The following is a 143,660-nucleotide window of genomic DNA, read 5'->3' as shown; positions in this document are numbered from 1 at the left end:
CTTTCAGAGTCATAGCCCTCATTGTACGGGGTCGTGAGGGGGGCGTTTCCCTCCCTTTAAAGAGCGTGCTATACAGCCAGATAATAGGTAAGAAGCAGCGCTGGCTGCTCGACTTTAACAATAATGCAACCAACACTTGTCTTGCTGCCAGCATCGTTGGGTTGTTGATGGGGCGCGACACCACCGACGCGGTCATCCTGGCTAGAGCGTCTGAAGCCCATCAGGTTCTTGAAATACCTCCAGACCTGCTATTCGGTTTTGGTGACATCAATCTATTTGAAAACTATTTCTCGGTGACCGTGAAAGTTCTTTATCACAACGGCTCTTGGAAGTATTTTACAACCGGGGCCCGTGTGGGGCACAAGACTGTATATGTCCTTCACCATGATAACCACTTTTACGGCATCTTGAACCTTAAAGGTTTTCTGGGAGCCCGATACGTGTGTACACATTGCGACCACATTTACAGCAACACGGAACGTCATCAGTGTGAAATGCATTGTAAGATGTGCCAGAGGGATGGTTGCGTCGAAGACGCGGTCCTGAAGGTGAGGTGTCGCACATGTAAGATGTTTTGTCGCTCTCAAGACTGTTTGAACATCCATAGGAAAGCTGCTAGATGCAGCCCTAAAATGGATTGTTTTGAGTGTGGCAGGTATGTGCCTGATGATCACAAATGCAGGGGTATGAAATGCCGCAGGTGTCGCGTGTCTTTTGATGCTGGTACCAACCACCAGTGCTACTTGGTTAAAGCCAGACCCCAGACCAAGACCGAAGCATACATCGTGTTTGATATAGAGTGCACGCAGGAGACGGGAGTACACCAGCCTAACTATATTTACTCCCACCATCTAACTTCCGACGACAGCTGGGAGTTTGAAGGTAGAACGTGCGTTGGTGATTTCCTTAACACCTTCATTCAAACAGAATTCAAAGGCTACACCATGCTGGCCCACAATTCAAAAGCCTACGACTCATTCTTTATTTTGCAAAATATGATTCGTGAAAAGGTACAAGTAGACCTCATCACTCAGGGTTCCAAGCTGATGATGTTAACAGCCACACAGTTGCAAATAAGATTTACAGACACCTTGAATTTTCTACCCATGAAACTGAGCAAGCTTCCAAAAGCCTTTGGATTCCCTGGGTGTAAAGGTTATTTTCCACACTTTTTTAATACCTGGGCTAACCAGGATTATGTGGGTCCCATGCCCCCTCCTGACAGTTACGGGGTTGAATACATGATGCCTGCCGAGAAGGAAAACTTTCAACAATGGTACTCTGAAAACCGTGAAAAGGAGTTTCATTTTATAACAGAGTTGAAAGCTTATTGCCAGGCGGATGTAATGATCCTGCGACAAGCGTGCAACCTCTTCAGAGATGTTGTGGTGGAGATGACTAAGAAAGTCAAGCTGTTAAAACCAAAGAAGTCTCAAAGACCAACGCCGGTCAGAGCTATGAAATCCAAGAAGCCTAAAACGGTAAAGAAAAGCAAGGCCTTGAAATCTAAGAAGGAGCAGGCGTCAAAGGAGATCGAATACATAGACCCTTTTCAAAACATCACACTGGCCTCCATGTGTATGTCTATTTACAAACACATGTTTTTAAAACCAGAAAGTATCGCTCTAGTCCCTCCAGATCTCTATAACGGCAAACAGAAACGCTATTCAACACCCTCTATCCGATGGCTCATGTACGTCTCTGAGAAGGAAGGCATACAGATTCAACACGCCTTACAGGGCGGTGAACGACGTGTGGGTCCCTACTACCTGGACGGGTACGCTGAAATTAAGGGAGTGCCGACGGCCTTCGAATACAACGGCTGTTTTACCACGGCTGCCCTCAATGTTACAAGCCGCACGAGTTTAACAAATTGTTGGGTGCCAAATTTGAACACTTACACAGACGTACCCTGTTGAAGGCCCAGTACGTTGAAAAATGTGGCTATGCTATGAGGGCTATTTGGGAGCATGAATGGTTAGAGATGCTAGCAACCGACACCGAGCTCTGTTCTTTCATACAGACTCGTGCTTTACCCGAACCCCTGGAACCTCGCGACGCCTTATTCGGCGGTCGTACAAATGCCATACAATTGTACAGGGCAGCGGGTGATGGTGAGAAAATACACTACTACGATTTCACCAGTCTGTACCCGTTTGTGAACAAGATGAAGGTATACCCCTTAGGACACCCAACCATCATCTATAGAGATTTTAAGCCCATATCCGAATACTTTGGGCTAGTCAAATGTGAAATCTATCCTCCAACACAGCTTTACTTTCCTGTGTTACCATACAGAGTCGATGGTAAACTGATGTTCCCCCTCTGTAGAACATGTGCTGTGTTTAAAGAGGATGGTTATTGCGGGCACACCGAAGAACAAAGGATGCTCGCAGGGGCATGGTGCAGCATCGAGGTCGAAGCTGCCTTAGAGAAAGGTTACAGGCTCGGGAGGATCCACGAATACGCGGCATCAGACAATTGCGAAAATGCTAAAACCATAGTTGTGAACCAGCCGTGCATAGTCAGATCCAAAAAGAAGTGGGAAATTACAACACAGCCCCTACATAAAACCTTACGTGTTGTTTTTGATAAAAGGGTCCTGACCACCGGCTATAAAACACTGCCGTACGGCTATTAGACCCCATTAGAGAGACAAACCAGCCCCTAACATGGACACCCGATTACAACATCCATTCTCCTGCGTGTTAGCAGGGCCCTCAAACTGCGGTAAGAGCTACTTTATAAAAAAGCTCTTAGAAAACTCTGCATCTGTTCTATCCCAGACCCCTAATAACATTGTGTGGCTTTATTCTTGCTGGCAGCCGCTTTATGCAGCCCTGGCCCGCAGTTTCCCCCATATCCGATTTATAGAGGGTATACCGGATAATCTCAACGATGATGAGTTACTGCCACCGACCAAGGTTAACATGATAATTGTCGACGACCTTATGCGTGAAGGGGGCGATCATCCGGAGTTAGAGCGAGCGTTTACTCAATATTCACATCATCGCAATCTCAGCATCTGTTATATTGTGCAGAACTGGTTTTACAAGGGTAAGAACAGCAGATCTATAGCTCGCAACGCTTCGTATCTTGTTTTATTTAAAAAACCCAGTGACAAACAACAAATAGCCGTCATAGCTAAACAGATGTACCCCGGAAACACCCACTTCTTCATGGAAGCCTTTAATGACGCTACAGCAAAGCCCCACGGTTACCTACTGGTAGACTTAAAAAATGAAACTCTAGAAGACTATAGATTGAGGGCTGATATTTTTCCCCCAGAGCTACCCGTAGTTTACACGCCAAGGGTCAAGAACAGGTCCTATAAAAAGAGGGTTTGATGACTTTTAGAGACATTTACAACCAGGACTTTAAAATACAAGGTGTTGACCATGTCGGACCATCTACGCCGTAATTTCGCTCTCCTGAAAATGTTGGTTACAGCCAGTCCCCAACACAGAAAGGCCATCCTGTGCGCTGCTTCTGATGACTTAGTGTCTGCCATTGCAGAAATAGCCCTAAATACCATAAAAGGCAACGTTCCTATATCACGGGGGCAATTACAGGTTCTGAAGAAGAAGAAGGGTCTTATCAAGAAGCTCCTTAATAAAAGGGCCTCACTCAGTACCAAGAAGAAGCTGGTGAAACAGTCTGGGGGGTTTATAGGCGCTTTGCTGCGTATAGCTATACCTGTAATCACAAGCCTCCTCCCGACACGCTGATGGAGCACGCCACAAAAATGTATTTTGTTCCTAAACAACAAATGGAACAGCTGGGCTCTTCCGCTGACAATGTATGGGATATACGCAGAAATGAGACTTCTCGGTTGGATGCTGAAATTAAGGCTATATTGAATCGGACGGATCTAAACCCCTACGACAAGGCCAATCTTTACACCAACAGTCTTAAAAACTTTTTAAGCTACTACAAACAGTGGAATACTGAGAAAAACACGCTAACTCTACACACCCCGGACTCTGAGCAGCCAGCAGCCCCTACGAGTGCTCCTCAACCCCTACAAGAACCGCCGGACTCTGAGCCACCCTCAGATACCTTTGTAGATGACCTCTTGCGAAATATAAGTCAAAGGCATCGAGGGGCTGCGCAAATGTTGATGAGTACACTAGCCGCTTCTAAAGACCTAACATCCTGGAATGATCGCGGAGAATTCCTCTACAGGGGCCAACCGATTGCAGGTTCGCACATGTATGATCTAGTCAAAGGTCTCACACACCCCAGAATCCTGACGCCTCAAAATACCCCACGCGGCTGGGAGCAGTTTCTACGAGCCGCTGCTGAACTCAACATTCCATCCACGCTGGTGGGCAATAACGAGCACAGACGGCTGCTTGAACATTTAAAGACACCCCTTCCTCCCTCGCCTGCAGGCTCGGACGCTCCGCTGTTATCCCCATCATGGAGTACCCCCATGGTGCCGTCTGCACGGCGAAAAAGACATTTGTCCAAAACCCATACTTGGATTCAGTCTTAATGGTTTTTAACTAAAAATGTACAGCTTGTGTGTATAAGCGTGTCTGATGTTTTCTGCCTATGTTTATTCGCCAGAGTTTGTCATTGTAATGTTCAACCTACAGGGCTGTTTGTAATAAACGCTTTTATAACTTTTCAGACCGGCTCCCGCTCCTATTTTTAAAAACTTTTGAATTATGATGCATGTATAAGCAATAAAAATATAGAGACTGAATGACCGATTTTAAAAAATATTGTCTTTTATTTTTAGACGTTCATCATTAAAAACAGAAGTTATAAACTCTTACAATTTTGACAAGCAACATATTCGGTTTTCACAGGTCTGACCGATACCCGTGTGTTTTCTTTTACATATTTCACAACTATACTGTCATTGTTAACAAGGTCCCTCGAATATAAATTTAAGAAATTTCTAAACGAAACACCCTCTGACATTTTACTGATAAAATAAATACAGTGTTCCCCGCATGTCATGGCTGTAGTATCCTGTATCCGTACCTTATTATAAACCATCCTCTTTGCAACTTTTTTTACAAACTTGAATATGGGTTGTGTATATAGACGATGTTCTGGGAACTCTGCTGTGCTGTCAAACACTATAACCTGATCATTCTCTATAAACAATGCCGCCCAATGTGTTCCACCCTTGTAGTGAGGATCAGTGTTAAAGACTAGGGTGCGGGGTCTTTCTACCCCTATTTCAGACGGTAACCCGTCGCTAGGGAAAACACCTAAAAAGTATTTCCTAGCGTGTTTATGCCTGCTTAAGACGTCCTGGATCTGCACAGTGTCCATTTTGCCTATGTATTAAAGATAGTCAAACAAAATCTGTCTGGCGTGGTTGATCTGGATGATGCTGTCGAATACCGAGAATACGACCATGTTCACATTCGTAGGTAGAGGATTACTGAATCGTATTTCAGCTTTTAGATTTCCGTTTTTGACCACCAAAACTGGGGGTGTAGGGTTTTGCGGGAATCACATTGCCCTCGTGGACCAACGCTGCGTAGTTGATGCCGTAGTGTTTAAAATTGAAGGGGTTTGAGGCATAGGTACCGCTAAAGGCTGTATTGTCCACAAAACCGATAATGATGAGTTTGGGTAGTTGCCCAAGAAACAGGTTCTGCTGTTGTGTTAAGCGGGTACCTGCTGGGATGCTGAATACCTTCAGAGCTACTCTTTCCACAGCGTACTTGGCGTTTGATATTTGTAAAGCGTCGTCGTGCGCTAGCCTGACGCTCGGGGATACTTTCACTCTCTTTACAAACAGACTCGCTGACAGTATGTCCAGTTTGTACTGTTCCGCATCCCCGTTGATGAGGCAGAATGCGTCCTTGTTGTGGGTGAGCTTGATCTTAAGATCAATTCCGTTGATGAGCAGTTTATCTTGGAAGAATAGGTCTGAATGTATGCGGCCCAGAAGGTCAAAGTAACGACTGCTTGCTGCCAGCCCCGCTCTTTTTACAAAACCCTTATTGGCGCCGTCCAGAGCCGTGATTTCAAACTGGGCGTGTGTATCCCTGTAGAAGAGACCCGTTGAAAGCTGTGTGTCAAGGGCGTCGCTGCTGTAGTTTAGAATACTCTTGAGGTACGCTCTGTAGGCGTACATGTTATCGTTCTGCGTGATGAGCGGATCACCCAGGGTGATGTCCACCTGATTAAATATTGTAGCTATGGGGTAAGCGATCGTTGCCACTTTAGCGGCTGCTGCGATGTCGGACCCATCCGCTTTAGTTATTTTACACACAAGATGCAGCAGCGTGTTGTTGAGATCCAAATACATATCCGTGGACCCCGACACATAAAACTCTATAGGGGCCAGAGGCGTCAATGCGGCTAAAGGCGATACCTCCATGAGGAAGCTGTTTTCAATGCTTGTCTGCGTCGGTTTTAGAGTGAACAGGTCTAACTCTGATTTGGCGCACTCGCCAGATGCGCAATGTACAAAGGCCATGGTTTAGTTTACGAGGCTTTTCTAAAAAATATTCACTTTAGAGGCGGCTCTCTTCTTCTTCACAGCTCTCTTCCGTCTTGGAGCTCTTCTTTTCTGAGGACGTTTTGAAGAGCTCCTTCTTTTTTTAAAGGGGGCCGGTGGGCCCTTGCGGCTCGAAGCACGCCGCTTCCTTTTAACACGCGCACGCGGGGCGTACACCAGCCCCGATCCTTCTTGCGGCTGCTTGTTCATGCACTCTGCAACTGCCGATGTAACAGAACCGACCACATCCCAGGCAATGCTCGTAGCGGCCGTCTTAATATGCGGTTTTGCAATTTCATAGCCTCTTCTCAGGACCGGCATCGCTCTTCTAAACAGACTCCTGAAGAATCCCCCTAAACCAGCCCCATACATAACAGGGGATCCTTGAAAGTACGGAGGCCCTCCATAGCCGGCTTGGTTTCTGTAATAGTCCCGGTACATAGAAGGGTCACCGTATGTTTTCACGACCACCATGATGCCTGCTTAATAGCCGCTGTCGCGTCTCGGTCTTAAATGAAGCTTGACAATAACTTTCCCGTATTTAAACCCCACCGGCTCAGACTGATCATCGTAGATCATAATTGAAATAGTGTCAAAATGATTTTTAGAAACTGCGACGTAGTCGGGTTTATGAAACTGGATATTGACCATCCCATTATTTTCACCTTGTACCTGGACCCATCTTAACAGCGGCGAGTAGCTATCGCCGATCCTCTGGGCCTCTACTATATCGCTATATACATAGAGCGTATAGAACCCACCGTTAATATCAGGACAAGATAGATCCTGTTCCGCCAGGCCTTTCGAAGCCGCATTCATCACTGTGCCTAAAATCCTTTTTAATTTACCGGAGCAGTTAAACGACGTGCCTCGAGTCGGGGCTTTAAGAAACACCTTCCTTCTGACGTGATCGAGCGTCAGCTGAATATTCGCATATCCTTCGAGGGCGGCTATGGATTTGTTGATGGTGTCGACAACACTTGCAACTGATGGGTAGTAGCCAAACGGGATGCCGGCGTGCATGTTCACATTGTCCTCACGCTTTATGAAAAACTTTGCTTCGCTCGATGTCAATGTATTCCAGGTTCTAGGGTATTGTATTTCTGTTAGGGCCACCTCCCAATCCCCTTTCAGGTCCACCGGCTTTGCCAATTTCACAATGTAGTTAGAAATCTGGTTGTCGGGGAACATGCCCTTTGAAGAGTTGGATGGCAAGGTGATATAAAAGGGTTTCGTCTCCATCTTCTCCGCTGCTTGTAACAGGGCCTTAGCTCACACGCCCTTCAGTGAGCTGGCCAACACCCAACTGTTAAATTTCTCAGGCCAGCCCCTCCATTTGACATACGCCTGACTGTTAGCCCCTCTACCCCGCCTTTTCAGAACCTTTTCAACCCTATACACACGGTTCGGATCATCAGGTACCGCTTGTAGCTCTTCCTTGTAGAAGATACCCGATACCTCTTCCCCAGCGTAGTCCTTTAACCTGTAAATATACAGGCCCTCTTTGAGCTCCACACTTTCCACTATAAATATCTTGTCGCTAAATGTCTGCTGGTAGCCCTTCGTGAAGAAGCCTTTCAATTCTGAAATCCTGACGTGCTCTCCTTTTTTAAAAATTGGCTTCTTGACCTTTGCAGCAAAATTGCGTCCGTACACTGTTCTCCATACAGTTAAAACATTACTAGGAGTCACCTCTGCGGGGGCTGTTTTGATGGTCCGGTGATAACTGGCATTATATACATCTAAAAAAGCCTTAAGAACATCCACGTATCTGTAGGTGTTGTTGGCCGTAAAGTACCTCCACATCTTAGACTTTAAAGTTCTGTTAAACCGTTCTACAACAGCCGCTTTTACCTCCGTGTGTGTCACAAAATGTTGAACACCATGGTGGTTTAATAATTTCTGAAATGTCTTGTTTAAGAATTCTTTGCCGGCGTCTGTTTGTTGTTTTTGAGGAATTCGGCCCCTAGCGAAGATGTCTTTAAAAGCGGCCGTGACACTCGTACCACTTTTATCGTGTAACGCTTCTGCGTAGGCGTACTTGGACAATACGTCTATGACTGTTAATATATACTGGGCGCCGTTGTTCTGTTTTGCTATATCTTGAAGGCTTATGATATCAGCCTGCCACTGATAATCTAATTGTGCATTAACGATTGTAGGGCGTCTCTTAAAATGCCTTCTGGCTGGTTTATGGAGGGAATACGCCTCTTCTCCTGAAAGCCACGTCTTGACGTTGGCTCTTGTCACATGCTTGTTTTCAACTACAGCCCTTCTATACAGAGCTTCGGCGCTTCCCAAGCCGCCCACCCCACCAGTATCGTAATAAAGTTTTCTTAACAGCTCCCCCGGCATGATATCAACAGCTACACCCCAGCCAATGAATGACACTTGTTCTGTGTAAGGACATTTTATTAAAAAAATTGTGAATCTTAACAAATCATAAACAGAAGGTATTTTACATTTTTCATAGTAAACGTTATAAGAAATGCTTAAACCATAGGCACCTCAATGTGTAACATTCTACCACTTCATTCATTCTAAAAACACGCTATCAGGATCCTTTAGGTGCTACATTATTTATTTAAAATAGTTTTCGAGGAGCCATAGGCCTTATTCTTATATTTTTTTTATACAGCTTACACACCCATCTTTCTATGAGTCTTTCTATCATCTTTCTATCCTTAACCGTGCACACCGCCCGCATACACAGCAGTTTTAAATCGGGGTGGGGGTCGTGTTGGGCTTCCTCGAGTGTCGCCGTGATGATCTTAACCATAGAAGGGTGAACATATTTCTTTTCATCTGACAACCCGTAAACTACCCTCAGCAGTTTATACATCCGGTGAGGGTCTAACGCACTACATATATAACGGGTTACCCTGTCTCTGCATGCATCGAGCAGACAATCGTGCGCGTCCTGCTGAGGATCATCAGCCTTATGTCCGTAACAAAGATCGTAATAGTCATGTTTGACACACGTTTGCACCACTGCCACTACAAAACCTTTAACAGACTTCAAATCGTCGTAAGTTATTGCAATAACTTCTTTTACAACAACGTCTCTCTTAGAGACAACGACCCGCTTCTCAGGAGCATCAGCACCTTGACTTGTGGAACTTTCAGCCTGGTTTGCACAACATAGACAGTAAAAATTCACGCTGTCTGTTTTTGTAGGAGACTCGCCGACCTTAGTTCTTTTTGGGGTTCCGCCCTAGGGGGTAAAAGAAGAAAGATTGACGGATCATTAGTTTAGCTGGAGAAATAAAATACAACACGACGTACCAGACGATGCATAACAGTTTTCTTACTAACCTCCGCATTTTCACAGCTCTCTGCGCTCGCTCTGAAATCTTGAGAGTCGCTAATGTCCTGCGAAGCCCCATCATCTTCGACGCTTGTGCCAGGTTGTTGCAGAACAACTTTCTCAGCAGCCGTCTGCTCCCGAAGATCCATGTCTTCATAGACTGGTGTTTTAGGATGTTCTACTGCTTTTTTAACAGCGGTTATGCCGTTGGCGCATCCCTCAGCGGCCGCTCTGAAACCCTGAGAGTCGCTAATGTCCTCCGAAAACCCGGCATCTTCGACTGGTGTACCCGACGGCGGCACAACATCCTTCTCGGGATTCGTATCCTCCTGAAAACCAAGGTCTTCATAGATGGGGTGACCGGCAGAACTACCGGATCTCCCAAGCTGTCCAAATCCACAAATTCAAAGCCCTCAGACGCGCTGTCATTACAAGAGTCTTCACTCCCGCTGCTATCGCCCTTAATAGGGGATATACAACAGTCGCAAGCCTTGGGCCGAGGGGTTTCCATACTCCGGCGTAGGTCAGCGTCAAAACCAGTAACGTCGCTGCCTTGAGCCCCGGGTGATTCTTGTTGAGCATTCTCATCCGTCACCCGGGGTGGCAAGCAGCTGTAATATCTATTGATAGTGGTCTGGGACCCACCCCACATAGGGCCTTTCACAACGGGGTTGTATCGCTTCATTCCTTTTTCTTTTTTCTTGCTGGAGGAACTGCGGCGTATTCAGGATTCCGGTTGCTGTACAATACTCCTAAGGAGACCTTATATGTATCCTAAGCAGCCCCAAAAAAAGGGCGTACCCTCTACTTCACAACAATGTCATACACGCGTCACAGGGCTATGGTTCGCCGAAGACTCCAGAAGAAGTACCGCCCCTATACGCCCCTGGGGACCACTGGGACCCCACCCTTTGTATTTCCAGGGGTTTGAGGCCTGTCACTTTTCCGGACACGCATCTTTTTCCTGCCACACTGAGAGGGGCGGGCCCTGGGGGACCTGTCACTTTTCCGGGCATGAATGGGGATTAAGGGTATCAGCTATAACTACTCCCAGGGCAAACGTTTGTTGCTCCCCCTCTGCATCCCCATCCTACCTCTTCTATTTATAATGCCTCCTGTGGTCTACATGAGTACTCATGAAGAGAGCAAATACAAATGCGCCGCCACAAAGCAGTAGCGCACATTTCACACTCTTTGAGACCCTACATGTTCTGGTGAAACCCGTTCTTTCCGAAGAGGACCCCCTCCTTTGAGTGTTTATGGGCCTAGGAGTAGAGTGCATTCAGAACTGTCAGAGGAGTGGACGTGCTGGTGAAGCGTCGAGACATGAGTAAAGAAGTTCAGTGACGAAACAGACTTGACACTAACTACTATATACGTGAGGCAATGAATACTTCAGCTGGCCGGCGCAGTCACTGATCCGACCTGGACTAGCAGATCTCAGCAGTGGCAGGCAGCCATTACTGGAGCTGTGTACCCCCCCCCCACACCCCCGGTGAGAGCAGCAGGTCTTACACCAAGTCCGTGTCGGACAGATAACCGATGTTTGAACCTTGGTGTTAGGGGGGATAGGAGTCGGGTACTCCAAGAAGAGAAGGGGAAAGCATATACACACAAGAAAAAAGAACAGGGGAAAGGACATTGCCTAACTGGTGTTGTATACCTTTCTTTACCCTCCAACACTCCGCACCACATCTTTGTGCACCCGTCAATCCTGGCGGCCCAGCCGCAAGCCCCTGCAGGACCAGTATTATCCTTCCACCTGCCTTTGGTACTCTTTTGTAACATGCACACGTCTTTTGTCGTGTAACACACTTTTTGCTACGTCTTAATTTGTTTTTTTTTCCTTTCGATACTTGCACACGTGCCACCATTGCCCACGTAACGTTTTTTGTTGTGTTGGAGTGTCTGCCACTTATTGCAGTATTATACCTCTACTTGTACTTTGTAACCTCCACACATCATTTTTCCTCCTGTAATGTACCCATTGTTACCTTTTGTATTTTTAGTTAGACCAGGGGGAGGGGTTTTGGGTGGGGGGCTTTGGGCAGAGAAAGGGATCCGGCCAGGGGCACACATTTAATGTAGTTGACATTGAATTGGTGTTCAAATGTGCATGATACTAAAGCATTTAGAAGTGCAGGTACTCAGCACCGGCGAGTACCGGCCCCCTCAAAGCACTCTTTATTCCATATAACTTAACGCTTTTCTTTTGTAATTTGTTCATTTGCAATGTTCTCATGTATCCGTTCTTGTGAAGCGCCCTGACGCCTTCAGGTAAAGTCTGCGCTATATAAACGCATAAAGAAATAGCCCTGGGGGGGCGTGGCTGGCAGCCTAAGATGGTGGCAGCTTAGAGGGCGAGCTCCGCGGTTGAAGCGGCCTCCAGAACTATCCGAGCACTAATCCGGTGCTGAATTGCACATTGCGGGCAGGGACTGAAGTCCGGGACCGGGCGGCGCACCCGACAGCAAATAGAAAGAAAATCAGATTGCGGGAAGTCGAGTTATCCGACTCGCCCGCTCTGGCCTGGGGAAGACGCAGGAGCCGGGGGTCCGCCTGGCGAGACGGGGCCGACAGGAAGTGCCACGGAAGCGGCGTGGAAGGGCCGGAAGTGAGCACCCACAGCGGAACACCGAGAGCGCGAGTGGTGAGCAGCTCGGAGTGACCGTAGGCACATCTGTGGCCCGCAGGAGGGAGAGAGCCGCGCATTGACTGAAGCCCGGTGAGTGAACGGGCAAACTAGGCAACGGTCCGGACCCGTCCCGTCAGAACCCAGGGCAGCCATCTTGCCTCCCGAGCATCGGAGGGTCCAGGCAGCGGCCCCGCCGGGGGTCGGACTCACGGACCCGACGTTGCAAACAACCGGCGACCAGCGGGGGACCTGACACGGGGGACACCAGGAGCCTATGGGGGAATACGAGGGCACCCTCAAACATCCAACTGGGACTGAGAGCGGCGGGACTGCGGACAACTTGGAAGAGGCTCCTGATTCATTGCCGGTCCGCTCAGAGACGCAGCCTGCGGTAGAGAGGCAGGTACCTAAGAGGACCGAGGGTCAGCTGGACACGCACACCACCCAGTCTCGGAGCGACGTACGCTCCCTCAGGGACACAGATCAGAGCCGGACCACACGGTAGAGCGACCCCTACAGCTAACCTCACCAAGGGACCCGGAAGCAGGGTCATTGAACATAGCTCCTTTGGCCGGCCGCACCTCAAGGCCGCAGTCACGATAGTGGACACACGCCGGGGCTCCATCTGGGGACGTATATTTTCCTGATTGCTCTGCTCACAGGGTCCGCCTGGGAGTGAATATGGAGGACATGGCGGGCAAAGGTCCGAAGGGCGGCAATGCACAGTCGCGACTGGAGAGGTATGTGTTTGAAAACCGGCCGCCTCCCCACCGGATGCCAAAGCACAGGCGAGCAAGCCGACCGACAAAAAAGCAACCCTTGATGACGTTATGCGCGCCCTGACGCAAGTTCAGGCTACGGTGGGATCAATCTCAGCGGAAATAACCCTGATAAGAGCTGACTTCCACAAGATGTCCGAAAAAGTCTCATCAATGGAGGTGGTGACCAAATCTTTGGTAGAGGACGTCTCGGAACTCCAGATCAGTGTGGAGCGAATCTCGAACGAAAACAGAGACCTACGTGCGAAGCTGGACGAGCAGGAAGGGCGCTCAAGGCGGAACAACATCCGCATTATAGGGGTTCCGGAATCGGAGGACACAAGGGCAATGGACCTCTACGTGGAAAACCTGATTGAACAAGAACTCAAACCCAAGGGCCTATCCGCTTTCTTCTCTGTGGAAAGAGCACACCGGATCCCAGGAGGCAGACCAAAGCAAGGCGCGGCACCACGGCCGATCATTGCCCGTCTCTTCAATTTCAGGGACAGAGACGCGATCCTCCAAGCGGCTAGAAACTCACCTCCAGTTAAGATCCAAAACTCAACTCTGGCGTTCTTTCCGGACTACACGGCGGAGGTCGCACGTCGAAGAAGGACATTCTTTGAAGTAAAAAAGGAACTGAGGGCTAGAGAACTCCCTTATGCTATGTTGTTTCCGGCCAAGTTGAGAGTGGTGGCAGAAAATAAAACTTGGTTCTTCGACACGTCTGAGGCGGCGCACGACTGGCTAGAAGGATGGAGACAAGCGGACCCACCTCGCCGCTCCGCACGCCCAAATAAATACCGTGCGAATGGACCCCGAGCGGGCTCCCAGGCATCAGGAGGAGACCTGGATCCGCACTCACCACTGAGCGAGGCACATGACACTGAGAATAACGATGAACAATGAAATCCCGGACCTAGTAACGTAGGCCAAATGTACTGCTGATTGGACTGGTCGTCAAGGACACCGGGCGGAGGTCCTCCGCGGACATGGAGGGAGGCCGCCGACTCCGGAGAGTCCCTCACCCCGACGAGCAAGTACTTTGTTTGGGTTTCGGGTTAGGCACTCTGCTAAGTTGGGGGGGCGGGCAGTTCTGGGTCCGTCAAGCAGGGGGGCAGGGAGGGGGGAAGTTGGGGATGGGGGGGGTTTGGTTCTTTTGACTTGTTTTACAGGTGAAGATTGGTACCACGAGATGCACACATTGCACAGGGCGTGCGAAGGCCAGGGCCCTGCACCTCACTCCATACGAAACATGGGTTTTCTACACCACGGAAACAATGACACACAATACACGGTCTGGCATAGGGAGGGGGGAACCTGAGACGGGGCCTGTGGAGCCACTACAGCTTATGTCCTGGAACGTTAGAGGCCTGGGAGACAAGGTCAAGCGAGGGCTGGTGTTACACAGTATAAAGAGGTTCGGCCCGGCTCTGGTCCTACTGCAAGAAACACACCTCACAGGCACAGCCACACATGCCCTAGATAGGAAAGGCTACCGGATGATTGCCCACTCGGAGTTCACGAAGGGGTCCCGGGGGACAGGAATACTAATGCATCGATCCTCCAAATTTATACTCCAGTCCACGAAGGTAGACACACAGGGGCGCTTCGCAGCGGCGCTGGGGCAGTGGGAGGGGAGACGGCTGAATGTGGTCTCGGTATCCATTCCACCGGCACTACACACGATAGCCTTCCCAGAATTGGGTACATTTCTGTTGGAACTCCCGGAGGGGGACCTCATAATAGGGGGGGATTTCAACGCAGCGGCACACAATACGCTAGACAGGTTTCCATCACGAACACAGACACCAGGACCCTCCCGGCTGCATGATTTCCTGGAAGCGCAGGGCCTGATAGACCTTTGGAGGCACATGCACCCAACGGACCGTCACTACACTTATCACTCAGCGGTCCACGACAGTCTGTCACGGATCGATTATTTTCTTACCCCGGGGCAGGGGCTCCTCACTGTCGACGATGTACAGATCAAACCAAGGGGCATCTCGGACCATTCCCCGTTGACGCTGACCCTCTCCAACCCCGAGCGGACACAAAAGCGCATTTACCCGATATACCCAGGCTACCTCAGGGTCCCACAGGTGGCCAAAGCTCTTAAAACAGCGACAAGATGCTACCTAGCAGAAAACACTGGCTCGGTCTCCTCCCCGTCGACCCTCTGGGAAGCCTATAAAACGGTACTCCGAGGTCAAGCAATCTCCACTATAACGAATTACAAACACACTCAGAAAGTAGAACTGCTAGACCTAGAGGACAGACTTGCCGAGGCAAACGAGCTTCATACAGCTGACCCGACCGGGGAAACGCTCCATACACTTCAACTGTGTCAGAAACGCCATGCTGATCTCCTGAGACGTAGAGTGATTGACAACATAGCAGCCACTACGAATAGGATATACGAGGTGGGGGATAAGGCAAGTAAGCTCCTAGCCTGGCTAGAAAAAAAAAGGGAGGGGCAGAAGAGTATCTTACAGCTGAAGGATGGGGAAGGGGCGCTACACACCCGCCCTGCCCAGATAGTGGAACTCCTGGCCGACCATTTCCAGACGGTGTATACCTCTGAGATAGAGGTTACACGGGAGATGGCGGAAGGGGCGCTTGTGGGGGTGCCCACTCGAACCCTGCTCCCAGATAATGCCGAGGACCTAGAGGCAGACCTGACGGCTGAGGAGGTGCAGGCAGCTATCACGGCACTACGTCCGGGGAAAGCTGTGGGACCTAACGGAATCCCGATTGAATGGTATAAGACCATGTCGGAATCGCTTTCGACCCCATTACTGAACATGTATATAGATAGCTTGGAACGAGGACACCTGCCGCCAGATCAGTGCATGGCCACTATTGTGGCGATCCCGAAACCTGGCAAGCCCCCTGAGGATTGCGGTTCCTATAGACCGATCTCCCTCCTCAATGCTGAAAGCAAGATCCTAGCCAAATTACTGGCAACCAGGCTGTTGCCTCACCTTAGTCACCTTATCCATCCAGACCAATCGGGATTTATGCCGCACAGAAGCACGGCGCTGAACCTCAGGCGCCTACACGGTGTTATGGCGAGGGCCCCATTGTTAAAAACTGATGCAGCAATCCTCTCGTTGGACGCTAAGATGGCGTTTGACTTGGTGGAATGGAGGTACCTTTTTGCAGTCCTACGACATATGGGCTTCGGCCCAAAATTCATAGCGTGGATCAGGCTCCTATATAGTGCTCCCACGGCGCGAGTGACGGCCAACGGCCATCTCTCGAGAATCATTACACTGTCACGGGGCACGAGACAAGGCTGCCCGCTCGCCCCGCTGCTATTTGCCCTGGTGCTTGAGCCATTGGCCACGATTATTAGGACCACACCGCTGCTGCGTGGCATTTCCTGGGGTGAGGGCTGGGAGGACAGAGTGTCCTTATACGCGGACGACATGCTAATCTACCTTGAGAACCCGACAGAGGGAATTCCAGTGCTGCTGGCATTGTGTGAACGACAGGGCATAGCCTCAGGGTACAAGATTAACTGGATGAAGTCGGTGATCTATATGCTGCATGGGCCCCCACCGTGTTTGGAGGTAGACTGCCCCTTGGTGGTGGAAACAATCTCCTTTCAATATCTAGGGATTTGGATCACCCGAGATCAGATGACTTTTCAGGATCTCAACCTCAGGCCCCTGCTTGAAAGATTGAAGGCGGACGTACGCCATTGGCAGACACTCCCGCTGACACTACTGGGCAGAGCCGCACTTTTTAAAATGATGGCGCTACCCAGATTCCTATATATTTTGGAAAACACGCCGGCACTGGTCCCGCCTTCCTTTTTCAAGCAGGTAGCGGGGCAACTGTCAGGCCTATTATGGGGAGATAAACCGGCGAGGGTAGCACAGGCGAAGCTGACTAGGGACTGGTACAGTGGGGGGATTGCACTCCCGAATCTGGAATTGTATTACTGGGCAGCACACCTCAAGGTGATCAACCAATGGATGCATGCGCCGCAGGAGGACCCGGCATACCTAGCGGACAGACGTCAGCTCGGCACTACTACGCTACTTGCCCCGCTCTACAACAAGGGCCTGACAGCAAAACTAATAGGCCCGACTAAGCACACTGTAACTTTATGGCATAAAGCCCAGGCTCGTCTGAAATGGGGGGGGGGTGCTTACACAGCTTACACCCTTGTGGGACACTAAGGCACTGGGCAACTTGAGACGTAGTAAAGGGTTTGATCAGTGGGACACTATAGGGATATCCACGGTGGGGGATCTATGGACACGGGAGGGAGTGGTCCCATTCGACACCCTGAGAGAACAGTATGAGCTGAACACCACTGAGACATACCGCTACATTCAGATTAGACACGCATTGCTAGCAGTGTTAACACCGGGAACCAACGTCCCAGAATCGGCCCCCTTGGAAGACCGACTACTCACTGATTACATGGAAGCCAGCGCCACCTCCCTCACATATCGCAAATTAATAAATAACTTGCCTGACCCCTTACAACGCTTGAAAGAGAAGTGGGAGGATGATGTTGGGGACCTGGATGAGACAAATTGGAATGCCGCAATGGCGTCACCTAGAGAGGCGGGAATATCAGCGAGATTCCGTCTGGTACAATTCAAGATACTACACCGAGTGTACTACACGCGCACCACACTTCACCAATTCCAGAGGGCAGAACACCCATACTGCTTACGAAATTGTGGGGAGGAGGGCACATTGTTTCACACCCTGTGGTCCTGTCCGTGTATAACAGAATACTGGACGCGAGTGGCACGTACGGTCGCCCAGACTTTGCAACTCCCGTTCACTCCAGACCCTAGAATTTGTTTGCTGAATGTGTGGGGCCCGACCGACCTCACGCCACAGGGGCGACTATGGGTGGTCATAGGGATGATGCTAGCAAAGCGGGACATAGCACAGAAATGGGGAGTGGCTGAGACACCGACTTTGGCACAGTGGTGTAAAAATATGGACATGATTATGGTGACGGAACGGGCGATATACCAACAGAGGGCGAATCCACGTAAATGGAACAGAATATGGCTACCGTGGAATACATATAGAGGGGAGCCGTGTGAACCATTGCCGGAAGAGGATGAAGGGGATAGCTCAGAGGAAGATGAGGATGTAGAGTGAGACCGGGCATGTGGGGGGTACATGTAGGGAAGGGCACGGGCACACTGGGTCTCCGAAAGTCCCTTAGGCATAAGAGATTAGGCGACTATCTGTGGGGGGAGGGATGTGGAGGCAGACATGCAATGCATAGATGGTAATGTGAACAATATACGTTTCTGTAAAACCATGTTACACACCTGGATGTTATCGTTGTTAGTTATAAAAAATGAAAAAGTTGCGATCCGGATGACAGTTGGCGGAATGTTGACGCCACTCGTCGTAATGCCTATGAGAATGAATCTGAAATTGTAATGCAACAATAAAAACAAATTTAAAAAAAAAAAAAGAAATAGCCCTCTTTATGGCAGCCATTTCGAGAGCGCCCCCCCCTCCCTTCCTCCTGCAAATAGGCTGTCATATATCCGGGAACGTGAGACCCTTACACGTACTTGACTAAAGCGCCAAAAAACGACCGACGGCAGAGAACAAACGTTTCCGGTCAGCTGCTGTAAATGTGCGTAATTTTGTGTGAGTAACCAATTTACTGTTGTTACATTTGACTGGCACTTCATTTGCCCTGTCCTTGTAGTATCCTTCTCACCCTCATTGGAAGGTGTCCGAGAACTGGGTGCTAATTCGTTGCTACGTGTCAGTAGTTAAAAAATTTTTTTTTTGTGCAAATTAAGGAGAGGCAAAACGGAATAAAGGGGAGAGGACAGTAACTTTGAAATAATCTTACCGGCGATATCAGCGAGACCAGCATCCGTTGGGGGACACGCCGACCTACTCCACCCATCGGGAAAACAATTTACGTAAACCAATAAACTTTGGGCCATACTTACGAAGTTGCATTTAGTTATCATATAGTCAACTCCGTGGGTGGGACAACACTAGCTTAGTGATATCAGTGAAACAGGGACTGGGGCGTGCTCCAACCCTGCTCACCCCATCCCTATCCACACTCCGCACCCACCGCGGTGCTCGGATGCCCCAGCCTCATCCCAGCGTGAACCCTGCCCGCATGCCCTGCCGTTCGGAGTCTGGCACCTTACTTCAGGGCTCCCCCGCCCTTTCCACTACTGCCACTTGCTGTGTCCTTGCCCCCGCCCTGCACCCATCCCCCTCCCCCCTTTGTCCTCCTCCTGCGCCAACCACCCTCCCTCTGACATCTGAGCCCCGGCTCCCAGCCTAGGCTCTCCCCCCTCTCGTTACGCCACACCTTCAGCTCACGCGCCCATTCCCGTATCCACCACAAGCGTCTAACCATTCGTCAGCCTCCCCCCCCTAAGCACCCGCCGCAGGATGTGCACCTTTCCACTCATTTGATGCCAGCCCGCCTTGCTCCGTTCCCAGCGTGCCCACCTCAATTTGAAAACCTCCACCACCTGGCCAGGAGTACTCCCACCCACTTCATGTCCTTACTTCCCACACGTTAATCGTATGCCACTCCACCATGCATGCTGCAGCAAGGTCCTTCAGATACCCCGAGCGCAGCCCATCCGACCCGTGGAAGACAGACCTCCACATGTCACTTTCTCCTCCTGTAATGTACTGTTTGCTACCTCCTGTATTTTGTTTGCTCATAATTGTCACTTTTGCCTCATATTACTTAACTTTTGCTTTTGTAATTGTTCACTTTTAATGTTCTCACCATGTATCATTTCTGTTCCTATCGTGAAGCCTTTGACACCTTCGGGTAAAGTCTGCGCGAGATAAAAACGCATAAAACGCCCCCCGCCCTCTGCCTAACGCGAAGTCTTTGCTCGATGTATAGCGCCCCATCCCCCCCCCCCCCCCCCCCCCCCCCCAGGCAGCCCTTCACCCCGAGTCACCCGGGGCATAGCCGTGGGTGCAGCGCTCACCAGTGCCAGGCACTGCAACCCTCCACCCTCCTCCACATTCCTCGGAAGCCCACCCCGCCCCTTCAAACGAGGAGAAATGAGGATAGCGGGAGGGGGAAACACAGATGTAATTGGAGTCCATGTGCTGTACAGAGGAGCGCTGCCCTTGGCATGATGTGCAGAAGCACCAGTGGCCCCTGTGCACCCCTGACTCGACATCCGCGGCGCCCGTGCACCCACAGAGGTGGACCCGTCTTCTGACTGAGGCGCTCGTAGCTGCGCTGCCCCCTCATGCGCTCTTTCGCGGTCCGTCCTTAAAGTCTTTCAGGAAGAAAGCGTTCCTCCCCCACCCTAAGCCTCCTCGGACCCATGCACGTCCTTAAGCGCCGTATTCTAGCTCTGCCTGGCCCCATTCCCCGTTTTGACATCAGACGCCCCCAGTAAATGTAGCATACTCAGCAATTAGCGCCTCTTGGTACTTTTCGCAGCAATTCCCCGTTTAAGTTCAAGTTTAATTCACAACACTCGAGTACATGGAGGTGTACATTTCATGTGCATACAGGGCTGCCAGGCGCTTTCACGGTGCACTTGCCTTATTTTAAACAGTGGATCATGAAGAACTTGCCACTACATTCCCGTGACGTGCCCTACGGGGATGTAACGTAGAACGGAGAAATCAGGAAATCCCATTTATTTAACCTCGCTTAACGACTGTTCTAAAGAGGAGCGCAGGGCAGCATTTTCAAAGACCCAATCGTGGTCATAGCGCCTTCCTTGGAAATGCATCAGCAGTGACAGCTTCTGGAGCACTCCAGTCACCCTAACATTCCACTGACAGGCGCACAAGCAGCACCGATCACCTTGGCAGGCCCTTGGTCTCGCGTTCACTCTCACTCTTCCCCCACCCGATAAATGCACTGTTTAAAAGGGGCTCAGCCCTTATTGATGGTGCTAGCTCCGCTCTCTTTTTTGGCCCCTTACCATTCTCTTCACTGTTCCACTTAACGGCAGCTTTGCGTGACCCTGAGCCATCTATTGTGCGTTTCTGTTGGTGGCGGGTGCTATGCCTCCAGTGCTCCTCCCGCGTTTTTTGAAGAGTCCCCTTTAAATGCCTCCCCTTGAGCAGCACCCTCTTGCGCCCCTAACCCCCCATGTGACTCCCCCTCCCTGTGTGAACCTTTGCTTTTGTGTCTGAGTGTCTGCCTTTTATTGCATTATTATACCTTCACTTGTACTTGTTGCTCCTTTGCAACTTACACACATGCCACCTCCCCTCCTGTAATGTACCGTTCGCTGCCTCCAGTATTCTGTTCGTTCTTCGTTGACACTTTCGTCTCATGCCACTTAATGTTTCTTTTCGAAATGTTTTCAATGTAATTATTACCCAATGACGCATACCTTAGCTCACTTCCCCCTTTTCTCCTTGACCCCCTATCTCACCCCGCTCGCGGCGCCGCCACATGTCCGTCCTGTGGCCCCCATGCCCCCTTTCACTTCCACCAATCCACCAAACCCCTCCATCCATCGCACCCACTGCTGTGCTCTGCCCGGTCGAGGGCTGCTCATGCCAAATTGTCCTTCTGTCCTTTAGCAGTTGGTATTTGAAAACTGTTACACCGCCTAATCCTAACACCTGTACTGTCTAGTCAGGTCCTGGAAAAAGCGGAAGTTTGGCCAGTGGCGTAACACAAAATTATGGGGGCTCTCTGCGAAATGTGATAGGGCATGTCCCTTCCCTATGTATATAGAAATAACGATAATCAGCAGTCTCTTCTCTGTGTATCTTTTATGTAACTCATGTAATCCTAAATCCATCTGCTTTACAATTCGTTCTTAATAAAGCGCTCTGACACCTTCGGGTAAAGTTCCCACTATATAGCATTGCCTTAAATAAAGCGGGAGTGATGTGGTCAACCGACACCGCACCTAACAGGAATACCACGGGGAGAGCCACGGACTAGCGACCGATGCGAGGGAGTGATGCCTCCTTCTCCGTGTTCCCTCCTCACTTCGCCTCGCATCCCCCACTGCCCCGCCATATTTGCCACTCCCTGCCCTGCCTGTTGGAGCAGCCTCCGCCCCCCTCCCCCACCAACCCACTTCCCAGCCCATACCATCGGCGGCCCTCCCTGCTCTCCTCCTACTCTTACCACTCCCTATCCTCTGATGACCCCCCTTTTTCTTGATCAACCCCTTACGCCGTGTCTTACTTGACCGCCTGCGTTAGTGACCCATCCCCACTTCCTTTGGCGCCATTTCTGTCCCCCACCCCTTATTAGCTTCTGCATCCCGCCATCCCACCAGAGCCTAAACCCCAGTCAACTTCCCCGAGACAGCGCCTAATGAAGTTTTATGCATCCCGGCTCAATTACTGTCTTCTAGTCTCTGCAACGTGAACTTTCCCTCTTGCCCTCTGCTGTGCGCCCTTCATAGCCAACCAGTTCAATAATCCACAATCCATCCTTAATTCCATCATGCCTTTAGTGGTTATTCACCGTCTAGTGCCATCCACACGACATGATGGGCTCTGCATGTAATATCCCCTCTTCCCTCCATTCCTTCCGTATCGCCGCCTGTCCTGCCCCCCCACCCCTTCGTCCCTCCCCAAGCCCCCCCTCCCTCCCAGCAGAGCCCCTAACCTTCGCACCCCGCAGCTGATGACTGCCTAATCCCCCTGTTCTCCTAGTCTTACCAATTCCTTTCCTCTGACGACCCCCTTTTTCCTGCCACTTACCCCTTACGCCCGGTCTTCTGTTGCTGCCTGCGTTGATGCCCCATCCCCCCAATCCCTTTGGCGCCCTTTTCTTCCACCCGTACATTTCACTGGGACCGGTCTTAATGACTTTCTATGCCTTAATCGCTCCATTTACTGGTCGCCTCTGCTGGGAGCCCCCACTAGCTCTGTACTCACAAATATATGCCTAATCCCTCCAGTATACCTTGCGTGCTTCTTCACCAACGAGTGACCACCAACAATATGATGTTGCTACACATGTAATATCCGCCTCGTCCTTCCCTTTAAACGATAACTTTCACAATTACTTGCCAGCCCGCGATGTCCTTGCCTACGTGCAGGACAAGACCCCTTGCCCCTACTCCGCCCATCACCAACCCCCAAGCTAGCCCAGGCCCGCCCCCACGGTCCCGGGCCTGTGAAGCCAGCACCAAGAACCCCAGCTGCCCCCCTATCCTCTGACACCCCTTGCGCGGTCCAAGACCGGCTGAAATTGCGGGGGGTGACGAACACTTTCCTATACATTCCTCCGCCATAGATCCTTGCTGTCCCACCCACTCCTACATCTACTTGCATTGCACCATCTACGAGCGTCCCTTCCCGCTACTCTTTCATCCGCACCGTCGCCAAACAGGATCCTGCTTATTCAGGAGGGCGACCCACCCTCTCCTTGCGCCTCACTCTCCGCGCTCCCAGCCCCTGCTGCCCGTGCCCATCCCCCACCCATTATCCGCTATACCCACAACACTGCAGCCCCTCACAACCCTCCCCCCTCACCTCGCACTCTGTCGACGCTGCACCTCTTCTCCTGAGAAAGAGAGCCTTGTGCCCGGTGCCCACCTTTAAATACCCCGATCTCCCTACCACATTCTTAACCCTAGATTTACGACTACGCTGGCCCAGTTCGGTGCCCTTTTGTAACATGCACACACCACTTTGCCCTTGTAACTCACGGTTGCTACCTCTCACATGTTTTTAACTTTGATACTTGCACAAGTGCCACCTTGCCTACGTAACGCCTGTTCTTGTGGCTAGCACTTATTGCAGTATTATACCTCATATTATACTCTGTTTTCTCTTATAACTGCACACTTGTCACTTTTCCTCTTGTGCACTTTTGACTACCTCATGTATTTTTGGTTGCTCACAATTTTTACTACCTCAAGTATTTTGTTTGGTCACAATTGTCACTATTACCTTTACTACCTCATGTATTTTTGGTTGCTCACAATTCTCACTACCTCAAGTATTTTGTTGTCTCACAATTGTCACTTTTACCTTTACTACCTCATGTATTTTTGGTTGCTCACAATTTTTACTATCTCATGTTTTTGTTTGCTCACAATTGTCACTATTACCTTATGTAAGTAACGTATGCTTTAGTAATCTGCTCTTTTGTAATGTTTCTCATTATGTTTCATTTCTGTTCCTAATGTGAAGCGCTCAGACGCCTTCGGGTAAAGTCCGCGCTATATAAAAATGCATAAATAAAATAAAATAAATAAAAAGCCCTATTATCTGGTGGGCCCGCTCTTTCCCCTTCCTGGTCTCCCTTCCCTTATCTCCCTCCAATGCTCTCCATTGGGGCTCTGCTTCCGGGGGGGGGGGGAGGGAGGGGAGAGAGGGGGGGGGCTCCACTGAGACCCCCGGTCCAGCCACTATCCCCCTCCCCCTGGGGAGTGGGGGCCGAACCAAGGGGCACAACAGCCATAGGATTGGAAGGAACACAGTAACGAAATAGACAACCATAGAGTCCTTTTACAATAATAGCGTTTAAGAAACTAAAAAGCAGATTTAAAAAGGTGGTCCAAATGAAATGATATACCACCCGCGGACCACTGCAGTCCTCTTTACACCTGTCTTTCGACAAAAAGTACTATTCTCCCTTATGTGGCTCCCCTTCCCCTGTTGGTTTCTTCCTGGTAACGTAGAACAACAGGCCCCACCCACACTTACGTAACTGTGCAAACAGGGGATACAAACCCTGATGGGCGGGCGAATAATGCGCCTGCGCACATAACATGAAGCGAAACACGCATGCGCAGCGCATGCGCAAAGCGTAGGGTGTACAGCGCCCTATAGCACACCCCCCCTGGATGACGCACTTCCAACGTCACTTACAATGGCTGAGCGACCACATGAGACCTGAATGCCAGACTCCGGCAGGCGAGTTATCTTCACCCCCAGAGGCGCCGTGTGAAGTGAGCCGTGTGATCCGCTGCAGGTGAGTTGTGGGGGGCAGACACTGACACTCGCATTACTTTCACCCGGAGGGGCTGTGCTTGTACTTCGTGCAGTATTCAGCTGCGTGTTCCAGCCGAAGTGTGATGCTTTAAGTGATAGCTGTGGGCCCGGGGTTACCACGGCTCCCCCCCCCCCCCCTCCTCCTCCTCTCTCAGGCGCGCCAGGGTCGTGGGCTCAGTCCACTCTTCGGTCTCTCTCTTATTTATTTATTTTATTTCTGCATTTTTATATAGCGCGGACTTTACCCGGAGGCGTCAGAGCGCTTCACATTAGGAACAGAAATGAAACATAATGAGAAACATTACAGAAGAGCAGATTACTAAAACATACGTTACTTACATAAGGTAATAGTGACAAATGTGAGCAAACAAAAAACATGAGGTAGTAAAAATTGTGAGCAACCAAAAATACATGAGGTAGTAAAGGTAATAGTGACAATTGTGAGCAAACAAAATACTTGAGGTAGTAAAAATTGTGAGCAACCAAAAATACATGAGGTAGTCAAAAGTGCACAAGAGGAAAAGTGACAAGTGGGCAGTTATAAGAGAAAACAGAGTATAATTTGAGGTATAATACTGCAATAAGTGCTAGGCACAAGAACAAGCGTTACGTAGGCAAGGTGGCACTTGTGCAAGTATCAAAGGTAAAAACATGTGAGAGGTAGCAACCGTGTGTTACAAGGGCAAAGTGTTGTGTGCACGTTACAAAAGGGCACCGAACACAAGTACATGGAGAATACTGCAAAAAGGCAGACACTCCCACCACAGGAAAACACTGGGAAGGCACTCCCATGGTCATGGAAAGTAGAAAATATCAGTAGTGGGGAGTCTTCCTCCGAATAGCAAGAGGACGTGAATTACTTTTGGAGGTGTCTCTGGAGGAGGAGAACTTTGAGGTCCCTTTTGAAGGCCTGGGAGGAGGCGGTGGTCCGGAGCTCAGGCGGAAACGAGTTCCAGATTCTCACTGCGTTGCCTGAAAAGGATTGGGCCATTGTTCTTTCCTTCTTGAAAGTGGGAGGTTCAAGCAGTAGATTCTCGGCATTGCGTGAAGGTCTAGAGCCTCCAGAGAGTTTCAGTTTATTCACCAGGTAGCGGGGAGAGGAGGAGTGCAAGGCTTTGTGGGTGATACAAGCGGTCTTGTAGATAGCTCTAGCCTCGAAGGGAAGCCAGCGGAGGGTGGATAACAACGGTGTGATGTGATCGCTTCTTTTGGCCCCATAGATGAAACGAGCTGCTGAATGGAAGACAGACTTAAGTGGGGACAGGTGAGATTTGGGGAGGCCAGTAAGAAGAGAATTGCAGTAGTCTAGTCTGGAGAGGACCAGCGATTGCACCAGGGTTATAAGGTCCTGCTCTGGGAAGAAGCAACGGATTCCCCAAAGAAGGCGCAGTTGGTAGCGAGCAGATTTTGCTATAGAATTGATGTGGGGAGTTAGATTGAGTTTTTTGTCTAGAATGACACAAAGAGATTTTGCGCTGTCGACAATGATGGGTTTGTTGTTTAGTAGATTCATCTGATCCATCCATGATTGAACCGGGGGGGGAGAGAGTGAGGAGGAGGAATTCAGTTTTGGAGGGATTCAGAATTAATTGATGAGATGACATCCAGTTTTGAATGGAGTCAAGAGTAGATTTTAGGATGGAGAGATCATGAGTGGAGGCAACCTTGAGCTAGAGTGGAGTGTCATCTGCATAGAGATGATAGTGAATCCCGGATTTGCTTAGGAGGTTTCCCAGTGGTTCTAAGTAGAGATTGAACAGTGTGGGTGCAAGTATAGAGCCTTGGGGAACACTTTGACCCACCGCCACAGGAGACGAAAGACTGTTCGCTATTTTGATCATTTGAGATCTGTCAGAGAGGAAGGATGCAAACCATTTAAGCACAGTGCCCTCCATGCCCATTCTCTGTTGAAGAATATTGAGGAGGGTGTTGTGATTAACAGTGTCGAAGGCTGCGGAGAGGTCAAGGAGAATTAGCAGACAGGACCCCCCTGAGTCGAGTATCCTCAGCGCATCATCAACCACTTGCAGTAGGGCTGTTTCAGTACTGCAGTTTTGGATGAAGCCGGACTGACAATTGTCAAGAAGATCATTGTCCTTGATATGACAAGAGAGTTGTTTGGCTACACATCTTTCTGTTATCTTTGCAAGAAAGGGAAGGTTAGTGATGGGGCGGTAGTTATTGAGGTCATTCGCATCAGCAGTGGGCTTTTTCAGCAGAGGGGTGACCTGCCCAGTTTTGAAGGGGACAGGAAGGGAGCCTTGCCAGAGGGAGAGGTTGATCAGAGTGGTCCAATAGGAGAGGGAATGGGTATAGAAGTCAAAGGCAATGGCACTGGGGATAGGGTCAAGCGAATGGTTGGAGGGCTTTGTTTCGCGTATGCATTTGAGAAGGGCATCTTCAGATATGGGGTCAAAGCTCTGCCAAATGGCTAAGGATTTGCGCTCCTCGGGAGGTGTAGGATGAGCAACCTGATCCACAAGTGATTTCACCTTTCCATCGAAGAAAGTAGCGAAATCCGCTGCTCTCTTTGTAGAATCCTCCACCTTGGAGGTTGGGGGAGAGCAGCTCGGAGTCTTGATGAGATCGAATAGTTTTTTGGGTCTATTTTTGGCAGAATCAAGGAGGGTTTTGAAGTGCGTCGCTTTCTCAAGGAAGATGTGCTTGTGGTATTTGGATCTTGCTGTGCGAAGCAAGGCTAAATTGCCAGTGGAAGGCAATTGCCTCCATTGCTTCTCCAGGAATCTTAGCTGCTTCCTTTCCTCATAAAGGGATTTGTTGAACCAAGGTGCTGAGGGAGTGGGCCTTATCCTTTTGCTTTTGAGTGGAGCGACGTTATTAATTTCAGCTTCAAGAACTGTGAGGCATTGGGAGGTGAGATCGTCAACAGCTATGTTCGGGTCTAGCCTTGGAAGTGAAAGCAAAGCTGATTCACAGAGGGGACCAACATCAATGTTTTTGGCATCACGGAACCAGGAGATGGCCCTCTTGGGTTGGCCAAGAGTTATAGAGTGTGAAAGTTGAAGAGAGAATGGGATGAGGTGGTGGTCAGACCAATCTACATGAATAGGGGTAGTAGTAGAAAGCATGCCTGCTTTAGAAATAACAAGGTCCAGGATTGCGCCCTTAGATTGGGTTGGTTCAGTGCAGTGTTGGATAAGATAATTTGCCGAGAGGAAGGTGGCCAGTGAGTTCGCAGAGGAGTCTTGTGGTGCGCCCCAGTGGAGATTGAAGTCACCCACGATGGTCTGATTGTCACTTTGAGAGTATTGGTCGCTGATGAAGTCTTTGAGATCTTCTTTAAACGAAGAGCTACTGCTACAGGGCGGGCGGTAAATGATATGGAATCTGAGCGGTGAACGGTGTTGCAATTGAAGCTCAAGAGAAAGGCATTCAAAGGTGTGGGAGGAGCTGCTAGGAGACACCTTAAGTTGGAGGGCGTTTCTGAAGATGACTGCAACACCTCCCCCCGTGTTTTCAGTTCTGTCATTCCTAAATATGGAATAACCTGTGGGTAATAGGAGATCAAATATAGAGTGAGAGGTATCTTTGAACCAGGTCTCTGTGAGGAAGAGCATGTCAAGTTTATGAAGGGTGATGGTGTCGCAGATTTCAAGTTTGTGTTTTACTGCAGATCTGCAGTTGTGAAGCATACAGCGCAGCTCTGTCAAGACTGTTTTGGTGACGGGGGCACTTGGGCTCTGAAGGGTGATCGGGATATTGTACATTTGCGGAGTTGCTCGGGAGGGTTTAGGTGGACGCTTTGTTCTGACAGAGGTGATTGTCGGAATAGTGTAGACAGTGGGGTTGCTAGGGTATGCCTGTTGAAGAAGGGTGGCGTTCAAGGGCTTGTGTGAGTTAACGACACTTGCAGACAAAGGGTTGAGCTTGGCTGTATTGGGGTGAGGGGGCGAGGTGCATCTCTGGGGAAGTTGCGAGGGGGTAGAGGTGCATGGAGGGGTGGGGATCTTAGAGCATAAAAGTGAAATGGCAGCTGTCAGCTGAGAGATGGAGGTGATCAGAGAGCCTAGCGTATTTTCCAGTGAGAAAGAGGCAGAGCACGGAAGGTTGGGTGGCTCGATTGAAATAAGGGGGGTGGAATTGGTGGTGGACGGCAGGGAGAGGTGGGAGGACAGGGGGTGTGTTGGGGGGTGAGGTTCACAGGTGGGGAAAGGTGGAGGTTGGGAGCGGGAGTAAATGAATTGGGGGTTAAGGGAGAGTTGTCATTGTTGGTGTTGCAAGAGGGAGAGGAATTAGGGACAAATTTAGAGGGAGAAATGTGCGGAACACGTCGGCAGGGAAGTAGGAGGGGGGAGGCCTGTGTGGCGTCATGGGAGTGTAGGAGGTTTGGGCGGAAAAGAGGTGCATTGGTTGCGAAGGTCCTGTCAGTTAGGAGAGGTAGCAGCGAGGGAACGGTCATCTGGCAGAGTGAGGGGGGTTGAGAGAAAGGGAAGTTGAGGAGGGGAAGTGGTTCTGCTCGGCCCGAGGGAGGGAGAAGGAAGGTGTTCCTAGGAGGGGAAAGGGGGTAGTGCGGCAGTACTGGAGGAGTAGGAGGGAGGAGCGAGATGCAGTGGGAATGTGGCAAACACGGGGTGAATGACGAGGGAATGAAGGGGTGGAGAGGAGGGACGGAAGGAGGGCTAAGGGGAGCATAGAGACAGTTAATTGGGGAAGAGTGTTGGAGGAGAGGTGGACTAAAGAAGGGGGTGATGGAAAGAAGTATGGGGGAGGAGAATAGATTGGAGTATCGTGATAGTGCAGATGGGACGAGGAGCGTGTTAGCTAGTGGTAAGGCTGAAGTAATGCGGGAGGGGACATACTGTGGGGGGGGAGGAATAGGCGATGAGGTAAGTTGGGGGGGGGAAGGGAAAGGGGCCGACCTGCGCTTCTCGAGAGTGCAGCCAATTGGAGTGGGGTGGGGTCGGCGGAGGAGAAAGGGAGTAATGGGTGGAGCTGGAAGGAGAGTCAAGGGGAAACCCGGTTGCAGAGACGGGGAGTAAGGTGGGGAAGAGGTGGTCAAAGAGCGAGAGGCAAGAGTCTTTGCCTTGGATCATGACAGTACCGTTGTTATAGAGTGAGATAGTGAGGTAGCCATTGAAGCACCCAGAGGGGGAAATTTTTAGTTGTTTCCCATAAGGGATAGAGGAGGAGGAGACGACGTTAAGGGAATTGTAAAAACTGTTGGACCAAGAGGGGATGTCGCGAGTGAAGAAGATGAAATTGTTTTTGAGCCTCCCAAGACGACCATTGTAAAATTGATCCACAAAAAGGGAGTCCGGGAAACGTTCAATAGTGTTATGCTTAAGTCGTTTTATTGTAGCTTTAGTCTGGTCGGGAGGATAAATGATTTTGTAGCAATTGGCTCCAGTCTTAACTCGAGAGGTGGCCATGTTGGGAAGCTGAGGCGAAGGAGGGTGGGGGAGAGAAGAGAGGGGTGTTGCTGGGAGAGCGGTAGTGAGGAGAAAAAAGAGGGCAAAAAGGGGGCGCATAATCCAAACGGTTATGGTGGAAAAACTGGGTTAATGTGCCGTCAGGCTGTAAAAAGGCCTAAACGGTGCAGCTGGCACTACTTGCTGCGCAGCTGTCAAAAGGCCTAAACGGTGCAGCTGGCACTACTTGCTGTGCAGCTGTAAAAGGCCTAAACGGTGCAGCTGGCACTACTTGCTGCGCAGCTGTAAAAGTCCTAAACGGTGCAGCTGGGAATCACAGGTGACATTAGTGACATTAGTGAGCAATCAAAATATGAGGTTACAAAGTACAAAGTGGCACTAGTGTTCAACCAGCATAACCAAAATATAAGAGGTAGCTGTTGGTGTAATTTGTGAATAAAAAGTGAAATGGGTGCAGCTTACAGGATAGAAAGAGATGGGTGCAGCTTACACAAAGTGTATATAGATATGTGAGGTAGCGATCAGTGCAGTACAGGCATAAAAATTGAGATGGGTGTAGCTTATACTAATGTCTATAAATATGTGAGGTAGCGATCAATGCAATACATGAATAAGAAAGTGCGATGGGTGCAGCTTATAATACTGTACAGTATACACATAAAAGTATAATATTAAAGATATAACGGACCAAAATACTGGTGAAAACAAAAGGCAGCATTAGTCAAAAAATGACAAAAGTGAGCAGCGAGAAATATGAGGTAGCAATCGGTGCATTGAATACAAGTATAAGTATAATACTGCAATAAGTGGCAGACACTCGGTAGTTGAGATTAGTCTAAAGAGGCCAGTTCATAGGTATGGTCATATATTGAGCAGGACTAGTTCATGATGGCCGCTACAGAGAGAGCGAGACCACTCTAAAATGGCCGCCAGAATAGGGGAGATAGAAACGTTAGTCCTCTGTTAGTTGCTGTTGCTTTAGGAACAGGAAAGGGCAGAGTCAGTTTCTATTTGAGCAATCCCAGTTCCTATCTTGCTGGGAGGGAGTCTTATCTCTATTATGGTGGTCTTGTGTGGAGGAGTCAGGCCAGGGAGCCTCGTGGGCCTCGTGGATACAGGAGGGGATTTATTGCTACAGTTTTATGGCCCCAGCCATTTTGAACAAAGGAAAAAGGAATGTGGACAAGCTGATCAGGGTGGATAAATACCTTCTTGTAGTTCTGCTCATCCAGTGCTTTGATGTTGCCAGCAAAGTGATGCATTTAACACAGTCCATCATATTTCTTAAGGGTGATGTAAACGCTACCTGAGGTCCGACATTTCTGGAAAAGTCTTGTCAGCTCAGTCAAAAACTTAGCTGTGATTTCAGCTCAGTGGAGATGCAGATTTTGAAGTTGAGAGAAATGCAAACCTCGAGGCTTTTGTCAGAATGTGTGCATCGATTTCTGACAGATTTGAGAGCAGGAAGGGCAGTTGAGGCTAGACTTCATGCTCCTCTGGTGTAGCATCGATGTTTGCCAGTGCTTGCGGGTCCACTCCCAGGGACACGGTAGCACAGTAGCAGCAAGGGGTGTGAGTCCGCGGTGGTATGGAGGAAGCCTTGTCGGGATCCTGTTCCTGTAGACCGGTGCAGATCGGGGCAACTCCGCACTTGAGCGCTTCTGCAGGCACTGCGTTCCGGTCATTTGCTCTCCGGTCATCCATGCAGCGCCCGACGATGCCAGTGTAGTGCCGCAGGGGTCCGGGCCAGAGATCCGTCCCATTCAGCCCGTTGTCGGTGGTGGTGTAGGAGTACCGGCTGCCTCAGGAGATTAGAGCAGTTCTGCCCGGGATCTGTACCCGCGGGGGGGGGGGGCGTACCGGCTGCCTCTGGTGATATGAGGACTCGAGGGAAGAAGCCGGCACTCACGGACGCCTCGGGCGGGGTGAAGGGACGCAGTGGCTGCTGCCTCGGCTCCCCGTGCTTCCCAGGCCGTCTACTCTCCAGTCTCTACTCTCTACGCCTCCAGTCTCGCCTGTGCTCCCCGGCAGCCGCCTCTCCCGTCGCTCCCGGTGCTCCCTGCTGAGCACACCTACAGCACCTGCAGCCCAGAGGTAGGCGCTATGTATCGTCCTCGCGTAGCACACCTACAGCGCCTTGCATTCACTCTGCCCGTGTGACCCCTGCTGCTGACCTGTGCTCGCAGCTGTTGCCCCTGCGCCACATCTGGGGATTCTGCCCTCCATACGTCCTGGTGTCAGTGGGCTCCCTGTCCTTCCAGTGAGCGGCATCACGTCCTATTCACGCCCCCCCCCCCCACCTTCATTGGTCTGGCACAGCACGCCCCTCCCTCTTCATTGGTCTGGCATGCGAGCACGCCCCCCCCTTTCTTCATCGGTCTGGCATGCGAGCACGCCCCCCCCCCCCTTCATTGGTCTGGCATGCGAGCACGCCCCCTTCCCCCCTCTTCATTGGTCTGGCATGCGAGCACGCCCCCCCCCCCGCCCCCCCCCCCCCCTTCATTGGTCTGGCATGAGAGCACAAGTGACGTGTGCATCCATGGGCACTAAGTGGATAAAGTATCCCAGCTGTGTGCCCCGAGCCTGGCAGTGCCACCCCTTCTGTCACTCTTCCACCCCCCTCATGCAGTACTGGCATTTCAATGTAGGAGGGGCTCTTTCACACTTAAAAAGTGCCCCCACTAACACACAAGGAGTGTGAGGGGCGCTCCCAGCAGGCTTTACGAACCAGGGTCAATGCAGATTTCAGGCCTTCGAGTCTGATCGCTGTGCTGAGGATGGGGCGGTTTTAGTTGATTGTTAATCACTGTGGGAGCTTGTTCCAATTCTTGCATGCTCGCACACACACATTATTTGCTGCTCTTGTGTCTTTGGCACAATTGTGCTCCATTTGTTTATGTTGTCTTATTTTCATGCTCACTTGCCTCCATTCTTGCTGCCTGGCCTTTCTCTTTCCACCTCTGGGGCTCCTTGGCACTTTGTCCCTCACATTTGTTGCTGTGTGTGGGGCATTAGTTCAATCCTTGTGTCTCTCACTTTGTAACACGTTTCTATAGTGACCCACCACATTTGGGGGCATATCTGTTGCTGCCCCCTTCCTGCATTGCAATCCTTCCTGGCACTGTCAGTGCCACACCCTCTTTGTCCTTTTGTTTCAGTCTTATTCTCAGGGCTCAATTCTTAACCCTTTGACTTCTGTGGGCCCCCACTAAAAACCGGGGGCCCCAACCGAAACAATTTCTATGCTTTGAACCTCTAAACTATGCGCAAAATACAGAAAGAAATACACACAAAAATGCAAAATTATGAAATGTTTGACTTGATGAACACACCAAAAATATATAAAAAATCAACTTTTTAATGGGAAGGTTGGAACTTTTCAAAATCTGTTTTTATTTCTAAAAGGCAAAGCTATGTGCTAGACTAGCATACCACTTTGTTTTCTTGCTCATAATGCATGTTGTCCTTTTGTTGATGCTACCAATTTCATGTTCCCTCACATTTGTACAGAGTTGTATGTTTTTCAATTTTACAATGTTTCTAATATTATTTCATTTCTCACCTGTCAAGGATCCCATAAATTGGTGTTTAAGGCCCCAGATTAAGACCCATAGGTCTATGCCTTTGTTTTACAGGAATAGACTTTGCGTCTGTGTTTATATCACATCGCATGTGTTGGTTTGCTGTCTTGTTTTTCAGCTTGCATCGTCAGCACTGTCTTTGTTTGCCGATCCTTGCGCTCTAGTCGCGGTCTATTCCATGTCTACGGTGCTAATGCAGAGTGTTTGTTTTAATGTTGCTAGTTTAGCTGTGTCACAGCCCTTGTAGTTGTATGTCTATGGTGCTGATGCAGAGTGCCTCTTAATGTTGCTAGTTTAGATGTCTCGCTGCCCTTGTAGTTGTGTGTCTATGGTGCTGATGCACTGAGTGTCTCTTAATGTTGCTAGTTTAGCTGTCTCGCTGCCCTTGTAGTTGTATGTCTATGGTGCTGATGCAGAGTGCCTCTTAATGTTGCTAGTTTAGCTGTGTCACTGCCCTTGTAGTTGTATGTCTACGGTGCTGATGCAGAGTGTTTCTTAATGTTGCTAGTTTAGCTGTGTCGCTGCCCTTGTAGTTGTGTGTCTATGGTGCTGATGCAGAGTGTCTCTTAATGTTGCTGGTTTAGCCGTCTCACTGCCTGTAGTTGTGTGTCTATGGTGCTGATGCAGAGTGTCTCTTAATGTTGCTAGTTTAGCTGTCTCGCTGCCCTTGTAGTTGTGTGTCTATGGTGCTGATGCAGAGTGTCTCTTAAAGTTGCTGGTTTAGCTGTCTTGCTGCCCTTGTAGTTGTATGTCTATGGTGCTGATGCAGAGTGTCTCTTAATGTTGGTGGTTTAGCTATGTCGCTGCCCTTGTAGTTGTGTGTCTATGGTGCTGATGCAGAGTGTCTCTTAATGTTGCTGGTTTAGCTGTGTTGCTGCCCTTGTAGTTGTGTGTCTATGGTGCTGATGCAGAGTGTCTCTTAATGTTGCTGGTTTAGCTGTGTTGCTGCCCTTGTAGTTGTGTGTCTACGGTGCTGATGCAGAGTGTCTCTTAATGTTGCTAGTTTAGCTGTCTCGCTGCCCTTGTAGTTGTATGTCTATGGTGCTGATGCACTGAGTGTCTCTTAATGTTGCTAGTTTAGCTGTGTCGCTGCCCTTGTAGTTGTGTGTCTATGGTGCTGATGCAGAGTGTCTCTTAATGTTGCTAGTTTAGCTGTGTCGCTGCCCTTGCAGTTGTGTGTCTATGGTGCTGTTGCAGAGTGTCTCTTAATGTTGCTAGTTTAGCTGTGTCGCTGCCCTTGTAGTTGTGTCTACTTTTGCGTAAGCTGGTGTAAACATTCAGATCGATTGCCTCCCTTCAATTGCTTAACCTCGCTTATGACGGTAGACAAAAGGGCTGGAAGCGAGGACAGCTAGTCGATAATGGGCGAGCAGCAGCAAACCGATTGAACTATTTTGGAAGATGATTGTGCTCCTATAATTAGATTATTTAGTTTGTCCAATTTATTATCGAACCCAGCTGTAAACAGTGCTAAATTGTTCAGCAGGTCAACCTGCATGTCCAACTTGTCCGAGTGATAATTTAGAGCGGTAACTGTCGATTGAAAAGTATGAAGTAATTGGGGCCAAATGCTCGGTTTTGTAGAGACATCATGCTGTGGCTCTGTTTTTGGTGTTGAATTAGGCGAGTTCTGAGGATTTTTAAAAAAGGACAGGTCCACTAACAGTTGGTCATTAGAATCAATTTTTTGAGACCGTTTTGGTGAGGTTACTATTGCCACTGATGGTGCGCATGAATGTTGTTGAAGATTTGTCAAGTGTGAGCTTCCCTCTTAGGGGCTTGGGGCGTGAAAAGTGGGGGAACTGAATATGTCAAAATTGGATACAGGAAACTTTTGTGCGTGTATTTGTGGAAAGATTAAGTGAGAATGTAGCGCTGGGGGGACCTCCCTAGGCATGTCGTAGATTTGGGGTAAAGGAGCTGAAGACATCTCTGGTTGCTGAAGTTGCTGTGTTTGAAGGCTTTGATTGAAAGCTAAAGTCAGAGGGGGCAATTGACTAGGAGAAGCCTCTTGCTTGTGGGGGTCATGTTGGGGAGAAAACTGACTTGGAAAAGGTTGGTGACTTGGTGATGAGTTTTGAAAGACTCTCCCCAAGTCTTCCGAGGCGATGTTCTGGTCAACGGGTGCAGAGCCAAAGATATACACATCCATAACAGGAGCAGGCTTATTGATTAGTGTTGACTGTAATTGGAACGGGTGCGTGTTTGGGTCTGCGGTTCGCTCCATATCGCAGGGCTTATTTACCTCTAAGGGTGGAAAGGGAGAAATCGACTTAGCCCCACTCGGAGCTTTTTTGAAATAATCCAGAAGGGTGAAGGATTTTAAGCCATTCGAAGATGGAGCACATGGGGAGACCGTACTCGTGTTATTGGAATATTGCCATCCATTTTGTGGAGATTTGGAGACCTTCAATGCGGCCCTGGCGACTGATCGACTCATATGGTCAGCAGGGGTGTGCTCCGCAACGATTTCCGAATTTTCAAGTTTCTTCCGTTTTGTTATGGACGGGGGTTTTCTTGTTTTCCCTGATCTCATCTTCTTATTGTTAGTCAGGCTGTTCAAGCGGCTGTTCAAAGCCAGTAAGGATGTAGACTTGAACGGGAGAAGGCTTCTTCAAGACACTCTCTATATTGCCGTCAACGTTTAGATGTATTCACTTAGTTGAAAAGAACCTGAATGTTCGTAAGGGAACAGGGTGACTCCAAGAAGGGCTGCTGGTCTTGTCTTGTCTTGGAGTTATGTTGTCATAAACATGAACATAGTCAACCAAGATGCGTGGCCAGAGTTTAAGCAAGGGCACCCCCCGCCCACTTAGTCCCTACCCAGCCTCCCGCCTGCAGGCACCTATCCGTTGGACCCAGTTACTCCGTCGCCTGAGGCCCCGCTAAGCGCTCCGCCCCACTGCCAGTGGGGGTCACACAATGGGGGAGAAGAGCCGTCGCCGCCCAGTTGCGACCGAAGCTATGGGGCCAGCAGTGATGGAAACAGGCTAGGGGTGTTGGGGGGCAGGGGGAGCAGGACCGAAACTGAAGAGGTCTTTGCCAGCGGAACGAAGCCATCTGGCCATGATGGCAGCCGCCACAGGTTTAAATGGTTTCTGCAGTGCAATCAACAATTAACAACAACCTCGAGGCCTTAAGGCCTTCATAGATTCCTCATATGTCTTCAAACATTGTGCCACACATAATTTTTCATTTTCAGGTAAAGCATTATAATCAATATGACGTGACAATGTTTTAGTACGACCTGTAATATTGAATGAAACCCCTTCCAGGGCAAATACTCTACCTGTAACGTCGAGTGCTCTTACATCCGATGAACGTCTGCACGACGACCGGCAAAGCAGCATGTCCAGCTTGGCCGATAACTGCTTCCTAGATAAGAGTGCATTAACAGGCAATTTGTTAAATAAGGAAATGACTAAAGAAACGTCCCACAGACCTGTATATTTGGGTTTAGGTGAGCTGGCAACCCTAATCCCCTTAAGCAACTTGCATACTACTGGGTGCATACCTACCGGTTTCCCGTCTATCTGGGCATGCCCCTTAGAAATGGCTGATCGGAAGTTGTTCACCGATCGATAAGCCAAACCGTCCGCCGCCGGGCCCTTTAATTAGCAGGGTCACGTCACTCGTGACACCCGTGAAGGATGGGTGTGGGGATGCAGTGTGCCCAGCCCTCGAGGGAGTGGCTGGCATGACAACTTCCTGCGGGACACTAGAACGTGTCTCGCACGATGCTACATTCCTCCCCAACTTTATTGAGGAACAAACGAAAATGCTAGTCCAACCTGTGGGGATAAAACAAACAGTTAACTAGTTACCACAGGGTCCATCAGTCTCTAGAGTCAGGTGGCAGGACGACAGCAGACCTGGATTGGTGACTTGGCTTGCAGCAGAATCTTCTCGGCGGGCACTCGTAGTTTAACCTGAGGGCCTCAGGACACCACCGCTGGCTGGGAGACGGCCTCTGCATGGCGACAGTTCGTTGACGGTGATATGTCTTGCTGCGTCCATGATGGTCCATAGTGGGTTCTAACAGTTCATTGTAGTGGGCTGTGTCATAAAGATGGATGGAGTCCTACAGGAGAGTTCACAGAGGTGTGGCTGGGCCGACTCTCCTTGTTGAACGGCTGGGCTGTGACTGGAAATCTGTCGGTGGAGCAGAGTCTCTAATCGCTCTTCCGCCTGGGGAGGTCCGTTGTCGGGGTTGCTGCAGGACTGTAGGAGGGCTGCGCTGGGGACTGCTTTTGTGCCGGCTAGGGGCAGCTGCAGGACCGCTGAGGAGCTGTTACTTAGTTACACGCCCAACTCCCACGGGTGGATGAGTCTCGGCCAAAACTTGCCTTTGCTGCCGCTGTTTCGGTATAGGCCAGGTTCACAGGTGGCCTCTGGTTTCTTTTGTCTGCTGGTGTGGCGACGGTGCAGGACTCCAGTCCACCGATCTTCTGGGAGTGGTGATGTTTGATGCAGGTGATGATGACTGGTGTGATGGCGGTTGCCAGCCATATGGTGACTTGGGATGACAGGTGGTGGTGACTTGCTGGGAGTGTGGGATGTCCGGAGGGACTTGGCAGCCATGTGCCTCCGCCTTGCTGAGCTGGAGTGTCTGTGGCGGCTTGACACGTAGAGTGTGGGGATCCTCTCTTGCCTGGCTTGGGGCCACTGCCGACTCCATCTTGAGGCGTAGTGAGGACGGACACTCTATGCTGATCTTCACCCTTGGCATCTGCGGACAGGAGCAGGGATGCGCTTGACTTAGACTGCCGCCGCTCAGGGACGGACGGTCGCCTGGGGAAGCGTTATGATGAGACGCGGTTGGCGCTTGCTGCGGCTTACGTTCGGTACACCCATGAGGCTGTATCCAGGGACGTCTGTCCACCTTGGTGGCTGTCTGGGGTGTCAGGGTGTGCTCTTGGCTGGCGGTAAGTCTTCGGTCTGCCCACTTTGTTGGCTTGTTCAGCCTACCTGTGCTCATCTAGTCTTCAGGGTGACAGGGCTGTCACTCTTCGTCTTTTCTTAGAGAGCGTTGCATTTGGACCTCGAGGCGGCGCTGTCATGGCGCCGGCTTCTGCCTCCGCTCTGGCATGCTTGTCTGCACTAGTCACTTGGTGACGTGCTCCTTGCTTGCTGGGCGACGTGATGTCCGGTCTTGTGTCGCTGTTTGTTGGAACGCCCGGTGCTGTGGCGGGCTGCCACGTGGGGTGTGCGGCTCCTCTCTTGCCGATCTTGGGTCACGGCCGACTCCGTCTTGAGGCAGTGTGAGGGAGGACACCGTGGGTGGTCTTCGGCCTACTGCAGGGCTTTGCTGGGGCGGTGGAGACATGGGTGCTCTCCTACCTGCGTTCAGCAGTGCTTCTTTGTGGAGAGGTCTCCTGGGTGCTGACTGTGCAGTCAGGTTCACTGGCGTTGTTTTCTGTGCGCTTCTGACTTTGCATACTCTTTGCGTGCTTGGTCTCGTTCGTGGACGCTTTCTTCTGGCACTTGGGTGCCTGTGGTGTGGTTGGTGGTTGTGCCTGTTCACCGGCACGGGCGAGTGATGTGACCTTATCACTGGCGGTGGCTTTGGGCGGCCACTTGTGGTGCGTGCTCTGCACTAGTTTTTCTTGTGCCATTGTTGGGGGTAGCTACTCTTGAGCCGTCTGTCCTAGCTGGTTGTCCATTCTTGCTAGTGGGGCTGTCCATGTGTAGCTCTGAGTTTCCTGTAGCTCCTTGCAGGGTTTGTCCACCTCTCCCCCAGACTTTGCAGAGGTGGCAGGCGGTGCTCTTGCCTATATGAGGCTGGTGCGGCTGGGGCACCTTGGGGCTCTTGGGTGTGGTGGCTACCTGTAGACTTTGCTGTCTTCGAAGGCGTCCTGGCTGTTCTCCCTTGCAGGGTGTAGAGGGCCACTCTGTGAGCGTTCTTCTCTGAGGGCACGTTTTGCTGGGCCTGGTGCAGTCTGTCTTTGCAACTGGGTGTGAGCAGGCAGTCTTCTTTGCCGTGGCGGTGCACACTCTGGGATCTGTTTGCTGTCGCCGGTTGATTAGCTGGACGCTGTGCTGTACTGTGGTACTGCTGACGTCGGTCGCAGTGAGCAGTTGGGTGTTGGACCGCTGCTTGGATGCGCCGGTGTGGATCCTCTTTTGCTAGGATCATTTAGCAACCTCCTGTTACTGGTCTAGCCACTTCCAACAGGGTCGTGGGCGTCAGGGCCTCCCTTCCGGTCTACAGTGCTGTCTGGGCTGACGTCGTGGGGCACAGCTGGCTATGCGTTCTGGCTCTGCAAAATGTCTGTCCCTCCAGGTGGCACTGCGGTCGTCTTGGTGGCCTATTTTGGTTGCTGCAGATTTGGGGCTTCCTGGGAGCCTTTGGACTTCTTGAGGTCTTTAGCTGTGTCGTGTGGGTGTACCCGGATTCCTTGCCGCTCTGCCCTCGTGGCATCTGTGAGTTTCCTGTGGCCATCAGAAGGGATCTGCACCTTTCTTGTGTCGACGTGGGGAGCGCACTCTATTCCCTTGGAGCTCCTTACATATAGTGTTTCCGGGCAGATGGGTGGGAGGCCAGTACGTCCCTGGACTGGCGTCTGCACAGGTCGCTTGTTACTGGTCTTACTCCAGGTCGTGGCAAGGTTTGTGCAGTGGTGGCTCCCAGCCAGGTATCAGTGTTGTGGTACTGTGTGGAGCACTGTGGGCTTGTGGCTGGTGACAGACAGCGGGGCTGGCCTTACTTCGTAGAGAAGGTACTCTATTGCAGACTGTGAGGTGTCTTTGAAGGCGGTACTGCAGGTTACCACCAGGTGGCGCTGTGGGTACTCTTGTAGGTGCTCTTCCCGGCCACTTTGGAGGTTTGCAGGTGTGACTGTGGTCACCTGTTACAGGCAGACTGGTGCTAGTGGCAGCCTTTTGTCCTGTTGTGGCGCTGCGTGTGGCCACTAGATGGTGCAGATCCTTTATACTGGTGCATTGGCAGTCTTTCTCCGGTTGTATGCTGAGTCGCCCCTGCGCGTGTCGTGGGGCGGGCGTGGAGATATGTCATGCAGGGATCCTCTGGTGGCAAGGTAGGTACTCCCTTACGTTTTTTTCTGTTATAGGCAGGTGTGGGCAACCTGCCGGAGGGTTGCAGACAGGGCGAGACACGTCCAGGCACCGATCCCTACAGATGCCGGGTTGCAAGGCGTGCAATCTCTGCTGGGGGCGCTGCTCCTGCTGCGCGTGTACAGCTGCACGGAGGCTGTGCGAGGAGCGCTCCTGTTCCTCTGGGCTGCGGCGCCGTGTCAGTCTAATGATCTTGGCTGCATAGACGCTGGGGGGGGGTTGAGACTGGAGCACTGGGGCGGGCGGTCCGTGGCAGCTTCTGAGCTTCCTCTGATGAGATAACCTGGCTCTGGCCTCATGCTAGAGCCAGGCTTTGGATTTGACCTTACAACCTATGCTGATGACACCCAAATTGTGGTGTCTCTTTTACCTGGGCAGGAACATGGGACGGAGAGGCGTTTTCAGGACTGCATGGAAGCAGTAGGCAAATGGATGGGGGACAACTGTTTAAAGTTGAACTCTGATAAGACGGAGGTGATTGTATTTGGTAATGACCATCATTTTTGGACGCTCAATTGGTGGCCACCATCGCTAGGCTCCCTCCCTACACCCAAGAAGAAGGCCAAGAATTTGGGTGTAATTATGGACGACAAACTCTACTTTGGTGATCAAGTCAACGCAGTCTCATCTAAGACAGCCTGTTATTAAAACAATAAAAATGCCCTATCTGCCATTAGGTAGTCAACAGACCATAGTTACGGCTCTGGTTCTATCTAAACTTGACTACTGCAACAGCCTTTATCTAAACATTCAGGAACGCTTTATGAATAAGCTCCAGATGCTGCAAAATGCTGCAGCTAGGCTGTTCACTGGTATACCAAGGTTTGCCTCTATTTCCGAAGGTATAAAAAAACGACATTGGCTTACCGTGAGAAATAGGATTCGTTTCATGGCACTGTGTACGGTCTGTAAGGCTCTTCGTGGTACCAGACCAAAATTCCTAATTAAACAACTGACATGGTATGCACCTATAAGGAATCTCCGTTCTTCGGGATCCAAGTTGGCTACCGTGCCAGTGATCAAAAAGGCCACTTGGGGAGGAAAAAGCTTCATCTGCACAGTCGCGACGCGTCTTCTTCCTCTTTGGCAGGCAATGCCCCATCGGTGTACGGGACGGCTTGAAGGGTGCAGGCTGTCCTGCCGCCGGGGGCTGCCTGCTACGCTGCTTGCTGTGCCAGTCGCGGGAGCAGACTCGGGCTCTGGCTTGCCACTTGTGTACCTTCCCTTTGTGCGGCGTCGCTGGATCCTCCACCTTCGGGTCCTTGTCGGTGCTCTCCCAGGCACTTCTTTGGCGAGAGACTCGACGACAGGGAGGGTAGACGCAGCGCTTACTCTGGGTCACCTGTTCACCCTCCTCCACCTCAGACATCCGGGAAGGGGGGGAGGGCACGGCTAGATTCGGACGCTGGTCTGGGATTGCGAGGAATGGTGTTGCACCAGAGCAGCACTGCAGTCGCTGGTGGCCGTGAACATCGCCGTGGGGTGCCACCTCTCAGGCACGTTCCGTTTTCTTCTCCCACGTGTGATGAGAGTGTTAAGCTGCAGGCATGCGGGTTCAACTACCCGCCTCGTCGCCAGTGTAATGTTGGGCCTCAGGCCCACATGACGCTCAATCACTGACACGGGCAAATGGATATATGGTGTAGTAACTGCCTTGAGCAAGTGCACCCGGGCCCTTTTATTAGCTGGGTCACGTCACTCGTGACACCTGTGATGGATGGGTGTGGGGGTGCAGTGTGCCCAGCCCTCGAGGGAGGGGCTGGCATGACCACTTTCTGCGGGTCACTAGTACGTGTCTCGCAGGATACTACACTAATGAGTAAACATTGAATGAGTCTCAGCCAGAGAGCTATGGCAGGGACGGAGAGACGTCTAGACATCAGCTGCTGCTGCAGGACCGATGGACAGCAGGTGAGTATACTGTGTGCGGTTTGTCTGCCTGCACCGACTTACCACTGGGCTCGTCTGGCTGCTGTTTGGGGGCCAGAACTCCAGGCACATGTCCCCTCTCCATTTCCAGCCCATCAAAGGCTGGGATGGGCTCGCAGCCACCTCCCCTGAGTCATGCAGTTATCTGGAGGCCATGAACGGCTGTTAAAAGTGTGAAAATACCAAGCGCTGTTCCCAAATAAATTTCATTTTCCTTCCACATAAAATGCACAGGAGAAATGCGGCTTCAAGTGGTGCAGAATGCCGCTGCAAGGGCAATTTATGGTCTGAATAGGCGTTCCAGTGCCTCGGGCCTGTTGAAATCTTTGCACTGGCTTCCCATCCGCAAGCGGATCGCCTTTAAGGCTCTCACTCTGGCCTATAAAGCTCTTCATAAGAGGGGAGCTAAGTATCTCCAAAAGAGACTGGTCTTTTATCAACCGACCAGGTCTCTGAGGTCAGAATCCCTGTACTTGGCAGTTGTTCCACGTGTAAAGAAAGCGCGCCTCGGAGGCCGCTCTTTTGGATTGTTGGCGCCACAGCTGTGGAACTCTCTGCCGCTTGCTCTGCGGGGAGCCACTAGTCTGCTGGCCTTTGGAAAAGCCCTTAAAACTTGGCTGTTCACTCAGTAGTCTGTCTGTTGTGAGTTTTTTGTCTGGCACTCCGGTTTTTTAGGTCTCGCGACCTATCGATGCGCGCAAGCGCATCGAGCGTAGCGAGAATTCATGTGGCGAAAACATCTTCAAACCAAAGGGCTTTCAGCCCCGCGGTTTTCATGCAGTGCCCGTGTACATGCACGCGCATCGCATGCAAGCCCAGCCCAGTCCTCCCCTCATTCACGCCCACCCACCAGGCTCTCCCGCCCCCATCAGGCTTCTCTCCCAATCCGCCTGCCTCCCCTCGCGCATTCACGCCTCCCACCAGGCTTTCCCGCCCCATCCGGCGTTCACGCCTCCCACCAGGCTTTCCCGCCCCCATCCGGCTTCCCTCGTAATCTGCCTGCCTCCCCTCGCTCGCATTCCCGCCCCAGGCTCTCCCGAAACATTATTTATTTAATGCCGGTTCTGTTTTCCTTAGACATCCCTGTAAGTTTAACTTCCTTTTCCTCTCTGTGTGTGACCTACGGTGCATTTCTCTGAAGCAGTCAGTGTTTTTTAATGCCGGTTTTGTTTTCCTTAGACATTCACATTGATGCCATACCTTGAAGTAGTTTCTGCATTGAAGTTTTCCTTGCTACATGTTCTCTGTTTAATGCGACAGGCTTCCCCTACCAGCAGCATCTAGTTTTGCACAGCTTTCGTTTTCCGCTTGTTTTTTTTTGATGCCCAGCATGCATCTGCACGGAGCTCTCACGAGTGCTACGCTGTTAGTTTTACATAATCAGCACGGCGCCCGTCATCATGCAATTTTATACACATTAGGTTGTATTTTTGTTATTTATTTAATTATATTTGTTTTCGTATGCGTCTGGTATTTAATCAAATTAATGATGCCTGCTCCTTTAAATCCTGGCTTGCGTTCAGCAGCTGCTGTACTTTCACCCCGCCCTCTTCCCCCCTTTCCATGCTGGATTTGTCCAGGCACAAGAAGCATCAGCTCCTCGTCCTCCCTGCAGCAATTGAACATGTGGGAGTCCTGTGACCCTGCACGGAGCTCTCACGAGTGCTACGCTGTTAGTTTTACATAATCAGCACGGCGCCCGTCATCATGCAATTTTATACACATTAGGTTGTATTTTTGTTATTTATTTAATATATTTGTTTTCGTATGCGTCTGGTATTTAATCAAATTAATGATGCCTGCTCCTTTAAATCCTGGCTTGCGTTCAGCAGCTGCTGTACTTTCACCCTGCCCTCTTCCCCCCCTTTCCATGCTGGATTTGTCCAGGCCCCAGAAGCATCAGCTCCTCGTCCTCCCTGCGGCAATTGAACATGTGGGACTCCTGTGACCCACATCACTCTTTATCGTATTTTTCATTGTTACTTTCCACTGCAACAGGGGTGCCTTGCTTAATATTTGAGCAGGCGCCTACTACACTTGCTGAGTTTGCCAATGCCTTTTTTCATACCTTTCCTTTAAGGGCAAAACAATGAAGAAATGGGGGAGAATTCATGTGCTCCATCGGATAGTGCAGGGGTGGGGAATTCCTATCTCCCGACGCCCGAGACATCTAGATTTCTTAGGGGGGCAAGAGGTTTTAATTTGTATTTTGTCCAAAGGACAAGTAGACAGTTTTATGGTAATTCGATACACAGCTGTTCACCCCTGTAGGTCACAGCAAGTTAATAAGTTGCTCCGAGCAGTTTATTGGCAGTGAAAGGGTGAATGCAAAAGCTGGGGCCTGCACTTTAATTTCCCCAGAACAGAACAACAAAATGATAAACAGAGCTCAAAGTTGGAGCCAGCTCGATAAGCTCATGTGGCTTACAGGCCCTCCCCTGGTCCTTTTATTTTCTTCAAGCATGAGACAAACATCGAGTTTCTGCAGCTCCAGTACACTCTAAGCAATGGCATGTAAGAGGCTGCCTTATCTGCCTCTTGCTCTGACTTTAACTGTATGACCCCTGCCTTGTATTCTCTGCTCCACTCCTGGGCCTCGTCTTCAACTCACTTTGCTTTCCCTTCTCAAGCACCCCGTCCTTTGCACCTAGCCTTTCCTGTACACCTTATGTTATACCCGGTGCCTGAACCTGCTAACCCCACCCTGCCACCCTCCGCTGCCCTCTCTGACATCCCTGACCTGCTCCCCTTGGCCTCTCATATATTACGTCATTGAGGGCTTACATTAAAGCTCATTAGTTTCCCCATGGGCTTTCAGCAGACCTGAGGCCACCCCCAATTATGTCCTTGCACTAGGCCTCTCATCTCACTTTGTGCCTGCACCAGGGGCATTGTGAACACATCGCTGTAGAAACTACAGCAGCTGTGGAGTTTTTGATGGGCCTCTTCAGTCTGCAGGTCCGCAGACAAAGGCCCATAATGGACTTGAAAGGGTGGGCGGGTGAGTGAGTGAAAGGGTGGATGAATAGATGCATGGATGAATGAGTGAAAGGGTGGATGAATAGATGCATGGATGAATGAGTGAAAGGGTGGATGGATAGGTGCATGGATGAATACGTGCAACAGTGTATGATACATGCATAAACTAACGAGTGAAAGGGTGAACGGATAGATGCATGTATGAATAAGTGAAAGGGTGGATGTATGAATGCATGGATGAATACGTGCAAGTGTGGATGATAGATGCATACATTAATGAGTGAAAGGGTGAATGGATAGATGCATGGATTAATGAGTGAAAGGCTGGATGGATGGATAGATAGATGAATGAATGAGTGGAGTGTAAGGGTGGATGTTTAGATTCATAAATGAATAAATGAGGGAAAGGGTGGATGGATAGGTGCATGGATGAATGAGTGGATGGCTAGGTGCATGTATGAATAAGTGAAAGGGTGGAGGAATAGACGCATGGATGAATACGTGCAAGAGTGGATGATAGATGCATACATTAATGAGTGAAAGGGTGAATGGATGGATGGATGCATGGATGAATGAGTGAAACACTGGATGAATGAGTGGAGTGAAAGGGTGAATGGATAGATGCATGAATGAGTGGAAGGATGACTGTGTGAAAGAATGGGAGTATAGGTGCAAGGGTGAATGCAGGGATGGGTGAGTGGATGGATAGGTTGAAAGTGGATTGATGACTGAAAGGATGGACGACTTTTTGAAAGGGTGGATTAATGGGTGAGAGAGTAGATGAATAGATGGCTGACTGGGTGGTTGGTGGATTTATGGGTGGATGGATGGATGGGTGGGTGGACAGTTGAGTGGAAAGGTGGATGGAGGGATTAGTGAAAGGGTGGATGGATATATGAGCAAAAGGGAAGATGGATGGGTGAAAGGGTTCATGGATGAGTGAAAGCATAAATGGATGAAGTGAAAGGGTAGGAGGATAGATGAGTGAAAAGGAGAATGGATGGATGGATGAGTGAAAGGATGTATGGAGGGATGAGTGAAAAGGAGGATGTGTGGGGTGAAAGGATGGATGGATGAGCAAAAGGATGGATGAGTGAAAGGAAGGCGGGATGGATCAGTTGGATCGATAGGTTTGAAAAGGGCAGGATAGACTTCAGCAGCTACAGTAGAGGTGGAGCTCTTGATGGGCCTCTTCTGTCTGCAGCTCGGCAAACAAAGTCTCGTAATTAATTTGAAAGGATGAATGGATGTGTGGGTGAAAGGATGAGTGAGTAGAAGTGTGGCTGGCTAGATGGACGGATGGATGAATGAGTGACTGAGATGGTTGAGTGACGGGGATGGTGGATGAACAAAGGATGTTATAATGAAGGAAAGGGTGAATGAGTAGATGGGTTACAGGGTGTAAGGATTAGAGAGCAAATGGATGGATGAGTGTAAAGGATAAATGGATGAATGAATGGAAGAATGGATTGATCGATGGGTCAAAGGGTGGGTGGAAGGATTAGTGAAAGGGAGGGTGGATAGATGGAGTGAATGGAAGGGTATATAGATGGAGTGAAAAGGAGGGTGTATGGATGAGCGAAAGGATGGATGGTTGAAATGGATAGGTTTAAAGATGGATGGGTAGGTTTAGATATGGATGAGTGGATGGACTAATGGATGAACAGATGGACAAACAGATTGGTGAAAGGCTAATGAATAAAATAATGAATGATTGCCAATGTAAAGGTGAAATGTTAGATATCAGTGGGTGAAAGGATGAATGGATAGATGCTTAGATGGAAGAGACAAGTGAGCTAATCTGGAGAGGATTCCAATGATTTTTTTCGCTTGCTTGGTGTCATAACAACTTTGAATCAACATGGGGGGTATTTAAATTTTCTGGTTACTCACTTGGCCTACTCTATGCTCCTTTCTGTACCTTGGGATTATCAGGTAGGCGTGGTGCTGTTTGCCAGCGCATTCTTACTAGACCGCTAGTATTTGGTATCATAAATTCCACATTGCCATAGAAATTCTTGGCACTTAAAAAAACTATTTTGTAAAAGAGCAGAATGCGGTCACACACAATGAAGCCAGTTTACAGATAGGAAGAGATAGCATTTTAATAAAAACAAAAGGTCTTGTTTAACTCCAATTTAATTAGGGGCTCAAATGTTAAAGTCACGAAAGTGCACCCATGAAATATGTCTTTGTATTAATGCAGATTTACGTTTTTCATGAATTCACATGAATTTCCTTAAGTAGGCCAGGAAACCGTAGTCCTAGAAAATATTTGTGAATTGTATCTTAGCATGAGCTAATATGAATATGCCCCAGCGGAAATCTGTTGAGTGTTTACAAGTTCACTTTTTCTCCAACCACATTTTTCCCAGCCCTCGAAGAAACTTTATTTCTGCTGTTGTCAGAGGTAAATTTCCAACCCTTCTCAGTATGGGAAAAGATTAGAGAAGAGCTGGTGAAAACCTCCAAAATTCAAATCCTTCTATAGTATCAGCCTGACCTAACCAGAGAGGCTATTATCAGAGCTCTTCTACAAAGAGATTGCAGCCATTATTTGACGGTGCACTACATGGCACCAAAGGGACAAGTGGATTTAGTTACAGGACAAGTAGATTTATGAAGCTACTTGTCCCATGGACAAGTACATTTTTCATTAAATTCCACACCCCTGTAGTCAAACCACCGCTTTTTTCCGTGGCGTTTTCTTCGAGTGCACGTACAGGCACGTGCATTTGGCCCATACACTTTCATGGCCATCTGTTCCTGTTCCTAATGGCCCTCCCCCCTCCCCCAGCACAGCGTGTACTTCTTCCTGTGTTGCTGTCTCCCTCGTGCTTTTCCCCCACCACTCGTGTTGCTCTCTCACTTGTGAACCCAAACCCCGCCGCTTGCATTTCCCGTACTTGTTTTTATTTTTGACTAAGAAGTCCACGAGAGTGCATGTGCTTGCCTGATATCTCCCTTGTGTGCATCTCTCCTGTTCCTCCGTATTGCGCTCTCTCGTATGTCTGCGTCTCTGCCCCCATTCTCTCCTTCACAACCAAATGCTTCTCTCCCCTACGCTGTGATGTTCTCTTGACTGTTGCTGTCTGCCATGTCTGAATTTTGCCCACTCCCTGTGTTGCTGGCTCCTTCGTGTACTTCTTCCTGTGTTGCTGGCATTTGGCCCATACACTTTCATGGCCATCTGTTCCTGTTCCTAATGGCCCTCCCCCCTCCCCCAGCACAGCGTGTACTTCTTCCTGTGTTGCTGTCTCCCTCGTGGTTTTCCCCCACCACTCGTGTTCTTCTCTCCCTTGTGAACCCACCCCCCCCCCCGCCGCTTGCATTTCCCGTACTTGTCTTTATTTTTGACTAAGAAGTCCACGAGAGTGCATGTGCTTGCCTGATGTCTCCCTTGTGTGCTTCTCTCCTGTTCCTCCGTATTGCGCTCTCTCGTATGTCTGCGTCTCTGCCCCCACTCTGGACTGCGCACTTCGAAGATCCTTTGCAGAGTGTAAACGAAAATACTGCATCGTTTAAATGCATTATTTTCACATCATAGCAATACGGTACAGCACCATTAAAAGCGCATAGCAGGCTGGGATAGCTTGTTTTTTACTTGGGCAGCGTTACTTTCGTTTTGCAGGTTTCAACTTTTAATTTTCTTTTTGTAGTAGTATGTGCGGTGAGCACAGGGAGGAGGGCTCATGGGAGAGTCCTGCAGTGCAGAGACCTGTAATAGAACTTAATTTTCTGTTCGGGGGTTTTAGGCCTCAATATAGACTGCTTTAGCTGTTTAGCAAAACCTTATGTTGGCACATTACACTACACCACACCACACTTGCATACATACAGTAAGAGGCTTTTGGTCAGCCCCCTTCAGCCATTGTCTTGTTTCCGACAGTCCCCTTCAGGCATTGGGTCAATCGGTTTTCATTCATGTTTTGGGTCCGCCCATGGCCTATCACAATGTTCACATCATCCTTTAAATTGATGACGCATGAAAATGCATTGTTTTTTACCTGCCACAACTTAAATGCACTTGTATAAACATCCACACCACTCAGGGACACCACCACAGCCCTGAGGGACACCACCACAGCCCTCAGGGACACTACCACAGCCCTCAGGGACACTACCACAGCCCTCAGGGACACCAACACGGCACTCAGGGACACCAACACAGCACTCAGGGACACCACCACATCACTGATGTACACCACAAAATCAATCAGGGACACCACCACACCACTCAGGGACACCACCACACCACTCAGGGACACCACCACACCACTCAGCACCATAACACCATCACTCAGCACCGTCACACACCAGAAAAGTCACACACCCTAAAAATAACACACCCTAACGCTCCCACCCCCTTACACTCACCCCCTCAACCTCACCCCTCACACCCTCACACTCACTCCCTCAACACCCCACCCTCACCCCCCTCACACTCCCTCATTCACCATAACACACCCTCACCCTCTCACACACCCTCTCACACACCCCTCACACACCCCATCACTCACGCTCTCACACACCACATCACACACCCCCTCACTCACCCTCTCATGCACTCCCTCACTGACTCTCTCACACCCGCTCAGCCTCACCCTCACTCTCCCTTACACTCCCTCACCCCCTCAACCTCCCTCACTCTGCCTCCCCTCCCCTCACACTCACCCTCACCCCCCTCATACTAACACCCCTCATCCACAACACCCTTAACAATAACACCACTCACCCACACCCTCACCCTCACCCCCCCTCACCCACCCTCAAACTCTCACCCTCACTCACCCTCAAACACTCAGCCTCACTCACCCTCAACCCCTCACCCTCACTCACCCTCACTCACCCTCACCCTCACTCACCATCACCCACCGTCAACACCTCATCCTCACTCACCCTCACCCACCCTCAACCCCTCACCCTCAACCCCTCACACTCAACTCCTCACTCACCCTCAACCCCTCACTCACCCTCACTCACCCTCACTCATCCTCACCCCCTCACCCTCACCCTCACACACCCTCAAACACTCACCCTAACTCACACTCACCCTCAATCACCCTCACCCTCACTCACCCTCACTCACCCTCACTCTCACTCACCCTCAACACCTCACTCACCCTCAACACCTCACTCACCCTCAACACCTCACTCACCCTCAACACCTCTCACCCTCAACACCTCACTCACCCTCAACACCTCACTCACCCTCAACACCTCACTCACCCTCAACACCTCACTCACCCTCAACACCTCACTCACCCTCAACACCTCACTCACCCTCAACACCTCACTCACCCTCAACACCTCACTCACCCTCACTCACCCTCACTCACCCTCACTCACCCTCACTCACCCTCACTCACCCTCACTCACCCTCACTCACCCTCACTCACCCTCACTCACCCTCACTCACCCTCACTCACCCTCACTCACCCTCACTCACCCTCACCCACCCTCACCCACCCTCACCCACCCTCACCCACCCTCACCCACCCTCACCCACCCTCACACACCCTCACACACCCTCACACACCCTCACCCTCAACCCCTCACCCTCACACAGTGCAATAGGTCTCGGACCATTTGAGTTAGAGCTTTTAGAATTGTTTATGGCTTTTTTTATTTGTAATTCTTTAGCATTGGCTACAGAGAACAAAAAAGCTAAAGATTTACAAAAAAAACTCATAAACAATTCTAACAGCACTAACTCTAATGCTGCGAGACATATTGCATTTCCAACGCCACTGTCAACTACGCAACGCTACTACTCAACACAACTACGCAATGCCATGAAAAGACGCAACACTACTCAACTACGCAACGCCACTCAACTACGCAACGCCACTCAACTACACAACGCCACTCAAGTACGCAACGGCACTCACATACGCAACGCCACTCAACTACGCAACGCTGCCCACTCACCTACGCAACGCCACTCACCTACGCAACGCCACTCACCTACGCAACGCCACTCACCTACGCAACGCCACTCACCTACGCAACGCCACTCACCTACGCAACGCCACTCACCTACGCAACGCCACTCACCTACGCAACGCCACTCACCTACGCAACGCCACTCACCTACGCAACGCCACTCACCTACGCAACGCCACTCACCTACGCAACACCACTCACCTACGCAACACCACTCACCTACGCAACACCACTCACCTACGCAACGCCACTCACCTACGCAACGCCACTCACCTACGCAACGCCACTCATCGACGCAACGCCACTCATCTACTAAAAGCCACTCAACTACGCAATGCCACTCAACTACGCAATGCCACTCAACTACGCAATGCCACTCAACTACGCAATGCCACTCAACTACGCAATGCCACTCAACTACGCAATGCCACTCAACTACGCAATGCCACTCAACTACGCAACAACACTCAACTACGCAACAACACTCAACTACGCAACAACACTCAACTACGCAACAACACTCAACTACGCAACAACACTCAACTACGCAACAACACTCAACTACGCAACGCCACTCACACATGCAACGCCACTCACACATGCAACGCCACTCACACATGCAACGCCACTCACACATGCAACGCCACTCACACATGCAACGCCACTCACACATGCAACGCCACTCACACATGCAACGCCACTCACACATGCAACGCCACTCACACATGCAACGCCACTCACACATGCAACGCCACTCACACATGCAACGCCACTCACACATGCAACGCCACTCACACATGCAACGCCACTCACACATGCAACGCCACTCACACAGGCAACGCCACTCACACAGGCAACGCCACTCACACAGGCAACGCCACTCACACAGGCAACGCCACTCACACAGGCAACGCCACTCACACAGGCAACGCCACTCACACAGGCAACGCCACTCACACAGGCAACGCCACTCACACAGGCAACGCCACTCACACAGGCAACGCCACTCACACAGGCAACGCCACTCACACAGGCAACGCCACTCACACAGGCAACGCCACTCACACAGGCAACGCCACTCACACACGCAACGCCACTCACACACGCAACGCCACTCACACACGCAACGCCACTCACACACGCAACGCCACTCACACACGCAACGCCACTCACACACACAACGCCACTCACACACGAAAAACACTCACCTTGCCAATAGATCGCGCAGTACGACAGGTGGAACTATTACAATGGCAAATAACAATGCCTTTCACTGTTGTTATCATTTTGAATACATAAAGGGCTTTGTCATTTACACAACCAATAGCTCAAACTTTCCTACTGCGAGACCTATTGGCAACGCCAGTGCTTGTTCTTTTATCTGGTGTTAAGTTATTATGTTGCAGTTTCCTTTCTCCAATAAAGCGCCGGGACACTCTTTTTGAGTAGCCGAGCGCTATAAAAAAAAAAAAAAAGAAAAGAAAGAAAAAGAAAATGGCGAGATTGAACCGCAAATAAATGCAGGGTGGCATCGAAACACAATCCCTGTGTTTTTTGTGCTTAATTTGTAAAACCATGGGGACCTTCTAAAAATGGTCCCCTTTTGGATGCATGCGCAGATGTGGCTTTTTCTATTGCAGAAAAAAAACCTCCGCACAACATCTGTGTTTGAATTTACAGATCACTTTCCGCATGTTCTTGCGCGTTTAAAAATGTTCCATTACCTCACGTTGTGTGATTACGCCCTTACTCATTCCTTAATCTGTCCCTCCGAGAATAAAAAATAAACATGACATCTATAATTCTCAGTCATATGAGAACGTACATTCTCCCACAAGCATCAAAATTCTCATGAAATCTTTATTTTACGGCACAGACGTCTGTGGATTTAGCTAATGTGAATTATGGTTAGCTAAAGGATAACAGATGCTGAGTTTACTCACATCTATATTGTATAATGTGCATAGAATGTGATTATCTTTTGTAAAATATGTGTTATTTTCAAAAATAAGTGTTATTTTCAAACAGTTGAATTCTTATTTTACACTTTGAATTGATAACTCTCCTAGACTGAGGAATTCAGAATAGTGGTAAACTTGTGCTATTTATAAGTTATCCCGTTCATACATCCAAATATCTCTCTAATGTTGTAATATTACATCCAATAAATACTCACATTTCTTTTGGTATGAAGGAAGCATTTCTCCTCTGCTTTTAAGATTTTTTTGGAGTTACCACTAGGGTTGTTGGAGAGAGGCATTGGCTGCACTCTTGTGACGCAGACGCTAGCTTCCTGTGTGGTCTCCCCATTACTGAATGTTGATACCGGAATGAATATAACCGGTGGTATCACCAAACCCAGGGGAATAGTACTCCACCTGAATAAGACATCACACTGACAAGGACGCATGCAGGCTGAAACATGTTGACAAAGTGATGTGAAGGACACATTGCACATCCCATATTTCACATCCACCGTTTTTAATCTTAGCCTCAATTGTTTAGTATAAATTGCTCCACATGATAAAGAGGTAATTTAACATTTTCTATTCTGCACAAACTAGATCCGAACCAGTTTTTGAGGATCTCCTCCTGGTGGAAGCCAACAAAAGACCTGATGATGCTAACAGCCAAGATTACACCAATGGCAAGAAACATACCAATGGCGGATAATGGCTTTTGAGGGTCTTCTACATATTTGTGCCAGATCCTTCGAGGCCTCTTGGCTCCACCCCTTTTTGATTTAGTGATATATATCCGGAAGCTGAGTAGGGCTCCCAGAACGCTTCTACTCCCCCCCCCCCCCCTTCTGATATATAAGCAGTATTATCACAGCCAAATTTGCACAACCTTTAAAACGAGGGTCTTAGTCGGCCCCACTGGTGTTCGAACCTTCTGACCTCTGAAGTATGCTCCGTTCTCTGAAGTGGGCTCTTATACCTCTCTGGTTTGTTAAAAACTCAACTTTGTAAAATGAACTCTCTGTAGAGTTGTCATACGTTAAATCCCTTCCAGTTACAGGAGTCGGGTACTTCTCTATTAGTGGCGAGCCATGTGTGACACTTGAGGAGGAAGGAATAACCAGTACTCTTGGCAGGCAGCTTGCCTTCTCAAAATGCTTGTATTTTTAATAAGACAGTAATCTAGTCATCCAATACATAAGATGGCGCGCAAGCTTCCCCGAGCCGGACCTGGCAAGCTTCATAAACACACACTCGACACACTGGGCCCCATTCACCCATCCGCACCAGTCCGGTTCGGCGATCCAAATAATTACCCTTACGCTCCTATCATATATTTCCTTTGAGGTCTTACCAAACCTCAAGCCCTGTATCAGGGCGTTGAAGTGGCTGGTAGATAAAGATTTACTCACTTCTTAGTCTGTCTAATTAGCTGCCTAGAATAACCCCACCTGTAGGAGGTTTGAACAATCTTTATATAAGAATTTTGCATATGGTAAATACAAAGAGAAATATTCTCTATAAACCCTACAAAGTCACAGATTGCAATAGAAAACAGGCGCTTAAATGATTGCAGAAAATAACGCCTGAAATGTTAAGCATACCATAGCAAAGGTATAGAAGTGTGCAACATCTAATAAACCCCAGGTACCCGTGTGCTCATAATTACCTAAATGTTTGGATAGTGACATGCAATGTCACACCAGACAGGACTTCCCTCTCTGGACCAGGAATGGAACGGGACTCAGGATAATGACTCCGGACAACCCACGGGACCTTGGGTGGACTCCCCTCTCTGGATGGACGTTGGGACCTCGGACTCTGCTCTGCAAGCTTTTTTAACTTCGGTATCAGCTTCCTCCCCTCGACTCCTCTGCTCACTCGATCGACCCACTGGACCTCCCGACAGCAATTCTGATGGATGTGGTATCACCTGACATAGATTCAGGCTGACAGCTCTCTATCTGCTTCTCTTCCCACTGCGATTCTGACCGACAACATCGATGGCTACTGACGGACCAACTGAACTCTTACGACAGGCCTCTGCCCTATTATTTACTTTCTACACCGAGGGAACAATTCGAAATGTTTCAATACCTTGGGTTCTCTGTCTCAGGACGGGGAAATGGGACAAGCACATCTTGTTAAGTCGCACGAGTACCTTTCTGAACAGTTATTGTTTTAACATTCCCTCGATGTTTCAAAGCTTTATTCCCACCCATTGTACAAAAATGCAAATAACCATTTGATACAACAACATTTTGAGCAAAGCTTTCTCGTGGCAGCTTCTTCCTACAGTTCACAGTATGGTGACCTTGGCCTCCGGAGGACTCTTAAGATGTAATATGGCGGTTTTCTCCCCCATGGGCGCATGAGTGCCAACAATAGCAACTCCTACTCATCAACCCCAACCAGTTACAAAGCGAAACTTATAAATCAGAAAGAAACATATGTTAACATCCAGAAATAAAGAATGATACAAATCGGAATGTTTCAACATTCCCACCAACTAATGTAATGTAACTAATGTAATGTAATGTGCGTTTGGCATTAATAACATTAAATGACACTTTAAAAACACAATTTAAGCTTGACCTGTCCACACACTATATTAGCGGCCAAGTTAAAACACTACTGCGCAGCTGCAAAAGATTCCCACCAAGAATGTGACATCATGCATTACGCGCATGCGCAAATAAGGAAACCCATTAAAACAGCCATATTTAATTCACAACATAAACGACAATGTTAATCAGTGCAAGCTTCTTGGGGATAACCATAAATTTTGAATTATTTCCCCAAATTTCACTCAAATTCGCACGGTTAGTGCTGTTAACTGTTACGCTGGGAGGGGGGGCTTTCTCAACCAGGGTTCCTTTTGAAACTCTTCTCCATCAATTCCCTCTCTGATGACATTTACTGTCTTCACCAAACACACATGCGCACACGCCTGTGCGCGCGCATGGAATCAATTGCCAGAGCCCTCATTTATCTCGGTTTGCCTTTCCGCCTTTTCAACTTGATTTTTGTGGTGGCAGCCTTTCATTCTTTTATACAAACTACATTTTTCTTCTAAATCAGTTTCATCTGTTTTTCTCTTCTGTCGTTTTCCATTTTCTTGTACACATTTTCAAAAGCAACATTTATAACATAATATAATTATCAAAAAGATACCTGCAAATAATGCTACAGGTATTAATACTTTACCAAGGACACGACTGCATAAATTAGAAAACCAATGTCCTACAGCATGCACATCATTGGTCCGTTGTTTCCAGTCATCCTCCAGTGGTTCCAATTCAGTTTTGAAATTAGTAATATTATGCACTTCTTCCTCAATTTTACCACTTTGGTCAGGAATGTAAGTGCAACAATGTTTTGTTCCCAACATTCTACAGACCCCACCCTGTTTTGCCAATATTGTATCAAGGGCTGTTGTACCAAAAATAAATAACCTATGGAGCTATACTTACTAATAGCACCCCCCCAATACCAATTACCAATAATCAGTCAGTTGGCAGTGAAGTTTCAATCGTTTATTCTAAATGGACTCTGCGCAGAGGAGCCGCCCCGTCCACACCCAGTCAGTGTGACAAGAAGACTGGTGGCTTACAGTCAAAACCAGACAGATATACTTTCAGTAAGACACATGAAGTCACCGTACATGGACAAATACAAGTTGGTTCAGGGTGCTTGAAGGAATGACCATATATGGCACACATGATCAGTTCAAAGCTTAGCTATTCATTACTGGGCAGGTCAGGAAGGGTGGCTCCCTTTCGTCTTGGATCTTTAGGAGGGTACGCACGGCGCCTCCAGGAATGTGTTTATCGACTCTGAAACCAGATGCAACCTTGGGCCTCAGAACAGTGGGAGAGTGACAGGAATTCAGCTGTCCATGTAACTCAGCTAACGGGGCCTTGCTTGACTGCTGAAGGACAGCACGTTACTGCTGCCTGAATCTCAAGACATGTACACCAAAATGGCGTCTGTTTGGTTCTCTGTTTAAAGACAAAGAATACTACTCAAGGATGGGGAAGGAGTTCCCTGTAATAATATAACTGATCATTCTAAACTATGATAAACGTGAAATAGATTAGGTATATAGATAGATACATCATGCTAACAAATATATATATATAACTATGTCTAATGTTGCAGAAAGGGGGGGAATCGAATTCTCATTCCTTCAGTCCACCCTTTTTATCATGATGTATCTAACTAACTAGGGATCAGTCTTCAAAAATGCCTTCATCAATCTTCATCATGTCATTTATCTCTTGCTGAATCATTTGAATTTTTTACAGCTGAAGGGGACGGAACCGTTGCAAAGGAAGGTGTAGTGTCATAATAGGAACGACAAGCTGGTACACACTGTCTACAAAAACAGCAGGTGAAGATGACACCAACTATAACTGCAAGGATCATTAACAGCTTCCAACCCCAGGTGGATAAGGGTTCCCAAAACCTCCCAGCCAGGGACCAGGTGCCATGGTGACAGGGCAGGAGAGGAGACGTGAAAGGAGAGGCAACAGGCCAGGAGAGTTGACGGGGCAGGAGCGTTGACGGGGCAGGGGAGGTGACGGGGCAGGAGAGGTGATGCGGCATGAGCTAGAGCAGTAACCGGCCGTGAGCGGTGAACGGGGCAGGAGCAGTGAACGGGGCAGGAGCAGTGAACGGGGCAGGAGCAGTGAACGGGGCAGGAGCAGTGAACGGGGCAGGAGCAGTGAACTGGGCAGGAGAGGTGACGGGGCATGAGCTAGAGCAGTAACCTGGCGTGAGCTTTGAAAGGACAGGAGCGGTTGAAGGACAGGAGCGGTGAACTGGGCAGGAGCGGTGAACGGGACAGGAGCAGTGAACGGGGCAGGAGCAGTGAACGGGGCAGGAGCGGTGAACGGGGCAGGAGCGGTGAACGGGGCAGGAGCGGTGAACGGGGCAGGAGCGGTGAACGGGGCAGGAGCGGTGAACGGGGCAGGAGCGGTGAACGGGGCAGGAGCGGTGAACGGGGCAGGAGCGGTGAACAGGGCAGAAGCAGTGACGGGAAGGAGAAGTGACGGGCCAGTAGAAGTGATGGGCCAGGAGAAGGGAGGGGGCAGGGGAATTGACGAAGCAGGAGTGTTGATCGAGCAGGAGTACTGACTGGACAGAAGCAGTGAAAGGGCAGGAGCAGGCGTTTCCCAGGGCGACTGGAAGGGTAGGGGGCCACTTTAGTTTGGGGGGGGACCGGTTTTGTACAAGTGCAGGAGTTTTAAAAACACTGCAAAGTTCTTTGTATATTCAGCAGGTTTCGGTCAAGATAACTTTGGTGATCAATGTACCTGCTGGAGAGAGATGGGAGCATGTTTTGTCTAGTGGCTGTTTTACTCATCTAAGGTAGCGCAGAGGGGTAATATGCCTGCTGCAAAGAACATGTACCATGCATATCAAAGAGCAATATGTTATGTGCATAGTTCAGTGGGTACGGCTTTGTGTTCACTTCCTGAATGAAAGGACACTTGAATACATATGGTCTGGCAGTTCAGGCTGGACTGTTCACATTGGGCGCAGGATCAAGACTGATTTGCATATGGTTGGGTCCAAACTGGAATGGCATGGTGAGCAAAAAACGATGGATTTAAGCCCAGATCTCTGAAATGGGGTGAATGTATGACATTGTTCTGCATTCTGTCCATCAATTGTTCTTTTTGCATTTGTCACCCCGAGTGGGACAGGTATGCTCAGACATGAGTCCCGTGCTCTCCATGCCACTGGAATCAAGCTATCCTGGCTGATGAGGGCTGAAAGCCCGAACCCTGTCCTAGGATGCTTGTTTCCAGTCCAGTGAGGACCTGGCCTGGCAGTTCGGGCTAGACTGTTCTCATTGGGTGCAGGATCAAGACTGATTTGCATATGGCTGGGTCCAAACTGGAATGGCATGGTGATCAAAGAAACAATGAATTTAGTTCCAGATCTCTGCACTGATGTGAATGTATGATATTGTTCTGCATTCTGCCCACCAGTTGTTCTTTTTGCTATATTATGATTGAGCAGCTAGCTGGCTGACATGAATATGAAGGAGCCTTTGTGGGTTTCCGTGAGTCTAGATTCTCCTGAAGAGTCCTTTTTTCTTCTGAGCCCTGCTTAACACATGTGTACAGGATGAGCCCTGCATTCTTGACCTCAATGTTTGAGACAAAAATAATCATGGATTTCTGAACAATGAGAGTAAAAGCATTAAGGTAACATGTTGTTCCTGCTTATATTTCACATGCTTTACATAAACCTGTATTCCCTATGAGTGTTTGCTTTTTCCTGAATTAAACCTCAAATAAACATATCCATTCTTTTAATTAAATAACGTTATAAGCTGTAACTGGTCAGTGAAATGCTAAACGTACTAAAAATTGGTATGTTTTGCTATTTCTAGCCACACCCCTGACTCCGCCCACTGATTTAATCTTCGGTTATTCCCGCCCCCTGATTCTCCACCCACAGTTCCCCTACTTTTTTTTTCCCACTTCGACCACTGGTCCTCACACATAATGGCATTGTATAATGGGGTAAACATCTCTTGAAATATTACATCTATGTCCTCCTACAGTTCTTATCTAGAACATATCAACAAAGGGAAACATATGAAACGACTTATCAGAAGCATGCAAATATCTCCCTTTAATAATGGTGCATCAGGTGCACGATGCAATACAGGCTAATGATCAAAATGTGGAAACGAAAGACAAGGACTAGAGAGTCCTGGTATTTCCACTATTAAAACCCATCTGATCCCACCAACAATCAAAACAGCAGGAACAAAAGGGTAAAAAGCAACTAAAATAGGCATTGAAATTATGTCATGTTCAAAAAATAAGCGTAAGGTATTCCCTATTGAGGTGGAAAACTTGTCTACTATAGTAAAAGATCCTATTGAGTCAGTTAATCAGTCCATCACTAGCCTGATAGTCAAACTATATAAAAAAAACATCCAGGTGGGCATGAAGAAAGGTCTTGAAAACCCATCTGGTCATACAAAAGGGAATTATACATAATATGGGGGTCCATAATACATCACTACAGTCTGGGAATGTGCACTTGAACAATACAAACAAAGGTAAACCCTGTAGTATTTCAACAGAAAGGTCTGATGGATCTAGTGGAAAGAACTACCTATAATACGTGGGTACTTTCAGTGCTTCACAAAGTATTAAAGACTCGGAACATTAGGGCAAGTGTCACTAGTTACCGAGCATCATAGTCAATTTCATAAAAAAATAATAATTATTTAATTCCTCCCTTCGGGTTACACTCTAAATATAAAACTTAATGTTGCTCATAGTTAAAAACACAATATATCATCACAATTTACAAAAAAAGCCTTGGAATTAGTTAAAAAAACAGTTGACTCAGTGTTTGTTAATCTTATCACCTTCATCAGGACAAAGACATTATCGATATAAGATCCTGGTTCGAACCGGGACGCTGGAACAGGGAGGCCGCAATATTATTGACAGGATATGCAGTCACGCCCCTCAACTTAAATTCATCTGTAAAATCAGACCAAACGAACAGAACAGAGTGACTCTCATTGAAACAAGAGCACCATAGATTACTGCAAACCTATCTGCAACAATAACGGTGGTTCCTACTTGCCAGGTCAATAGCATAATCCAATCTCAAAGGCTCAACATATAACGAGTCACAGAAATCATACGGCGGAATATTGAAATTGATTAATCAAATTCCAACAAGATTGTCAGAAGATCTTATATCGATAATGTCTTTGTCCTGATGAAGGTGATAAGATTAACAAACACCGGAACGCCGCGTTGTCTGTTTTTTTAACAAATTCCATGGCTTTTTTTGTAAATTTTGATGATATATTGTGTTTTTAACTATGAGCAACATTAAGTTTTATATTTAGAGTGTAACCCGAAGGGAGGAATTAAATGATTATTATTTTTTTATGAAATTGACTATGATGCTTGGTAACTAGTGACACTTGCCCTAATGTTCTGAGTCTTTAATACTTTGTGAAGCACTGAAAGTACCCACGTATTATAGGTAGTTCTTTCCACTAGATCCATCAGACCTTTCCGTTGAAATACTACGGGGTTTACCTTTGTTTGTCATTTACCCCCTTCCCTGTCAATAAGCATAGGGGTATCTTCCTACTTTTTGAAAGCACTTGAACAATACACCAACAATAATAAAAGGGCTGCAGGAAGATATGAAACCGCTTTTCCCTAAACCAAATGGTGCAACATAAGCTTCTAATATGGACTGTGAGTTTATTTACACAGACTAGCTAATAAAGAATTAGCAATGTCACCTAAGATTTGTAGAACAAAACTATCCACAACTAATTCCCCTTAAAGATCAAAATAAAACATGAGAAAAGGGGAGAGCAACATACATATTACCTAGCCTTAATTTGTAAGGGAGCTAACCTCCGCCTCCTTCCTCCAGTTTGACAGGAGGAAATCTGAAACAGGTTTCAATTCTGTCAACATTATCAATCCCTGTGTGTAGCAACTGGGCATAAGCAAAATTATAGGAGGTACATAGCACTTTTGAGAGGGCTAGAAATCCTTTTAGCAAATGTACAAATTTCATTGCCTCAGCTTATAAGCATTAGTGCTGTATAAATATGGCAAAGCTTATCTGTTAATCAAAGTTCACATATACAACTATAAGCAGTATGAAATATACTTATTTCATAATATAGAAGTCAGCTATTTGTATTATACCCAAATGTATGTATTTACTGAAACCTAAGGCAGATTAAAACTGCTCTGAATGCAACAGTTTGTTGTGGTAAATTAATGACTTTTTGCCCAATTTCGACTTTGCTATTTGGGACCCTTAAAAAGAAATAGCCTATACATTTCTTACATATTAAACATCCTCAGAATGTTTTCTACAAACTGCAGAGATTGGTCATTAGACATCTCTCATGTAAATCCCTTGAAAAATTAATTTTGTACACCTGCGCCGAGTGGAATTCCATAGGCAAATGTCCTCATTATACGGTACACCACCACTGAAATTAAATGTTAATGCTAGGAGGTCATAATATGAGTATTAAGCTTCCTAAAAATTAAAAAACAAATTTAAAAGCACTTATTAATTTTAATCATTTTCATGATTAATAATTTGTCTTTTAATTCAACCAATAGTTTTTCGACAATTCCACCTATAAAAGCAAGCTGAATCTCTTGCCTATCATATTTAGACACCACCATTCATAAGCCTAAGCACAGAAGCCTAACTTGAAACATGACAAATTTTTGCGCCACCTTTATTATTTAGCAACAGCTTATAAAAACTTTTAAGAAGGGAAATCCCCACCTCAAACTTTTTCCTCATATGTAAAATAATAAACCTCCTCAACCTTTTTCCTCATATCTAAAATAATGAACCTTATTTGTATAACCCTTTCACAGTATTCTAAAATGCAGAGTTTCTACCGTGTTTTAATTTGTCGAAGTCCTGGCTGAGGGAACGTTCCTGTCTATTCGTGGCCTACAAAAACGACAGCTGTTTGCTTAGCGGTGGTAGTCTATTTTGAAACTAAAACAGTCCAAGTTTTAAACTGCGTGTGCAGTACAGCTAATTCCAAGTTATTTAGATAATGCGTTTTGCCTATTAATATCTAATACAATATATGTAAGAAATTCTTTATAATTGTTTATTTTATTATAGGACACACAAATTCGTTTTTGAGGCCTTTTATCCCTTTTAAGGAATGCAGAAAAGGAAGCCTGGTTTCCTTTAAGGAACAAAGGCATACCATACACTACCTAGGAAGCAGAGCAGGATTTGCTAAGGCAATATCAGAAAAGTTCAGGTCACCTTTAGCAAGAGCCACAAATATATAGTTCCTTAATGTCCAATCAGGAAACATTTGAGCAAGGGCTGCCTGTCCCTAAGGGAAAGGGCAGTCATGGCTAACTACAGGTGACACATATTTTAGTCTTGCATAACTTTTATTTTTTTCAATACCATTATAGCCAAATAGACACACACTGCTGAAGTGTTGTCTGTCATGTTCACAGCATGAAATGTCATATCTGTGAAATGTAGAAATCAGAACAAGTCCAACCAATTGCTGTGTAGCGATGGGCACCGTCATGACCACCCCCTCACAACACCGGGGAACTCGCACTAGTATCAAAAGTAGAATTGTCAAAATGGTACAATAACAAAAGCATACATAAAATAAAAACACACATTCCAAGCCATCAGGTATACTTGCTGTATACCAAGCACAGAAAGCATAGACAAATCACAATAACACATGCAAATGAGCAGTGACGCACACCACTATGTCACGCACTTTATGCACAGTGAACCTGCAGCCCAAAACCCAATATTCTGGCATGCTTAATTTGACAGGCTTAAAATAAACAGTTTCTTCACTTTTCTCTCTCATCAGACTGCACGTCACCTTTGTGATGATCGGCTGCATCCTTCTTTTACCCTTATTTTCTACCTATAACTATTCAGGGCGCACATTTCACCTTTTTCCTCTTACAACTATGACATTTTATTTTGTTTGTCAATCCAACTCACGTGTCTGGTCAGCCTTAAAACCACCCAGAACAATCCATGAATGATCTGTGGGCAGAAACAAAACTACACAACACACAAAAATATCAACTGTAACTTTTAATCAGGAGACAAAGCATAATGCACATTTACAAAACACAAAAAATAAAATTCTATTACTTAACTGTAATCATCTTGTCAGTCAGCTTGCAACATTAAACCTTAATTTTAACTTCCTAAAAGTAGAATTGTTTCACAGACACTCTGTGTTAGCTTTGCGCGACAAATTTCCTATGAAAAATAAATTTGAATTTGCTAATCGTTTTAACCTAGGCATGTAGCCCGCAAAATTCTAAGAAAGAGCTTCATCTTATTTTCTACCTAAGACTAATACAACATTTTATTTTCTGTTAAATGAAGGCAACTACGTGGACATTATTTTTCAACAGCAGAATTACGAATGTATTATTTTCTACACAGCACATAGCATGGTGTTGGGATCTTCAAAGAAAAACCCTTCATCATAAATTTTCCATTTGGGTGGGGGCCCAGTTTTAGCCAGGCCGTTCAGGAATGCACTTCTCGGAGACAAGGCCCTAATTTATGAGGCTGCAGATGTCGACTCCCACAGTCTTCAAAGAGCTAAGAATAACACCTCAGCCGAAGAACTTTTCTGGGCTGCTAGCCAGCTACTGCCAGCCTTCCTGGCCCCCACCACTTTCCAAGTTTCCTTCAATGTGCAAGCATTACAATTCTCTATCGGAGAAGCTTTCTAAGCAGTGATTTCTCCCTTAGTTTTCACTCGCTCCTAACCCCCACCTCACAGACCTCAAGGTCAAAATCTGCCTCGCGCTCAGCGCTTCTCAGCCCCCTCTTTCTCCTCACTCTGAAGCTGTCAAAGACAAAAAGCCTTCCTAACTCTTTCTAACCTTTAATAATTAACCCTATTTAAAAATACATTTTTATATACGGTTTCGATTCAGGGGGCCATAATTTTATTTCTATTCTCAGATTATTAAAACACTCACTGTGAATAATTCACAGCACCAAAAAATATAACATACCAGCATAGAAAAGATATTGGTTATTACTCGAAGCAATGGTACTCATTTTATCAACCTCTAATGGATAAAAGTCTCAGTAGGTCCAGCTAGAATCAGAACCTACAACCACAAGCACATTGGCTCACTGAGCCACCAAGAACACAAACCCACATGGGAACAACTTACAAATTCCAAATGCACACATTTTTTTTTCCAAACTGAATTTATAATCTGTCCCTATTTACTTTCCATTAGTACTTTTTGTACATTAAGGGTGTCATAAAATCACGGGGGGTGCTCTTTTTCTAGCTACACCCCTGTTCAATTTCCTTTTGCGACGCATTGATGGCGATGAGACCAGATTTAACTTACTCCTTAACAATTTCACTTCTCAGAATTCTTTCACATATTCACAGTCATCCAATCACACGCTCTTCCGGTGCCAGCAACATACAGAACACAATTTACTAAAACACAACATGTTTATCAATTCAATAACTCATACCGTTTCAACTAGACTTATTCACAAGGATGCGTCCATCTATCACATACTCATTTGCTCTTGAATCATACAATCTCACTCGCCCTTTTCGCACATAAACTTCATAATTTTGATCGATAGATGCAATTCAATCACAGTTCTCAATATCCGATAATAACTTCCAAACTACTTCATGACATGTCCCTTCCACACCCAGTCAGTGTGACAAGAAGACTGCTGGCTTACAGTCAAAACCAGACAGATATACTTTCAGTAAGACACATGAAGTCACCGTACATGGACAAATACAAGTTGGTTCAGGGTGCTTGAAGGAAGGACCATATATGGCACACATGATTAGTTCAAAGCTTAGCTATTCATTACTGGGCAGGTCTGGAAGGGTGACTCCCTTTCGTCTTGGAGCTTTAGGAGGGTACGCACGGCGCCTCCAGGAATCTGCTCATCAACTCTGAAACCAGATGCAACCTTGGGTCTCAGAACAGTGGGAGAGTAACAGGAATTCAGCTGTCCGTGTAACTCAGCTAACGGGGCCGTGCTTGACTGCTGAAGGACAGCACGTTACTGCTGCCTGAATCTCAGACATGTACACCAAAATGGCGTCAGTTTGGTTCTCTGTTTGAAGACAAAGAATACTACTCAAGGGTGGGGAAGGAGTTCCCTGTAATAATATAACTGATCATTCTAAACTATGATAAACGTGAAATAGATTAGGTATATAGATAGATACACCATGCTAACAAATATATATATATATATAACTATGTCTAATGTTGCAGAAAGGGGGGAATCGAATTCTCATTCCTTCAGGGCAAGTCGATTTTGTAAAACCATTGACCTGAATGCAACTAATTCTGTATATACTAGTAAAAATCTGTTAGCGGTGTCTGTTGCCAGCTTATCAACCACTGTGGATAATTTGCATATTTTCTCTGAATTCAAAATCACTCCCACTGAAGGAAACAATGCACTGAATAAATCTCTTAAAACCTCCATAAAACTAGCTCTTTTTACACGTGCTAGTTCCCCTTCATGGTTGTTGATTCTAGAGAGCTTGTCAACATGGTATATTTTAGGAAAAACAATTCCAAAATAACCGCTTCCATACCATCTATCAAGAAGTCTGAAATACGCCTTGTTACCGCATATACAATAAATTCCTGCAAATATTGAATCATTTCCGTATTTGAATCCCCAGCCCCCAATCACCTCCAAGGTATGCTCCCAAACACTAGAACCAACGAAAATATTATTATAATCATTAGCAACTCTTTTGAGACAGATTTTCCCTTTCTTTTCAGCGTTCAGAGTCATTGCAGCAAGAGCCTTTTCAGCAGATGATCCTACCATATTGTGGCCCCATTTTGGAACTTCAGCCTTATTACTAGAGGCTTTCAGTTGATACTCCTTTCAACCATTTCAAGAAAAATCTTCTCTTCCCTATGCAATTTACATGTCAAATTTCATTTATATGCATCTTCTATATCTATCTTTTCCCTATCTAAAAAATATTCTCCCATAAATCGTGTACAAAGTAGTCAAATCTGGGTTAAGGTTTCTACGTACAGGAATTTCTGAAAATAGCACATCTTCATCTGAATAAAAATACTGTAAACTACCTATCTTATAAAACCAACTAGTCAAAACACTACAGTAGGTGGCCACTACAGTAGGTGGCATAGGTCAGTGGTAAATGATAATAGGTAAGCCCTTCCTCTACTGATGAAGGGAGCCTAGCACACACATAACACTCACTCACTCTCATGGTATCAACATATTGTACTAAAAGCTTAGAAAAATATTGGCAGAAATATCATTTACTAATGTGGTGTGATGAAAATCTAACTCAACTGGTGCATCTACGGCTAACTTAATATTCCTACCATGAGGAATCTGTACAGGTGGTTTCATAACATTGACATCCCTAAAAGGTATCATATGATGCATAACTATGGCCACTATTAATCCTATAAGCATTCCAACAAATATACTACAAGCAGCTATTCTGCACCATTTCTTTATACAATTTGCCATCTGGAATTCTCAACTAGAGATCTCAACTAGACTCCTTTTTCTGTAAAGTCAATCAAAGGTCACGCTGACCTAGGCTAGGTTTCACGTATGCTCGTCTTACATCTATTATTTCTGGATCCGACCCGCTGCTTATATTGTCTTTGTTTTCATTGATGTCAAGATTTTCAAAATCTTCATGGATGATATATGTCCACTCAGGGCCTTTCTACTTGTTATTCTGTGCTCTGACCTTTCTACTTCTGCGGATGTGTCGTGATTGTTCGTCTTCACTCTGATCTGCTAAATCTGGCTAATTCTGTTCAATAATTCTCTTAAACGACACCGGATTCTTTTAACAGCACGTGGCCAATTATCACCCTTTCGGACCTTCTTTGGTACTACTGCACAGGCACCCTCATCAGGTGGTCTTTTATTTACGTTCTGTTGTGGCACGATCTGCCTGTTCTCTTCTTCAATTTCCTGATCTAACTGTCCAGGACTTTCTGCTCCTTCTTCTGCCTGGACGTTTCCCTCCTCTCTTATTAATCCCTGTTCAGATTGGTTTGACAGTGTGCGATCTTCTTCCTGAACTTGAACTCCTAATTCTAACTGGTACTGCTCAGGGCTTGTCGAATCTGGATTATCTTCTGCATGAGGTGATCTTCTAAAGTCTAACTCTCCCTTCCCAGACTTGTGAACGAACTCGTTCACTTCAGTTTGGGTTGCTTGCTCTTTCCCTAATGGTTTCTGCACTTGCTCAGATTCCCTACCAGTCGTTCCTACTCTATTCTGAGCAGCTTCTTCAAGACCTGACTGATCCTGACTCTGTTCCTCTCTGTTTTGTACTCTTTGACTCCTGGTTCTAACAACCTCTTCAGGAAGAACTTCAAAGGGTTCCCATATGTTCTGACCTGGGCTCAGTTGCGATAGATCAGCTACTTCAGGATCTAGTGGTTGCGATCCCTCAGCTGCACAACCTTCAGCTGTCTCAACCCTTTCAGCTTGTTGAGAACTCTCATCAGGAGCTGGGACCCTTTTGGTATGACTGGCATGAATCCAATTCGGCGAACCAGCACACTTCACAGCTGTTGTCGCAACTAATATGACCTGCTGAGGTATACCCCACCTGGGTGCTAGGCACGATTCTCAAGTGTGTTCTTTCACAACCACCGGGGTTCAGGTCATGCGCTGGATGCAGCTGTCTGGCAACTGCGTCTTCTCCAACCTGGTGAGAGAGAGAACGCCCTTGGTCAGCCAGTTCTTTGCAATATTCCAGTACTAAGTCATCAGTTATGGTCAACAACTTATTTCCTGGAACACAGGCCTGCCTCATGGCTCTCCCCATCAGGATCTCATGGGGGCTCAATCCCGTATTCTTGTCTGGGATGCTTCGGAGTCCCATGAGAACCAGGGGCAGGGCATCGGGCCATTTCAGATCAGTGGACCTACACACTTTCCCAAGCCTGCATTTAATGGTGCCATTCAGTTGTTCTACCACTCCAGTAGCCTCTGGCCGGTATGCACAGTGCAGTTTTTGCTCGACATTGAAAGCTTCACAGATGATTTGAATGATTTTGTTATTAAAATGTTTCCCTCTGTCTGACTCAATCTTTACTGGGAAACCGAACCTAGGGATGATTTCTCTCAATAACAGTTTTGCTATAGTGATGCTGTCATTCCTACGTGTAGGGAAATCCTCTAACCATTTGGAAAACAGGCACACAATGACCAATACATATTTCAACCCTCTGCGGACTGGGAGCTGAATGAAATCAATCTGAAAAAGGGACTACAAGTTTTCCCTATTGTTCTTAGGGCTACTATCGTTTTCTTCCGGGATTCATTTGCTGGCAAATCAAACATCTTTGACAGAGGCTCTCTGCTACTGCTCTGAACCTTGGGTTGAACCAAACCTGTCTAAATAATCTTAACATGGCATCTCGTCCCACATGAGTGTCCCCATGATACATTCTGGCCATTTGGTACAACATGGAATCAGGCATAATTGGTCTTCCATCCAAATACACCCATACATCATCATTTCCCCTCTGGTGACATCCGGTCCTTTCCCAACCTGCCCTTTCTTCTTCATCGGCTTCATCCTGTAGTTGCCGTACTTCCTCCCAGGTACCTACGCCTGCAAGTAGCATGATCTGGCAATGGGTTCCGTAATCTCCACCATCTGTATTTATGCCAATTTTAAAGTGTGCACAATGCTGTGCCACTTGATCAGCATATCTGTTCCCAGCAGTCACCTTATCATTTCCTGACCTGTGAGCAGTGCATTTTACCACTGCCACTCGTTTCGGTAACTGTATTGGTTCTAGCAAGTCTTTTACAAATTTTCCATTTTTGATAGGGGTTCCTGAAGAAGTCACGAAATCTCTTTGTATCCAGAGCTAGCCAAAATCATGCACAACCCCGTAGCCGTAACGGCTGTCACTGTAAATTGTAATTACTTCATTTTTGGCAAGCCTGCAGGCTTTTGTAAGAGCCACCAATTCAGCTATTTGTGCAGATTTTACGCATGGTAAATAGAATGCTACGACTATCCCTTCCAATGTACAAATTGCATATGCAGCAAGGGTCCCTCCCGCTGCATCGCGCTTGCATGACCCGTCAACAAATAGCTCATTGGGTGAGTCTTCAAGAGGCTTGTCTTGAATATCAGTACGCGGTTTGGCGCACAACTCTGTATAGTCGATACAGTCATGCCCGATCTCACTGTCCTCCTTTACTTCTTCTCCCTTAACATCTGGTAATAATGTCGCAGGATTGAGGATGGCGCACCTCACAATAGTCACGCTCTCAGCACCCAAGATCACTCGCTCATATTTAGTTAACCGGCTGGGTGTCAAATGCTGAGTTTTGGTACGAGTCAACTAAATTTCCACAGCATGGGGAACATGTACTTTCACAGGATGTCCCATAACAATGCCTTTACTTTGCTCAATACTTACACAGGTGGCTGCTACCGCTTTCAGACATCCTGGCAAGGCAGCCGACACTGGATCTAAGGTGGCAGAAAAGTAGGCCACTGGCCTCCACAGGAGCCCATGCCTTTGGGCTAACACTGAGAGTGCACACCCATTTCTTTCACAGCAAAACAACCCATAATCCTTTGCATAATCCGGCAACCCTAGTGCAGGGGCCTCACAAAGACTCTGCCGCAGGGCCACAAATGCGTCTTTGCTTTCTTCGTCCCACTCTACAGGGTCTTTTTCTCGCTTCTTGGTCAATTGAATCAGAGGTTTTGCGAACATAGAAAACCCTAAAATCCACTGCCTACAATAACCCACGACACTCAGGAACATTCTTACCTCTTTCTGGGTTCTCGGGAGTTTAATTTCTTTGATGATTTTTACTCTATCCACTGTGACCTGCCTTTTTCCTGGTCGAATTAAATGACCTATGTACTTCACCTCATCCAAACAGAACTGCAATTTTTCTGGAGATTCTTTATGTCCTTTATCTGCTTGGTGATTTAACAGTGCAATTGAATCAACCACACAGTCATCTCGGTTCAACAATGCTAACAATAGGTCATCGATGTATTGCACCAACACTGAGCGTCGGGGCAACATCAATGACTCAAAACATGTCTTAAGGATCTGACTAAATATAGAAGGACTTTCCGTGTAGCCTTGTGGAATCCGATTCCACATGAACACACGATCCTCGAACTTAAATGAAAACAAATATTTGCTGTCAGGGTGCAATGGTATGGAAAAGAAAGCATGACACAAATCTATTACTGTGAACCATTTGGCTCGTGATGGTATCTGATACAGAATAACTGCTGGATTTGGAACTACTGGACAACAAGGAACCACAATTTTATTAATTTATCCAGTATTTGGGTGTCTTTCATAGATTCCCATGCCTGAATCATTCCCCGTCGTCGAGACGGGAGCCTCCGGTATATAAAAAAGTAATGTCCTAAGACATACATAAAGAGAATAGGTCTAAGGGTCTCACCTTAGCAACCTATCCAGGTCCTTATGCAGGAAGGACCAAATATAGTAGGCTCCAGGGTCCCACCTTGGTAGCCTATCTGTGTCCTTTTGAAAAAAAAAGGACCAAAGTAAAAGGAACAGCCAATCAGCTACTACCTCCCTCTAGAACCTTCCTGTGAGGAGCCTCAGTCTCTCAGATTTTCTACCGCACGTTGTGCTAGGGAGTCTCCACCTGAGTTCTCCTCAGGAATCTTGGATTTTCAACTAACTTCATAGTTTTTCGACTTTATTTGCTATGACTGATAGCAAAAAGAGAGCACTTTTTCGACCCTGTGCCTCCTGTGGTAAACTGCGGCTTCACGTGGACGACGAACATGAGACATGCCTATACTGTCTCTATCCTCACCACAATTCCATAGACTGCAGGATTTGCCGTAAATTCTCCCACAAGACCCAGAAAGACCGGGAAGGGAGACTTCTAATTTGGCTGAACAGGCTCAAGGACAAACCGGAAGGCGACCTGGTTTCTGAAGGTGAGAGCATGTCTGGCGCCTCACAGTTTTCCCTGAAGCGGCCTAGGGCTTCCTCGCCTGGCCACTCAGACACCCCTCCTAAGAAGTCCAAAAGGTCTTCAGAGGGCAAGCCTACCGTGTCTAGCAAGGACCTTCCTGTCCCCAGGAAGCCACCACTGCTCACGGCGACGACGGCGCTATCGGCGACCACCTCATCGCTTAAAACTGTCTCTACATCGACGACGACAGTCTCGACGACAATGGCATCGTCGGTGTCCTCCTCGTCGACGAGGCTAACTCCCTCATCGTCGACAGGAAGACCACTTTCATCTTCAGCCCTGTTGACGACTAGGACCACACCGTCGACGACACGTCCGTCGACGAGGACGTCGACGACGACACGTCCGTCGACGAGGACGTCGAGGACGTCGACGACGACACCGTCGACGAAGGTCACACCGTCGACGAAGCCCCCGTCGACGAAGCCCCTGTCGACGAAGGGCACTCCGTCGACGACGGCGCCGACGACGAAGCAGTCGACAGCGGAGAAGTTATCAAAGACACCGTCGACGAGAGCGTCGTCGACGGACCCACCGGCGATGAAGACTAAAGCTCAACCAATGACGGAGAGCTCCTTAACGAAGCCATCGTCACTGGTGCAGACGGCGACTGGTGCCTGGAAGGAGGCTGAGCTCCTATCACATGCGATGGATACCCAAACATCCCATGTTACCGTCAAAATCACCAAAATACCGATTACGCCGGAGATGACATCGCCTAGCAAGGTGCAACAGCTCACGCCATCCTGCTTCTTACAGGACCAGGAACTCGAGGAGGAAATGTTTACCCAGGCAACTAGCCCTTCAGACCTGATTGTCAAGTGCCAAAGTACTGACGAAGAGCAGGAGGTCGAAGAACAGGTACCTCCAGTTGTCTCTACCCAGATGCACACTCGGGTGACCCCAATGGTGTGCCTGCCAGCCTCCTTAGTTTCAGACTTGCGCTTCCTCATCCAGGACTACAAAGAGCGGTTTCCGCCACAAGCCACTCCCGTTGTTCCGCCAACTCCGCAGTCAGCTGTGCCCGTTCCTACGCACGGGCCACGACATAAGCCCCCTCCACTGGTTCTTCCTAGGGCACAGGACCCAGCACAAGACCCCATCTCGTCAGAGGAGGAGGGAAGGGAACATGAAGAGGGGGAAGTCCGAGACGATGATACAGATGTGGATGCTGACCAAGACTACGTCACTCACTCTCCAGCCTCTCCGGAGCCACAATCCTCGGAGTCTCCGCCCGCAGATATCGGAGGTTTCCATAACCTCATGGAAAGGGCAGCCAAAAGGTTCCACATGTCCATGGAAACTCAGGAAACGGACTGTTTCCTCTATGACTTTAAGGAACCAACTAAGAAAACAACAAGATCGATCCCGATCATTGATTACCTACTAAAACAGGGTAAACAACTCATGCAGTCTCCAGCTTCACTGCAGGTAGTTGTGCCCAGACTGGACAAAAAATATAGAGCTACGTCATCAGCTCCTGCATGCCTTACGGGTCACCCCAAGGCGGACTCTGTGGTCACCCAGGCGGCGCAGATGAACTCCCGCAACCCTGCATCACCTTTATCAGCACCACCTGATAAGGAGGGCAGGAAGTTGGATGCAGTCGGAAAGTGTTTTTCAACTACGTCTGCGACGACGGTGAAGATCGCCAATTCCATTGCCCTTCTCGGACGTTACAACCGTCAACTCTGGGCGGATATTGCGCCCTACCTTGCTGACCTTCCGGAAGACCTAAAAGCGGAGGCACACTCGCTCCTCCTCGAGGGTCAAACTTCGGCTTCAGAACTGATCGATTGTGCCATTGACGTGGCCATGACTGGATTCAGACAGCTGGCAGGTGCCGCTGTCCTAAGACGCCAAGGCTGGCTTAAGGCAACCTCCTTCAGGCAGGAGATACAAACCAAAATTCTTGACATGCCTTATGACGGCGATCATCTTTTCGGCGAGAAGATTGATGAAGCCCTCACCGCAATCAAGAAGGACACCGACACAGCCAGAGCCCTAGGCACTCTGCAATCTCGCAATCAGTCCTTTCGTACCAACAGGGGAAGAGGACAATCCTCCTATAGGGGTTCTTATCAAAATAAGTCCTCCTACTCATACTCGCAGGGCAAGACGCAGTTTCAACAGCGCCAGAACCAGTCGGGACGTCAGTCCTCCTTCAACAAATCGTCCTACAGAGGAAAAGGACAGAAGAGACCCGCAGGCAATCGCCAATGACTCTTCCACTTGGCCAGCCCCTCCACCATCAAATTCTTTGCGACTGGGAGGAAAACTTTCTTTCTACCTTCAAAATTGGCGGCAGATAACAACGGACCGGTGGGTCCTGCAACTTCTTCAATTCGGTCACTCTCTGGAATTCCTCTCGAATCCCCCACGGACACCACCTGTCAAGCGCCCTCACAGACACCTACGGCCGCTTCTCCAAGAACTAGCTTCTATTCTTCAGAAGGGCGCAATAGAAAAAGTTCCACATGCCCAAAAGGGGGAGGGATTCTATTCCCACTTCTTCCTAATCCACAAGAAGGGGAAGAAATGGCGACCGATCCTCGACTTGAGAGCCCTCAATGTGTTTTTAAAGAAACAGTCGTTCCGGATGGTCACGCTACAAGAGATCCTGGGACTTCTGGAAAAAGGCGACTACATGACATCACTGGACCTACAGGACGCCTATTACCACATCCCTATCCTCAAGGGACACAGGAAGTTCCTAAGATTTGCAGTCGCAGGGGTTCACTACTAGTTCCGCGTCTTCCCTTTCGGCCTCAAGTCTGCCCCTAGGATCTTTACGAAATGCCTTTCTCCTGTCGCAGCCTTTCTTCGCCAGCAGGGACACCAGGTCTTCCCTTACCTGGACGACTGGCTGGTAAAGGCTCCGTCGAGAGAAGCCGCAGCAGCATCTTCCAGCGCCTGTCTGCATCTTTTCCGCCGTCTAGGCTTGACCCTCAACAAGGAAAAGTCGTCTCTAACACCAACCCGAGTCATCACTTTCCTCGGAGCGACCCTAGACACGGAATGCACAAAAGGCCTTTCCATCACAGGAGAGAAAGTCGAAACTTATCTCATTGGCCAGATCAGTGGCATCCAAAAAGACTCTGACCGTCCGTATCTTCAAATCGCTCCTCGGCATGATGTCGTCATGCATTCTGCTCATCCCGCACTGCCGCCTAAAGATGCGCCCCCTGCAGGAGGAACTGACAAAACAATGGACTCAAGCTACGGGATCCTTCGAGGACCGCATACGAGTCACCCAAACAATGATCAACAGTCTACAATGGTGGAGATCAGCCAAACACCTGTCGCAGGGGCTACCGTTCCTGCTTCCGGCGCAACCACATATCATCACCACGGACGCATCCTTGGAGGGCTGGGGTGCAGTCCTGCAAGAACTACAGACCAAGGGAAAATGGACGCCACAGGAATCCAAACTCCACATCAACATCCTGGAGTTAAGAGCAGTCTTCCTGGCGCTCCAATCGTTCCACCCGCGCATCCGAAACTCCCCAGTGCTAGTCAGGACGGACAACACCACGACGATGCACTACCTGAACAAACAGGGAGGGACGCGCTCTCTCTCTCTCTCTCTCTCTCTCTCTCTCGCGAATCTCAGAGAGTTTGGAACTGGCTTCTCCAACAGGGCATCACACTCAAAGCCGAATATGTTCCGGGCAAAGACAACGTCCTGGCGGACGCCCTGAGCAGAGAACAATCCCTTTCTCACGAATGGGAGTTGGACGCAGGAGCAATGGACTACATCTTCGCGAAGTGGGGGACACCACAGATAGACCTCTTCGCCACCAGGGAGAACGCCAAATGCCCAAGCTTCGCAAGCAGGCTTCCCCAACCAGGAACACTAGGGAATGCATTTTCCATAGCTTGGCAGAACGTGTTTGCTTACGCCTTTCCGCCATTCCCACTAATACCCAGGGTAATCAGGAAAATGAAATCAGAGCCTTGCACCCTGATACTCATCGCCTCATCCTGGCTGAGACAGCACTGGTACACGGAACTCCATCGTCTGTCGGTCCATCCACCTCTTCGCCTCCACAGTCACCCAACCCTGCTCACGATGGCTCACGGACAGGTTCTCCACCCGAACCTGGGCCCTCTGAAATTGTCAGCCTGGCTCCTGAATACCGCGAGTTCAGTCACCTGAACATTCCGCAGGAGTGCAGAGATGTCCTGGCCAACGCTAGAGCTGACAGCACAAGAAAGACTTATACTCTCAAATGGAAACGCTTCTGCGTCTGGTGTGAGAAGGAAGGTCTACATCCTTTCCATGTCACCCCTCAACAACTCCTGCCATACCTCCTACACCTGGCGCACTCAGGACTCGCCCATGCGTCCATTAAGGTCCACCTGGCAGCAATTTCTAGGTTCACTCGAACTTCTAGGGGCCCTTCCCTGTGGGCGGACAGACTCATCAAACAATTCCTAAAGGGCCTTTTTAGGTCCTTCCCTAGACCCAAACCTGTCCCTCCAACATGGCAACTCAACGTAGTTCTTCACCAGTTGATGAAGCATCCCTTTGAACCTATCCACAAATCGGATATCAAGTTCCTGTCGTGGAAGACAGCCCTCCTACTGGCACTAACCTCGGCCAGAAGGGTAGGTGAATTGCAAGCCCTCTCCATCCAGGACCCTTTCTTACAATTCAAAGAGGACAGAGTCATCCTGCGTACTAACCCACGATTCATACCCAAAGTCCCATCGGACTTCCATTTAAATGAACCCGTGGTTCTTAAATCGTTCTTTCCGAACCCATCTACTTCGGCTGAGAAATCATTGCACTCTTTAGACCTTCAGAGATGCCTCAAATTCTATCTTGATAGAACAAGACAATTCAGGAAGTCATCCCAACTCTTTGTCGCATTCAGCAGACCTAGAAAGGGCATGCCCTTAACAAAACAAAGCATATCAAGATGGATCTCTTCAGCTATAACTCTCTGCCACGAGAAGGCAGGACGACCTCTGGACTCACGGGCCAAAGCCCACTCCACCAGAGCCATGTCTACGTCTGCGGCACTGTTTGCTGGAGTGCCACTCCTGAACATCTGCAGAGCGGCGACCTGGAAGTCCCCGCATACCTTCACCAGGCACTACTGCTTGGATGCCGAGCTGACAAAAGACGCAGCAGTGGGCAGAGCGGTGCTTCGCCATCTTTTCCAGTAAGGTGAGCCCTCCTACTTCCCACCATCCTTGACTGGTATGCACATTTCCTTATTACTAGATTCTGCATGGCATTGTATGCTGTTGTCGTTACAGTCACAAATGTTCCTTATTTGCAGGTGTATATTTGCTGTATCAACACGGAATGTGCATAGTGTATTGCTTGCTACTCTGATTCAGGCATGGGAATCTATGAAAGACACCCAAATACTGGATAAGAAATGCGTTACTTACCTGTAACTGCAGTTATCCAGTATTAGTGTCTTTCATAGATTCACATGCACCCTCCCGCCTCCCCTGGAAGGACTCACCTCTCTCTAACAGGTTTACACCTAACCAACTTGGTGCGTACGAAAATCTGAGAGACTGAGGCTCCTCACAGGAAGGTTCTAGAGGGAGGTAGTAGCTGATTGGCTGTTCCTTTTACTTTGGTCCTTTTTTTTTTACAAAAGGACACAGATAGGCTACCAAGGTGGGACCCTGGAGCCTACTATATTTGGTCCTTCCTGCATAAGGACCTGGATAGGTTGCTAAGGTGAGACCCTTAGACCTATTCTCTTTATGTATGTCTTAGGACATTACTTTTTTATATACCGGAGGCTCCCGTCTCGACAACGGGGAATGATTCAGGCATGTGAATCTATGAAAGACACTAATACTGGATAACTGCAGTTACAGGTAAGTAACGCATTTCTTTTCGCAAATCCTGTACAATTCTATATTTCCCATTTGGCTTTTTAATTACCATGATCGGTGAATTACATGGGCTGCCCATCACTTCAGCTAATATACCTTGTTCAAGCATTCTCTCAATTTCTTCCGTCAGTCCTGCCTTTACCTCCGGACTCATTTTGTACTGGTGTGTATTGGGGAATACCGCTCCTTCCTTTACAGTTACCTGTATTGGGTCAACATCTGCTATCAATCCTACTTCTTTCCCTGTAAAATCCCATACTTTAGGATTTACTGCAGTCTGTATTTCCTTAGGCAAATCACTTTGGGACATTAACGTGAACGCTCGAGCGTCTTGTTCGGCCATCAGGAATTTGTATACTCCATCTTCGTCAGGTGTCTGTATTGCAACCCCATCCGGTGTGCAAAAAATGGTACAAATTATTTTACACAAAAGATCCCTACCTTGCAAATTAACGGGGCTGGAATCACAAACTACAAATTTATGCATCTGCTTAAACTTCCCTATTCTCACTTCCATTGGATCTGTGAGCGGTGTCTCAATGTATTGTTGGCTACGCCTACTACCTGGATAGTTTCACCCGAGAGGGAAAGATTTGGAATATCTGCCGATCTCACAGTGGACCTACTTGCGCCAGTATCCAAGAGGAAGGTGATATCATTCCCCTCCACTTGACCCTCAATAAAAGGACCTGACTGATCCACTGCTAAGGAGGCACCCAGCACGGACCCCCTTTCTTTCCTTCTCAGGCCCCGTCAATCATCGAGGTCTGAGAGGAAAGTATCCTGCAAAAGATATTGAGTCGTTAAATAATTCCTCTTACCCCCTTCTCCTTGGCGTCCATCGTCTGCACTATGTCTGGACTGGGATGAGTGATTTTGCATAGGAGCAACTGGTAACTGATTCTGCGGTCCCCTTCCCTGCTGATTGGGGTTCCTTAACTCCTCATTCTCCGCCTGTAAATTAGAGTTCGGACCTTTATTAGTTTGCACATTCTTGCACTCGTTTTGCCAATGCCCCAATTTTCCACACACATGACACGGGAACTTCTTCTTTGATTCCTCTATATTCATTTTTCCCCTTAAACTTTCCTCCTCTACCTTCCCCTGTGGTCTGCCATTTCCCTGTTCTTTCCTCCAATTGCTTGAGCAACAGTTGCTCTTGCTGTTCCACCAGTTTCACCTGTACCCACATAACCTTTTTTCTCTAACTGTTTTCTCTTATTGTCGATTTCGTCTCCACAATATTTTGCGTATTTGAGTATATCATCTATGGGTTTTATTTGCCAACACAACATATGCTGTTTGATCATATCTCCGATTTCAGGTTTAAATCCCGTCGCAAATCAATACACAAACTGTCCCATGACTTTGCTAGTGATATTATCCATTCCACTATACTGTTTGAATACTTGCAGTAATCGTTCATAATATGCATTTACCGATTCATTTTTCTCTTGTGTAGTACGGTCAATTCTTACCCAATCAGTTTCTTTAGGGGGGGTTTTCCCCTTCAAATAGGTAACTACCTGATCGTATTTTCTCATCACGTTTGGCGATGGAGCTCCTGTTTTGCGGTCTCTGGGATATTTGTCATTTGGACAATCTACAGTGATTTTACATTCTGTCCACAAATCCGGGGGCACTACTATTTCAAACAGTCCATCAAAGTCTTTTAATAATACCTTTGACACTTTTACAAATCAGTCTACCTGCCGGTACCATTCAACAGGATTATCTCTAAGTTTGGTGAAGTCCTTGGTAAAGGATAGTATATCCTGTCTTGTCCATGGAACATGCACATACCCACCTCCGGGTACTTCTCTCATTGGAAAAACCCCTTCTACTTTGTCTTTTTCTTGTAACACATATCTGGAAGCAGTCTTGCTTCCCTGGGCTTCATCCCTTTTCTTTGTCCACCTGTTCCTCTATTTTTCCAAGTCACCCCATTTCTGAAGAGTCGTCAACAATTCTTTAATCTGTAATTTCCTTCCTGATACATTCATGTGTTCCAGATCCTTTTCACTAAATTCTGCTCTGTAGGGTCGTTGCAACGCTTTAGACCTCCCAATGTCAATGTCTAATGCCAATGTCAAATCACTTAATTTTTCATGATATATTTTAACATTTCGAGTGATGCTTTTACACATAAACAACAATTTAGCATCACTATAGGTGTTTTAATCAGTCTAAACCCACATTTCCTGCTATCAATTACTCTAATTCTACTCTTAATTTATATACGTCTAGGACTTCCGGTAACTGATTTGGTCTTTCTCTTTCTCGAGACCATCTCTCTATTTCTTCAGGAGTAACGATTGATCCACTCGGAGTGCTCGAGCCAGGATCTAGCCTTACCTCTTATCGAGCTCGAGGAATGGTTCTTCTCGGGGTATCATCTAATTTACCCCCTATGGGCAAATCCATTAAGGATATTATTGATTCACATTCACTCATTTCATCATCATTGACTATTGTTTCCTGTCGTATTTTTAGGTACAGACGTGTTTGTTAAACTTTGTACTACAGGATTCAAAGTGGTAGGTGTGCTTAATGCTACAGGATTCGGGCCAACGGATTGGTTCCCGTATAGTGGTACCACTGTCCCAATAGTTACTGGAATCGTTAAAGGTTCCGGGTGAGCACCTAATTGAGTTATTTTATGGAATAATTCTTCCCTGTTTTTACTAATGGCAGCTCTTTCCTTATCATGCAATCCTCTTTCTTCTGTTGGTTTATGCACTACTTGCGGAACTAGCGGTATAGGTAAGCTTGGTGTGGGGGCACTTGGGGAGGGATGCTGCTCTTGGTAAGGAGGCTGTCTTCATCAATATATCATCTAAATAATCATCCTCATGTCATACTACTCATAGGATTCAAACGATTTTTCTTTTCAGTACATTTTCCGCCAGTAAACTCCTCCCCTTCTCTCATGGGGAACATTCCTTCGATCATGGTTGCTCCTATCCAACCCTTCATTAGTTTCTCGGTTATCCTTTGGTAAACTTGGATAAAGTTCCTTCAGACCCTTCAAGCCCTTCTTATTTATTTGAGCGAGAGCCTCTAGTTCCCATTCTTCTAACGCCTAATATTGCGTCATCCTAGGTCGGGGCGCAAGCTCATTCATTCTCCTTCTCAAATTATGTAATTCTTCTCTATTAAAGCAACCATGTTCCGGGAATGCTAATGCTCCATCATCCTTCGTATACTCTGCCCAGTTTTCTACCCATATACAAGTATGGTAACCCCTCTCAAATGCCATGTGAGATACGGGTGTTCCAGGGGGAGCGATAAGAATGCCCTCCCTCGTTCCTATCCGTTTGTCGGGTTTGAACAAGTTTTTCAATTTTCCCATAAGTGTCAATTTCTTGCTAGGGCTGTACATATTTGCTACTCTTTCGCTTAAAAATCGTCTTCCTGCATAACCTAAAGGTTGTCCACTAGGATGCAAAACCTTCCTTGGAGTGTAGTAGAACGGCATATGGGTTTGGTCTATATTTGTCTAACACTCCTTTAAACACAATGCTTGATACAATCCCTGCGGTGAACCACCCTGGATTTTTCCTTTATTTATTTGCCAACCCATACTGTTGCTGCGTTTGAGCTACGTCAGTTCTACTTCCCACAGGTTTGACCCTTCTTTCACAATTTCCCTTACACGCGCGCTGGTTACTCCAATCCCAGCGCGGTCTATCGTGATGTCAGCACTCTCCCAGGACTGATTCTTTCCCTCGCGTTTCTTGCGCTTTTATTCAGAACAACATAAAAATATTTGCTACTATGTTTGATCTTCTAAACTAAAATCCGCACATACTAACGAATAAAATCTTCTATTTTACTCTCCACATACTACAAATAAAACAAATTCCGTCTTATCCTTCACGCACTGCGAGCAGAACCTACTTTCCAGTTTGCCCTTCACTTAAGTATCGGCACTCCTACTAGTCTCCTGATGCTACCCTTACTAGGTAATATAATACCAAGATTTCGCTAGCGAGCCCTTTACTGTCATACACTCTTGATTCCCTAACTTTGTGCCTCGAGTTGGAGTTCTGGACTTTTAATTACTGTCCAGAGGTGTCAGGGACAACACCCGAAGACCCCTGAGTGCTACCTGTCTTGGTGCACAAATAAACAGAAACACAGGCTTCTCGATGGTGGCGTCAAAGACCAAAGGTTTATTACTGCAGGGACACAGAAGTCACAGAAACTACACACAGGCAGAATCTAGGAGCCTGTTCGATTTGCACAAAGTGGGTTGCTCCTTAAATACAGTTTTTTTTAGCTGGGGGCAACATTCTCCACATACTAGTGCGTTTCTCAACCTTTATGTCCTAAACAATAAATATTTGGCGTTGCACAGGAATAGTCAACAATATCTGATGTCAAAACATTACATACGAGGGGTTCTCACTGTTCGATCATAATCCCATGTCGTCTTTTCATTCAAGAGCCGGACCGCCTCATCGCAAATTTGGTTACCTCCCCCTAATAAAGGCCCAGAAGGAAAGGAGCAGAGCCAGGTGTAGAAGATAGAAAAACAGGATAAGAGATGTTTGTGGGTCGTAAATGGGCAAGGCTACCAGCTTCGGCTGCCTAATCATGATCAGGCCAACGAACACGAGAACCAGTATAGCAGGGCTGGCCTCAGGCAGAGGAGGCAGCTTTTGCCGAGTCATGCGGTCACAGCATTTCTGTCCTAAGGTGCACGTGTCACTGGCAAGGTGAATCGCCGGCTAAAGCCTACATGTCCCTAAGTGTATCAGAGGTCACTGTGTGTCCATTGACTATGTGAGGGCAAGAATACAAGATGGATGCCATGATCTAAAATGGATGCCATGGGTAAATCGGAAATGTGGTTATAACAGGAGTGCTCTTGCTCACTGCGTAGCGAAAACACCAGGATCAAATGGATCATTTGCGGTTCACTGGTACCAGAATTATGAGTTTACGACAATGTTGAAAACACGGGTTCAAATCGTCACAGAACCTCAGAGTCCTGCGTAACTCTTCAGCACTGACCAAACAAGTAACCTCAACTGCAGTGTAACTACCAGTTGCTACCTGCTTCCAATATTCCTAGGAATTTCCGGACAACATGTAACAGGTACCACATTTACATGTAACATAAAGAGGTTAGTTAACACATATGACACATATATTTTCGGATCCTTTCCACGTCTTTTACTCACCTCAGTACGTCGCCTAAGTTGTGTTCATTTACTTACCTTACCTAGCCACTTATACCCTAACCATCCCTCTGCTACCACGCTTTACTGATGGCGCGCACGCTTCCCCGAGCCGGACCTGACAAGCTTCACAAACACACACTCAACACACTGGGCCCCATTCACCCATCCGCACCAGTTCGGTTCGGCGATCCAACTACTTACCCTTACGTTCCTGTCATATATTTCCCTTGAGGTCTTACCATACCTCAAGCCCTGGATCCTGGCGTTTAAGTGGCTGGTAGATAATGATTTACTCACTTTTTAGTCGGTCTAATTAGCTGTCTTGAATAACCACACCTGTAGGAGGTTTGAACAATCTTTACATAAGAATTTTGCATAAGGTAAATACAAAGAGAAATATTCTCTATAAACCCTACAAAGTCACAGATTGCAATAGAAAACAGGCGCTTAAATCATTGCAGAAAATAACGCCTGAAATGAAAAGCATACCATAGCAAAGGTATAGAAGTGTGCAACATCTAATAAACCCCAGGTACCTGTGTGCTCATAATTACCTAAAAGTTTGGATAGTGACATGCAATGTCACACCGGACAAAACTCCCCTCTCTGGACCAGGAATGGAGCGGGACTCAGGATAATGACTCCGGACAACCCACGGGACCTCGGGTGGACTCCCCACTCTGGATGGACTTCGGGACCTCGGACTCTGCTCTGCAGGCTTCTCTAACTTCGGTATCAGCTTCCTCCCCTCGACTCCTCTGGTCACTCGATCGACCCACTGCACCTCCCGACAGCAATTCTGATGGATGTGGTATCACCTGACATAGATTCAGGCTGACAGCTCTCTATCTGCTTCTCTTCCCACTGCAATTCTGACCGAAAGCATCGATGGCTACTGACGGACCAACTGAACTCTTATGACAGGACTCCGCCCTATTATATACTTTCTACACCTTGGAAACAATTCTAAATGTTTCAATACCTTGGGTTCGCAGTCTCTGATTGGATGGGGAAATGGGATGAGCACATCTCGTTAAGTCACACGAGTACCTTTCTGAACAGTTATTGTTTTACCATTCCCATTCCCTCGATGTTTCAAAGCTTTATTCCCACCCATTGTACACAAATGCAAATAACAATTTGATACAACAACATTTTGAGCAAAGCTTTCTTGTGGCAGCTTCTTCCCACAGTTCACAGTGTGGTGACCTTGGCCTCCGGAGGACTCTTAAGATGTAATATGGCTGTTTTCTCCCCCATGGGCACATGTGTGCCAACGATAGCAGCTCCAACTCATCAACCCCAACCAGTGACAAAAGCAAAACTAATAAATCAGAAAGAAACATTTGTTAACATCCAGAAATAAAGAATTATAGAAATCGAAATGTTTCAACATTCCCACCAACTACTGTTGCTATCCCTATTGCGTTTGGCATTAATAACATTAAATGACACTTTAAAAACACAATTTAAGCTTAACCCGTCCACACACTATATTAGCGACCAAGTTAAAACACTACTGCGCAGCTGCTAAAGATTCCCACCAAGAATGTGACATCATGCATTACGCGCCTGCGCAAAAAAGGAAACCCATTAAAACAGCCATATTTAATTCACAACATAAACGACAATGTTAATCAGTGCAAGCTTCTAGGTGCTGTTAACTGTTACTCTGGGGGGGGGGGGGGCTTTCTTGACCAGGGTTCCTTTCGAAACTCTGCACCATCACATATCAATAACACATGCCTTCCTAGCTAGAGCATTGTTTTTTTTTGTATAAAAGTGAGTTTAATTTTGGGTATGATTATTAGCATCAAAAAGATGACTGCTCTTCTTGTGGAAGCATAGTGATCATGCTTTCTAATTGTTTATAAATTAGGGTCACTCAACGCAGGTTGACAAGGGCCAGACTACACACCCATTCTGGTTCCCATTTTCATTACAGCATGTAAATAGGATTCAGGTGGATATTTTGAAAACCTAACATGGCTCCACCCTCAAAGTCTTTACTGACTAGGTAGGTTTACATGATGACTCCATGTCATTGAGAATGCGATTCACCAGCGCTGGGTTTTTCTTTTACAATCTCCTTCCTTTGAAGCAATCCCCACTGCCCCTTCTCCCCAGAGCACTTTCTTTGCCTCCTTCACCTAAAGCACTCTGCTTGCCTACCATTTACCTCCTCTCAGGCACTAGCCATTGCCCCCTCTCCTAGGCCCAACAGGCGCTCTATGCACCCCTACCACCTAGGGTGACCAACTGGCATTGGTGTAAATTTAGGACGATGAGAGTAAAAATTCAGGACACTTCTTTGCTACCTCCTAATGGGTTCACGCAGAGATACATCACTTCGGTTTTTCCGCAGCTGTATGAGCTCACTGTATCCCTGCAATATGCTAGCTCTCACCAGTCATCTTCGCTCCTACTGTGTATCCATTGCTTGCACCCCCAGTCTCTGTGCCTTGACGGGTGTTCATCCTCCTCTTTTTACCTAATGCCTGGTTGATACCCTGTGCTTAATTGTGTGTCCCCCCTCCCCCCCCCCAAATGCACCCCCTTTGGTTTATGTTTGTATCGCTGCCTTCATAACCTGTAATTCCTGTGTCTGCTTCAGCTCACATTGTCTCACTGTAGCCCTGCTCATCGTGTCTCTGCTCCCCATGCCTATGTATCCAGTGCTTCCCCAGTCTGTCTCCATTCTCATCCTACCATTACAACCTCCAGCTAGGTTTGATTAGTCTGTGCACAAACCTACTAGTTACAACCCAGAATTTTCTCTTTATTCTGCTCGTTGAGGAGCCCTAGGGATAATCACACCAGATTCATAGCACCCACCCAACAGGGTGTTAAAAAACAGGTAAAATTAGCACCATCATACTGCTTAACGTTATTAAATACCCACAAATAAAATAATCAGGTGACTCTTATTCTCTTGGGTTCAATATTTCCATACCCAGCATTTTCCTTTATGTAATAAAGCATTCTCGTTGTGTCTTTAATAACTGCATAGTATTCATTTGCTAAAACAAATCCAGGATTGCTTTAAACTGTATCCCAGTAAGCCCCATACACCAGAAACACAACACAAACCATACGCTTGATTATAAATTGATTGTGAAACACACAATTGCCATCACATCCATCCACTACTAAACGCATAAGTAAAAAATATTTATATTTACACTAGTAGCTCCAACTCTAAAAAATGCAAGACCTATTGCATTGCAAATGCTTGTTCTTTCTTGGTGTTGTGCAGCATTGGCAAAGCCTACATGTCTAAAAGGTGAGACTTCTTGACTATGCCAATGTGTGTTTATTATGGGTGTAAACCTCCTGTTCCTTGTGTAGATCTGGTCAGAGCCTCATCTGTGGAGTTACACTATGTGAAAGATGCTCAGATTATTGTCCGGGTCCCATCACAGGCTCTCTGATAGAATACAGGACACCCTTGCAACAATTAATTACATTTTCTGCCGTTAATGTGATGCTCTTTGTTGTGTGGTCTAGTCACTGGAAAAGGCTCTGTTAGACCTGGCAGCCATAGGGTGGTTTTTCCCTAATTATTTACCTGCCTCCCTCCATTTTCTGTGCTCATTATGACTGACTTTAGGACTCTGCACCCGCTACCACTGCCAATCAGTGCTAAAGTGTTGGTGATCTCTCCCCTAAACATGGTAACATGAGCTCACACTCACTTGGCATATTTAATTTGCTTATAAGCCCCTAGTAAAGTGCACTACATGTGCCCAGAGCCTGCTAATTATTTGCTGCTAGTGGGCTGCAGCACTGACCGTGCCACCCACATATGCAGCCTGAAACCATGTCTCAGGCCTGTCACTGCAGTGCTTGTGTGTGACGTTTACTGCCACTTTGACTTGGCATTTAAAGCTACTTGCCAAGCATAAAACTCCCCTTTTGTTACATATAAGTCACCCCTAAGGAAGGCCCTTGGTAACCCAAAGTGTGAGACGCTATGTGAGTAAAAGGCAGAACATATACTTCTATGTTTTTTCATGTCCTGGTAGTGACAAACAGCTAAATTACTTTTTCACTGCTGTAAGGCCTACTCCCCTCATTGGCTAGAACTGGGAATTCCTTAGAATACCTTTAAGCTGTAATTCCTGATTGCAAAGGAGTAGCCGTTTCATGTTTTATATCTTTGCAATGGTAATGATAAATCCTCTTTACTGGTAAAGTCGGATTCAACATTACTATTTTAGAAAAGCTCCTTTTAGAAAGTGGACGTTTCTCTGCTTGTACTTCTCTATGTGCTTTACACCCTGTCTCTAATACACGTCTGACCTAGGTGACCGACCCCTTTGTGTATTCCTTCTAGAGAGCTACAGACACTGCAAGGGTTGGGTGTGATTTTGCACTTATCTGCATCCATCTGCTTCCCGATGGATTTTTCTGGGCAGATGGGAGGAAGGGGCCCACTCTTACCTTTCACAGGGTAGTAGACAGACCCCATACAATGGAATGATAACTCCCTTTGGTAGTCTGGAGTGAGTGCTGGGATTGGAAGAGATACTGGTGCATTTCAGAACCACTCTTTGAAGTTTCCCTCACATCAAAGGCACATTTGGATATAAATGCAGAGGCTCTGGCCCCATCAAATCCGACACCTATGGATCTACACAGAACCGCTGACAAAAGACTCAACTGGAGTCTTGGTTTCTCCTTGAGTCTACACTCCGCGATAGGAGGGTGTTAAGGAAGGATCGTATTCCCTTGCTCTGCCTTTTGCATCTTTACATTAAAAGTGTAATCTAGAATGTCTTCAGTGCACTTGTCTCTGTGGTCAATTAAATGTCTCATTAAATGCCAATAGATTTTCGTGATGGACCTGCCATTTAAGCTTATCCAGTGTTTTTTTTCCCCCAACAGGTGAAATAAATGCAGTAAAGAACAAAAAAGGTGAAGGCATTAAATGTGTTTGTTTGTACTTGTATAGCGCACTGCTGCTACCCAGGGGTCTCGTAGCACTGAATTCATACCGCTGTGGAACCCTTCCTGGTTTTCATGTGGATTGTCAACTCCTGGGTACCCCCAAGGTGAAGCCAGGCATCCTAGCGCTGTTGGGGCCGTTGTGGAGATTAAGCAAGCTATTGCCCAGAGTTGCAGAGTGGGACCTATGATTAGAAGAGGCACCGAGGCGAGAATTATCACGTCCGGGGAAATTGAGTCCAAGAGCCGCCAAAGCAGGAATTGAACCCTGGTCCCGGGCCAGACCTCTGCATCAGGGTCTGCTGCTCTAACCATTGAGCCACACTTCTCCATTAAACATCACTTGTGTAGGAAGTGATGTAAAAACATTGCATCTCAAATTCTTCCCTTGAAGGCTAATGCCTCGCCAAAGTCTGTTTCAACAGCAGAAAACCTAAACTGCCCAATGTGGTCTGTACTTGACTCTTAGGGATCACCTGGTTTACATTGACGAAATAACACACTGACATACTGAAGCAAGTCTGATAAGGTTCTCATTACGACTGAAGAGCTATCCTGGATCAGAATGAACACACAGAAGAGAAACCGTATGAATATCTAGAAAGTGACAACACATTTATTAGGGAGAGAAAGAGCAAGTGCAACATCAGAAAATCATACTGGAGAAGAACCATATTGATTGATTGTGGAAACATTTACTTTGCAATGAAAGACCTAATGTAGCATCAGAGTGTCCACTAGAAAACATGTATATGTACAGAATGTAATAGTGTTCCATAGGAAGAAGAATCTAAGGCAGCATTACAAAATCCACACCGGATAGAAACCATATGAATGTATTGACTGTAATAAAGTGTTCATAAAGAATAAAAACCTAAAGCAGCATCAACAAATGCGTACCGAGGAGGGACTGTATAAATGTATAGAATGTGACAAAACATTTGTAGTAAGTGATCAACTAAAACGACATCACAAAATCCACACTGGGGAGAAACCATATAAATGTATAGAATGTGATAAGGCATTTATAACACTTGGAGAGCTAAACCAACACCAGAAAATCCACACTGGGGAGAAACCATATAAATGTACAGAATGTGACAAAGCATTCATTAGAAAGTCACATCTAATGGATCATCAGAAAATCCACACTGGGGAGAAACCATATAAATGTATAGAATGTGATAAGGCATTTATAACACGTGGAGAGCTAAAACGACATCACAAAATCCACACTGGGGAGAAACCATATAAATGTCCAGAATGTGATAAGGCAGTTATAACACTTGGAGAGCTAAACCAACACCTGAAAATCCACACTGGGGAGAAACCATATAAATGTACAGAATGTGACAAAGTATTTATATCAAATGGAATGCTAAAGCAACACCAGAAAATCCACACTGGTGAGAAACCATATAAATGTACAGAATGTGACAAAGCATTTACAAGAAATGCAGATCTAAAGCTACATCACAGAATCCACACTGGGGAGAAACCATATAAATGTACAGACTGTGACAAAGCATTTACAAAAAATGTATTTCTAAAACTACATCAGAATATCCACACTGGGGAACAACCATATGAATGTACAGAATGTGACAAAGTATTTATAGCAAATCGAACGCTAAAGCAACACCAGAAAATCCACACTGGGGAGAACCCATATAAATGTACAGAATGTGACAAAGTATTTATATCAAATGGAAACCTAAAGCAACACCAGAATATCCACACTGGCGACAAACCATATAAATGTACAGAATGTGACAAAGCATTTACAAGAAATGGAGATCTAAAGCTACATCATAAAATCCACACTGGGGAAAAACCATATAAATGTACAGACTGTGACAAAGCATTTGTAGAAAATGTAAAGCTAAAGCGACATCAGAAAATCCACACTGGGGAGAAAGCATATAAATGTACAGAATGTGACAAAGCATTTATAGAAAATGTAAAGCTAAAGCGACATCAGAAAATCCACACTGGGGAGAAACCATATGAATGTACAGAATGTGATAAGGCATTTATAACATTTGGAGCGCTAAAGCTACATCAGAAAATCCACACTGGGGAAAAACCATATAAATGTACAGAATGTGACAAAGTATTTATAGCAAAAGGAAACCTAAAGGTACATCAGAAAATCCACACTGGGAAGAAACCATATAAATGTACAGAATGTGACCAAGCATTTATAGCAAATGCATACCTAAAGCGACATCAGAAAATCCACACTGGGGAGAAACCTTACCAATGTACAGAATGTGACCAGGCATTCATTAGAAAGTCACATCTAATGGAACATCAGAAAGTCCACTTTGGGGAGAAACCACATGAATGTACAGAAGGTGACAAAGCATTTATAACAAAGAGAGAGCTAACGCTACTTCAGAAAATCTCCACGGAGGAGAAACTATATGAATGCACTGAATGTGACAAAGCATTTATAACCAATGGAGAGCTGAAGCAACATTAGAAAATCCCCACCAGAAATAGACTATTCAACTGCATTAAAAATGTAAGAAGGCATTTATTAGAAAGTCACATCTTATGCAGCATCAGATAGTCCACGTAGTAGAGAAACCCTATAAATGTACATAATGCAAAAATACATTTATTACTAGGCAAAGATAAATACTACATCAGAAATTCCACACTGGTGAGAAACGATATGGCTGTACTAAATGTGACTTAGCAGTTATTACAAAGCAAAGTTTAAAAATCTATCAGAATATTCCCACATGAAAGAAACCACATAATTGAACAAAATGTGACAAAACATTTATTCCAAATGGAGGGTGACCATTCAACTGCACTGCATGTGACAAGGTATTTATTATAAAGGGAGAGTTAAAGTAATATCAGTGTCCACACTGGGGAGAAACCACATGAATTTACAGAATGTGACAAGAGATTAATTACAAAGCAAAATGTAATACAAGATCAGGAAGTTCACACATGGGATAAAATATATGTATGTCCTGAATACCACAAAGCATTCATAATAAATGGAAAACTGAAGCAAAATCTGAACATCTACATGGCAAGAAATCCAATGTATGTACAGAGTTTAATAAAGTCTCCCACAGGAAGAATAAGCTAATGCAGCATAAACAAATACACACTAGGGAGAACCCTTATTAATGAATAGAACGTGACAAGGGATCGATTACAAACAAAATTAATATATCAGCCCTATTTAACATACAACTCCACGGGCTACGAGAGATTCCTATTAACCAGGTTCAGACTAGACAGCTCTCCTCAAATTAACACCTGGAAAAAACCTCTTCAAGCTTGTCCTTGTGATGACAGCTCCCCCCAATCGACAATCCACATCACACTTTTCTGTAAATTCTATCAAGAGCTGAGACGCCATTGGCTTCTGCCAATACTCAAGATTATGGGCCTCCGCAGGTGCCGCCCGGCTTATCTTGCTCTCCAATTCCTAGACGCCGAACCCTTTGTTCGAAGGGTTGCGACCTTCTAAAAGCTAGTTACCAAACACAGGCAGAACCTGGGATGATCTAGGATTGTACCCCATCCCCAACTAGCCACTGTTCACGACTGTTAGTACTGTAACCCCTTCATATGGAGTCAATTTCTGGAATTTTTTTTACTTGTTTTGAGCTTTTTCTGAAACACGCAAAAATTTCTTATCCTAATCATCCATCGAATAGCTTGTTTTCGGGTGAAACTGTACTTTATACGTAAATGAAATTATTTGATGCACAGCACGAAATTTTAACTTGTAGTGTGTCTACCCTTGCTTTTACTAGCTGTCTTAATGAAAAACAATTTTATTGAAAATTTTTTTGTAAATGAATTTTATTGTTCTTTTATGGCTGTTCTTCTTACACCCGAATAAAGCTTGATTTGATTTAATATATCAGAATGTTCACACAGGAGAGAAACTCTATAAATGTATTGAATGTGACCACGCATTCATAAATGGAGAGCTAACTCGACATCAAAAGTCAACCGTGCAGACCGCACTGAATTTAGCAAGGCATGTATTGGCAAGGGAGAATTAAACCCACATTAGAAAATCCCCACTGAGAAAAATCTATATGAATGTACAGACTCAATCAATAAATAGGTATTAAGCGCAGCAAATCATCAGTGAGGTTTTCAAGGTGCTGGGTAAGGATTTATTGTCCGGAAGGGCCTATCGGTTGAACAGCCAGGTCTTGAGTCCTTTCCAGATTCAGTGATGAGGCAGATCTCAGGTGAAGGGGGGGAGTTCATTCCAGGTCTTTGCTGCCAGGTGGGAGTAACCGAGGCCTCCGTGCCAGGTGCTTTAGACTCTCGGAGTTTAAGCTAGGAAGAGGGAGGCGGACTGCAGGTGTCTGGTGGAGAGTCATCTAAAGATAATGTTGATTTGCTTCTTCAAAGAGAGCTTGTTGTCCAGGACAATGCTGGCGTCACTGGGCATGGTCGGTAGGGGAGGGGAAGAAGCCAGATTCTACTTACCCCGATGCATTGCTTCAAGGAGATACGTGGTTACTGAAGATGAGGACTTCTGTCTTGTCCGTGTTCAGTTTTAGGCAGTTGTGCTTCATCCAGTTGGTGATGTTGGCCAGTCACCTATGTAAGTTGTCTCTGGAGGTAGTGAGGTGGGTCTAGTCGGTGTAGAAGATGACCTTCAGCCCGTGCAAACTAACAATGTTGGCTAGGGGTGTCATGTAAGTGTAGAAGAAGGGAGGGCTAACTGAGGATCCTTTGGGGGGTGCTGCAGATAATGTCCTTGGGTTCAGAAGTTGGGCGGGAGTCTGATTGTCAGTTTTTTTCTGGTGAAGTAGAATGCGATCCATTTGAGGGTATTTCCTTGGATTCTGATCTGGTGTGCTTGTCGATCAGGATCTGGTGGAAGACCATGTTGAAGGCAGCTGACAGGTCAAGGAAGATGAGGGCTGCAGTCTCATGGAGGGCTCTGATGTCATCTATGGCTGCTGTCTGTGCTTTGCAGCCGAACTGGGAGGAGTCAAGGAGGTTGTGCTCCTGGTGTCTGGTCACCTGCCTTTTGATCGACCTCTCGAAGACTTTGGCCGGGAACGAGAGCAGGAGTATCAGTCGCGAGTTCTTCAGCTGCTCTAGGTCTGCTGAAGGTTTTTTCAGGAGGGGTTTCACTTCTGCGTGTTACCACTCTTCCGGGAAGGAGTCCATGGCTATGGATCTGTTCAGTGGTTTTGTGAGCTGTAAGCTGATAACCTTGCTCATGAGATTAAAGATAAGGTGGGGGCATGGATCAGTGGGTACCCCAGAGTACTTCATTATAGAGGGTGTCTTGTGCAATGCACAAGACACCAGTCTTGGTGGGTGAGAGGAAGTCGAGGCTGTCACTTGCGGAGAGCTGAAATTCAAAGTCCCTGTAGATGACTGCAATCTTCTAATGGAAGTAGTCAGCAAGCATGTCCCACAGATCCCAGAAGGGAGTTATGATATTCTCAGTGGACGCAGGGTTGCTGAATTCCCTAACGATGGCGAAGAGCTCATTGTTGTGGTTTGAGCTGATCTCTATGCAACATGTGAGAGCACTCTTTTTTGCTTCTTTAAGGAAGAGGTGGTAGTGGTTGATCGCTGTCCTAAGGGTGGTGTAGTATATTGGATCCTTACTGGTACTCCATATTCTTTCTAGCCAACAATAGTCTCATTGAGAGGTCTGAAGTTCTGGGGTAAACAAGTTGGCATACTTTGCAGATTCTCTGATCTTGCTCGGCGGGGGTGACATAGTCGGTGATCCAGTCTGTGAAGTTCTTGATGGCCTGTTTAAGGTCTGGATCTGTGTCTGGTCAGTTGGCAAGGAGAGTGTTGTTCCAGTTCGCATCTGAGACAGTTTTTAAGTTGCGCTGAGGTGTTCTGGGTGGTTTGGTTTTGGTTTCTGTAGCGTTGTGTCCTGTGATGGTGAAGTGGACAATGGAGTTGTTCGGTCCAGGTGAGTTCTGTGACATGGTGGTACTTGATTGTTTCGCTGGAGATGAAGATGGAGTCAAGCATGTGCCCTACGATGTGTGTTGGGTTGATGATGAGGTGGATGAGGCTGATGTTGCTCATGCTTTCTATTAGGTTGTCAGTGCTGGGATCGCTAAGGTATTCCATGTGGAAGTTGAGATCTGCTATGAATATATAGTGTTCAGAGGCAATGGCGAGTTGGGTGATGAAGCAAGGGATGGCTTTGCAAGTCTCGGGGCGAGTTCCTGGAAAATGACACAAAGTGTTCTTAATGAAGTAACCATATGAATGTACAGAAAGTGATAAGGCATTTATTAGAAGGGCACCGCACAGCCACTGTACCATAGGAAAGCCCACCCTGGGGAGGAACCATATAAAGGGCCAAGGGTTGTTGTAGACGAATCTAGGACACTATTGTAATTTTCCCAATTCATGCCCAAATATAGATATAACTTATATCCTTATATAGGCATAAGAATCATGTCCATATTTAGACATAGCCAATGCAGTCCAAAAACGGCATGGCTACTTCCACTAGTTCTTAGAATCCACAACGAGTTCTTGGAAAAACTAACCTTCAGCAGCCCAGGACTTCCCCCTGCTTCAGTATTGATTTGTCCCAGAACTCCTGGAGTTTGTGAAGAACTGCGAGTTCTTATTGACGTTATATTGTCCAACCTTGCGTCGGCACCTTTTAGGTATAAGTATGCCTACGTTTGCCCTGAAAACCAGACGGTGGTTTGGAGCAGACCGACAAACTACTTGCCCGTAGCAAGCGCCTGAGGAAGCCGATCCTCCAGCTGACGCACTGAGAGAGACACTGTCTTTTCTCCTGCAGAGTAATCCAGCTCCAGTGTTTCCCTGCTACCCTTGCGGGTTACTAGGAGATCGAGTCCTGAGAGAGAGATGCAAGACCTCCTTTATTCTAAAACCAAGGTACGGAGCTGATTAGACCCTTAAAGAATTCTTGGATAGATTCTTGGCAGAAAAATACTAAACTTAAGCTACACCTCACTTCTTCCCTTGGACTAGACTCAGGTTAGGTACACCGGGGTAGGCGTATTTTAGATGCACCAGTTGAGTACTTTTTTATCATTATCATTGTATGTATTTTATCCATTTTATGCATCTTATGGCTTAGAAACGATATCATGCTTTTACAGTATTATTACATAATACTCTTTTTACTGTACATACTTTACTTCATAGCAAGTATTGCGATTGTAGCAATTCACTTCTCTCGCATGAGAAAGAAGACTGCTCAATAAATAACCTCTATTATTGAAAACGCCCGTCCCTCTATTTCTCTGCAAACTCTGGTGAAATGAAGCATGCACGATTGACTGAGTAAAATAGCCATCTATTGTTTCTGCGACTCTGAAGATATATTTCTTATTCTTCAGGAACAAAGTTGTCACGTTTATGCAGTTGTCAGAAACTAATCCCTTCTTGTTCATTCAAGAAAGTTTCTAGTGACCTCTGAGCTAGCTGCCATTCACAATTAAGTCTAACATATTCAATAGAGACCTAGCCGACCTCAGTCCTACGTCTAAACTATTGTTTATGTTATTCCAATGCACAGAGCCTATTGGGAATATAGGAACTACACTACATGGCGCCCAACGTTTGGTAAGGCGATAATTTAACGCTAAATACTAGAGTAACTCAGTTGTGCTTTTCACACAGACCCCTTTTCCCGTAAAATCTCCAAAAGACATCTGGAGTGGGTAAAAGGGTAGTATCCGCTAAAACTAAATAGGACGAGAATCCTATGTAGTAGTTTTGGTTTATTCAACCTTTAAGAATACAGTGTTCCAAAATATTGTGCACCTAATCTTTGTTTCCTTGAAACTTGTTCTGCAAACTTTCGGTCAACAAAATGACACAGAGTGACGACGAAAAAGAAAAAGAGAGAGGCTTTGGCAGCTCAACTGTTGTTAGACGACACAAATTTCCAACAAAATGACCTGGAGTCTATAATCATCCCGGTCAATGTAAGAGAGAGTGTAACTCTCAAACTTGTAAATAGCGGCGTATCGTCGAGAGGTAGTACAGTTATATTTGTGATAGAGGCACATGAATATCGGCAGACAGAGGTATTCTATTCATGGATAACTTTTCCAGCAGCGAATGCTGTAACACATGAGTTCCACTAATACAAAGAAGAGGAACCACCAGAGGAATGCGTTCCTTTTGAGGACGTTGAAATTCCAATAACTTACCAGGAGTATCAGCTCTGGTTTAATGGCACCCTACAACATCAAAATCAACACACCAGGCTCGGTCCACTAGGTAGACCAGGAGCTACATGGCCGGTATTAGCTGGCTATACACCACATCCTGACATTGAAAAAATGACAGGACAAGACCTCTTAGTCCAGCTAAAACCATTAATTAAAATACATAGACAATTGGTTCAATATGTCATGCGGACTTTAACAGTCCAACCTGCTATAACAATTCCACAGCACACCCCTCACCAGGGGAACACAAACAAAATTACACCACAGACTATACAATCAGTCATTGGTAAATTACCCCCAAAACGGGAACAAAATCTGTTCTGGTTAGGTCAAAAGATTACTCAAATAGAGGCAGTATTTCCTGATAGTAGACCTCACGAAAAACACAGAATTCTGACAATCTGTTTACCAATGGGGATCGCACCACATGTGGAAGACTGTGACACTTGGGGAACAGTCTTTGCTTCCATCTGCACAAAAACACATGGTGTCCCGTCTATGGCGGTTATACCAGACGTATTAAGACAGATTCAAAATGAATATGGTCCACAGCCTGCTTTAAATCTATGTATGAAATTACTGAAAGATTTTAATCAAGTCTCGGCTATACTACTAGCCAACATAAGAGGGGAAGCAGCATCTGTGGCGATCCGCCAAAAATTAAAAGAAACAGAAATAGCAGACCAACCTTTTGAACTTGCCAGAATAATTGAAAAGTTCTATGAAGAATTAGGCAGAGATAGTTTGGGTGGGAAACCACTAAAACCCCAACTAACAGAAAATCCTGAAAAAAACGTATTTTAAAAATAATTTAACTACTAAAAAGAAATGGGAGACTACCAGACAGACTCTTCCTAAAGAAAAACAGTTTCAAAGAAGAGGTAGATCTCCAGAACATAGAGAGAGAGCTCCAGAATGGAGAGGTAGATGTCCAGAAAAGAGAGTTAGGTCTCCCCAACAGGAACACTCTGAGAAAAGATATAATCTAAGGAATAGGGATAATTTGAAAAAACCTGATAGATAATGATACATGTCCCTCTCGAACTTTTCAGACTTCCTCGCAGAAATCGGAAAGAAGAGGACGGTCAGAACATAAAGAAGAACGTGTCAAGTCCAATGACAAGGAACCCGTTCCCCAAAGTAAAAAAACTAAATTTTCCAGAAATAAGGTAGCCAGCATAAGAATAAAACATTCCGAGGATCCTGAGGACACAACTCAAGAACGGAGAGTGGGCCCAGACAATGCTAGACAGTGCAGCAGAAGTGACCATAGCTCGCAAGATCCTGATGAATCTTCTGGAGACAGTGGACACGAATGAATACATTCAGGTGGAAACTGCAGACACCAGAGTTAGTGTACCCCATAAATTATTTGAAATAACACTCCGTATAGAAGGGGATATAACTAGGAAGATCAAAACTCTCTTTTGGGAGAAGCTATCAAAGTGCTATGACATTCTTATAGCTGAGAAAGACTGGCCACCAGAATTTGTTAGGGAGTGCCCACATGGCGAAGAAATGATTATGCCTGCCTTCTCAAAACACATTCCAATTCATAAAAAATACACTTATGCTAGGAAATGGGCTGTAGCTCAGGCTCCAGCCTTATATAAAAATCACGTAGGATGGGATAAGGAGTCTTCTCATCATAAAATCCAGTTAAAAAATAACCCCACTGCACAAAGGCAGAATCCAGTTAAGCAAGAAGCTAAAAGACAAGTCATGGAGATCTTAGATCAACTTGAATACCAGGGGTTGATTGAAACATGCACCTCACAAATGAACAATCCTTTGTTTCCTGTCTCCAAACCAGACAATTCATATTGTCTAGTATTGGACTACAGACACTTAAACTCTTGTTGCAAAATGTTTGCAGTACAAAATTCACACAGTGCAGCACTGATGAATAACATCGTGTGCAAAAAATATAAAACAACATTAGACATTTCAAATGGTTTCTTTTGTCAAAACATTGTACCAGAAAGCAGATTTTTGACCGCTTTCTCAAGTATGGGGGCTGAAAGACAATTTTGCCGTCTCCCCCAGGGATTATTTTCAGCCAGAGTTACTACAAACATATGATTATGAGGCATTATCTTATGTCGATTACATCTATCTTACAGATGATTATTTGGACAGGCACTTGAAAAGAGTGAACACTATTATACTTGGGTTCGCCTCTGAAGGGTACAAATTCAACTTTAAAAAATCATGAATTGCGCACCTCACTGTCCTATTTCTAGGATATGAGTTATCAAGTGAAGGCAAAAGCCTGGCAGCCAACTTCTTAGAGAAATGTGCGCTGCTCCAAGCTCCAAAAACGTTGAAAAACTTCCAATCAATTCTATGTTTCCTGAATTTTGGAAGAACTTACGTTCTGAATTATATAGAGAGGGTTAAACCTCTCTACAAATTAATAAAACCTGATTTCAGACCAAATAATTGGACTCAGAAACACACTGAAATTTTACGTTCAATACAAACAGACATGTTGGCAAAAACAAAGCTACAGACACGCTTTAAAGAACGAAGGCTTGTGGTCCGAGTCATCCCAGGAAGATGCGGATTCTTGTACCTGACCTCTAATGAAGGGGAAACGGTACCAATAGCATACAAATCACACTTGTACACACAAGCTGAAATGGAGCTCACTTCAACAGAAAAGATTGTGACAGCTGTTCAAACTGCTGTAGCAGAGGCGAGAGCATTAGCCCAAGGGAATCGCAATACAATGTTTTCACCTGTGCCTGCCCTAGAGGCGGTAACACGACCAGGCACTGAAAATATAATAGCCTTAGATCCAGAATGGATACAATGGGTTATCTCTCTTGCTGCAACAGACGTTGACCAACATCTTGATCTAATCTGAAAAAAATAGAATTTCTAGAATACGAACAAGAATATTCTCTGCCCGTTGAAATTCTGCCTCTACAACAGTACGAATGTATAATATATACAGACGATCAGCACAACCCGCAGTTGGGGGCAAGAATGCCCGTAGTGCTGCGTGCACGATTGTTAAAGGTAGCTGGCACGAAGGTTAAATTCAGACCTATGGTCGGTCACTAAAACTCAATCAGTCGGAGGCTGTACAGCTCAGCGAGCTGAACTACAGGCTTTCAAGATGGCGCTTGAAAATACCGATCGTGATTTCCCCACACTAATAGTGTGCGATTCGTATTACTGCGTCCAGTCTTATAATGAATACTTGCAGACCTGGGTTCAAAACGGTTTCAAAAATGCAAAAGGTGGCACAATAAAGCATAAAAGGCTTTGGGAACAAGTAGCTCTTTTACAGAAAGACCTACAAAAGACTCACGTGATCCATACACTGAGCATCAACGTGATGGCGTTCACGTTGCAGGGAATTAATTGGCTGATGAAGCCGTAAAGGCAGCTGTACAACCGGCTTCCGTAGCTACAATAAAGCGTTCTAGAAAAAGAATAGACGGCGAACCGCTACTAGCACTAAAAGCCTCAATGGAAGGCAACTATGCAGCATTACCTCTAAATATCCACAGGGAAATACATACATAATTGATGCAAACTCTGTTCCTTTTGCCCTGGAGTGGGAGACAGATTAATTCAAGAAGCACATATGGGAATGGGTCTGTGGCATCAAGGGATCTTGAAATCCCTGTCAGAATTACAAATGATGTACTGGTGGCCGGGAATAAGAGTGCAAGTTTATAACTTTGTAATGGACTGTCAAAACTGCAGCAGAGATCGCAGTTATGAACTGGACCAGATAGCTGACTCTAGCACAGTCAGACCAGCCCAGACACCTCTATTAGATAGCATTAGACTATCTACACGCAGGCGTCCCCACGGACAGATGCTGTCCCACAAATATTAAGACAAGATACATTTGGATGTGGCCCCAGCGCTCGGCTGACGCCAGAACTGTTATTAAAGATCTGCAAGTCTTTATCGGCACATACGCAATCGGCACGCTACATTCTGACCAGGGTCTTGCGTTTAGCTCTCGAGCTTACAAGGCGGCCATGGCCAGCCTGGGCGTTGCATTGCGGTACTCTAGTCCCTTCCATCCTGAGGGTAATGTGGTAGTGGAGAGAAAAAACCGTGACATAAAGCAATCTATAACAGCGAGGGTATTAGGTTCGGGTGATGGGTGGGTCAAACATCTAATAAGTGTCCAACGTAGTCTTAATAATCTGCCAAAACATTCTCTGGGTGGAATCACTCCATATGAGGTAATATTTGGTACTAGAATGATTATCGAGGACCTCGATAGGCAAACTTCAGTGGTAGAACAAAAACCTTTTAATATCAAAGATCGTTTGGCTGTTTTACAGGACTTAAATGAAACAAGAAGAAGTCTGAGTAACATAAAGCAAAAGCCAACGACCACTGAAGAGAAACCACCTGTCCCAGCAAGACCTGTCTGGATTCCAAAGATTGGGGATCTATTCAGAGAAAAGATCGCGGTGAAGAAGGAATTTGGGCCTTCTTACAGAAAAGCAGTACCTGTTTTAGCAATCCACGGAACAAGATCAGTAGTACTACCGCCCCTTGCTGGTAAAAGGGGGACCAGAGTTGTATCCATCGACTTGGTAAAACCCCAACCATGTGGCCAATAATAAGTAGTAGGCCCAGTGGACTCCCAAGATGTAGCAGAAGACCAAACCTTGCTACAATACAAAAGGTTCAAACTGAGAGACTAATCACATTTGATAAACCTGCAGTGAAAAATGAAGGACTATGCAAATAAGCCATGGAACTTATGCCTCTTGAAACCCAAATAACAGTTTGTCAAGAATCACCAGTCTACAATGAGGTAGCCTCTGACTATACTAATATGAACAAGGAAGAAGCAGCTCCAGTGATTACAAAGAATTCCGATGCAATTCCAACAATTGACCGAACTACCTCTGGCTATTTCATTAACTTTGATACATTCTCTGAGGATCCAAGTGAGCCTGAAGGTAAGCCAGCAAAAATGAATTTCAAAGACAAAATTACAGAACTCTTTCATCAACTTGAAAAAACATCTAGTTTCACCATGGGTTGAACTTTGGATTGTGTTAGTTGTACTTCTCCTCCTGCTATGGCTCATTTTGCTTCTAAGCTTGGGAAGAATGATTGATGGAAAGTACAGTACAATGGACACAACAAATCAGAAAATCAACTTGGTCCTAAAACCCCACAAATCATCTCATGTTAAAAAGAGACCTGTCATCAGTAAACATCATAGCCATTCCTATACTTGGTGGTGTAGCATGGGACACAACTGACTATGACATTTATGGCCCTGTTGAACTTCTGAAGTATCTACATCAATTTAAAGTTTCATTAAGTGACTTTGTCTCACCAAGTACTTTCTCTGATGATTGGGACTTTGAAAGTATTAATAATATGATGACAGATTTGGAAATGTCAGCAAAATTTACTGAACATGATTATTTAGAAGGTTCATCAGACTATGAACAAATGTATTGTTTTATTCAATATGGTCACCACTATTTGCATAAATCTGCTAATCCTAGAATTTTTTTTTACTTATAATCAATGGAACATTGTCCAACACCGCCAAAAGGCAGCTCAAAAACATTTTATGAGAAATTCCCCTAATTCTCAAAGTTTTATATCACAAATCCAGAAACGTTTTATTTCAAGAATGTGAATAAGACAGGAGTAAAAAACATGTTGACAAATGCTAAACAAATTTACTCTGCAAAATTGTATGCTCAGTTGTCTATATTAGGTTTTGAATTTTGGAAAGACAACATTGAGACCAAAACTGTCTGGGGTACGAAAGACTGGCAGGTACAAGGGCTGGAATCCGTATTTAGAGCCTGCATGATCCCGGAACAAATAATGTTTTTGAATGACACCATTCAACAAACAAGCTGTCTTGGCCTAGCCAAGATAAAGGATTTAAACAAACCGTCTATGCCAAAGCCCATACCTGTTAGTAACAGCACTACAGAAGAGGAGATAGACGTATCCTATATTTTACACCAAAACTGAACTAATCCTGATTGGAAAAAATGGTTGATCTGGCCCACAGACACTAATAACTGTCAAGATATATTCCTGGACAAAACACAGGGGTTCACACAGAACAGGCCAGACCCAAGATATTCCCAGAGACAACATCCAGGGATAATAACAACATACAGTGTAGGAAAACTATGCCTCGATTGGCTACAGAAATCCACACTACCTGAAATTAAGCAACACTTGACCTTACTTAAAGGAGGCGTTGACTTGTGAGATTTCTTATTGGGACCTCGCAAACAGCGCCAAAAACGTTTCATGTACGCCGGTATATATGCTATATACAACAAAGCTTGGAAAGTGGCTCAAATGGAAACTGCTGAAAAAATACTAGAACTTGATTGTATAAATTTGGAAAAAACACTGTCTGTAGTAGACAATGGATTAACGACTCTGTCCTCCAGAATGTATTCTTTAGACAGCATTGTATCATCTGCTATTGATATAATAGAACAGGATTTGCTAATGTTACAACATGGCTAGTCCCCATTACGTTCTATAGTACAGTTAGGCTGGACGTTACAAAATCTCCGTTCAGGCTATGTGCCTTGGCGTCTAATCAACACAACGTCACTGTTTTCTGTGTTTAACCTTACAGATAAACAAATCTTTTTGGCACAAAGAGGAGCAGACTATACGGTGCTGAGCATAGAAAAACTTGAAAGATTACCATTGACAGTTTCCGAGAAGCCTGTCATTGAATGGATAATACATGGCACCATAACAATACCAGTAACAACATTCCAGTTTCAATATTGTTTAAAGCATATACCAGCGGGCCTGTATGAAAGGTTGGGTAAAGGATACATTAAGTCAACCTGGAATTTACCGTACACACACAGTTGTTGGAGTGGGGGTAGAAAAGTGTTTCTTAGTGGAAATAATTGAAAGAACTCATTGAGTGGTACACTTCTGTGTCAAGGAATCAATTTACATGGAGCCTGCGAGGGTTCTTCGAATGACCTTTCTTGCCACCTGCACGGCACTCCAGCCACACAGATATAACTTTGTAATGGACTGTCAAAACTGCAGCAGAGATCGCAGTTATGAACTGGACCAGATAGCTGACTCTAGCACAGTCAGACCAGCCGAGACACCTCTATTAGATAGCATTAGACTATCTACACGCAGGCGTCCCCACGGACAGATGCTGTCCCACAAATTTTAAGACAAGATACATTTGGATGTGGCCCCAGCGCTCGGCTGACGCCAGAACTGTTATTAAAGATCTGCAAGTCTTTATCGGCACATACGCAATCGGCACGCTACATTCTGACCAGGGTCTTGCGTTTAGCTCTCGAGCTTACAAGGCGGCCATGGCCAGCCTGGGCGTTGCATTGCGGTACTCTAGTCCCTTCCATCCTGAGGGTAATGTGGTAGTGGAGAGAAAAAACCGTGACATAAAGCAATCTATAACAGCGAGGGTATTAGGTTCGGGTGATGGGTGGGTCAAACATCTAATAAGTGTCCAACGTAGTCTTAATAATCTGCCAAAACATTCTCTGGGTGGAATCACTCCATATGAGGTAATATTTGGTACTAGAATGATTATCGAGGACCTCGATAGGCAAACTTCAGTGGTAGAACAAAAACCTTTTAATATCAAAGATCGTTTGGCTGTTTTACAGGACTTAAATGAAACAAGAAGAAGTCTGAGTAACATAAAGCAAAAGCCAACGACCACTGAAGAGAAACCACCTGTCCCAGCAAGACCTGTCTGGATTCCAAAGATTGGGGATCTATTCAGAGAAAAGATTGCGGTGAAGAAGGAATTTGGGCCTTCTTACAGAAAAGCAGTACCTGTTTTAGCAATCCACGGAACAAGATCAGTAGTACTACCGCCCCTTGCTGGTAAAAGGGAGAACAGAGTTGTATCCATCGACCTGGTAAAACCCCAACCTTGTGGCCAATAATAAGTAGTAGGCCCAGTGGACTCCCAAGATGTAGCAGAAGACCAAACCTTGCTACAATACAAGAGGTTCAAACTGAGAGACTAATCACATTTGATAAACCTGCAGTGAAAAATGAAGGACTATGCAAATAAGCCATGGAACTTATGCCTCTTGAAACCCAAATAACAGTTCGTCAAGAATCACCAGTCTACAATGAGGTAGCCTCTGACTATACTAATATGAACAAGGAAGAAGCAGCTCCAGTGATTACAAAGAATTCTGATGCAATTCCAACAATTGACCGAACTACCTCTGGCTATTTCATTAACTTTGATACATTCTCTGAGGATCCAAGTGAGCCTGAAGGTAAGCCAGCAAAAATGAATTTCAAAGACAAAATTACAGAACTCTTTCATCAACTTGAAAAAACATCTAGTTTCACCATTGGTTGAACTTTGGATTGTGTTAGTTGTACTTTTCCTCCTGCTATGGCTCATTTTGCTTCTAAGCTTGGGAAGAATGATTGATGGAAAGTACAGTACAATGGACACAGCAAATCAGAAAATCAACTTGGTCCTAAAACCCCACAAATCATCTCATGTTAAAAAGAGACCTGTCATCAGTAAACATCACAGCCATTCCTATACCTGGTGGTGTAGCATGGGACACAACTGACTATGACATTTATGGCCCTGTTAAACTTCTGAAGTATCTACATCAATTTAAAGTTTCATTAAGTGACTTTGTCTCACCAAGTACTTTCTCTGATGATTGGGACTTTGAAAGTATTAATAATATGATGACAGATTTGGAAATGTCAGCAAAATTTACTGAACATGATTATTTAGAAGGTTCATCAGACTATGAACAAATGTATTGTTTTAATCAGTATGGTCACCACTATTTGCATAAATCTGCTAATCCTAGAATTTTTTTTTACTTATAATCAATGGAACATTGCCCAACACCGCCAAAAGGCAGCTCAAAAACATTTTATGAGAAATTCCCCTAATTCTCTGGGTTTTATATCACAAATCCAGAAACGTTTTATTTCAAGAATGTGAATAAGACAGGAGTAAAAAACATGTTGACAAATGCTAAACAAATTTACTCTGCAAAATTGTATGCTCAGTTGTCTATATTAGGTTTTGAATTTTGGAAAGACAACTTTGAGACCAAAACTGTCTGGGGTACGAAAGACTGGCAGGTACAAGGGCTGGAATCCGTATTTAGAGCCTGCATGATCCTGGAACAAATAATGTTTTTGAATGACACCATTCAACAAACAAGCTGTCTTGGCCTAGCCAAGATAAAGGATTTAAACAAACCGTCTATGGCAAAGCCCATACCTGTTAGTAACAGCACTACAGAAGAGGAGATAGACGTATCCTATATTTTACACCAAAACTGAACTAATCCTGATTGGAAAAAATGGTTGATCTGGCCCACAGACACTAATAACTGTCAAGATATATTCCTGGACAAAACACAGGGGTTCACACAGAACAGACCAGACCCAAGATATTCCCAGAGACAACATCCAGGGATAATAACAACATACAGTGTAGGAAAACTATGCCTCGATTGGCTACAGAAATCCACACTACCTGAAATTAAGCAACACTTGACCTTACTTAAAGGAGGCGTTGACTTGCGAGATTTCTTATTGGGACCTCGCAAACAGCGCCAAAAACGTTTAATGTACGCCGGTATATATGCTATTTACAACAAAGCTTGGAAAGTGGCTCAAATTGAAACTGCTGAAAAAATACTAGAACTTGATTGTATAAATTTGGAAAAAACACTGTCTGTAGTAGACAATGGATTAACGACTCTGTCCTCCAGAATGTATTCTTTAGACAGCATTGTATCATCTGCTATTTATATAGTAGAACAGGATTTGCTAATGTTACAACATGGCTAGTCCCAATTACGTTTTATAGTACAGTTAGGCTGGACGTTACAAAATCTCCGTTCAGGCTATGTGCCTTGGAGTCTAATCAACACAACGTCACTGTTTTCTGTGTTTAACCTTACAGATAAACAAATCTTTTTGGCACAAAGAGGAGCAGACTATACGGTGCTGAGCATAGAAAAACTGGAAAGATTACCATTGACAGTTTCAGAGAAGCCTGTCATTGAATGGATAATACATGGCACCATAACAATACCAGTAACAACATTCCAGTTTCAATATTGCTTAAAGCATATACCAGCGGGCCTGTATGAAAGGTTGGGTAAAGGATACATTAAGTCAACCTGGAATTTACCGTACACACACAGTTGTTGGAGTGGGGGTAGAAAAGTGTTTCTTAGTGGAAATAATTGAAAGAACTCATTGAGTGGTACACTTCTGTGTCAAGGAATATATTTACATGGAGCCTGCGAGGGTTCTTCGAATGACCATTCTTGCCACCTGCACGGCACTCCAGCCACACAGATAGAACCTGTTTTCAGGCAGCTTTCCAATGGCAGTTACGTTATGCTAAGTGACCCCAGCTGTTGTGGCATGTTGCCAGGAAGGGCCTATCTCGTTAGCGTTTCATCCAGGGTCACTTGTTGAATGCAAGTATTGTATCCAAATAGCAAGTCAGACATGGAGGCGGCAATCTGGCCTTTTCTGAATATCTCTTCTTTACGAATTGATACTTTAGGCAGAATGAAAGTCATTCTTTTGCAAAAAACTGTGCCTTTGACCTCGGCTGAAGAAACGTATGATCTGCAAGTTGCAAGGACTTCTGCAGAGATACATGCATTATTATCAACAAACTGCCCCGTACCTTTCGTAGAAATGTTAAGTCAAATCCTAAACATGTCTGATACCAGTGGCATCGCACATGTATTTAAGACAATTTTTTTGGGACTGTTAGCACCCTTTGAAGCAGTCCTGAGCATTTTTCCAAATTTCGAACACTCTGTGTTTGGCGGCCTGCCTCTCATTTTGGGACTTGTAGCAGGAATTCTATTTTTGTTCCTTCTACTCCGATATGGCAAGTCCAGTCACCAGCGATAACCAGATTACCATGGACCCAGCGCAAACGCTCGAGGCAATGCGGTACCGAAATAGGATTACACAGGTCCTTGGCTTGGATCGTCTAAGAGATCTGAATACCACATGGTTTCTATCATTCAGACCAATCTGGCAAGATTGCATCTTGCCTGTTCTACGATGCCTGCTCTGCGGAGAAGAATGAGTGTTAGACATATGTCTCACACTCCCATCAGCAGTACCAATGGATATCGATACTTTGCTTGGTTCGGTAACGGCTCATGCAACGTGTTGTCCCCAGCGGCTACCAATTCTGATGACGGCATTCATTGAGACCTCACCAATACGGCCAGGTGGCGGTGAGGTACGAGATGAAAGCGGCACACAGGTACAACTTTCTGTGAACATTACTGATCCAGATAATGCTGACGGTAATGCATCTCACATATGCACTATTTCTACTTTTTCGGAAATGGCCCAACTTTCACCTACTGTGTAGATGAATTCTTTGCCAGCCTATCTGAGTTAATGTTTTCTCCTAACAACGAGAATAACGTTTGAGAAACAAGCACACAGCATTCCCTGAACTTTGAATTCGGCCTTCAGTTTTTGATAAACAGAGCTTCTAAAAACTTTGGAACTATTTTTTACTACAAGGAAATTATTTTTCTCATTTCCCAAAATATTTAATTTTTTGGCACAGAGTAATCTGCTTAAAGTAGAACTATTCTTAGAGAACAAGATTTCTTTTGAAAAAAACTATTCCTAGAAACAATATTTGACCACAGCCTCTAGCACATGTACAGTATTAAATAATTCTGTAATGAAATGGTCTCGACCTTCTCTTCTGTGTTAAGAGCCATTTCATGAATGTAATTTTGTGATTCATTCAGACAGCATTTCAAAATGTCATACTTTATGCTTCGAATGATACCACTGCTTTGAAGACGTACAGTACAATACTCATTTTCGTGTACAAGCTATTTCAAATGCATTTCATGTATTTTGGGGTGGGATTGTAAACACATGCTTAGATGTTAGAATGCTTAGTATTTAGTAAAGCTGAACATTTAACGTGGAGTGGGTGTTGTAGACGAATCTAGGACACTATTGTAATTTTCCCGATTCATGCCCAAATATAGATATAACTTATCATATCCTTATATAGGCATAAGAATCATGTCCATATTTAGACATACAAGAATGAGCAAGTTTGAGGTCTGAGCGCACAGCTCTCGTTCATACGATTGTATTTTCAAAAAAAACTTTCATCACTTTCAAGCTTGCAATCAAAGCGGCGCCTCTTGTCATAGGCGTCTGATTAGAAACTCTTAAAGTCGTGCCTCCCACAAGACCGTGAAAGCATCCTCTGATGCACAGCTTTTAAATCCTACTGGGTATCCCAGAGTTCCTTCAAATTCAATCAATCACAGAGTGATATTCCATATGTTTATTTCAATTCAAAGTTTCTCTAATAGTTCATTTTCCATTCAATATCCTCTTGTAAATATATTCAAATCAATTCCATAGTCCAATGCATTTCGGTCAATCCAGACCTTCTTCTGGGACCATTAGCTGAAACAAGGTACAGTGACACATGCGTCAATTACATGACGTACTAGCAAAGAAAAACATTAAATGACACTTTTTTCATGCACAAATATGTGTCCATGCGTAATTTCCCAGTGACTCAGTGCTCGTGTGCAATACTGTAACATAAACCGCCTTTCAGGCACTCACTTGAAATTCAGTTTGTGCGTGCTTCAGTAACTAAAAGGCTGCAAACACAATAATAGAAACAACTCAATATAGCATGGTACTCTATATCTACGATGTAACCTTATCTGACTACTAAATGTTATGCATCATTCTTCCAACTCACATTTCAGACGCTCCGCTTCTTCTCCATTCTTTCTTTCGTGAATCAAAGTTTCCGGCATTCGCGCGATGGGCAGCCTATAGCGCGCGTTTTAACAACATGTAAAAGCACTGTCATATTGAGACCCATTCCGATTGGTAAGTACTCCGATCATGTGATCAGCATTCCAGCCAATGGGAGCGTGTCAACGTTCAGGCTGTTATCTAAGCTCTGTTCGTCAGACTTTCAATAAAGCATCCGAATATAGTGGTTAAAAAGCTTACAATAGAACAGTGAATATGAGATTGAAAAAATTCATTAAATTAAATAATGAATAATTAAATAGTGAAACCAATTAGTTCTTGGACAGATGTCTCCACATCCGTAAATGTAGGCAAGGCTAAGCACACAGGTGCTTTGATGGTAGTACATATAAAACATCAGATAGTCTTTATAGGTAACATGTAAATTCAGTACGATCGTTAAGCCCGAAGGGCTTGTGTGAGTTTAACAAATACATCCAGTTGTTCTCCCTTTGAAGGAGGAACCGATTATTGTCACGTCCTTCAATTTTTTCCACTACTTCTAGAACTAGGAATTGTAGTTGAGACACATTATGTTTTTCATCCTTGAAGTGCGTGGCCACTGTCGACTTCACGTTTCCAGTTCTAATATTGGACTTATGTTCATTAAGTCGTGTCTTCATCTTCCGTGTGGTCTTCCCCACATAGACTTTCCCACAGGGACCTTTTAACATGTATACGGCGTTCGCCGTATCACAGGTAGCATTCACATGGAGTTTGATTGTGTGTCCCTTCATAGGATGTTTTACAGTGTTGCCCCTCATTATATTATTACAATGTCCGCATTGAAGACAAGGTCTTGTACCTCGAAAACTTTGTTCAGTTGGTTTTCTTTGTTTCAAAAGTTCCCCAAGATTTTTGCCTCTGGTAAAGGCGAAGATGGGTTGTTGGTCAAAATTCCTTTCAAAATCAGATTCAGCTCTTAAAATATTCCAGTGTGAACGAATAATTTTCTTGAATTTATAACTCATCGTAGAGTATTTCGACACAATTGTCATCCTTTCTTCCTTCCTTTTTGATCGTCTCTTCAATAGCTCTGATCTTGGTATTTGTTTAACTTTAGCCTTGGCCTGTTCAATTAGAGTTATGGGATAACCTCTATCACAAAACCTTTGTCCGATAGATTCCAATGTGCTTTCAATCTTGTTGGTATCGGAGGTGATTCTTTTTGCTCTCATCATCTGGGAAGTGGGTAAATGTGACTTCAGTGGGTCCTGATGGAAACTCTGATAATGAAGAGTATTATTTCTGTCAGTCTTTTTTCTATGCATCTCTGTTTCTATCTTCCCTTGGTGTAGGTTTACTCGAACGTCCAAGAAAGTTATGGAAGTTTTGGATATCTCCCAAGTTAACTGTATACTCTCATTTCTGGAGTTTAATTCGCATAATGCCTTCTGAAGTGCGTCTTCGGTGCTCCTCCATAAAATAAAATGTCATCAATATAACGAACTAGCATCTTCAGGTTGTCTGTCCATGTGGAGTTTGTCTCAATATGACAGTGCTTTTACATGTTGTTAAAACGCGCGCAATAGGCTGCCTATCGCGCGAATGCCGGAAACTTTGATTCACGAAAGAAAGAATGGAGAAGACGCAGAGCATCTGAAATGTGAGTTGGGAGAATGATGCATAACATTTAGTAGTCAGATAAGGTTACATCGTAGATGTAGAGTACCATGCTATATTGAGTTGTTTCTATTATTGTTTTTGCAGCCTTTTAGTTACTGAAGCACGCACGAATTGAATTTAAAGTGAGTGCCTGAAAGGCGGTTTATGTTACAGTATTGCACACGAGCATTGAGTCACTAGGAAATCACGCATGGACACATATTTGTGCATGAAAAAAGTGTCATTTAATGTTTTTCTTTGCTAGTACGTCATGTAATTGACGCATGTATCACTGTACCTTGTTTCAGCTAATGGTCCCAGAAGAAGGTCTGGATTGACCGAAATGCATTGGACTATGGAATTGATTTGAATATATTTACAAGAGGATATTGAATGGAAAAATGAACTATTAGAGAAACTTTGAATTGAAATAAACATATGGAATATCACTCTGTGATTGATTGAATTTGAAGGAACTCTGGGATACCCTGTAGGATTTAAAAGCTGTGCATCAGAGGATGATTTCACTGTCTTGTGGGAGGCACGACTTTAAGAGCATATTTAGACATAGCCAATGCAGTCCAAACACGGCATGGCTACTTCCACTAGTTCTTAGAATCCACAACTAGTTTTTGGAAAAATTAACCTTCAGCAGCCCGGGACTTCCCCCTGCTTCAGTATTGATTTGTCCAAGAACTCCTGGAGTTTGTAAATAACTGTGAGTTCTTAGTGACGTTATTATGTCCAACTTTACGTCAAACTCGACACCTTTTAGGTATAAGTATGCCCACGTTTGGCCTGAAAAACACACAGTGGTTTGGAGCAGATCGACTTACTACTTGCCCGACGCCCTGCTGTAGCAAGCGCCTGAGGAAGCCGACCCTCCAGCTGATGCACTGAGAGAGACGCTGTCTTTCTCCTGCCGAGAAATCCAGCCCCAGTGTTTCCCTGCTACCCTTGCGGGTTACTGGGAGATCGAGACCTGAGAGAGAGATACAAGAACTCCTTCATTATAAAACCAAGGTACGAAGCAGATTAGATCCTTAGAGAATTCTTGGATAGATTCTTGGCAGAAAAATACTAAACTTAAGCTACACCTCACTTACTTTTTCCCTTGTACTAGACTCAGGTTAGGTACACCGGGGTAGGCGTATTTTAGATACACCAGTTGAGTACTTTTTAGTCATTATTTATCATTGTATGAATTCTATCCATTTTATGCATCTTATTGCTTAGAAATTATATCATGCTTTTACAGTATTATTTCATAATACTCTTTTTACTGTACGTACTTTACTTCATAGCAAGTATTGCGATTGTAGCAATTCACTTCTCTTGCATGAGAAAGAAGACTGCTCAATAAATACCCTCTTTTATTGAAAACGCCGGTCTCTCTATTTCTCTGCAAACTCTAGTGAAACGGAGCATGCACGATTGACTGAGTAAAATAGCCATCTATTGTTTCCGCGACTCTAAAAATATATTTCTTATTCTTGGGGAACAAAGTTGTCGTGTTAATGCGGTTGTCAGAATCTAATCCCTTCTTGTTCATTCGAGAAAGTTTCTAGTGACCTGTGAGCTAGCTGGCATTCACAATTAAGTCTAACATATTCAATAGATACCTAGCCGACCTCAGTCCTACGTCTAAACTATCGTTTATGTTATTCCAATGCGCAGAGCCTATTGGGAATATAGGAACTACACTACAGGGTATGCCCAGACGTGGGTCCCGGGCTCACTGTGCACTGGATTCAAGCTGACTGATGAGGGTTGATACCCCTCAACGGTGCCAGGATGCTTATTTCTGGTCCAGGGAGGACCTGGCTTTGCAGTTCGAGCTGGACTGTTCCCATGAGGTGCAGGGTCAATGATTTGCATATGGCAGGTTCTAAACTGGCGTGGCAGGGTTAGTAAATAACAATGGATTTAAACCAGATCTCTTGACTGGGGGTGAATGTTTGATTTATTCCAAATTCCGTCTATCATTTGTGCTTCTTTTGGTTACATATATAAGCACAATACAAATTTTAAACCAGCAACAAACCGCAAGAGACATTGTATCAATTTTCTCATCTCTATGCCCGTATACTTAGATTGAGGTGGTCTGCGATGTCACTGCTGGTTGTGGTGACGGGATGACACATCCGGTGATGTGTCTTATTTACAAAGCTGACCCATGGTCACTAAGCATCTTGACAAAGCCCTTTTTTGCTGTTACAGAGTCTACTATAATAAACTGTCATGCCAAATTCAACAGCGCTGTACCACACATTTTTCTGACTGGGCTCCCACCATGTAACAATGATAAAAAAAACATAATATTAATAAACTGTATGGGCCCATTTGGTGACCGAAGAGCTACAGTGGGAAGTATACGAAAATAAATCCTCAGTCATTGAATGGACAGAAGGGGCAATTGATAGGTCAGTGTTTCACCATCCTGAAGACATTGATACGTGGATAGAGGCTATAAAAAAACTGTTTGCTTCACTTTACTTGTTTATGAAAGGCTAACTGGTAATTCCACAGTGATCAAGGCTTCAATCAGGCAGGATTTATAAAGCACGGCTAATCGGCCAATATGGTATACAGGCGCTTGCAGGTCCTGAAGGCTTATTCAAACACCCAGTTATTGAGGACTGTTGGACGTGGCCCTTTTTGCAGGGTTATCCCCAAACCTTTGCTTCTTCCTCCTATTTTTTCCTGACCTGTTGTTGTTGGTTTTAGGACTCTGAGCACTTTACCACTGCTAATCAGTGCTAAAGTGCATGTGTTTTATGTGTAAATTGTTATTATGATTGGTTCTATCTGATTGGCATATTTTGATTTACTGGCCAGTCCCTAGTAAAGTGCACTGCTAAATCAAATACTACTAGTGGGCCAGCAGCACTGATTGTGCCTCCCACATGAGTAGCCCTAAAAAGATGTCTTGGGCCTGCCACTGCAGTGCCTGTACGCAGTTTGCTAACTGCCATGTCAACTTGGTAATTGCACCCACTTGGCCGGCCCTAACTTTCCCTTTTCTTGCATTTAGAACACTCTTATGGTGGGCCCAAGGTTCCCCCCTAGGCAGAGTGCAGTGTATGTGAAAGGTAGGACATGTTCTGATGTGTGCAACATGTCCTGATAGTGAAATACTGCCAATTTCATTTTTCACTATTGAAAGGCTATGTTGCCCCATAGGGCAGAATAGGGAATGCTTCCTCAGTCACTACGGAAGTGGCTATATTGGTTAAACAAGGCTTATGGTTTAGGCCTGTGGACATGTTCTGCGATGAAGAGGGCTGGTGTGGTTGTAACATTTTACAAGAATATCTTCCCATAGGGATACGATTGAAAATAAAGTTTAGGCTCTCTGAACTCAGAATTTAATAACACATCTTTTACTAGTGATGGTTTTAAAATTTTGTGTTTGGAAATGCCTCTTTTAGAAAGTATTGGTCAAAAAGGTGTTACGTCCTAGTGTGGCGAGATAGGACGTGAACATTTTTAGAAAAAAAGGAATCCGGCTAACTTGTTTTGTAGTGATCTGCTGTTTATTCAAGCAGGCATTGGAACCAATATACACAAATAATCTTAGTTCTGGCTTAATTACTTTGCAAAAATGTAAACATTTGAAATCTTTACATCATTATTATCATGCACGCCTTTACATAAAGTGATGCATTTTGCTTTTTACATAGTTCTTGAACAATAACAATACACGCAATAAGAATATAAACATTCCAAACAGTGCAAATAAAGTCACCTAAGCTAATGAACGAATAACTGAACAATCAATAAAATTATAAGCATTCAAAACAGTGCAAGTAAAGTCGCCTAAGTTACTGAACGTATTACTGCAGTCTTAGAATTTACTGAGGAATAATCTCACAGAACTCTCTAAACAAGATTCTTTTTTTAAATCTTTTTCTAGGGAGAGGTGCTCGCCAAGTGGATAAAGCTTAAAGTCAACGGGGGTGAAAACTTTCTTGAGTATCCCTTTCGTGACTTATGGGCAATGTTTAATCAAATTCCCTCATGGATTGTCTGTGGAACGGTGCCAATGCGTTTCAAATCTCTGTCTGAGTCAAGGGATTATCATCAGGGCAATGACGCAGTGTAATCTGGAAAAACATCACATTTAAAAAAAAAGGAGATCAGTACTTTTAAGGACCTTCTCTAATTATTGTAACCCTCATTATCTCAAGGAATTGTGGGTGGTACCTGACATTTTTGGATTCTACTTGTACGTACATTTCTGAGGCAGCCGAGGAAAAGAAATGGAGGCACGAGCTCCAGATTTTGGAGAAATGATTAACCCCCACATAACAAGCATGCATCTCCGGAACTAATGGATGACACACACCTTATGCCCAATGAGGCATGCAGTCACCAGTCGGGCCTTGTGGTGTTCATTCACCCCTCTTACATTACAGGCGAGCAGCCTAGCCCTACATCCAGAGCTTTCCCCAGTCATGTGGAGTGTGCAATTTTGGAACCCCGCTCTTCCTACTAAGCTTTTCTGTCAAATCAAAACTATTTGATCAGAAGTATTTCTACCATTAAAACCCTGTGTCACCTGTGTTCTAGTAATAGTCTTTCACACAGCCCTCCTAACAAACCCCTACCCACATTGTATGAGTAACCGTAGCAGAGTTTTACAGTCTAGTCTCAGGGTGGCTAAACTGTCATCTATTACATTGATGCCTAGACTCAAGTGATGCTCCGTAGTGTTAGCTATAACAGCAGTATTAGAATACTGTCCTTCTTTCATATCAAAGAGAGATATAACTTGTCTTGACACTGTGAGTGGTTATTCGAGGATTAGTAGCTGGTAAATTGTGGGCAGGGGAGACCTTTTCTAACTCTCACATTGGTTGAGTGCCTGCCTCTTTTACACTTTTTAAAACACAAGACCAAGCCTCAAACATCCCTCTGCCGACCCAAGAGAACTCAAAATTTACTGGCCAATCTCCCTGCTCCCATTCCCAGGGAAGGTACTGGGAAAGATAATCAACAATCAACTCATGAGTCACCTGGAGCAGAACCAGCAACTCGACACCTCCTTATCCGGCTTACACAGCAATCACAGCTACGAAACCGTCCTGATAGCAGCGACTGATGTCATCCAAACCCTCCTCAAGCAAGGCGAAGCGGCAGCTTTGATCCTCCTTGACTGCGCAGCAGCCTTTGACACCATATCCCACCACACACTTATCAAAAGATTCCACCACATCGATATCCAAGGAGACATGCTCAGAAGGAACACCTCCTTTCTCACTGGAAGAACCCATAGAACCCACCTTTCACCTCTGAACCCAAGGAGATCACCTGCGGTATCCCCAGGGCTCATCCTTCAGCCCCACACTCTTCAACACATATTTGACCCCGCTGGTCAACATCTTCAGATCCCACAGTCTCAAAATATTTTCCTAAGCAGGCGACACCCAACTCATCCTCTCACTCACCAATGTCCCACCACAACCAGAGCCAACTTACACAGATGTATGACAAACATCGCTGACTGGATGACGAAAAATTGCCTGCAGCTAAACACAGACAAGACAGAAGTACCGATCTTTGGCAACAGCAGCTACACAGGAAATGACTCCTGGTAGCCATCAGACCTATGACCCGCACCCACACCTTCCAACCACGCCAGAAACCTTGGAATCATCATCGACAACAACCTCACCATGAGATCACAGATCAACGCCGCCTCCTCTGCCTGCATCCACACTGTGTGAATACTTAGAAGATGTTCAAGAGGCTACTTTGTCACATGAGATGTACCGTGATACAGGCCCTCATCACCTGCCGATTGGACTACAGCAACACCTTCCACATAGGAATTGTCACACATCTCCTACAAAGACTTCAAACCATACCGAATGCCACAGCCAGACTCATCCTCTGCCTTTCCCGACAAACCCACATCACTGACCATCTCAGGCAACTCCACTGGTTCCCTATACAGAAGAGATGACAATTCAAGCTGCAGACCCACGCACACAAGGCTCTACACAACCAAGGACCCATATACATTAACCACTGCCTGAACTTCCACCAACCGTCGAGAAGACTACGCTCTTCCTCCCTTTCACTTACCCATACTCCCTGCATCTTCCGAAGCAGAAGTAGATGACCCGCCTTCTCCAACATTGCAGCAAAGACCTGGAACAGCCTCCCCACACTCCTTTGGACCATCACCTCACTTCCCTCATCCCTATGGGGACATTGTTGTTTTTTTTATTTTATTTTTAATTAAAAAATTATTTTTTTTTGTCCCGTGGTATTGAGAAATGGATTAAGCAGATACAAACACAGGTCTGACCAAGTTATACATATGAAATTATACAGTGTAAAGAAATAGATAATACATTATTACTTTGACAACCACTCCTCAAATGGTGCCCAGTTCTTAGCAGCAGTTAGGCAGCTTTTTCTTCCTCAAAACGCCTGAACAGCAGTCTCTAATTTGAACCATGCCAACTTCCTGGTCTTCCAGTGAGAGAAGGTGGGGGATTCAGGATTTATCCAAAGTGATGTAATGCAAAGTCTTAACATGGCCATAGCAATAAACAGAAAAGCTTGAAGATACCTTGTTCTTTGAGTGGCCATTGAATGTTCATATCCAGTAATTATCATTTCCGCAGAAATTCTGACGGGTTTGAGTTATCAAAGTGAGAAACGTTTCGACTTGAGTAATGAAAATAGATAACTCCGGACAGGCATAAAACATATGAACACAATCTGCAGAAGAAAGTTTACATCTTGCACAGAAAGATCCTTTGCCCCCAATAACAACTCCCCATCTAACAAGTTTGGCAGGAGTATAGTAAAGATTAAACATAGACATGTACCTTTGGGTACGCAACGTACCTGATACCAAAACAGACCTGGCTAAAGCCAACAGGAATTTTAAATCTACAGAAGACACTCCAAATTTAATCGCCCATTTGCTGTTCTGATCGGCTAGGTCGTCTGGGAGTTGAGTTAAAAAAGCCTGATATAGATTCCCTAATCTGGCTTTTTTTCGCACTAGTTCTACTATTAGAATTTTGTCAAACATTATTGGATGTAGGGGGAGGTTTTTGTCAAAAAAACTTCTGATTTGCAAATACTTAAAAAAATGGTTAGACTGCAGGCTAATCGACATGCTAATATCCTTGAGTAGATTTTGCTATCTGTATTGATTAGCGCTATCGGACGATATGATGCAGGACTAAGCTCATCTTTGCCCTTTTTTTTAAAAAGGACAACTGTCGACTGGCGCCAAGAATCAGGAACAGACCCAGCCTGGGCAAGCCTAAAGACCTCGAGCATTTGTTGCTTAAATAAATATGCAAAGGTTTTGTAAAACTCTAGATGAATGAGGTCAGGACCAGCAGCTTTACCATTAGAGAGAGATTTCATGGCAGATTCGACTTCCTCCCAGCTTATAGGTTCTGCCAGAATTTCATTCTGCTCAGTAGTAACCTTCTGAGTATCCATTGATTGAAAAAATTGATCCAGAGTAGCTTGCTGTTGCAGAGTTATATTAGGTTCCTCTGTATAAAGAATCAAATAAAAATTAACAAAAGCATTCATTACACCACTAGTAGTTTCTAGGATGACCCCTGATTCATCTCTGACCCTAATAATGCGACTGGCTACTGCCCTTTGTTGTAGGCGTTTTGCTAGGACCTTACCTGAGCTCTCACCATATTCGTACATAGACGTTCGAAATTGAAAGTATTTGGCCGCGATATCTTTATAAAAGGTTTATAATAAGTTAGACTTTGCTATTGCAACTAATTTCTGACTAATTGCCACATCTTGCCCCATACGGATGTTAGTGCTGAGATCACGCTCTGCTTGTTGGAGATTTTCTATTCTAGTTCTCACTGCTTGCTGTTTTGTTTTCCAGCGATATGAAGCAAATCTCTTCGTTTCACCACGCAGAGCAGCCTTGAATGTGTCCCAGACAATACAAACTAGGGCATTGTCAGTATTAATTTAAAAAAATTCTAAAATCCAGGGAGTAAGTTGTTCTTTATAGAGTTGATCTAAGAGAAGTTTCCTGTCATAAGTCCATGATCTAATTTGGTTGGCAGGTCGATCCCATGGGAGAGTAAAAATGATAGGATTATGATCAGATATGGTCCTAGGATGGGTTTCTATCATAACCAGACATGCCCCTTGGGCAGAAATAAAGACAAAATCAATATGAACCATTTTATTGTGGGGTATAGAATAAAAAGTATAGCCTTCTTTATCTGGGTAATGAAAATGCCAAAGGTCTATCAAACCATGTTCAATTACAAGTGTTCGAAGGGCCTTATATACTTGAGGCTTTCGCCCTAGATAGGTGCTATGCATTAGGATATCGGTCTGACTGGGAATATTAATGTTGAAATCGCCACAGAACAGCATTGGGTGGGGCCAGCCAGCTAGTTCCACATTTAGATTTTTGAGCACCTGAGGGTCGTCAAGATTAGAAGCATATATTGAACAAACAGAAAACAAACGTCCATTAATCAATAACTCTACAACTAGCCACCTTCCTGAATTATCTTCCTTTACCCTTTTAACCCGCCCAATCCCAGTTTTTAAAATAATAGCCACACCCCTGTTCATGGAAGTTTGACGAGTACAAGCCACTAAATCATATCCTAAGAATCTCAGATGCCCACGCCTACTCCAAGGTATATGGGTTTCCTGTAGGCAAATTAGATCTACCTTCATCACCTGTAACATTTTATGAAAGATCCTGCGTTTTTTAGGATCATTTAATCCACAAACGTTCCACGTTGCACATATCAAACTAGGACTCGCCATTGAATTTAATCATGGACAACCAGCCTTGAGGAGCTATTGGACCTTTTATAGAGGAGATTATATCAATACAGATTACTTCAGAGAGAAATGAAGAAAAAAAATTAGCATCATCCTGCTGAATGCATTTTGAAAAATCAGACCATACATTACAATAAACAATGTCAACACCACCACCTAACACCAGCAGAACCCCAGTCGCCCCCCCCCCCCTCCAACCCCAGCTAGGCCCTCCCGCCCACCCCCCCACACCCCCCTCCCGTCACCTCCCGAACGGAGCATCAGGACCGTAGTCCTTGCGATGGTTGAGAAGGCGTACCCCACACTCTACTGATCCCGTGGTAGACCCCTGTTTTGAAAATAGTGATGACCCAATAACACCAGTAAAAAAAGATTCAAGTTTTACATAAATCAGTTAGGTCATCTTTGGAGCTAGGAAAAAGAGAAATGGCCGACTGCCATAATTCCGAAAACACAGATAGACATTAGATAAACATGAACATTGCATAAGTCAGTCTATATTGAGTCCAGAAACTCCTTAGCAGGTATCTCCGATAGAAAAAACTTAGTTTGGCCTTTAACAATGACTTTTAGTTTTGCAGGGAAGAGCAAAAAGGCCTGGGCCCCTTTAGCCTGAAATGCTGATATCAACTGTCGGAGATGCCAGCGCCGATCAACAGTTTCTGAACAAAAATCTGGACGAACAAAAAACTGAGAATTCTTAGCAGATCGTTTTTTGTTAGGTCTGGCAAGATCAAATATGCGCTCTCGGGCAAGGAAATTATTGAAACAAACAAGAATCGCACGAGGATAGGGATTATTAGTAGCAGAGGATTGCTTTCGGATGTTAAATGGGAACCTATGGGCTCTCTGTATCTCCAAGTTCCAATCCCATTGAGTGACACCTGGGAAGGCTTCCGTGAAAAGATCCACTACAAACTGTCGGACATCTTCACCCTCTTTTTTTTCCTCTATACCCAGAATTCGAAGGTTATTCCTTCTGGCGCGATTCTCAAGATCTGAGAGTTTCCAAAGAATGTCCTTGCGCTGTTCTTTTATCTCTATTGCCAAGTCCCTCTGAACTGCTGTAGAATCTTCGAGAGCAGAGATCCGTTCCTCTGCTTCAGCAAGCCTTGCAGTTGTCTCCGCACTGGTTTTAATCACTCGTCGCAAGGAGTTCTGCATTTTCCGACATACACCTTGAGTGCGCATATTCTCCAACCTGGTTGCCTCTCTATGCATCATGATAGTTTGATATATTGTTATTAGAGAGACCTCTTCAGGAATAGCATCAGTACTGGGGGATATGTCCTTGTTATTTATTGAAGGCTCTTCAGTTGATTTCTGCGAGTCCTGTTCAGTAAGCTGTAGAGATAGTTTAACAGCAGGGAGATTGCGGACTGTGTCGGTGAATGTCGGGGCGTCTGAATCCCTTGCGTCGTCACTGAGACGCCAGTCAGCAGAATCACTATCATAGTCTGACCACTGTTGCTCCAAATCCTCATCCTCCTCTCCACCAGAAATTGAGTGGTCAGAGACTGAGTTGAACTTATCTGTAGTCTCACTAATTTTAGACCCCCTTGTATCTAAAGGGCGGTCAAGAGGCAGTTCTAAAGCAGATAGAGCCATACTTGGGCAAGATGGCGGCCGTGACCTCGGCCGTGTGAGCTGGCGTTGTACTCTCCTGACCCGTGGTGGACCTCTGGCTAGCTGTGCCAACTGCCTCACCGCTTTCTGCATTTCGAAAATTGCATAATTAAAGAAAGCAGCTCTGTGCTTTATGGCTCTCACCTCCCGCCTGGATGTTCTCAGAGCCAGGCTCTCTCTAAAACTCCTGTGGGTCCGGCGGACCATTCACTATACTGGTCCTCGTTTACCTGGTTCATTCTCCGGGGCGCATACAACGGGAATCACCTGCTGCCGTTTTCGCCGTGATTCCTCAGCTTCAACAACGCCCTGCAGCATGCCGTCGAAATTGCATGCGAAAGCGGCCGCCGCTGCTCTCAAGGCTCGCAGCGTTACCCGGAGCAATCAGGAAACTGGTTCAAAACTCCCAGCCCCTCTCACAGTGCAGAAGGTTCAGAAGGTGCGTTCGGTGCCGGCGCAGAAATCACCCTCTGCAAAGGGTCAGACACTGCCGGAGCTGTTTGATCGACTCGGCACAAAACCGAAGGCTTCAGCGCTAACTCCGGTTCCAGTCCTCACTCCATTGTCAAATCTCACTCTGGCTGACAACGCTGCGGAAGCCCAGCCCGGTAAGGAGGGGGTTAAAATAACTGTTACTGAGACTGTTACTGAGACTTTAATACTGACCTCACCCTCCGATCAGCAGCAGGCTTCCCCCTCAAATGATTTAGTTGACAATATCGTTTCATCATTGACTGCTCATTCCTCAGCATCATCAAACTTAATTGCATCTTCTCCGCTGGTACCAGGTCAGATCCAGCATCCAGATTCTGACTCCTCTAACCCTCTTCTGCACAAGGCATTCTGGGTAATGTAGTCCCTGTGGGGACATTGTTGAGTGCCATTTTGAGGGTCACGGTCTGGTTGTTGACCGGCCGACCCGACCCCCTATTGGGAGCCGCAACACGGATGCGATGCAGACGCGCCAAAAGCAAGCCTGTCTGCGCCCGTCCATGGCCAGCGCCAGCCATGTTTCCCGATTTTCAACCTTGACCCGTATTGCCTAGCCTAGAGATCAGCTTCTAAACATGGACAAAGCGGCTTGTCCAGGTAAGGCCAAGATAGACCTGAGGATAGGAGCCTCCGAGTATTGCTGCAGCACATGCCTCTTTAAGCTGGTGGTTAGTGGAGGAGAGAGCGGAGGAAGGGTTAGTGGCAGTATGACCGTGTCAAAGCTCCCTCTGGTGCCCCCCTTGGCCAATAGCATTAATCTCAAGGCCTGTTTGATCAACTGTAGATCGTTACCCAAACACGCAGAGGACATTGGGTACATTGAGGCTCTGACCGGTGTCAGATTCACACCCTCCTCCTCGGTGGCTGGGATGTTGGTATATAGACCTCCTGACACCCCATCCTGCCACCTGTTAAAGCTCTGCGACATCGTCGCTCAACTGTCTATGAAGTACACCAATCTAACTGTGGAAGGCTACTTCAATGTCCATGTGGATGATGAGAAATGTTCCCAGGCATCATTGCTGGTAGAAACTGTAGATGGATTAAATCTCACGCAATGGGTGACCGGCCCTACTCACATGGTGGGCCATATGCTCGACCTAATTTTTTCCAACAATCCTAACCTTAAAGTAGGGGCACTGGTACGCCTCACTTGGACAGACCATTTCTGGCTTGAATGCAATTGGTCTAATCTAACTCCTGGTCGATTTCTGACAGGAATAGAAACTGGAGGGGGGGTCACCCCAGAAACTGTGGGACTGGCACTCCAAGATACTCTCCCCCAGCTGACGGGTGATCCCGACAGTAATGTATCCAGCTTTAACCGCTGGGTCACCTCCGCCTTAGGCAGTGTCACCCCACTTAGGTCGGTGACGTCTTCAAGAAGGAAACCCTCAGCCCAGTGTGGTTGTTGGGTTTGGTACATATTACATTGATCATTACATACGGGCCAAACTTCGATTCTGCTTGCTTTTTATTTTTTTCACTAAAGTTAGAAACAGACTTGTGGACGCTTCCCCCCTCGCTTTGTAATATGTGGAAAATACTTTAATGGCGGAAGCTAATTTGGATAACACCGGCAGCAGGTCCAGCTGGCACACCGAAGCGCAGGAAGATCTATGCCATGGGTTATTATGCATCAGTGCAAACTGCTAGACTTGTACCGTGTGCAATGCCCTAATTCTAAAGTGTATACATTCAATAGTAAATGGAATATCTTCCAGGATAGATTTCTAATTAGGATCTAGAGATGAGATGGGCTGGGCTGGGTTGAAATGATAACACATTTACCTAGGACTCTGTCCGATCATTCTCCGGTTCTGATTGCTTTGACCATCACCAGCTATCTAGGGATACATAGAATGTAGCAGCTGTGATCATCAGAGCTGTCAGACCCAGTCTTTTAACAGAAAGTCGCTAAGTGATTTTTATTCTACTACATGTTGAACCAGGGCTCTGGTGGCTATGCTGTGGGAAGCATTTAAAGAGTGATTAGGTGTGAATACATATCTAAATGTCACTGGATATTAAAATTGCTGAGAGATACAATGCCACACCCAGAGCAAGAGATATCATTGCTAGAGTGAGAGTATGGGAGCTCTTGAACCCACTGTGTTGCTTTTAATTCCCTGTGCCCTTAACAGTTGCACTTGAAGGTTTGTCATTGAGTTAGCTTTCTGCTTTCCTGGGGAGACGTGTTAATGACTCCCAGGAAAGGATACAATCGGGCCTTCACAGGAAGGAGGTGTTCTCCCTCCTGTAGGAAGTCGCACGGATGTTGGCCCAAAAGGCGAGCTTCAAGGCAGAAACCACCTTTGAAGGGCAAATTGAAACCACTTGGGAGAGGGGCTGCTGTATTGTCTGGATACACAAGCTTACACCAGGGACAGGAAATGGGGAACCAGTTGTCAAACCAGTGTTTCAGGGGAATTTTGCTCCCTTGGTAACCACACCTCTGAGTTGGGGTAAGGTGTTCTGGGTGCCAAGAAAAGTGTTCTACCTTATTGGGAGTAGATAGAATGGTGCACCCTAAGGCAGCCTGTTGTGTCCTGCTAGTGGAGAAGTTGTTTTCTGAACCCAGACGAGGCAAGAGTCTCGAAGGAGCAGCTGGCAGACCTCCTGTTCACACTATAGTGACACAACAGTTAAAGAAGTCTGCTAAAGGCGAGTGAGAGCCCTGATCGCAGCTCCTCATCGCTGTGCAGGACCAAGGATCAGAACCTGGCTGTCAGAAGATGCATCTAAGTCTGCTGTATCCTTGGCATAAGAACCACTGCCTTAGAAATCCATTGCAACGAGGATAAAGTGCCTGGGACTGTCGGAAGACTGCTTCTCCTGTGGAGGCAACGGTTTCTGAGGGCCTTGTGGGTCCCCATGTCAGGCTCCCTGCTGAAGTTGGACGCACTAAAAAATCTAAAAAACCATCATTCAATAATCCTAAAACCAGCAGATAAAGGGGGTGGGATTGTTATCCAAGATCGTGCAGAGTATGACACTGATATTAACAAACAGATTGCAGACCCCGAACTTTTCAGGAAATTTACATTAAATCCCCTCTCAACTATTAAAAATGAAATTTTAAAAGTGACCAGCGAGGGCAAAGAACAGGGATTCTTAACAAAGAAAGAATTTGAATACCTCAGCTTTGAGACACCACAGACCCTAGTCTTATACACCTATCCCAAAATACATAAAAGTGTCACCAATGCAGCAGGTTGCCCAATACTATCAGGCTGTGGGTCAGCTCTCAAACCAATTGTCCAATACATATTTTTCTTTCTCAAAGACTTTGTACATATATAAGAACCCTATGTGAGAGACAGCACGTTTATGAGAAACCTGGTTGAAGGTATGCCCTTCAGCATCGACACAGTTGGGCTTGCTACATTAGCTATCAATACATTGTACACAAACATCCCACAGGAGGAGAGCATTATGCTAATAAAGAATTTCCTAGACACATGCACACAACCCACATGGATCACTGACATTATATCGACCACAAAAATATCGAGATACAATAATATTGAGGATAAAATATCGAGGGACAAAATATCGACTGCCTATCTTCAAACAGGTAAGTACTAAAATATCGACTCAAAAATATCGAGTTACAAAAATATAGACTGTCAAAATATCGTTTTTTTACATGTCTTTAAATTAAGTTAAAACGAATATAATAATAAATATATTTAATATGAACTTAGTTAAAATTATTACATAAATGTAATATTAATAAATAATTAATGTAAATAAAAAAAAATAACAAAAATAATACATATATATATATATATAAAAACATATTATTAAACAAACATACATAATATTTTTATCATAGCAAAATGGTTACAATTTATTGTAACAACTCTAGTGAGTTCAACAGTAGCAAAAGCGTTGGATAGCGTAGGGGTAAAATTTACTATTCCCACTCCAGTGGGTGCAACAGTAGGGAAAGCGTTGGATAGCGTAGGGGTAGTGTTGGATAGCGTAGGGGTAACAATTACTATTCCCACTCCAGTGGGAGCAACAGTAGGGAAAGCGTTGGATAGCGTAGGGGTATAAATTACTATTCCCACTCCAGTGGGTGCAAAAGTAGGGAAAGCGCTGGATAGCGTAGGGGTAAAAATTACTATTCCCACTCCAGTGGGTGCAACAGTAGGGAAAGCGTTGGATAGCGTAGGGGTTAAAATTACTATTCCCACTCCAGTGGGTGCAACAGTAGGGAAAGCGCTGGATAGCGTAGGGGTTAAAATGACTATTCCCACTCCAGTGGGTGCAACAGTAGCGAAAGCGCTGGATAGTGTAGGGGTTAAAATTACTATTCCCACTCCAGTGGGTGCAACAGTAGGGAAAGCGCTGGATAGCGTAGGGATAAAAATTACTATTCCTACTCCAGTGGGTGCAACAGTAGGGAAAGCGCGGGATAGCGTAGGGGTTAAAATTACTATCCCCACTCCAGTGGGTGCAACAGCAGGGAAAGCACTGGATAGCGTAGGGGTTAAAATTACTATTCCCACTCCAGTGGGTGCAACAGTAGGGAAAGCGCTGGATAGCGTAGGGGTTAAAATTACTATTCCCACTCCAGTGGGTGCAACAGTAGGGAAAGCGCTGGATAGCGTAGGGGTAAAGATTACTATTCCAACTCCAGTGGGTGCAACAGTAGGGAAAGGGTTGGATAGCGTAGGGGTTAAAATTACTATTCCCACTCCAGTGGGTGCAACAGTAGGGAAAGCGTTGGATAGCGTAGGGGTAAAAATTACTATTCCCACTCCAAAGAGTGCAACAGTAGGGAAAGCGTTGGATAGCGCAGGGGTAAAAATTTCTATTCCCACTCCAGTGGGTGCAACAGTAGGGAAAGCGTTGGATAGCGTTGTGGTAAAAATTATTATTCCCACACCAGTGGGTGCAACAGTAGGGAAAACAATGGATAGCATAGGGGTAAAAATTACTATTCCCACTCCAGTGAGTGCAACAGTAGAAAAAGTAAAAACTTCATAAATAAATATAAATAATAGAAATATTATTACCGCTTAAATTTAATTTACAATACCAATTACTTTTATTTACCAATAAAATTTTATTTAATGGACAATTATTAATTAATTAACAATATTAATTAATTTACATAATTAATTCATTATTATTAAATTACTTCCCACCCTATCCCCCTATAAACTCACAACCCACTACAGAAAATAATTTACTAAATATTAATTATTTATCAATTAAATATTTATAATTAATTAGCAATTATATTTTAATTAATTACCAATTAATAATTAATTAACCATTATTATTAATTTGCATAATTAATTAATTATAATTAAATTACTTCCCACCCTATTCCCCTATAAAACCACAACCCACTACAGAAAATAATTTACTAAAAATTAATTATTTATCAATTAATCAATTATTATTAATTACCAATTATATTTTAATTAATTACCAATTAATAATTAATTAACAATTATTAATTTACATTATTAATTAATTATATTTAAATTACTTCCCACCCTATTCCCCTATAAACCCACAACCCGCTACAGAAAATAATTTACTAAAAATGAATTATTGATCAATTAATCAATTATTATTAATTACCAATTATATTTTAATTAATTAACAATTAATAATTAATTAACAATTACAATTATATTACAGATTTATTTAATTATAATTAAATTACTTCCCACCCTATTCCCCTATAAACCCACAACCCGCTAAAGATTTATATTACACAATTATTACAAATTATTAATAATTTACCTTATTTTCGATTTTTTTTGTTGTCTACATTCGATCTAGTCGATATTATGTCTAGTCTATATTTTTGATTCAATATTTTGGCTATTAATATCGATATTACTCGATATTTTTGTAGTCTATATTATGTCTGGTCGATATTTTGTCTAGTCTATATTTTTACCTCGATATTATGCCCAGTCGATATTTTGGAATCGATATTATGTCTGTTTACCAACCCACACAAGTGCCAACAAACTTTATCATATCGTTATTAAGGATAGCACTTCAACACAACTATTTTCTTTCCGAAGGCCATTTTTACCAACAATGTCCTGGCACTTCGATGGGGGCAGTTTTTGGTCCAAACTTTGCGAATATTCACATGGATCATGTTGAACACAGATATGTCTGGTCTCATCAGAATAGATATTGTTCTAACATCTCTGTGTGGAAGCGGTATATTGATAATATTTTCCTGATTTGGTCTGGGAGTGAAGCCGATTTTCACGACTTTGTGCTGTACCTCAACAACGCCCAAAAGCTCCTCGCCTTTACTGCCACTATAAAAAAATCTGAAATTTCTTTCCTTGGCTTATCCATCGGACATGAGGAGGGTAGACTATACTGAACACAAAGGGACCAAGCTTATGGTCCCATATGGGCAGCACAGCCACAAGGCCAAATGAATCAAATCAATTAAATACTCTTTTCTTTTTCTTCTCTTATTCCATTCCAAGTTCTGTTTCATTTTAAACTTTTCTGCAATCCATTTTATTCATTCAACTGCCATGCAGAGATGTTCACAAAGACACAGGAACGATGGTTGCCGCATGTCACATTCTCTTTATTAAAAAAAGCCCAATGCATTTCGGGATTGCTCCCCTCGTCAGGGGCATCTAAAAAATAAATAAATACATTCATGTACATAACCATGACCACTGTTATTACACAGACATTCAGGTGACAAGATTCTTTGTGCAATTTAACTTGGAGTTTCACCCTAATCCACTCGCAAATAATTACCAGCTGTCTATCAGTGAACTCCTCACCTTTACTGCCAGCATAAAAAAATCTGAAATTTCTTTCCTTGGCTTATCCATCGGACATGAGGAGGGTAGACTATATACCAGCCTTCATAGAAAACCCACCAAAAGGAATACCCTTCTCTCGTATAAAAGCAACCATCCCAGAGCACTACGTGAGGGGCTACCTTTTGGTCAATTTTTAAGGCTAAGCAGATACTGCTCTACAAAGTGCTCTAACAAAGAAGACTATATGACAGAGGCCCTAGTTCTTAAAACAAAATTGATCAGTGGAGGCTACCAGAATAAAATAGTAAGGAACTCTATGAAACGTGCGTGCTTTTGCCCTAGGGAAGAACTGATGGCCACCAAAGAAAAGACCCCATATAGCAAACTAATTTGTATTACCACCTTTGGCCCCCGTACCAAAAAAGTGCGCAAGCAATTTCACCAAAACTGGCACTTGATCACGAACATTGAACCCTCCTTTTGCCTTCAAATGTGGCAAAAACATTGAAGATCTTCTGGTACACTCCTCAACATCAAGTACATCAGGGAACAAGATGAGAACTATGGAAAGTTTATGGGGCCTCCCACAAATAAAGGGTCACTTCAAATGTGGAAATTGTACAGCTTGTATTTTTTCATTTGATGCAAAGGTCTAGGAGTACGCTAACAAGAAACAGGAACTCAATTTTTTCTCTAATTGTAACTCTCGAAATGTAATTTATTGCATTTGGTGTCCTTGTGATTTGATGTATATTGGTCAGACTTCGCATCCAATCAAGATGCAGATCAGTCAACATGGCAGCAGAATAAGATGCGGAGAACTGAACGCACCCGTGGTCACATACTTTCAGACAATGGGCCACACTGCTGATGACATCAAATGGCAGGTGGCTGACGTGGCCACCATACCAGAAAGAGGTGGGAATATTACAGAGATTCTCCGAAGACTAGAATGCAGTGGATTCTATCACCTGTGGACTCAATACTGTTGAAGAATGGCGTGGTTTTGTGACCACTCTGAACAATTAGATACACTTACCAGATGAACAATTCCAAATCATCATGTACCTCCCTTTCTCTCTCTCTCGCTCTCTTTTTCCCCCTTTTTCATCCCCTCTTCCCTGATAGGGATCCAACAATGTGGCAGAAGATTTACTATCTGATAAGTATGGTTCATACTTAGTGTGCACATCCTGTCAAAAAATAGCTGTACTCTGATATGTGCAATATGTAAATTATGACAACAGCAACATAAGCTGTCTCCGGTCACAGGCTGTGAACACAATATTGTAGCGGAAGATTCACTGTCTGAGAAGCACAGCAAATACTAACTGTGTACAACCTGCTTATAAACAAATGTACCCAAATATGTGAAATATGCAAGATTGTGATTACGCAAACACACTGGCTGTCATCATCACATGAAAACTATCGGCCACATGCATCATTGTTGCCGTTTGCGATTTCTTAATTGCGAAAATTAAGGAATCGCAATTAGGAAATCGCAAAAGGCTATGCATTAAGAAATCGCAATTTTTTTGCGATTTCTTAAAAATCCTTAATTGCGATTGGCAATTTGCGAATCGCAATTAAGGAATCACTTCCCATTGATTTCTATAGGCCAAGAGGCCCATAGGAATGAATGGGAAGGCATTCACAATTTGCGATACGCAATTTGCGAATCGCAAATTGAGAATGCAATTTCAGGGGTGCAGGGGGGGGGTCCAAAGGACCCCCCCCCTGCACTCCTGAAATTTAACTTTAAGTGCATTTTTCACACACACATGCCCCAAGGACATGTGTATGTGTAAAATTAAACTTTCAAAAATGCAATTTTGTGCATTTTTGAAAGTGTCCGCAAATTAGCATGAAGGTCAACTTATTGGTAATTTACCTCTCCCTATTTGCAAATTCGCAAATTTAAAATGTTCATGCATTGCATTTAAGAAATCTCAAATTGCGATTTCTTAAATGCAATCGCAATTTTATAAATCGCAACATGATTGCGATTTCTAAAATTGCGAAAAACATGATGCATCCCAATTTTGTCAATTGCATTCGCAAATGGCCGGAAATTTTGATTCGCACCGTTTGTGAATGCAATTGACAATGATGCATGTGCCCGTATATGATGATGTTTTAGAAATGTGTGTTTTGTAATCTACAACAAAACACAGTGTTTCTGTTGTTTTTTATTTTACATAATGCCCCTCGCCTCACCCATACTATTCTACCATATCTCAGTCTATCCAAACGAATATCTCTCTTATACAAATATTGTCTTATGGCTCAAGACCTTTTTACTATAAACGCTACTCATTTTTCTATGCTTCCTTCATTCTGGGTGCCATATAGAATTGATGCCATCCCCACACCGCAATGGACGGTGGCACGTCACTCCACAGGGGCCTTTTAGCGCGGCTTCCTAATTAGTGAGAAGTGCACGAGCTCTGGCAACTGATTCATTGCAGAATCTTCTGCGGGGGGAGACGCCTCACCGCCCTCCGTCCTCACGACCCCTGACCTCTGCGGCCGCCCCTGACATGGCAGATCTGCTTCATCAGGTCACACTCTTTAGTTCATATTTCCAAAGGCATCTACACGCCTCTCATTCCTGCTCGTGGGGGGAGTGTCTTGTATATCACGGGGATTCACCACGAGGAAATGTATGACCCATTCTATATTCTTTGCACTCAGGCATACAGCGAGGCCGATATCTACACGCCATGGAGGGAGTATTTTTAATACAGATGTAACCACGGGTTGGGAGCAATGCCCTGGGGGGTGATCATTTTTTAGCTTAAAACAACACAGAGGTTTGCGATCTCGGACCTTGATTCCCGCTTTGAATAATTGCCTCACCCCCAATGGTTTTACCAGCAACATAGCGCCCACAAGTGGACAACTGGCAAGCTAATCATAACAAATACAATTAATGGGCCTATATAGATCCCTTGATCTGTACTCCTCAACGCCTGCGCTGCTCACTGGTACTATACACTTTTAGAGCCCTCTTCACCGTATACCTCTATACAGTATTGGTATGATTGTTTGCATCGATGTTGTTTGTTCATGATTAGGCAGCTAACGACCCCCCTACCCATGAGAGATGGCTGTGGTTGTTTCTCCTCACCTCCATCACACAGCTTTTCAACAACAATTGTGGTAGAGATGGTCACTCCCTATATCGCCTTTCACGTAGGTCTGAATCAGATGACTACTGCCCGTGCAGTGCTGACCCTTCGTATCTACGACCAGGGGGGGACTTTCCCTGCTTGGGAAGTAACCAACCCCGCACCACGATTGGAGGGACCTTACCTAAAGACCAAACAGGACTGCTATCCCCCCTCACCGCGGGTGAGTACCTCCGATAATCATGTATATCCGAGTTCATCATCCAATGTAATTCCTATACTCAACCGTTGATTGTCTCTCTCTTACTAACAGGGCCCTGCCAGGCCCCACTGTGAGTATTCCTTTTCCTTCTCTTTCTCATCCAGTCTTGAGCCACTTCAATCCGCTGGTGTTTTCCACTGAGCACATTGGCAGTCTGATGGCACAACTCAGGTATTTTTCAAATAAGCGCCAACTGAGCTATTCACCCCCCTTGTTGCTGTGTTGTCAGTTCAAGTCATTTTCCCTTATCACTTTAATCCAGGTGTTCCATATCATAAGGTCCTGATGAGACCCCATCATTGCTCGTGGGGTTGAAACATCGTCAACACAGTCTACAAATGAACCACCTTCACAGACCCTTAGCATTGTTCTAGAGGACTGACTGATGATCTGAACATATTGTATTGTGGTCGTTTGTTGTACATTGAAGCCTTCTTACCACTCAGTCACACCCCTTTCCCTTTATAAGCTTCTATTTCACTTGGGATACCGCGCACTAATATGTGTACATTTTTTGTGAAAATATTAACACTCAGCAAAATTGTCTTTTTTGATAACTACATCTAGTGTGTGACTGATTCTCCTTCTGACATTCACCGTCCACAAAAATATTTGCCATTGGGCGTCCTACCTATAAAGTATCCAGACATATAGGCCGCAGGAACCGTTGTCTTGTGTTAGATGGGTCCAAGGCCACTGTTCTTGACGGTTTAACGGGGGCTTTTATGAAGCTTTTAAACAACAGATGGCCAAGCACATTTTGACATTATACAACAAGGCCATAACAGAGGGCATCCTGCCTCCCACACTTCGAGAGGCGGTCCTGACCCTGTTCTTGAAACCCGGCAAAGATCCCAGGCTTCATACCACCCCCTATCACTGCTAAATAGGATATAGGCTAAAGTACTAGCAACTTGTCTGGCGCGTTTAATGGAATAGCTTATCTCTCTGGCCCAATTGGCTTTGTTCCACATAGACCCCCTTCTCTAAATCTTAGAACAGTCTTTGCGGTGCTCAATAAAATATCCCCTTCCATCCCCGTGGCAGTGGCCCTATTAGATGCAGAAAAGGCCTTTGATTCTCTCGAATGGCCCTTCCTCAGGGTCGCTCTGGGTAAACTTGGTATCCCCCCTGTTCACCGCACTGATCAAGCTCTTATATACCAACCCAGTGGCTCGGATACGGTTGAACGGCGCCCTGTCGGATACATTTCCGATTCTGCATGGCACTAGACAGGGATGTTGTTGTCTCCCCTCCTATTCATTATGGCGATGAATCCCCTGGTCCGGGCGATGCAGGAAAGTCATTGCCTGCATCATGGACTACATCTCACTCACGGGCCTCTTGTGAAGACGCTATACGCAGACGACATCCTGCTATTAATCCGGGACCCCCATCTCAACCTCCCCCCCACTTATGCACTATTTGGTGAACTTTATCGCCTCCGCATAAACTGGGCTAAATCAGAACTGTTTCCACTTATGGATGTAGAGTGGCAGGTGAGGCCTACCACGTGGCACTAAGATGCCGGCAATGAGGGGACACTGACATCAGTTGAGGGTTAGCCGGAAAGACCCCGAGCGGTCTTCCGCATGTTTATTTATACCCCGGCGCGAGCCCGCCCCGGGGTTGTGCGTGCGTGCGTGGGGGAAAGGATACATTGTAGTGGAGAGCCCGAGTGGCTCTCTACATCCCTCCTTTGTTTTAGTTCTTTCTGCTCCCGGACATTCAAACAACAGTTCACGGAGATGTCCATGCAAAGTCTCTCAGCCGTTGGCTGGGCACCGGATTGGGCCTCAGGCTGTAGCGACGACTCCGGATCCCTGATGGTTCGACAGCCCCGGCCGGGGTTGCCCTCGGATCTTCGCTCGATTCTGAGGCCCTTGGCTGACTCCGCTCGGCGCCGAGGCCGGGTGGCACTGGCCTCGGTTGACTCTCTCCGCGTGTCGGTCCTGGCAGAGAACACGGGGACCTAGGGCAGCTTGCATCTTCCAGCACCAGCTCTTCCTCTTCCATTTCCGCCGCTCGCTGGTGCCCCACGGCTGCTTCAGTGGCCTTCCGGAAGCATGATATGTTTCGTGTGACGGTTTGCCCGTTTCTCCTGGCTGTGACCATTGTCCCTTGAACCTTTTCTACTCTCCACACTTCGGGCTCAAACGGTGTTCGAAACTTCCATCCTGGATAGCGATCCTTGACGACCACTGCATCCCCTTCTTTGAGTCCCGATTCTTTGGCGTGGCGATGTAGGCTTGCTTTGGCGTTGGTGGCCAGTCTCCTTGCCTGGGTGGCCTCGACATCTCTCTCTGCCGGCACCCACGCACTCACAGTGGGTATGCCGTCTCTGGGGGCCCGCTTGAACAGTACGTGAGCCGGGGCGCACTTTGTCGTCGAGTGCGGCGTTTGCCGATAGGCTCCTAGAAACTGATCCAGGGCTATCTCCAGATCTTCCCCATTGTCCACCGCTATCCGAAGGGCTCTGTTTATTGTCCGCATCAGCCTCTCCACTTCTCCGTTGGCTTGAGGCCACAGCGGGGTGATCTTTCTATGCTTGATTCGGAGGGATTCCAGGTATGATTGGAATTCTCGCCCTTGAAAGGGAGGTCCGTTATCGGACTTAATTTCCTCGGGAAGTCCCATTGTGGCGAACACTCGGTTTAGCACCTTTCTAACGTGTGGGAAAGCGGTGGACGCGACGACTTCCACGATGGGGAATTTCGAGAAGGAATCCACCAGCACCAACATATGCCTTCCGTCCGGGAAGCTGCCAAAGTCAACACTGAGTTGGGTCCAGAGAGCCCGAGGCGCATCTTCCGTGATTACCGGTGCTGGAAGGGGTTCGCCCCCGGTGATCGTGCATGCATGGCAGGACCGTATCATTGCCTCCACCTGGCTGTCCATCGCTGGAAACCACACCTTGCTCCGTAGACGCGCCTTCGTCTTAGCCATGCCTTGGTGTCCCACGTGTGCCAGGCTTAACGCTCGTTGTTGAAGGCTTTCTGGCATGACGAGGAGGTGTCCTCGCAGGATCACTCCTTCTTCTCCCACACTGACTTCACTGCGAATGTGCCATAGCTGCTGTCTCGCATGGCTGACTTCGGGACGGAGGCTAGCGGCGCCATAGAGGAAGCGGGCCCATTGATTTTCCTCGAGGGCTCTGCGGACTTTCGTGAGGGTCTCATCTTCAGCCGTGGCGTCCCCAATCTCCTTGAGGGTCATGTTGTCGGGACACGCAGCCTGCGTGACCAGGTGCACGATCCCCTCCACTTCCTCTCCGTCCTCGGTGGGTGGCAGTTGTGAGGTGACGTCCGGGTGCCGTGACAGGTAGTCTGCGGGGTTGTGAGCCCCAGGCCGGAACACAACTTTGAAGCGATAGATCAGACAGTGAAGAGACCAATTATGCCACCCCTTCTGATAAACCCCCTACCCCTTCCTTGAGTACTTGGCCAACACTCAACGTTGACATTGTCATCGAACTTCTAAATACGATAAAATCAGGTTCGCCACGAGATCCGTTACCCTGTTCCATTTTAAAATTACTTAGTAAGAAAGCCTTATCTACCATCACAGACCTTTTAAATAAATCCTTGCAAGAAGAGTACGTCCCACAGGAATGGAAGCACGCCATGATCCACCCCCTTCTAAAAAAAGCCAATGCTGATCCGAAGGTTCCCGCAAATTTCCGACCAATATCTCTCCTACCTATTTTTGCAAAAATCCTAGAAAAGCATGTCCATCGCTGTCTTTCAAATTATATAATGACACATGACCTGTTACCTTCCCATCAATCCGGCTTCCGAGCAGGTTTTTCAACAGAAACCACGCTCCTAGGTGTAACAGAAAATATTCGTTCAATGATAGACAAGGGTGAAACAGTGGCACTGGTGCTTTTAGACCTTAGTGCCGCATTTGACACTGTTTCACATGCGGTACTAATAAAAACTCTTCGTTCAATGGGCATCTGTGGCCCTGCCTTAAATTGGATCACATCCTTACTTGAAAATAGAACCTTTCAAATTTTCTCAAATTCCGTGTACTCTGATACATACACTTTTAAACATGGAGTCCCTCAAGGCTCTATTTTAAGTCCATTACTTTTTAATTTATATACGAGCCCTCTTGCCAAAATAGCTAAGGATACCGGACTGATAATGTTCTCCTATGCTGATGACTCTCAGCTTCTCTTTTCCCTTCCACCAACAGGCAATAATGATCCTTCCACCCTGAGAATAGGGCTTACAAAAATCGCTGGATGGATGAAAAATAATTTCCTAAAATTAAACGGTGAAAAAACCGAACTTATAATCCTAGGAAAAAACAAAGAACTCTGGGGACCTCAACATTGGCCCCAGGAAATGGGCCCTCCTCCGATTCCATCCAATCAGGCCCGAAACCTTGGCTTTGTTGTTGATGACACACTCAATATGCACCAGCAGGCCATAAAAACATCAGCCACCTGCTTCGTCATCTTGAAGTGGCTAAAGAAAATCTGCTGGATGCTACCAGATCATACTAAAAGAACTGTCATTAACGCCCTAATAACATCTAGATTGGATTATGCCAATGTATTATACTTAGGGTCCAACAAAGCCACAGTTCGCAAACTACAAACTGTGCAGAATGCAGCTGCAAGACTGCTAGGTAAAATCCCTATCCATGCACCCACTACCAAACTCATACGTGAATTGCACTGGCTAAAAATTGAGAATAGAATTAAATTTAAATCACTATGCTTTATGCATAAAATCTCTGCAAACAAAGCTCCTAAATATCTGCAAAGTCTGGTACAACGCTACCGTCCATTTAGGACGCTGAGATCTGCAACAGCGAACAAATTTGCTGTGCCCAAAATCAGACTATCACGTATGGGAGGCAGATCCTTTGCCTACCTTGGTCCCTCTCTGTGGAACTCCATGCCACAATCTGTGCGCTCAGAGGCTAATTACATCAGATTCAGAAAAGCCATTAAAACCTGGCTGTTTAACATCTAAGCCAGCGGTCCTTCTCTCTACACTGAATCACAAGCGCCGGGAAACCCTTTGTTGGGTAGCTGTTTGCGCTATACAAACTAAACAAACTAAACTAAACTAAACTAGCCCTGTAGCTGGACGGCCCACCGTTCGATCCGTGGGGGAGCCAATCTTGAGGTCCCAGCGAAGAGGGGTAGGAGAGGCTTGTGGTCCGTGACCACGGTGAATTCCTGTCCACAGAGGTAGAGATGAAAATGCTGGCAGGCCCATTTGATTGCTAGGGCCTCCCTCTCTATCTGTGCGTACCTGGTTTCTGTGTCTGTCAGTGCCTTGCTGGCATAGGCGACTGGTCTCCATTCTTCCGGACCATACTCTTGCAGGAGAACGGCTCCTAGTCCCACGGGACTGGCATCCACAATCAGTTCGGTTCTTCTCCTTGGCTGAAAATAGGCCATAGTGGTGTTGTCCAGGAGACTGGCCTTGACGTTCTGGAACGCTTTGTTTGCGGCCGCGGTCCAGTCCCATTTCTTATCAGTTCGGGTGAGAGCTCGGAGGGGTTCCGCGATGGCAGCCAGGTTCGGGATGAACTGGCCGCAGTACGTGGCCATGCCCAAGAAACTGCGCACTTCAGTTGGGTTTCGAGGTGTGCTGGCCGCTTTGATCGCCTCCGCTTTCTTTGGGTCCACTTTGAGGCCTTCCCTGGTGAATGTGTATCCGAAGAAGTCCACTGCTTCTTGGTAGAAAGCACATTTGGCCCGATGCAAAGTCAGCCCGCTGTCGGCAAGCCTCTGCAGGGTCGCCCTCAGGTTGGTGTGATGCTCCTCGAGGGTTGAAGAATATACTAGGATGTCATCGCTCAGATTGATGACACCTGTCAGTCCTGACAGCACCTCACGAATGGAGTTTTGAAAAACCTCGGCTGCCGATGACACGCCGAAGCTGAGCCGGGTGTAGCGACGCAGCCCTACGTGCGTCGAAAAGGTGGTAATGTATCTGCTGGCTGGCTCCAACTCTAGCTGGTGGTAACCTGAGTTGAGGTCCAGCTTTGAAAACCACTTCGCTCCGTTGAGGTCAGCTATGATATCCTCCATGGTGGGGGTGATATGCCTCTCGCGCTTGACGGCGGTGTTCAGGTGTCTCATATCCACACATAGGCGAATGGCTCCTGGCTGCTTCGGCTTGGGGGCGACGACCAACGGAGAGACCCAGGGTGTCGGTCCCGACACTTTCTCGATCACCCCCAGCTCTTCGAGCTTCCGTAGCTCCTCTTCTACTTGTGGCCGGAGATTGAAAGGTACCCGTCTATGCCTGAGTGCGACGGGCCTCACGGTAGTGTCTATGTGGAGTTTGAACTTCCGCCCCTTGAGTTTGCCGAGGCCTTTGAACAGCTCGGGGAAGTCTTTTAGCATGAAATCCGCATGTGCTTGGTGCACCTAGTTGGCGAAGAATACCAGGCCGAGATCTTCCGCGGTGTGACAACTCAGGAGGGTGCCTTTCTTGCCTTCTGTGATATGGAATTTGGTCTCTGTGGAGTATTCCCCGTTGACTACTGTGGTTTGGATTACCCCTCGGAGAGGGAGCGGTTCCGTACTTCCATAAGTGTATATTCTTGCCGTAGACGGTGCCAGTATCGGCTTCGGGGACATGCTGTCATATTGTTCCGAGTCCATGACGTTGACGGACGCTCCGGTATCTATCAGCGCGTTGACGTTCGTCCCGTCAACGGTGATAGAGCACATGGGCGGTGGCCTTCGTTTCGTAGATGCTCGGCTGACATAGGAGACGATGTATACCTCGTCATCTTCATCGTCCTCGTACCTGGGCCGTCGGTCTTGTGCTTCGGTGTCCGGCGGGGGTCGCTCCTGATCGAGTGATAGCTGGTGGATCCGCTGCGTCACCGCACGGGCACGTGGGCCTGCTGATTTGAATTTGCCTCCCCGGCAAACGGCGGCAAAATGGTTGAGGCGCCCGCACTTCAGGCATGTCTTGCCTCTGGCGCTGCACGTGGCGGCAGCCGGGTGATCTTCTCCGCAGTACCCACAGCGGTTGGTCCGTGGAGGGCCTTGTCGCTGCCTCACCGGCGGGAATCGCCTGTGAATGGCATCCACCCGCTCTTCCTTGATGGTCTGGGTTCGCGCCGTCGTCGGAGTAATGACTGGAGTGTGCAACGCCACCTCCATCTCTTCAGCCCTGGCATCGGACAGTTCATGTGATCTGGCCAGGACGAGTATCTCATCGAGCGATATTCCTGGCTGCCTGAGGATTAATTTTCTTAGCAGCTTCGACTTGCATCCGACAATTATTTGATCCCTGATTTCTTCCCTGGGGTCGGTGAACGGGCACGTGCTCGCAAGTCGACGGAGTCGAGCATAGTACATGTCGATGGATTCAGATTCAGTTTGCCAGGCACGCTTGAACTTGAATTTTTCGAAGTCATTGTTTAGCTGTGGGTCGAAATGGGCGTTTAGGGCCGCGACAGCGGCATCGTAGTCGTCCTCGGATCCGGTATTCGGGAGCGATACGAACAGGTCGTAGATTTCTTATCCCCCATAGAGGATGAGCAGTGATCTCTTTACCGTCCCATCAGTTTCTCTGGTTCCCTTGAAGTACAGATTAAGGCGTCCGACCCACGCTCTCCATCGGAGCGCGGCCGTTGCTGGGTCCGACGTTTCGCTGAACGGCGGGATGGGCGCTGCGCCGGCATGCAGGTGGGCAGGCTGTGCAGGAGTAGTGGGCCCAGCAGGGGCTTGGTTTCCTGCCCGGGCGTTGGCCTGTGGGACGATTGCAGGTGGCGGTGGCTGAGCAACTCCGTCTTGAGCCGCACCTGCGTCTAGACTCATGGTGAGGCTCTGTGTGAGGAGGTTTCGTGCTTTCCGGGGTCGTGGCTGTGCTTAAAGTAGGGCGCCAGGGGTTTGTCGTCTGCTGGTACCCCGTGCTGCTGTGTGTGTCTCTAGTGTTTCCACCTTGTCTTGTGTTTAGCCTTGACTGTAGGGTTCCAGGCCTCATAAATGTTACTTTTCACAGGCAAGAGCGGGGCCCGAATTGCATTTGCCAATGCCTCTTGTGTTTAGCCTTGACTGTAGGGTTCGAGGCCACTTAAATGTTTATTTTCACAGGCAAGAGCGGGGCCCGAATTGCATTTGCCAATGCTTGTTGGAGCTGTGTGTGTGGCGCGGGCCAGATGGACGAGAGCAGAGTGCAGCGCGGAGCCCCGCGCGCACACGCTGCAGAGGCGTCGCTCGAAGGCTGGCTGGAGAGAGGCGGGCCTGCTCCGGGCTGCAGTCACGTGGTCCTGCTGGTGCACTTTCTTCTCGCCGGCCGGCGAGACGAGGGGAGCGCGGTGAGCGCGCGCAGGCGGGGCAGAAGGAACACTCACCCGCAGGAAGTGAAAGTCGATCACCAGCACCGCGAGTCCCGCCAGCTGAAGGCGCACCCTCGCGGGTGGCGCGTGGGCGGGTCTCGGGCCACGGGGGCACAGCGTACAGGAGCGGCTGGGCACCGCTGCAGGAGCACTCGCAGCAGGACGTGCAGGAGGCGGCGGGCACGCGTGGCAAACGACCGCCTTCGTCGCCAGTGTAGAGTGGCAGGTGAGGCCTACCACGTGGCACTAAGATGCCGGCAATGAGGGGACACTGACACCAGTTGAGGGTTAGCCGGAAAGACCCCGAGCGGTCTTCCGCATGTTTATTTATACCCCGGCGCGAGCCCGCCCCGGGGTTGTGCGTGGGGGAAAGGATACATTGTAGTGGAGAGCCCGAGTGACTCTCTACATCGGAGGCGACTCGCCCACCACCAGCAGAATTTACCCTTAAGTGGCCCGTGAATGGTACAAAATACTTGGGCGACAAGGAACAAATTCTACATCTCAATTGTGGCCTGACAATGGCTGATCGTAACACGCAGGTGGGTGGCTAGATCCAACTCCCCCTTTCAATGGAGGGGCAAGTGGCCATAATAACGATTATTTGCAATGCAATAGGTCTCGCATTTTTGCAAGTTTAAGCTATTGGCATTGTAAATGACAATGCCTTTTATATATGTTTTGGTTTTTAAAACATAAATAAAAGGCATTGTCATGTACAATACCAATAGCTCAAACTCGCGAGAATGCGAGACCTGTTGCATTGCATTAATGTAATGCAAGTCCTGAGAAGGAGCTCCAGAGGAGTTGCATTTCTCATACCGCTGTGTAGACACTGAATACGCTTTTTTCTGGTACATGGTCTGTTCACGCATTTGTTGAAAGACCAACCTAGGAGAGGGCCAGGGAACAACCGAAACAAAGTGCACTTCACATCCATTAGTAGACAAGAGCATGCAAGTTAGTCAATCACAGGAAATGTCAGCAATGCAAGTACAACACCAAAGGCCAAACATGCTGCTGATGAAATACTTCAATACTGAATCCAAAGATGACAATAAAGGGAATATGTACCATTTCCAGACAGCAGCCACATCTAAGAATAAACATATCTAACAGTGGAAGTAAACTGGGTGTATTTGTCTCCCAACTGGTCCGTGGAGCACGCTTGCCCAAATGAGCTATTTTGGTTTTACTGTACCCTACACAAACTGCTACGAATACACTAACGAAACTGGTAAAAACACAGAAAAAGAAATAACGAAAGGTGTTAACGTACAAATCTAGAATCACAAAAATGGGTCTGCAGCATTCGACTAAACTATGCTTTGTGCTAATGCCGGGGCTAGTGCAGCATCCCATCCAATACCCAGTGAATGGGGACGAAGCAAGCCACATACCTTAACAGCATACACACATGTGCAACCCTGCACCGTGGATGTTAGGGACAAACAAAATAGTAACATTGCAAATGCTAATAAAACTATAATGCTGTAAAAACGCGAAAGTAAGAAACAAATCTAATAACTGTAAAGATCATAAAAACGACACTGTACAGCGTTGATCAGAGTAAGAGTTTGGAATGAAAAATAACTGTAGAACGAAGGTGCATTTGCAGAACCACTGGTGCTTATGACATTCTAATTCAGCCCCAGGGTCTGCAAAACATCGATAGCAAACTAGTTAAGAAAAGGGCAGCATATACAGAAAAAATACATAGACAATTGTCTAAACCTAACCTCTTGACTTTCAATAAAGAAAATAGTACATCATTCTTTGGCAAGATCGGATATCATTTCTTCCGTCACATCAGGGAAAACCTCACACATCACAAAAAAAAAAAAATGGTTTGGGTGCAGAAGCTATCTTGTCTCGCATGTAAGTCTGGAGGGTTAGAATATTAAACCATCCAGTAGAGACAAGCACTGGCAAGTATCAATAGCGACGCATGAAACAGCAATGGAAGCATCTGGACAGACCGTGGCCCCTGGGCCCCGCCGCAGCCACCATGAACACAGTCTGGCGTTTTGCAAGGAGGTGGCAAAATAAGATCCGCAGTCCTGGGATCCTCTTATTGGCCTAATAGAAGCAGCACCGAGCTAAGGCGACAGCCTCCGTGTTTAGATTGATGTCAGATGACGTCAGCTCTGGAGATCACATAGGCGGCCTGCTTCTGGCCTATGAATATTTCGCAGCCTGCTTAAAGCCTCCTGTAGGATGCCAGAGAATGGCACGGGGTTAAGCCACCAAAAGGCTTCAAAATTTGAGCTGGCGATTGTGTGAAGACGACAGCGGGGCAACCAGGGGGTTCGGAGGGGAAATGGAGGCGGTTGTCAGGCCATGGGTAGAACATTGTGATGAAAAGTAAAGGGCCAGTTAGGAAAAATAATTTTGGTTTAAAGGTCTGGTGGGTTGTTTTCTATAACATGGATGAAAGGGTTAAGGGGGGCCAATGCTTGTGCGGGGCATAGAGATATTAGGCAAACTGGGGCGGGCAGTACTGCAGGTAAAGATTCAGAGTGGGAAGTCAAGCTTGGGGAAAGCAGAAGTCTTTAACAAAGTGAGCTGTGTGGTGAGGAGGAGTAGTAGAAAGTTCTTAGCAAAATCAAATCCCACCACTGTACATTGGTTAGGTGCACGTTGGCCTGTGGTGAGACGTAGGCAAAAGAAACAAGCATTTACAAGACTATAGGTGTCGTAATTGCGAGTTTGCAACCTATGGCATTGTAAACAAGAGTAAACAAATAGAAAAAAAAAGCGGGCCACTTTTTTTTTTCTATATTTTTTGCTACACCCGCGCTTTACCTTTAAAGTAAAGCGCGGGTGCTGCGATTGTAGCAAAAGTAAACAAATAGAAAAACATCTATTTCTTTACTTTTTCAACAATCGCGGGACTCGTGCTTTAATTTAGTCAACTATTCCAATAAACCACAATCTGTTGTATTTCTATCTAGGACCCTAATTCGATATTCCCGATTCATGCCCTTA

At 46.0% G+C, this 143,660-nt stretch overlaps 2 protein-coding genes across 2 annotated transcripts; one reads left to right on the top strand and one right to left on the bottom strand.

The window, feature by feature from the left end:
* Positions 1–9,056: 9,056 nt before the first annotated feature.
* On the bottom strand, positions 9,057–10,464 carry LOC147709843 (uncharacterized). Its single transcript, XM_086926114.1, has 3 exons — positions 10,153–10,464; positions 9,788–10,108; positions 9,057–9,686 (listed from the first exon to the last, which is right to left on the bottom strand). Exons 1-3 carry the CDS (start codon positions 10,462–10,464, stop codon positions 9,057–9,059), a joined length of 1,263 nt encoding a protein of 420 aa, XP_086782240.1.
* A 14,453-nt stretch (positions 10,465–24,917) lies between these two features.
* LOC147709842 (uncharacterized) lies at positions 24,918–92,473 on the top strand. The gene is made up of 2 exons (XM_086928294.1): positions 24,918–25,089; positions 88,520–92,473. The coding sequence occupies exon 2, from the start codon at positions 89,472–89,474 to the stop codon at positions 91,062–91,064; it is 1,593 nt and encodes a 530-aa protein (XP_086784420.1). The 5' UTR covers positions 24,918–25,089; positions 88,520–89,471; the 3' UTR covers positions 91,065–92,473.
* The last annotated feature ends 51,187 nt before the right edge of the window (positions 92,474–143,660 follow it).

This window comes from Lissotriton vulgaris, chromosome 6 (genome assembly GCF_964263255.1).
Source record: "Lissotriton vulgaris chromosome 6, aLisVul1.2, whole genome shotgun sequence".
Classification (NCBI taxonomy): Eukaryota; Metazoa; Chordata; class Amphibia; order Caudata; family Salamandridae; genus Lissotriton; species Lissotriton vulgaris.
The sequence above is the reverse complement of the archived record's forward strand: the minus strand, read 5'-3'. Positions and strand labels throughout refer to the sequence as shown.

Bases quoted from the DNA above. Each gene is read 5' to 3' on its own strand.
- LOC147709842 (XM_086928294.1), top strand. From the start codon at position 89,472: ATGCGTACCGAGGAGGGACTGTATAAATGTATAGAATGTGACAAAACA.
- LOC147709843 (XM_086926114.1), bottom strand. From the start codon at position 10,464: ATGAAGCGATACAACCCCGTTGTGAAAGGCCCTATGTGGGGTGGGTCC. The intron at 10,109-10,152 runs GTAGTTCTGCCG...CTTGGTTTTCAG, and splicing joins TGGACAGCTTGGGAGATCCG to GAGGATACGAATCCCGAGAA. The intron at 9,687-9,787 runs GTTAGTAAGAAA...TTTACCCCCTAG, and splicing joins AGAGCTGTGAAAATGCGGAG to GGCGGAACCCCAAAAAGAAC.